Here is a 144,179-nt window from a genome sequence, read left to right on the forward strand (position 1 = left end):
TTATGCTACAGGATAGAAATAAAATGATGATTCTTGCAGAAATGTAAAAAAAAATTTCCTCCATTAAAAAAATTTAAATTAAAAAAATTTTTCACATGCTTAATCCATATTGGATTGCTTGGTGTCCAGGGGAGAGGGGAACAGAGTGGGAGGGAGAAAAATTCAGAACACAGAATTTTGCAAATGCAAATGTTTAAAACTATCTTTGCATTTACTTGACAGCTCTCTTTGTTCTTTTTCCTCGAGGTCAGTTTTTGCAATAAACAAAAACCAAAAATACAACCTGGTTATCTACCAAATTTGATCAGATTAGTAAATACTCAGGAAGTAAACTGGGCCAAAGTGGTCCTTATGAAATATAATCAATGAAATATGAGGTGAAAGGAGGGAGGATTAGGTTTGTGTATGCAAAATGTCATCTGTTGACATTATTGTTGATGTTGCTTATCCTTTGTGCTCCATTGTGTCTGACAGTGGCTAAACAAACCAATAAGAGTTCAGAAATCTCTTCTACAGGTGAGGCATGAATAATCCATTTGAACATTTGGAATGGAGATGTCCCTAGATTTGTGCATGTCATATTTCTTTTGAGCTACTACAATTCTGCTTTGCTCATTGAGCACATAGACCCTTCTTTTTGCCATGCTATGCTTGGCAGTCCTGTGCCAATATCTCTCACATCTCACAATTGAAATTAAAGTTCTTCAGAGAAACCTTAAGAGTGTCCTTGTACTGCATCTTCTGACAACTTTGTAAATCTTTGTCTTGCCTGAGTTCTCCATAAGATAATCTTTTAATTAAACTTACATTTGGTATTAGAATAATGTGCCTAGTTCATTGGCTGTGACACTCTGCAATAGAGTTTGAATGTTTGGCAGTTCAGCTGAAGAAAGGACCTTAATATCTCAGCTTGTCAGGTAATTGTAAATCTTAAAAAAAAAAAAAAAAAAAAAAAAAAGAATCTTTCTAAGACAACTCACACAGAATTGGTTCAATTTTGCACACATATACTGACAAGGTTTTACAGGCATACAACAATGAAATTAAGCACAATGACTTTGTAGATGTTCAATTTGGTATATAGTCTAATATTTTCCCTCCCACACTTTCTTTTTGAGCCTCCCAAATGCTAAGCTAGCTCTGACATCAACCTCATCTGTATGGACATGCCTGGAAAGTATACTGCCAAGATAAGTGAACTTATCCATAGCCTTAAAAATTTCTACATCTGTTCTAACTGCTGGCTCCACGGATGGATGGATGGTACAATGCTGCCTGGTGGAGAAGCTCTTTCTTGGTGTTAAAGCAAATACAAGTAGCAGAGAATGCATCTTATACTCTGTTGTATCTCCCCAGGGAGAGCTGGCTTACTTATACCAGCAAATTCATCAGGAGACTTCCAGGATTATAATAGATCTTGAATATAGGACTTTTCTCTATGAGGCAGATTTCTAGGGCCCTCTGTAGATAAACTGAAGCTTTGAAGGAGACAAAGAACAAAAGTCCAAAAAAAATTAAAATACTCAGAGTGGCACTTTTTGTAATAGCAAAAAACTATGGATTATCACTTGAGAAACAGCTGGGGAAAAAATACCTTATGGTAGAAGAATATAATAGAAGAGTAATACTAAATCTCTAATTTGAGGAATTCAGAGCAACTTGGAAAGATGGCTGCAGAGTGGAATAAACAGACATAAAAGAACTATATGTACTATGATTACAACAATTCCAAATGAAAGAATCATTCTAAGAAAGCTAAACACTGAGGAATTCAAACAGTAAAAATATTCCTAGAAAGCAATGAAACATACCTCATTCTTCATGGCAAAGAGGTAAAACACCATTAATACTACTACTAAACTACTACTATACTAACTACTAACACTAAGACACAAATAATACTACTTACATTGTCAGAAGAAATCTCTACATCTGGTAGGTTTTTTTTTTTTTCTTCTTGACAGTTTTTCATTACAGCCAGGTAGCATAATGGAGAGCCAGTTCTGGAATCAGAATGAAATTATTCCAAATCTAGCCTCAGACACAACCTATATAAGCCTGAATAAGTAACTTAACATACCAAAGTTCAAATTTGACCTAGCTGTATCATCCTGGGCAAGTCACTTAACCTTTATTTGTCTCAGTGCTGGAGAAGGAAAAGACAAGTCACTACACTTTGTCAAGAAATTCCAAATAGAGTCACAAAGAGTTAAACATGATTGAAAGATGAGTCAACAACAATAAATTTCTGTTAATAGGGAGAGTTCCATGTGGTGAAGAATGGCAAGGGTATTTCTTGAGATGACAGGGATATAAAAACAAAAATTATCAGTTAGTCCTTTTAATTAATCATCTATTAGTCCACAAGCATTTATTATATTCTTGCTATGTACTAGAATTATACTTAGAGGATTACAAAGAAAAACCAAAAATATGGTCCCTGCCCTCAATTTATTTAATATAAAAGTAATTTAAAAAAAAATCATGTCACTAACCTTTTTTATGAGGTTATTAAGCCAGTAGATCAGTAGTACATATACACATATGTCCAATTGTATGTAATACATATGTGTGTATGTATGTGAATATATTTGTAGATAGTTTGCTTAGATTTAACTTTGTTAAAGGGCTAAAGTAGTATTTCAGCTAAAATGGGACAGATGTTTAGAAAATAGCCTTCTTTTCCAGTTCAAGAAAAATGGGTAGAGTGCATTGTCAAACTTATGAAAAGCCAAGGTTTGATTATAATGTGGGAGCAGATCACTGAACTTTTAGAAACTATGGAAAAAAAAATTGGATCTAGAGGAGTGGAAATTAGTAGGAGAGCAACTATGTGAATTCTATAATAATAATGGACCTAACTCAATTTTCAAAGATACACTTTATAATACAATTTAATACAACTGGCTTTAGGAAATTATATAAGTTATAGAATAAAGAAAAAGAAGAAAGAGCAGGAAGGGGAAGATCCAAGTAAACTAGGTGAAATAATGAAGAATTAGATAGGAAAGGAGTTAAGTACAATTCTCATGATAATTCCTCATCCCTTACCTACTTCCCTCAATTAATCTTTCATGGGTGGAGAGAGAAGGAGGAGGGGAAGAGGCAGTAACACATTCAGCACCATCTATGAAACAGCCTATGACAAGTTTACAAAAGGCATTGATTAAGGCAAAAAATGAAGGACAGGATATATCTGATTTAAAAATAAATGCATACTCTGTAATTGAAGAGCTTAACTTGATTTAGAACGTGGTAAATAGAAGGCACTAGATAGGTTTACTGTTTGGGAGAAAGGATTTGCTTGTATCTCTACAGATGGAGAAGGAATCAGATGGGTGGTAATAAGCACCTGCAGAGAGACAGAAAAAGAGAAAAACCTTGAAACTAAGGAAAAGACCTAAGAACAAAATCTACAGGAATTATTGGATTCCCTAACACAAAATGAGACTATTGCAGGACTTCAAAACTTGCAGGAATTATTGGATTCCTGGCACATGAAGTAATGAACAATAGATTCTTTTTGGACTATTTCTAGGACTTATGGATATGTATAATTCCTCATGTTGATTCATGTTATTTGTTACATCATTACTAGCCTGTGTTACTATGTGCTTATGTAATTTATGTAATTATGTGTAATACCTCCCATATTTATGGACTGATATATCCCTGTTTTAAGAGTGAGCCCCTTCTTAACCCCAACTGACTCAGCAAAAAAAAAAAAAAAAAGAGTGAGCCCCTTCAGAAACCCGATAATCTGATTTGATTTTCTATTTCCTTTGGTGTTTTCATCTCCCTTCCTGAGACATCAAGGAGGTCATGATCACCAACTTTTATGGTGTTTTCACCCCTTTTTTGAGCAGTCAGGGAAGGTTTGATCACCTCCTTTTTTGGGGGTTCTCACCTCCTTGAGAAGTCAGGGAGGTCATGACCACCTATGTTCTAAAAAAAAAAAAAAGAAATCAGGAGATGTTATGGACCAGAATTTGAAACAAGGTGCTAAATCAGTGGAAGTGAGGAGACAATGGTTAAATCTAGATTAGCATTGTTTTAATCCTACAACAAATAATGGTTTCCTAGTGATATAATGATTGGTGGTTATAAGGAGGAGCTCTCAGGGACAGAAAGGACAAGTGCACTAGAAGCTCTCAGAGGCTGAGACAGATTCATTCCATCTTCTACCTTTGTTGTGGCTGGCAGCTGAAGCACAAACCCTTGGAGTCAGGTTGATTCAGAAGCCAGAGCTCAAGCTCTTGGAACCAAGACTACATAAGGTCTTTAAGTAAGCTAACTGCACTGCAGGAAAAGAGACAAGACTTGGAAAGAGACAATAAAAGATTTGGACTTTAATACCTGGCTTCATTTGTGGTGATTACACTGAACTGAAACTAAGGCTGCCTCTAAAGATCCCAAGGAAACCCCAACAAGAGACATTATATTTTAGAGAAGAATATTACAATAGTCTTTTTATTTTAAAGCTTTTTATTTACAAAACATATACAAGGATAATTTTTCAACATTGACCCTTGCACCACTTTCTATTCCAAATTTTTCCCTCCTTCCCTCTATTCCCTCCTCTAAATGGCAGGTAGTCGAATACATGTTAAATATGTTAAAATATATGTTAAATCCAATATATGTGTACATATTTATACAGTTACCTTGCTGCACAAGAAAAATCGGATCTAAAAAGAAAAAAAACCTGAGGAGAACAAAATGGAAGCAAACATCAACAGAAAGCATGAAAATGCTATATTGTGGTCCACACTCAGTTCCCACAGGCTTTTCTCTGAGTGATATGGCTTTCTTCACCACTGAAGAATTAGAACTAGTTTGAATCATCTCATTATTGAAGAAAGCCATGTCCATCAGAATTGATCATCATATAGTTATTTTGTTGCTGTGTATAATGATCTTCTGGTTCTGGTTCATTTCACTTAACATCAGTTCATGTGTCTCCAGGCCTTTCTGTAATCATTCAGTTGGTCCTGGTTTATATTTTTTAAGGAAAAAAAAAAAATTCTAAACTTACCAAACATCAAATAAAATGGGCATTTTCATATAAAAACTAGAACCAAAAAAATGAGTACATGAAACTGTTGGTTTATATTATGTTATGTCCAACCTGCTTTTCTTTTTAAATATATAAAAATTCAACATGTAACTTTTAAAAGTTGTCCTGCTTATCTGTGATTATTTCTAGCTTTCCTTCTGTTCACTTTTGTACATTTTTAAAAATAATTCAATGACCTTCTTTTCTTTAAAAAAAAAAAATATTTTGGCTACCCTGCCATTTGCCCCATTCTTCTTCCCACTCCTCACTGGGGAAAAAAAGAAAAAGAAAAACAAACAAAGAAAACCAAAGTGCCTGTAACAAATGCACATAGTCGGCAAAATGAATTGCCATATTGGCTGGGTCTGAAAATGTCTTAATCTTGAGTTCTCTGAAATAGTGGTTGATACATTGATTGTACACTAAAACAAGTCAGTTGATAGCAACCAGCTGATTCCCAATAATACAGTTTTTAAAATGTTCAAAAACTCTTTTTAATACATGAATTTTTCCATTTCTGATTGATTCTGAAGTCAAAAATCAGGGAAGTTATATGATTAGACTTCATGATCAATGACTAGTCTCTTTCCTAAGTAAAATTGATAGGCAACTCAAAGTAAAACACGATGCCTTAGTTTATCTATCTATAACACATCTTCACCAACAGGAGAGCTTGCTAAGTACAATGAAACATTGGCATGAAAGGCGCTAGATTCAAGTGCAAAAAACTAAGCAAAGTTAATATCACAGGAATAATGAGCACTGATTTTCAGAGAATGAATTAACTTCTCATCTGAATCAACTCATTACCATTCTTCATTTTTGCTCACACATATATTAAATTATGAGTCTTACATTCACAAAGGAAATGAATCAATCATCAGTGAGAGGCATAATTCAAATGTAAATCAATAAGATGGTTCAGTTTTAGGGCTTGCCCTTTTTAGAACATATCATTTAATAGCTCAGTTCTTTGAACATACATATTGTTCATGCCATAGAAGTGGCAAGGGAAATGCCTAACTCTTAAGAATTCTTTTGATCTTAGCATACTAGAGGGAAGAACAAGTTTACCATGAGATTCAGTGAGATGCAATTGTTAAACACCATCTATATTTTAGCCACATGAGACAACTCTGAATTCATTTGTATCTTGGCTCTGAATATTGGCATTTCAAACAGGTTAATGGCACTGGAAAATGTGGCCTGCCAAAAGCCATAAAGGATTTACTCAATGGAGCATCCCTTATTCCTGGAGAAACCAGCACAACCGGTCTTTACCACAATCCATTGAAGGGGAGATGGAGATGTAGAAATTATCAGGCATCCAGAGTCAGAATAAAAATCTGTCTAAAGACTCAAAGGCCTGAGACAAAATTTCACACTTCTAAAGTGCTCCATGATACCTTGGCCATATTACTCTCACCTTTTTCAACATCATAATCATTAAAATCACGTATCATTAAAGGTGTTTTCATACTATAACCCCTATTTATAAGTATAGTGAAATCTTGTAAGGAAGGGGTGGCTTAATATAGTGCCCATTTATATAACAACAGGTCCCTTTTACTTATTATTTATAGAAATGTTTAAAATTTAGTCTATAGATCCCAGGTTAAGAATCCCTGAGAAAGGGATTCCCTTTTATTTATTCCTTAATGTTTCTCAGGATTCTTAACTTGGGGTCCATAGACTGAATTTTAAACATTTCTATATTTTCGTAAATATAGTTTAGAATGATTGTTTTCCTTTGTAATCCTACATATTTTTATGAATTTTGGAGCATTATTCTAAGAAGGAATCCACAAGTTTCCCCAGATTGCTAAAAAAGTTCATACCAGAAAAAAGTGATCTGATTTGGATAATTTTATTGTATACGAGCACCTACACCAGAATTATACTGATGATGATAGCTCATATGTAAGATTTATAAAATGCTTATATCTTTATCTCATATCAACTTTGTGCTACTTGTCTCTCTAGTTTGCAGATGTGAAAACTAAGGTGCAGAGGGATTAATTATTCAAATTCATAGTTCATATCTAAGAGAATTTGAACCCAAGATTTCCTGACTCCTATAGTATTCGGGTCATTCCATTGAACCATGTTGCTAAAAATAACAAAAGATGAATTTATAACCTAATAATCAGACAATCATGCAATTGTACTTATCGAATACAATAGAAATTAATGGTGGGCTAGGAAACAAACAGCTAAAAAAGGAGTGTGTGTTTTATAGATTTAAAATTGGAAGAGGCCATAGAGAATATGCAGTACAATCCTTTAATGTTACTGGTAAAACTGAGATCCAGAAAGGCATTCCCTTCTCTATATATATCTACTTACTTACCAAGTCTTATTTCACTTTTTCAGCAGTCCTTTTCTTTCTTGCATACCATAACATAGTCTTTCCCCTACTCCCCTCTACATACTTTGTGGGCCAGTAACACTGGATTCATTCCTGTTCCTTGACTCCATGTCCTGATTCCCAGTATAAAACATTCTCATCTCAGCAGCCTAACTTTTCTGGCTTTTTTCAGGCCCTACCTATAATCCCACCTTCGCCAAGAAGTCTTTCCCAATTTTCCTTAATTCTACTTCCTCCCCTCCAAGATTATCTCCAGTTTGTACTGTTTTCATCTTGTTTGAAAGTTTGTGACTTGTTGTATCTATTTCTATAGATAATTGAGAGCTGGCTTTCTATTGGAAAAATGAAAGTCTGAGAAGAAGCAACAAAAATATTTTGACCAGGCTTCTTTGAGATTATACTGCAGACAGAACTTTGGATCTCTACTGATAAATTCACTCTCATTCAAAATTCCTACCCATCTTGAATAGTGGTTCAAAGATTTTGATTCAAGAGGCAATATATTGAATTTCAAGTAGACTTGAGATATTAGAAAATATGACTGTCACATTTTGTGCCTTGTTTTTAATCAATTAAGCCTGAGAGACAAAGCAAGCTTTCATTAGAAACTGAGGTTCAGATGATAAAAAGGAAGACAGGTGTTGGTTTACAGAGAGATCTAAAAAGTCTAAAAGTGTCTAGTTTACAGAGAGATCTAAAGAGGATGAAAGAAGCTAGTGAAGGTCAAGGGAGAAATTAACAAGATCTTAGTTGATGAAATCTGCATTTAAAGAGAATACCGTATTTTGGCAAAGTGACACTTTGCACAAAAATAGACCTAAGTGAAGCTATAGATATTGTGAAACTAACCCCCAAAATATATAAGCAGCAGAAAGGCTTTTGAAAATCTGCCTCTCAAAGCTAAATGGTTGCCAAAAACTAGTATTCCCTTAAAATTCATAATCCAACGAGGCCTACACTAATGGTGGTCTTATTTTTAAAAGCCATTGGATCAGTGTCCTGAAGCATTCCCCCCCTCCCCCCCTGCTGGGGTTAAGTGACTTGCCCAAGGTCACACAGCTAGGAAGCATTAAGTGTCTGAGACCAAATTTGAACTCAGGTCCTCCTGAATTCAGGGCTCGTGCTCTATTCACTTCACCACCTAGCTGCCCCCCTGAAGCATTCTTAAAGTTGGGTCAGGTCTTGTCTGGAAAACAGAATCACAATTTTGGATACTGAAGAGAAGGGACCTTAGAGATCATCTAGTTTGTGGTACCCCTCTTCTATTTTACAAATGAAACAAGGTAGCTTGTATGAATAAGAACTTCATACAAGTAGGCTAGAAGGTCTCCTGAAACATTTGACCGAGCTCTGATCTGGCAAGATGTAACTGTCCTAATTAAGGAAATTAAAGTTGATAGCATTCTATAGCAGTAACTTTGGTCTTTCCTGTGGTCCCTATAACAGGAATGCTAGGTTTGCAATTAAGAAGACCTATATCATTTAAAATCTAGCTGCCCCCTAAGCCCTTGGGACTTATTAAATCAAAGATGAGATTTAGATGTATAAGGGATCTTAGAATCTATCTAATTTCATTTTACAGATTAAGAAACTGAGGTGCCAAGACGTCAAAGTTGACAATAGAATTTGAGCCTAAGCTTCTCTGAGGTCAACTAGTCAATAAATTTATAATAGTTCATTCCCTATATTGGCTGAATCACAGCTTTTATATTTTGGGGGTACCTATGGTTCTTGGGGACAAAATAATGAAAAAAGAAACTCTGTTAAATTAAACTTTAACTAATCACAAAGTGTGATAATTCAGGGCCACAGGAAATGTTAAATATGTGATCCCACCACCTTGTGTGATTTCTAGTGAAAATATGGTTAGAGGAGGCATCCTAAAGTTAAGTATTTAAACTAGATGCATATGTTGATTTTTACGGGTGGGTTGAAGAGTACATATTTAGAGGCAGAAGATACTTTTTTTGTACCATTCCATGACATGGTCATGTTATTTTACTATTGGGTAGTTCTCTATTCTTTCTCTCCCCCTTTCAGTCACATTATAAAGCATTTATTAAAAATTTTGTATTGAAGGTGCTGATCCAGCTCAGTAACAGAAAATACTTAGTAAATATATAGAAAACATTGATGTTCCTGTTAATGGGGGATGATATATTAAACTTGATTCGTTTAATAAGTTTTCTATAAACCTATGCCTTAGAATCACAGGACTTTAAGCTTCCAAGGCCCTTAGAGGTCATTTAGACCCATTGTGTTTTCTAGATTAAAAAAACTCAGACCCATAGATGAAGTGACTTGCCCAGAAAAGTGATAGTAGGTAATAAGAATCAGAATTCAAACCTAAGACTTCTGATTCCCTTCCAGTTCTAAACTGTGTGAACCACCAAACTAAAGGGCATAAATATTGCTTTTCTCATGTAACTCCAATCATATAAAGGACTTCATTTAGATATTAGTTGGGCCTACAAAACACTTTGTATTAGAATCATGTCAAAACTTCATAACCAAGAATATACCTCTTCTAATGAGAAAAAAACCAAATTCAGATTTCCAGGAGTGTGAAGTGAAACTGACACTTAAAACCAAATTATAGAATCATAGAATTTAGGGCTGAAGAGATTTCAGCAATCATTTTATCTAATAACCCTGTGAACACCTCATAAATGAAAAAGTAGGATAGCTCAAATTTGAAACCATATCCTTTACTGGCCAAAGCCAGTTTTTTCTCCAAATTTTCCTTAAATTTTAGTATTCAGAATCCAATGTATTATTTTTGCAAAATAAAAAAAAATTAAAATTTAAGAGGGAAATAACAATCATAGTTAATTATTGGATTCATTTGTGCTAAAAGTAAATTGTTTCATTTTTGGTATACTTTTAAAATTTTTCTTTGATATACTTTTAAATAAAATTTTCAAAATACTTAAAAAAATACAGTTCAGAGGTCAGTTTTTGAATTTTATTCCAATATGACAAACAAGGAAACATAACTAGTCTTGATTTGTCCACTATTGGGTAGCTTTCCATTAGGCTGAACCTATTACTCTGCTGATATAAAAACCCCTAAGTTCTCTGGATATGAAATACTTAAGCAAGGATTGTCGAAATGCCTGAAAATAAAATATGTCCTTAACAAGACTACTGCTTTAAGTCCTATTGTAGAATGTGATCTAGTATTTAAATAGATCTAGATTTAAATAGATTTACCCCCCCAAAAAAACCAAACAAACAAAACATCTTTCTTGATTCTTTCTTTTCCTATCTACAGAATCATCCAACCTTAAGCTTGGTATGCCATTTCCTCCAAGAAGGAACCTGAAGTAAAATAAACTGAGGTTCAGGAAGGGGAAGCAACTTTCCCAAATTCACAGATAGTAAATAGGAAAAACAATTTAAAATTTTGATTCCAGATTCCAGGTTCTATTATCTTTTTGATAGTTTTTGTGTTGTCCGTTGGTTTACTCTAACTGAAACAGATATTGGAACTCATTTCCCGTCTCAATCCTGCTTTTTGGGATGGAATAAGGGGTGAGACTGGAAAACTAGGGCATGAGGATTATGCAATTTATAAAGCAATACACAGTGAGTCAGTGTGTCCAGACACCCCATCAGCACTATCCTGGAAGCATTTGGGCCTTGTTTATCTTATGAGCGGCAGGGAAGCTTCCTGATTTTATTGTCTCCACTATCAAACACGGACACGGGGAAAAGTTCCAAAGTGTGCGGCAGAAAGTTGGCTGGCAGCAGGGAGGGTGGGAGGGCTGAGGCAACCAATAGCTTTTCATAAGGATTCTGTAAAGAGGAAGAGAAAAATGGCATAAAAGTTGATTAAAAGAGTGAGATATAAAGCATCCTATGCGACAAATAATATTTTTTTTAAAAGATGGAACTAAGTTTTCAAGTTATTGCTAGGGACAATTTCTATGGTCCCCACTGATGAGCAAAAAGTATCCTCTCATTCCAAATGGAAAACTCCAGCAGGAGTGAGTCGCCATCCCCAGAAATCCTAGATCTTGTCCGCCCAGAAACAGACCGCCTACTCCTCTTCCTGCCCCTTCCGTTCCCCTTCCCCCTCTTCTGCTAACAGGTGGGACCAGCCGACTAGCTAACAGCAGTCCACCTCCTCCCGATGAATGCTGGGAGGCAGAGTCCTTTCCGGTTGCCCTCGGGCTTAGGCCACCGCCTCCCGCGAACTTCAACTCCCGTCAAACCCCGGGAAAACCGCATCAGGGTCGCGCGGTATCCGCCGGGATTCGTAGTCCTTCGACTTCCTGGTTCCCATAGACTAGAACAGATAAGGAAATCGTCTGCGAACTACCAGGGCGAAGGTACGGGTGGCAGCGAGGGGTCAATCCGTACCGGGCGTGGGGTTGGTGGCGAGGGAGTCGGAGGTGGTTGGGGTTGGGGTGGGGGGGGAGGGAGGGAGGAGATCTGCTCACACTCGCACACACGAGGAGTGGGGGGGGGGTTTGAGCCGCCGCCGCCGCCTTTGCCGCCGCCAGGGTAGAGTCGGGTCCGAGGCTGTAGCGGCGCCGCCGGGGTTTGTGTCTCTCTTCCCCTTTTCCCTCTTCCCTCGTCCCCCTTTCCCCAAGTCAGCGCGTCCCGCTCGCCCCCCATCCCTACCCACCTCCCCCATTTCCCGCCCTCTCCTTTCCACACACACGGCCCCCCTCCACCCCACCCCCCCGACCATGGATCCGGGCAGCGGCGGCGGCGGGAGCAGCAGCGGCAGCAGCAGCAGCGACTCGGCGCCCGACTGCTGGGACCAGGCGGACATGGAAGCCCCAGGCCCCGGCGGCGCCCCTCCGGCCGCCACGGCCGGCGCGGCCGAGGCCCAGAACCTCAGCGCGGCCTTCAGCCGGCAGCTCAACGTCAACGCCAAGCCCTTCGTGCCCAACGTCCACGCCGCTGAGTTCGTGCCGTCCTTCTTGCGGGGCCCGGTCCAGCAGCCGCCGCCACCGCCGCCGCCCCCAGCCGGCGCCACTGCCGCCCAGGGAGACGGCACCGGAGCAGGAGGCCCCGCCGGCCCCAAGGGTAAAAGGCCCGGGACTGGGGCGCAGGGCGGGGCAGCCCCCAAAGTGGGAAAGGGAGAGGGGAGCCTAGGCCCCACGGAGGCCACCGAGGTGGGGAAAAAAGGAGACCTGGAGCTGGGGAACCAGTGGGGAAAGGGGGCAGGCAGGAACGTAGGCCACGGGGAGAGAGGAGGAGAGAGAAGAGCTCGCAGGGGAGAGAGTCGGGGTTGGGAAAAGAGCATGGCCCACTCCGGGGGGAGCCCACATGAAGTGGGGGTGGGGCAAGCCCGCCTCCTCGAGGACCGGCTGTGTGGGGGGGAATAGGGTCTATGTGGCGTGGGGGCAACGAGATGGGCTCTGGACCTTCCCCCCACGTGGGGTGGTGACAGCAGGCACATGGGGCCCGACTGGGGCTGCCAGGGTGGGGCAGTAGCAAGCATGGGGACAGCAAAGATGGCTAAGAAGGCCGTGCTTGGGATTGTGCGGTGTGGCTGAAAGAGCCTAGGAAGGAGGCTGGACTAGAGAGGAGCGGGCTGGGTAGGTAGACTTCAGCTAGGTGCAGCAACGTCTGCCATCTATGCGATATCGCGGATAAGGAGAAAGCAAAATTTAGGAAATACAATGTTTGTGCGTGTGTTAAGAGAGACCCAGGGAGTTGCAGGAGGAAAAAAAAAAAAAAACCCTTTACTTTCCCCTTATGTTAAGTAAGGCCTAGCAAAGAGCGTTCTTTGTCGTGACTTTATAACTAAAACTATTATTAAAACTGTAACCATGTACCATATGCCCCTGAAGAACCCAAAGTGCATTGCAGCCTTCTGATAGCTTAGCAATTTTAATACTTTAGTATACAAACTTTTTCTTTAACCATTTTATTATTTTATAAGGTGTCAAAATAACTTAGGGTAGGGGACCTTTGTATTAATATTTTTAATTATACTTAATTGGTTGTGTGTTCCTTCTAAGCTGTAGGTCTTACATTTAGGTAAATCTCTAATTCTCTGGCATCAGAAATAATAAAAGTTTTCATTCATTGTTTTAAAACAACTTTATGTTGCTAAGGGATATCTGATGTTTGTTTTTTTACACATTAGAATTTCATTTTACACATTAGCAATTTGCTCTATTTTTTTCTCCCTTTTCAAACACTTGGATTTTTGTTGCAACTTAATAACTAGACTTTTTGTTGTTGCTTTTCATAGTTTATTAACAGGTTCTTATAATTTAATATAAAATGAAGATTGGACCCTCTTAAATATTCCAATACTTAAGAACTTCTTAAATGGTAGTACAATATATTTTCTAGGTTTGGGTTCTGAAGAAATGTCAATTGAGTCAACATGAAGTACTCTGACCATTTAATGGTGATTTTGAAAACTGTCAATATTGCAAATGACTGAATGCTCCTGAATTTTATTGAATTTTCAATATTCATTGAATATTGAATGAGCTAGATCCTAGACTTTATATAAACTATGGACAAACTTGGATTTCTTTTAAAAGAAATTGTGTTGTATTTCACAGGTAAGTATAAATTGTAAAGAAGCTATCGGAGTTGTTTGGATTGTGTTGCTTTGTAAATTATGTCAAAAGTTTTCTTAAAGTTGGGGCAAAATATGGAGTTTTCAAAAATTAATTTGTAGGGCTTTAAGTACCCATTCATTTAAATGAGCTTTACAGAGTCATTCTATAGTTTAGAGTTGTCTTTAAAAAACTCACCTGGTATTTAGGTCCTTCCTCCTTTCCTTCCTCCATTCCTTCGTCCTTCCGTCCTTCTCTTCCTTCCCCTGCCCCTTCAAGTTTGTATGCTCTTTTGAAGTAGGACATTTTGGAATTCATTTAGCACCTTTGAATAGTACTACTGCTGCTTGTGTAATGCTTTTGGAATTGATGCTTGTGTTTTTTTTTGTTTTTGTTTTTGTTTTTGTTTTCTTCCCCTTTCCAAAGTTTGCAAAGTGCTTTACCTATGATATAATACCAATCTTGAAGTATTTACTGCTGGTATTATTCCCTTTTTATAAATGGAAAAAACTGGGGTTTGAGAAAAGTTGTTTCTTTCTCATGGTCTAGTAAGTTTTGTAATCAGGATTGGAACTTAGTTCAATTTAGACTCCAAGTTCAGCACTCTTCTGTCAAGATTAAAAATGACTATTACCCATCTCAGTTTATATGAACTTAATGTGTTCCTTCTGCCAACCCATTTACTTTATTAGTCTATCCTACCCTCAAGCATCATTTCCAAAACTCAGGCCCAATTTGATAGTTAAAAAGAGCTGGTACAAAAGTAGTTGTCAAGAAGAATGATCATTTTGTGGATATATTTCCTTCTGAGCAAATGAGAAGTCTTTCTTCTTGTCTCTCTTTTTCCTTCCCTCTCCCTGCAATTTAAATTTTAATACTTTTTTTATTTTAGTAGAGATTAGGAATTTTGAAATATAGGGATTTTTTCCCACTTGATTAAGATCCTGAGTCCAGGAGATACTGCTTAAAACAAAAAAGAAACTATATTTTCTACCAGAAGCCTATTTGGTGCCCTAGACCTACCCAGTTTTATCTATGAAATGTGTGTAATTATATTTTAATGTCATAATTAATGCTATCATGAGAGTCTAGAAGAGGGAGTAGAGGGAGGGAGGGGAAATTTTGGAAAAATGAATACAAGGGATAATGTAAAAAAAAATTACTCATGCATATGTACTGTCAAAAATTTATAATTATAAAATTTTAAAAAATGAGAATATTTCTTTTAGAAAAAGATTAGGTGCTTGTGGATTAGTGTTTCCCAAACTGAGTTCCAGTTCTATCTACTTTGTGATAAAATTGTTTTCTACTGTTCAAGGCCAGAAAAATCACATCATCATGGAATGACCAAGTAGTAGAGTCAAGTAATTTTGGGTACAACCTAGAGTGAATCTTTTAAGGGGAAAATCTCTGTAATGTATTGTAGTTCTTGCAGTGAGAAAAGAATACAGGAGCACTCTTTATATTTTTTGTGTTTTAAAAAGCAATGAAATTGAGACTAAGGGTGAAATTTAAGTATATGTTGTCTACACTGCTTAGATGCCAGAAAAACTTATCAGAAACATTTGCAAGTTGGCGCCTTAGCTGACCTCTTTAAAAGGTCCTTGGCCTTGTCTTGGATGAATAGCTGTGATTTTTCTCTATAACCAGTATAGCTAGTTTGACCTCTCCCCCAACCCCCTTTCAGGAATACCTTCAGTATTACCCCTCAATAACCAGTAGAGGGGGTTTCTTTTGAGCACCTTCATAGGAAATTTAACTCCACTTTATTGCCAGCATTGTTTCATCAGAAATTGAATTTAGGATTCAGACTTGACACATGGTAATTATATGAAACCTCATAAAATTTGTAAATATATGATTCAAGGGAAGTGGTTGAGTAATGCTAATTTAAATGTAGGTATAATCCTTCAAGTACCTAAGCAAATTGATCTCTATATAAAGTCTTAGAATCAGAATATAAAAGGGAGCCCAAAGATCAGGGTTTATTGTGCATTAGGTCTGGAAATTTTGTGTGATAGTTAAGCAGCCTATCTTTTATAATTTTGGATAGCTCTAATTTTTAAAAAATTCTGTCATTTTCCCTTCCTATATTTTCCTTTTTTACTTTTAACTCCTCTCAATATCCCTATGTGCGCTGCCTGATCCTTAGAAATTTGGGGTCTAATCTCTTGAGTTTTTTTAGTGTCATATTCTTACTACTGGCATTAATCTCTCTAGGTATTAATTTAATTTTTTTCCATATGTGAATTGAGGGGTTGTACTCAATGTCCTATAAATATCTACCCAGTCTATGGTTTTCTAAAGTCTAGTTGCTTCTATACATTGGGCTAGACTACTCTGACATAACTTTATACTAGTTGATAATTTTCTTGGTCTTTGTTTTATTTTTTTTTTAACATAATCACAAAAGAACCCTAATCCCAAATATCCAGAATTTCATTAAGTTAATAATATTAATTTTCCTAGTCTCCTTTTTTAAACTCTTAAAACAGTTTTCTCAAGAAAATCAGCTTGATATTTTGTAGGTTTAAAGGGTTTAGTTCTTGGTACTTGTTGGTGGAGTTTCAGGTTTTATAGATATGCTATACAACTCTGAGTCAAAAGTCCTGAATTTAAGACCCCTGATAATTTTCTAGTCAATCTCTTTTCATAACTAAATCTCAGCATATCAAACTAAATTACTATCTCTAGAATTTTAGAATTATAGATCCTTCTATAACTTCACTTTTCAGACAGGAAATTAAGGCTCAAATTGATGTAACTAGAAGCTAGTGTTTTTTTCCTTTATGCTGTTGCTTTTGAATTCTTTTGTAAAATCTTATTTTATATAGCAATTGTGAATATGAATAGATTGTCCTTATAAAGAACAATTTTTTAAGATGCTTTACTTCATACTTAAAAGTTATATACAGGAAACATAGAATATAAAATTCTAGAGCTAGAAAGCCCCTGAGAAAATTCAGCCTGGATACCAAGACCCAGAGGGTAGAAATGACTTGTCCAAATCACACAGCTGGTTAGTGAAAGCAGGACTAGGTCATACACAGTATTTCTCCATCCTGATCATCCTTTCCTAGACACAGTTCAGTTAGCATAAGCTAACTTCTTAAATGGACTTTTTAAAATAAAAAGCTCAAAGTGATGCTGGGGCCTCTTCTACTGTGTGGGATGCTGCTAATATTTAAAAAAAAAAAAAGTCATTACTGAAAATTACCTTCTGCCCTCTCCCCATGTATATGTAGTTCTTAGTGGTATTTTACTTTTATTGAGTGCCACAGTACTCAATTAGAATGCATATGTTCTGGGTTCAAGTTTAAAATCATTATACTGGTTATACACTGTAGACAAGTAATTCTTGTTTAAATTGCTGAATAGTTGCAAAACTGCATTGATGGCTAGAGTTTCCTTATTAAGATTTTTCTGTGGGGGAGACACATTTTATTAAACACTATATAAGTAAAAGCATCAATACTGTGTCAGCAAGCATTTATTTACTATGTGTTGGTATTACACTATGTACTATGTGCTGAGGAAAGACTGATTTTAGTATTTTAAAAGATATTTTGTTGGTTTCAATTATTTGTGGAATGCTTTACAGATACTATGTATTCAATAATGGGGAGCTTCCTAGGTGCCTCTATTGAGACTTTCCAAAGCTCTAAGCAGCTTGTAGGTCTTAGGCTCTTGTAATTTAAAGATAGATATCTGTTGAAGTAGACCTGCATATGGTTCCTGATTGAGTTTTAGTTTTTATTTGTTTGGTAATCTAAAATGTTTGGTTACTGAAGTAGATAGGGAATTTTTCTTTCTTTCTTTCTTTCTTTCTTTTTTTTTTTCTTTAATTTTAAACATAAAGCACTAAAAAAAAAGAAAAGGCAGGAAAATTTTCTTTTGGTTGTCGATAGGCAGATAAATTGCAAGAGAGGAGAGATCAAGTGATCTTTGCTAGTACTTTTGCTAGTACTCTTAGGAATTCATCTAACTGTTTATAATGGGTTTTTTGGTCCTTTTTTTTTTTTTTTTTTTTTTTTTTAAGCTTACTATATCAACTCAAGTGTCAAGAACAACTGATTTTTGTTTCACAGTTTTCAGTTTACCCATCAGAGCTGAGGACATGAGTTCCTACCCAGCCTCTGACATACTGACTTTGGTGACCCAGGGAAAGTCAACCTCTCAGGATTCTTATTCTTCAAGCATAGGTTCAGATCTGCATTGGTGGAGAAACCTTTCAGAACCAATGAAATCACAGGTCTCAAGTTCCCTGTCCTTCATTACCTCCTCCCACCCTAAGATTTGTGATTGAGAGACTCCGCATTGAGAACTAATAGAATAAATGAAACTACTCACTAATGCTGGCAACTACTTAAAAGTACTAGCAGGTAAGGTTTGGAGAAAGTTCTCCAGAGGATGCTTTATTTTACTCTCCCAAAGACAAGTAGCTTTATTACAGGGTATACTTTGTTCTGTCTGGTTAGAAAAGAGAGGGATTGTACCAGCACATAAAGTTAAAATTTGGTTTGAGAAATTAGAAAAATACTGTGAAGGAACAATTATACCTTTGAGGTTTATTTGTAAATATGAAATGTCTTCATACATGACAATAGTATTTCTGCTTTACATACATACACAAACACAGCTAACAGTTTCTTAGCTCTACAAAGATTAGATTATAAAGGTGAACTACTTCCTGAAGCACATTGGGAAGTATAGAGTCTCAAACTAGGGATTAGTGAATTAGAGATACATGAAAATGGTGATCTTGTTATTTAAACATAAAAATACGATCATGACAGAACAGTGCTATAATCATTAGTTTGTAAACATACATCTTTGTATCCCTGGCACTTAGCAGAGTTTTGTACATATAAGCACTTACAAAGTGATGAATTTATTGAATGATTTAGAAGTACTATTGTTAGATGATAAGGAATACCAAAAAGGTGCCTTAAATACATATATGCATCTGCTCTGGGTAAACTCAAATTAGAATAAAAACCATGAACACAGTACTAAGTACACTGTAGATACACATATATCTAACAAATCTATCCCTAAATTCTCCTACAAAAAGAAGTAGGCATGGGTTTTGGTTATTTTTCCTTAAATTTTATGATTTAGATTGAAAAAGATCTAATGATTTCTAAAGCAGAAATACTATTGTCATATATGAAGATAATCAAGATAAGTTTGAAGGGGATTCATCACCAGCACATGAACAATCTAGTGATAAATATTTTCAACCATGGAAACTCATGAATACTTTACACCAAACTTTGAAGAGTTGCAAACAAGATGGGCATGTAACCTTAATACTTGAAATAAGTTTGTTGGTATGGTGAAAATGCAATATCCTACTATGGAAAATATGCTGAGTTAGAAATCTTAAGGATTCTGGTTTCATCAGTCCTGCCACTTTACTCCTTATATGACCTTATTAAGTCATTTAATCTCTGTGACTCAAATGAGAGGGTTAGACCAGATATGACAAATTGATAGTTCGAGTTACTTTAAGGAAGGAGTTTGGAGTATAGGGTTGGTTGCCCACTGTGAGCACCGTACTGAAAGCCTTGGAGGGTAGAAAGAATATATCCTTTTTCTTAAGAAGTTTATAATGTACATGCCAGCTCAAAATGGAAAGAGGCCTATGTATAGTCAAAAAATAGGATTTAGTTTTTTATCTGTTTTCATAGAAGGCTGCCTGGTAGAGGCAGCAATTAAGTTGAGCTTCAAAGGATATATAAGTTTAATAGTAAAGAGGAACTTGTAGGCACTGAATCAAAAAGATAGGTTATTTTTTAATACAAGTTCAGTTGGCTAGAATATGTAGATAGGAAGTGGTGTAGGATAAGGGTGTGGTGCTTCAGATTATTGGTAAATTTAAATTCTAGACCAAGGAATTTGATTTAGTAGGGAGTCACTGAAAAGTTTTGAGCTGAAGTTAGGTCATCAGCTCAAGGAAGATAAATTGGTAGCTTTATAAAGGACAAGCAAAGAAAGGATTTGCTGTGTATAGTGGTAAAAACCCTGGAATTGAAATCATGGGACTTAGATTCAGATCCTACCTTTATTACCATCAGTATTACTTGGCCTCTCTGTGCCTTGGTTTCCTATATTGTAAAATAAAGGGATTGTACTAAATGGCCTCATAAGATAGTCCTTCCAGCTATGCTGCCAGAAGAGTTCAAACATAAAGGACTAATGGTGCCACTAACAGAGATGATGGAAGAGGAGGAGTAGGTTTATGAGAAAGAATATATGTATAGTTTGGGATTTTTTTTATTTTTTAAAAGATATTTATAGATGGGAAAATAGGCCCAGAGATCTTTGATTGACAGGGTCTCCAGATTCGTTGGTCTAAGTAAGTGTCTTAAATGAATCTTTGCCATAATTTTTGTAAAGAATTTATTAGAATTTTATTTTAATCCAACAAATACTTAAGCAGCCGTAAATGAGGCATATTTCCCCAAAATGCTTAATTTAAGCAAGACTGCCTAATATGTGCCATAGCAATTGATTATCCAATAATAATAATAATAAGTTATTAAAAGAAGGGGAGGCTATATACTTTAAACATTAAGTGTTTTTGACACACATTTTATTGTTTTGGTGTAGGACACCTTTAAGGAGCCAGGATTGGTTCAGATTTCATGACCAGTGGTATCTGAAGAAGGCCAAAGAACATATAGAATGTGAGATTATACCTGTTTTCTTAGATAGATTTTTTTTTTTTTTTTTTTTTTTTTTTGGTCAGTATCATTCATCTCACTTGAAGCAAATTTTCAAATTTCTTTTTTTCCTTTCATCTATGAAAATGTGTATGCTTATTTGTATTCTTTTTTTTTTTCCTTGCTGAGGCAATTGGGGTTAAGTGACTTGCCCAGGGTCACACAGCTAGGAAGTGTTACGTATCTGAGGTCAGGTTTGAACTCAGGTCCTCCTGACTTCAGGGCTGGTGCTCCACTGAGCCACCTAGCTGCCCTAAGCAATTTTAGGCTATTATAATCTAGATTTTTTATAATTGCTCAAGTTTTATAAAATAGCTAGCAATAGCCCACAATAGCATAAGATAGTTTGTCAGATTTTTTTAAAATCACAATAGCACTTTGAAGTATTGATAATATAAGAATTAGTTTCATTTTACATTTGATAAAACTGAGGCTCAGAATAATAAGTAAAATGACTTGTCTATGGTCTCATGCCTAGTAAGTGTCAAAATGGAAGTTTTCTTCTTTGGGGAGGTCTTTTCCAAATTTTTTTTTTTTTTTATTGTTTAATAGATTTTTATTCAATTACGTGCAAAGATAGTTTTCAGCATTCACCTTTGCAAAACCTTGTGCTTCAAATTTTTCTTCCTCCTGCTCCTGCCTCCCCCTAGATAATAAGCAATCCAATATAGGTTAAGCATATGCAATTCTTTTAAACATATTTTTCTATTCTTCATGCTATGCAAGAAAAATCAGATCAAAAGGAAAAGAAAAAAAATAAGAAAAACAAGCAACAACCAACAACAAAGGGGGAAAATACAATGCTTTGATCCATATTCAATCCCCATAGTTCTCTTTCTGGATGCAAATGATGCTTTCCATCATAAATTGCCTTGAATCATTTCTTTGTTGAAAAGAGCCAAGTCTAATTATATTTGATCATCACATAATCTTGTTATTGCTGTATATAATTTTTTTTGTTTTATTCACTTTACTTAGCATCAATTCATGTAAATTTCTAGATTATTCTGAACAAGTTTTTGTTGATTTGACAATAAATACTACCCAAGCCTCAGACTAAAATTTGTTAGCAAAATTACATAAGAGAGTGATTGCTTGTCTCTTTCTACTTTTGTAGTTGACTGATTGGTTAGGATATATCAAAACTTTGATTTTGATTTAGGTCGTTTTGCCCCATAACATTATGTTCTCCCTAATTCCATGAGAGGTGATAGTTCAATGACACCTTTCTTGTAAATATTTTTGGCAGATTTAAATTCATATTTTTAGTAAGCATTATGCTATTCAGTTCTAACAAATGAGAATGAGTTTGGGAGCTAGATATACAGTGGATATTAAATACTACTTTAAAGATTAAATAAAAATTAATAACCCATAAATAAAGGAAGAGATAAATAAAAAGGTACCCAAAAAGCTCTTTATAAGAGTATGCCTAGAATTTGGGAGTCAAGCGGTAGTCTTGTCAGTAGGTTCTGAAATAGCTGAATTTGAACTTTAACAAGAAAGTGAGACAAAATGTACTTTTTTCCAAAAAGGTTTTTTTGTGTTTTGCTTTGTTTTTTCCTGAGGCAACTGGGGTCAAGTGATTTGCCCAGGGTCACACAGCTAGGAAGTGTTAATTGTCTGAGGTCATATTTGAATTCAGGTCCTTCTGACTTTTCAGGGCTGTTCCTCTATCCTCTGTATCACCTAGCTGCCCCCCAAAATAAGTTTCTAAGCTTTATCTTTTTTCACACCTTAGAATTTAACTGGCTGTTTCATTTCCCAAACTAATTTGGTCTTGGAAACCTGGGCATTATACATATTGTTAGGAAACAAGCTGATCCTGTAGAATTTTTTCTTACCTCTATCCCTTCCTCCTCAGTTCCTTTTCTCCCCTTATCCCCAATACTCTAGGACATTGCTTTGTATGTAGTTGGCACTTTGTAGCAAATGCTTGTTTAAATTGAATTGAATATCAGATTAAGATAGTAATAATTATATGATTATATTCCCTTTCTAACTTTGAATATGATAAATATGAACTAGTGGTGCACATTCTAGGAGTTTAGTTTTTGTTTTTTTGAAAACTTGAAAAGTTTATTGTTTCCATATTATTCTTACTGCCAGTTTTGAATTGAAAATTGGATTTTTCTGTGAATTTCAAAGTTCTTATTCTAGTAAAATGATTTGAGTTATTAAGAATTCTTGGTGTTTACTTCTATCAGACAATCCAGTTAAAATCCTTCCTGACTGCTAAGATATTCTAAAACCACATGAATGTTATGAGTAAAGCTAAGTTAGATTGAAGACATAAAAAGATGGCTTACAGTTAGTGGGCAAGTTGGTCATTTTGTTAACACTGTGTTTCGATGCTTTGACTTAATGGCATTACAAAAATATTAGTAATAATAGAAAGGGCCCTGGAATTGAAGACAGAAAATTTAGTCTCAAGATATAGTTAAACAGCTGATTAATCTCTGAACTTCATGTTTCCTCATCTGTAAAATGGAGCTATTATATATACTTTATTGTATACAAGATTATTGTGAGGATTAAATGAAGTAATATATATGAAAATGCTTGGTAAATTGTAAAATATGTGAATGCCTACAGTTAATAGAGGAATATTTCTCTAGCATGCTTTTTAGGTGTTAAGATGTTTTAAAAGTTCTTCATATAAGGAGATTTATGCTTTAACACCTAAATTAAACAATATAGATGGGGAAAAGCTTAGCTCCTCTGGAAATATCATTCTTACAATTTAACCGCATATTCTATATAGTAACTGACACTGATTTGCCTTCAAAGCTTAGTTCTGTTACTAAAGAGATAAAAATGATGCAGATTAGTACAGGATATGTAGAGAATTATGAACAAGAAAGCATTTGTATCAAGTTATTATTATAGAAATTATTTCATTCTCTAAAAAAGAAACTTGTAACTCACAGTAGCCTTGGGGATGGTTATAAAGTAGATAAAACATTGACTTTATGCAGAAGCATAGCTATAGGACCTTTTTTGATTGTTACATGATTCTGAGACCAAGAAAGAAAACTTATCAAAGTATTTTCTGAATAGTTTATTTGGTAGATATTCTCAAGGTCCCCTGGATATTTTGCCTCATGGTTTTAATAAATATTTGTATGACTTAGATGCCAGCACTATAATGCACCATTTCTGGGTTTCATGAACTAAAGGATATACTTTACTGGAAAAATCATTGAGCTAAGAGAGATAACAAAGTTATTTAACTTCTACCAAAGTCTCAAATTTTTTGTTTTTAAAGATTAGGTACTGATCTAATTTAGTCTGATGTTGGCACTTAGAATATATCACACTAATGTTATATAAATATAAATCTCAGGATTTAGAGTACAGAAAGGGACTTCAAAGTTCAAAGCAGGGGATTTGAACTCAGATTTTTTGAGTCACAAGAGTGATGTAGAAAGTATGTATTGAGTACTTATTGTATAGAATTAGGCTAGGTCCTGAGGAGGAACAGAGTTTAAGAAATTTTAAACAAAGTAAGTCTGCATGTTTTCAGGTGTTTTTTTCCCTAGTATACTTTGTTGGAAAGGAAGTATTCTGTTAATTTTTTTGTACTTTTTAAGTTTCTTGGGTTCACTTGTGAGATAAATTCAAAATTTTAGGAATTTGCAGTCAAAAAGTTTCAGAGAATCTCAAGCAAGAAGGAATCTACCTCATAGGCCTATGTTTTCTTTCCCCCCCTTAAAATATCAGAAAGTAAATATTTCAAAACCTTTGCTAAAGGGCTGTTCTGCAGAGCAAATATAGTTCTTTTATTTATTGTGACTATTTTTAAAGACTATACTCTTGATGAATTGACTTAACAAGTTTTCTACATTGCTCTTTCGTCCTGTTAATAATAGAATATTGAGGATATGTGTGGGGAGAGGAGAGGAAATACCATAACATTTTTTATTCTTTAAATGGTTACAATACTAGAATCTTAACAGATTTTAACATAGTAGAGATTGTGGACAAAGTGTTCTAATAGTGTAGGGTGCGTTGCCTATGTTGTAGGAAGTAGAGTTCCTTGGTATAAATTCTGCAGTATAATCATTTAAATGTTATTGAAAACTAGGCTTTTTAAATTCTTTTATCACTTAGGCCATTGGCCTATCATAATAGTGTTGAAATAGGCTTAATAGTGTTTTAGTCCACTAAGAGTAGATAATGATTCAGACCTAAATCTTCAGTCATTTAACATGATTACTTTGTAACATAATCTGAATATTGGTTTTAATATCAATATCCAGATATGGCTAAATCCTGAGACATGTCAGCATTCCAGGGATTTGAAATTCTACCCAACTTTCTATTGCTATTTCTGCAACACATATTTTCTTTGACCCAGATAAAGAACTTTTAGATAAAAAAAGCAGTGACAAACTCTGTGTGTATGCATATATGCATTTGCAAAATTAAATAGAAATCAGGAAGTTGATTTTTTTCCTTTGCATTTGGTTTGAAGTACTTAATCCCATGTACTCCAGTAACATTGGCTTCCTATTCCAAGGGCTCATTATCTGTAGGATTGTAATGCCAGAAAAACTGAGGCAAGACAGAGATTGGTTTTTAATCATTTTAATTGTGGAGAGTTTTAGATTAACGGAGGCTACTCGGCTGTATGGGACTTTTGTCAAAGCATTTAGCAGTGAGCAACTAAAGCAGGGAACTTATATAGTTACAATCTTATAAGGGAAACAAAGGCAGATAAAAGGGGGGGGGTGAGGATACTGGGTGAGCGGACAAGCCATAATTCCAGGAAAAAATCATAACAGTCCTCACCCAATAAGGGTCAAGATAAGAAGGTTGAGGGCCGGAGACAGCAAGGCAAGGGCAATACTCAAAAAGAGGAGGAATTATCCCAGCAAGGATTTAGAGAAGGCACCTGGAGTTTTATGATTCAATGGTATTTCCAGGCTTCTTTTCTAACTCAATTCCCTTAGTCCTAATTGGCAAGGAAAGGGGAGTTTGGCCATAATAATTTTATTCAGGGCATAGCATGATAATTTTAATAAATCAGAGCATAACAGGATGAAATATGTAATTCTATATTCTATGATCTGGCTCCTGCTTTTATAATCTTACAATTTGTACCCATCCATGTACTCCATGGATAGAAGACCAGGTCTGCATGAGGAAGATTAATCTTTCTGAGTTCAGATTTGGCCACAAGTACTTAATAGCTATGTAATCCTGTTTGCCCCAATTTTCTCATCTGTAAAATAAGTAGGAGATGTCAAACCACTTCAGTATCTTTTCAGAGAACCCCAAATGAGGTCCATCAGAGTCAGATACAGTTGAAAAATGACTGAAGTACTCTGCCCTCCAGTGATGCTGCAGTCTTCCCATGTAACACTGCAGCTCCTAATCCTGTTTTTTTTTCCCCAATTATCTCCACCTATTTCCTTCCTTCCTCTCTAATCCCTTAGTTTCAATAACTTTCAGATTCCAGCTAAAATGCTACCTTTTCTACAAGAAGACTTTCATTATGTCTTTTAATGTTAGTGCTTTTCCTTTAAGATTATCTCTATCTCTTATGTCTTATTTGTACATAATTGTTTGCCCTGTGAATTGTGTGCTCCTTTTTTAAAGCAGGAGCTATCTTGTCCCTTTTTTAAAAATCACTTACTCTTAGAACTGTTCCTAGCCTACAAAATGGGCACTTAAATGGCTTGTTGACTGTTTTTTTGAAGTTTAGGTTGAATTGGCATGTCCAAACTAAAATCCTCCCCAAGCATTCTTCATGGAAAGCATGAATTCAGAGGTAGAAATATTTTAAAGAGTTTTGAGTCTTTAAAATAATTTCTGCCTCTGAATTCATGCTTTCCACTTAATTTTAATTTAAAAAAAATTATTGCAAATAACATTGCAATATGAAACATCTTTGTAATAAAAATATTTACCAGCTAGTGGCTCATTTAAAATACATTTGACTCCTCTGTTACCCATTTGGGATTTTCTTGCCAATACCTTTTTTTGGATAATATCGTTTAACTTGTATTGGACTTGCATATTTATTTCTTAAAAGATTTTAGAATTCTACTGTATATTTGTTTCAGTAGTGGACAGAGAAGATAGTAATTAGTATATTAGCAATTTAACATTAAGCTTCATCTTTTGTTTCCATTGTTTAGTTGGATTTTATGCTTTTTTATTGTAGATTCCATTATTAGATAATTGGTATGGTGGATAGAGTGCTGGACTTGGAGTCAGGAAAACCTGGGTTCAAATGCTTCTGAGCTTCAATTTCCTTATCTGGTAAAAATATGGCTAATACTTGGGAGTGCCTAATTCATAGATTTTTGTGAGGGTCAAATGTGAAAATTGTTTTTGCAAACATGTTTATTTCAGTTCCCTCTCCTTTATTGTGTGGGGGGGTGTAGGGAGGGGGGCAGGGGGGGAAGGAGAGTGGTGGTAGTGGTGGTTTCTTTTTGCTTCAGAAAAAGAAACAAGAAGATACGTATTCAAACCTCCACTATCTATTTGCTCCTGTGATCCCGAGCAAATTCTTTAATTTCTCAGTGCCCCAGAAAAATTCTCTAAATTGTTTTTATCTATTTAGATATTTCTATCTATTGTATAATCTATTTATTTATATTTATTCTGCCCTATATTGTTTTTACTTCCTTTGAAGCAAAGAATATTCCATTTAGTTTTTTTTTTTTTTTTTTTGGCTGAGGCAATTGGGATTGACTTGCCCAGGGTCACAAAGCTAGGAAATGTTAAGTGTCTGAGATCACATTTGAATTTAGGTCCTCCTGACTTCAGGACTGGTGCTCTATCCACTGCACCACCTAGTTGCCCCTTCCATTTAGTTCTTAATCCTTATTTCATTGGAAGAAACTCATTGCATTGAATTGTGATTTACTTCCAGGAGGGGATTAATAGAGAATACATTAGTGCCAAAATTAGCAGTCAGATTTATTTCATCTTGTTATTTAGTATTATGGCATTATTTGTCCATTGGTTTTTGTTTTGTTTTTTCTTTTAAAAACTTGTCTAGTAGAATTAAAGAAACATGCTTATTTAGTCCTTAAGTTTATAAGGGGAAACAATGGTTACTTTTGCTTTTTAGTCACATAGAAAAAGTAGTTTCCTGCTTCTACCTCAATCCAGGATCCTTACTCACAATATAAATAAAACATTTAGGTGGCATACATGTTGATTGTCAAAAGACTGAATCATGTGTTTTTATCATCATTTATCTTTTTCTCCCCCCCTCCTTTTACTCTTTTGAATACTCAGAGCAGTTTTGTATTTAATTCTAATATAGTGAGAGATGTCTGAGAATGAAGCAATCATTGGCATTTCAGTTGCTTCTGAACAGCACCTAATATCTAGATATTAAGATAGCATTTTGTCCTTAATGACATAATTACTATTAAATGAAGCCCATGAACCTCCTGAATGTCTTAAAAGTAAAATGCATAGGGTTTCATATAATGTAATTATATTAAATAATTGTAATTTTTAAAAATACTTTTCATGGATTCTTTTGCCTTTAATAAACTTCATCCTTTCATTTTTCTCATACAGTAATATGAAGTAATACTGCTTATAGTCTCCATTCTTTGCAAGATTTTTTTTTTTAAATTTTTTTTTTATTTTTATTTTTTATTCATTTTTCCAAATTATCCCCTCCCTCCCTCCACTCCCTCCCCCCCTTTGCAAGATTTTATAAACAAAGTTGTTACCTTTTTTAGCTGCTGTATATTTCTGCTTGGTAAATAGATTAAGTGTTTTCTGGCTGAGGTGATTTTTAGACTATTTTGATCTTTTGGCACTTTATAGTTAATTTTCAATATGAAATTGTCATAATTACCATCAATTCCATCATTTTCCAATTTTTTGGCAAAAGTAATTTGTTAATATAAGTCAGAGTTACTTTAATTTTTATTATTTTTCTTTTAGTTTTGATTTTTATGGTTTTTTCCCCTAATAAGTCACTCTTATATATAAACAAAGAAGTAATTTGAAAGTAATTCCCCCTAAATTTTTTTTTGCTGAGGCAATTGGGGTTAAGTGACTTGTCCAAAGTCACACAGCCAGGAAGTGTTGAGTGTCTGAAGCCAGATTTCAACTCGGGTCTTCCTGACTTCAGGGCTGGTGCACTGTGCCACTTATCTGCCCTAGGCTTTCTGATTCTTGAAGGGGAGTATTCATTTAGATCACCTTCCTTAGTCATGAGTCACATTTTTTCCATTTTTTGCCATTCTCATTTAAGGCTCACCTTTGCATTGAAGTCATTGCCCATTAAAGTATTTGTTGATTTAATATAAGAGATCTTACAGAACATTTTTAAAAAATTAACCTTTTCATGTTGTACAACAGATACTTGGGTGTCTAAGCTGCAATTAAAGTTTTGTATTGTTTTCAATACCCTCTAAAATAGTTCCCTTTAAAAAGAGGGATAGGATAGTTTAGGTAAATCAATTAAATAATCAAGTTTAGTACTATATGCATTGGTCTGCTTCCATAGTTCCCCATCTACAAAGAAGGGAGATTCATTCTTATCCAATTTTGGGGGAATGTAGTTATAATTATATTACTTTCTTTCTATTTGTATTGTTAATATGTACATTTGTCCTGCTTATTTCACTTAGTATTATTTCAGTATATCTTTACAAGTCTATTATATTCTTCATATTAATTATTATGGTGCAGTAACATGTACCATAGTTTTTTCAGTTACTTTCCAATTGATAGACAACTAGTTTGTTTCCAGTTTTTTGTTACTACCAAAAAAAAAAAAAAGCTACTATAAATATTTTGGTATAGGCAGGAACTATCTTTGACTTCTTTGGATAATATGCCTGGGGTTGAGATATCAAAAGATATGGATTATATGGTAATTTCTTAGCATAATTCCAAATTGCCTTCCAGAATGTGTGGGGCTAATTCCAAATTTTATCAAGAGTATAGTTGTGTTTCTGACTCATTACAGTCTCTCCAACATTGACTACAAATGTATTTCTTTGAGATGAAGCCTTAAGTGTTTTATTTGCATTTCTATTATTAACGATTTGGAGCAATTTTTATTGGTTAATTATTTGCAATTCTTACACAAACTGTTTATGTTTTTAAAATTTAACAGTCTTTTAAAATGTGAGTTCTAAATTTTCTTCTTTCCCATTATCTCTGCCACTCAAAAGGAAGGCATGCAATGACGTCAGTTATACATGTTAAATCTTGCAGAACATTTCCACATTAGCTATATTTTTTGAAAAAGCAAGAAAGTTAGGAAATTATACTTTAGTTTTCAGAGTTCATCAGTTCTCTGATGGTGGATAGTGTTTTTTCATCATGATGAGTCCTTTGGAATTGTTTTGGATCATTGTATTGTTTGGAGTAGCCAAATCTTTCACAGGTAATCATCATAATAACTTGCTGTTACTATATACAGTGATCTTCTGGTTCTTCCCACATTACTTTCTATCAGTTCTTGTAGGTTTCTTTTCAATTTCCAATTAATAGTGATTGACTTTTTTTCATGACCTTGTCCTTCCATATTTTTCTCCTTCCCTTCCATCTCCCCTCTCCCCCAGCAAGGAATCCAGCATAGGTGCAACATGTGCAATTCTTCTAAAGATCTCCACATTTATTCTCCAAAAAAATATCAAAAAGGGAAAAAAAATAAGAGGGGGGAAAAACCCCAAGCAAATGACAATAAAAAAAGTGAAAATACTGAGTTGTGATCTACAATCAGTTCCCCATAGCTTTTTCTCTGAATGCAGATGGCTCTATCACAAGTCTATTTCAATTGGCCTGAATCATTGAAAACTTTCTTTTTATATTTATTATATTATATTATATATTATTACATGTTATATTTTTATATCAATTTATCAATTGGGGAATGTCTTATTTTTATAAATTTTACTCAATTTCTATCTTCATTTTGTATTGAAGAAATAAGGCCATTCTCAGAGAAACTTGCTGTAAAGTTTTTTGATATTACATCGTCTCCAAGTACGTTTTAGTAAAATTTTTTAGTAAAGTTTCCCTGATTATTCCTCCTAACTAGTTCTGTTTTCGTTACCCTTGCCTTTTTATAACTTAAGTTAAAGCATATTAGATGCTGTTCTAGCCCTTTATTTCAACTCTGGATGTGTCTTTATTTGAAGTGTCTCTTAAAAACAACATATTATTGAATTCTGGTTTCTAATCCATTCTATCTGCTTCCATTTATGAGTGAGTTCATCCCATTACTATTTACAGTTGTAATTACTATGTATTTCCAGTCATTCCATTTTCTTCCCTCTCTCTATCCTTTCTCAAAAGTCTATTTTGCCTCTAACAACTATCTCCCTTAATTTTCCTGCCTTTTATCATTCTCCTTCCCACTTTTTAAAAAAATCATTTCTTCCCTTCCTGTTTTCCTCTTAGTCAAGTTACATTTCTGTACACAATTGACTATTTTTTATATATATTCTTTTCTTTTTGAACCAATTCCTATGAGGTTCAAGCATTACCTGTGTTGTCTGTTCCCCCCTCCCTCCACTCTAAAGTCTCTTCTTTGCATGCCTCTTTTATGTAGAAAGTTTACCCCTCCTACCTCACTTCTCTCAATGCATCTATCTCTTTTACCTCTTTTTTTGGAGGTTATCCCAACATAATCACTTAACACATATCTGTCTTGGAAGACTCATCTTTATCTTAATGCTAAAGTTCTTAAGAATTAATATATTATTTTCTGCTAAAAGAATGTAAATATTCTAATTTTCTTGATTCTCTTTATGATTTTTTCTTTCAGGTTTACCTTTTTATGTTTCTTTTAAGTCTTGTGTTTGAATGCCACATTATATTTAGCTCTGATCTTTTCATCAGAATGCGTGAAAGTTTTCTATTTCATCAAATAGCCTTTTTTCCCCCTGAAAAGAATATATTCATTTTTGCTGAGTAGGTTATTCTTTGTTGTAATCCTAATTCTTTGCTTTCTGGAATATCATATTCCAATCCCTCTGCTCCTTTAATATGGAAGCCACTAATTCTTGTGTGATCCTGACTGCATCTCCACAATATTTGAATGGTTAATTGGTGACTGTTTATTGTATTTTTTTCTTTTATCTGAGAGCTTTGAAATTTGGCTTTAACATTTTGGGAATTATCATTTTGGAATCTCTTTGAGGAGGTGAATAATAGATTCTTTCAATTTCTATTTTACCCTTTGAATCTGAGTAATTGGAGTAATTTTTTTTTTTTTTTTTTTTGATAATTTCATGAAATGGTGCTTTGGCTTTCAGCAATCCTGTGATTTTTTTTTTTTTTTTCAATTCAGTATTTTTTCAATTAAGGGTAAAGATAGTTTTCTACATTCATTTTTGTTAAGATTTTGAGTTCGAATTTTTTTTTTTTTTTTTTTTTTTTTTTTTGCTCCTTCTGTTACTTCTTCTCCCCCAGGCAGTAAACAATCTGATATAGGTTATATATCATGTACAATAATTTTTAACATATTACATATTTCCATATGAGTCATGTTGGGAAAGAAAAATCAGCAAAAGAGAAAAAAAAAAAAAAAAAGAACAGATAATGTGCTTTAATCCGTGTTCAATCTCTGTAGTTCTCTCTCTGGATGCAGATTCCAACTTTGATTCTTAAATTATTTCACCTTGATATTTTTTTCCAAAGAGATATTTCACATTTTCTTCTAATTTTTTTCCCCTCTCTTGACTTTTGTTTCTTGATATCTCTTGAAGTCATTATCTTCCATTTTCCCCCTTCCAATTTTTGAGGAATTATTTTCTTTTGAGATTCTATTTCTTTGGGAAAAAAAAAACCAACAGTTCTACTTTTTAAGGAATTGTGAAGTGAATGTTTGTACCTCCTTTTCATTTGGCCTATTCTCCTTGGTTTTTTTTTTTTTTTTTTTTTTTTTTGAGGCTGGGGTTAAGTGACTTGCCTAGGGTCACACAGCTAGGAAGTGTCTGAGACCAGATTTGAACTCGGGTCCTCCTGAATTCAAGGCTGGTGCTCTATCCACTTCACCACCTAGCTGCCCCCTATTCTGCTTTTTAGTAAGTAGTTTTTATCAGTGAATTTTGTGTAGCTTTTAATCACTAAGCCAATTCTATTTAAGGTGATATTCAGTACTTTTTTTGCTTTCTTTACCAAGCTGTTAATTATTTCATAATTTTTTTTTCCATCACTCTCAGTTTTGTTGTTGTTGAGGCAATTGGGGTTAATTGACTTGCCCAGGGTCACATTGGGGTGAAATTTGAACTCTGGTCTCTCCTGACTTCAGGACCGGTGTTCTATCCACTGCATCACCTAGCTGCCCCTCTCACTTTTTTTTTTTTTTAATATTTAATGTTAATATGAAATCATTAGAATCCTTTTAAAGTAAAAGTGTACATATTTGACCTCAACCAATGATTTCCTAACCTAGGACAGCTAGGTTGCCATTCTGGGCAATGGTGCATCGGGGTCTAAGAACAGCAAGTAAAACTGTAGTAGAACTGCTCAAGGAAGGTTGAGACACAAGTGGAGAATCATTTTTCAGTGCTAGATGATCTTCAATCTTTTATTTAGTAGCACCAATGTTTATTTTATTTTTGCTACCAATTATAACAATATAAAACCGGACTTGTAGAGGCAGCTTTGGTAGCAATAGGAGTGGGCAGGTTACAGTTATTGAAGATCTTGAAGACAACTTTGCTCCTGCCCATGGCTATTTGGTGCTGTCAGAGGAGTAGAAGGCAGAAGAAAAGAAATGCCCAATGATTCAAAATTCTGCAAGTCAAGATTTTTGTAACATAGCCTGAATTCCTATTTAGATTTAACATTCTGTAAATGGTAAAATCTCATGTGAAATATAACAAAGAATACTTATGGTGGGTATAATTAATACTAATACAACTAATAATACTAATGCAGTTAATAACATCTGGTATGATATGATAATAAAATTGGGGAGGGGGAACCCTTTTAAAATTATGTCACATTCACATGTTTTTAAATATTTGTTATTTTGAATTTTTAGTAATTCTTTTTTTTTCATGACATCTTCATATTATCAGTGAGATATTACTGAAATATCGTATATTTTTGCATAGGTAATAATCTTCATCGATTTCCCTTCTTCTAGTAGTAACAAATCGTCCATTGAGATTCTTTGGGACACACTTAGACTGCCTAACAAAGATAGATCTATTGCCAGGTAACATATAAACCCACTGGGTTTATAATACCGAACAGCCTGATTTTCTTCCCGCAGATTTCCACATAAGCTATCATTGGTTATTTGATTTGATTTATAAAGTTAAAAAAAAATGACAAGGTTAGTAGTTGCATATTTTTAACCAAATTGAATATATGTGTATTAGTTATATATGTATGTGTGTATATTTTACTTGCATATATACACTCTCACACAAAGAGAACTAGGTTTAGGTCCCACCCTGTGGGATTTACCAGCTCTGTTGCTTACCTGCTAGGACCCTAGGCAAATTACCATCATTCTCTTTTCCCAACTTCTTTCTCTTTAATTCTTAATTTCTTCCTTTAATTCTTCTAGGAATTCTTCTCAGATTTGAAGTCAGTCAGCAATTTTTTGTTTGAGACTCTGTGGCTGTTTTCACATTTTTTTTCTTAATTAGTTTATGACTTGGTTTTCCCTGCTATTGTAATCACTTTTTATGGTTAGATTTTGTTGTTTGGTCATTGCTCCATCATATTTCTTGACTTTGAATTCATGTTAATGTTGGGCTCTGTTCACGTTGGGATGGGGAGATAGCCAAACTATAGGCTTTTTTCTGCTGGTTTTTTCAGAACCATTTCTAGGAATTTGCAAGTTTTTGGTGCTTCCAATGTGGTATGGTCCTGGAAGAGAGTTGATTACTGTGTGTCTGTTTTGCACTCTGTTCTTTACCCTTGGCACCCCTTTAACCTCAAGTTCTATTCTCTTTACCTTGAAACTGTGAAAGGGCCCCTGCTTCCTTATAACTGACCCCCAGTGCTGCTCTCTGTTCTGAAAATGTGACTCAGAACTATGCACAGGCAATAAAGTTGCCAATTAGTGCCAGCAAAAGGGTTTTTATTGTCTTTCTGACCATTTGTCCTACTGCCCTTACCAGCTGCTGTTGTGCTACCCTTCCTGTCATTTGTGGATTCCAGACAGCTTTTATCCCAGTGTCAAAAACTTTTGCCAACTTCCTAAGTTTTCTTAGGTTGGAAAAAAAAAAAGTCTCACCTTGAACTTGCTACTCCAAAATTTTGATGTATCATTTTAACATTTTTTGGAAGGGAATATGGAGGGAGTTTAGCTGGTTGCCTCTAATCTATCATCTTTAGCTCTCCCCATCCAGAACTGTTTGTTCTTCATATCTTTTGACTGTTTGTCCCTTTGGTATCCAGATTTTTTCAGGGTATCTTTTTTGTGAATAACATCATGAACTCTGCAATACAAAATGAATACATAAGTAACGTATGAAAGCATTTCTTTGTGCCTTTGCATTCATGGGCGGGGGGGAACAGCTCTCCTATCTCTTTTAAGAGTCTCCCCAAGGAGAATCTCTCAAATATCCTATTTTTCTGTAAATTCTTTGTCTTCTGGTTTTATTTATACCAGGAAAGTCAAGATGGATACAGTTCCTTCCTTCAATGGTGAGTCTTCTTGGTCAGTGGACTAGGATAGATATTTACAATACTGGCTAGGTAAATTTAACCATCATAAAAGGTCTTAAAGCTGTCTCCTTTTCCATTCCTCTACTATCATTATAAAAGGCAGATTGGAGCCACATTGAACTGATAACCATTGTCTTTATTAATGGATTGTAATGGTCAAATAATTCATTATCAGGTATTCATTTTGTTGGCATTAGCTCTTCTTAGCTTATCTCTTCTTTGTACAGCAGAAATAGACTGTTCTTCAGACTGTTCTCTTGTCATAGCTTTCATGTGTCACCTTTGCTTAATGGGACATAAGAAATATGAAGTGTATGTTACACATGTGCTAAGGTCTCTCTCTAGTAGGAAACTCAATTTAGTGTGACCAAATCTTAGTATTAAATATACTAGTGATAATATAGTAAGCTGTAGTCCTGGTAATGAAAGATAATGTAAAAATGAGAAAAGTTTAGCATAGCAGGAATTCATGATCGGAACTTGGGTACTGCAGGTGCTTATCCAAGCTCAGGGACCATCTGATACTGGTGTGGTTTGAGATCATCCAGACTCTTCAAAGAATTGTTGGCTGTGTCAAGCTTAGAGTACATCTTGTTTCCTGATTTTGGCTCTAGCAAACGGGCTTTCTCCTAATAATAAAAAGAAAGGGATCTTGGCATGGAGTTCCTGACATTACTTAGTACATAAAAAAGGACTTATACTAGAAAGTATTGTTAATATTCTATGGATGATTTTATTGTGTCATTTTGATATTGACTTAATTTCCTTTTATTTATATTCTAGTGATTGAGAACCAAAGCTTTTATTTATTTATTTGTTTGTTTGTTTGTTTGTTTGTTTGTTTGTTTTTTCTGAAGCAGTTGGGGTTAAGTGACTTGCCCAGCATCACATAGCTAGGAAGTACTCAGGACTCCTGACTTCAGGGCTGGTGCTCTATTTGCTGCGCCAACTTAGATTAATTTTGAAAGAAGGCTTTATATGTAGAATAGCAAGGTCCCAAACTTTTCTTTCTTTCTAAGCTTAATTTATTCATTTATTTTTAGCCATCAAAATAGAGGAATAGTTCTCTAAGTAATCGGGTTTATTCAAAAATAGACTTAAATCCAATTTTTACAATATCTTGCAGTCCATATTCATTCCCACTAACTAGCAATTTGGTATTGAACAAGTTGCTTCACTTCTCTGGCTCTCAGTTTATTCATGTGTGAAATGAAGAGGTAGATGATATCTAAATGCTCTTCTGATATGCTTTTCTCTAATTTTTGAAAATAACTTTGGTTCATTTCCTACAGTATGCCTGAATTTGTTATTTGAGACTTAGTTATAAAAGCTGTACATTATTTAACTACAGAACGGAAATGAGGAAGAATCTAATCTAATCTAGGGTTTTGGAGTAGTAAGCACTTCTGTAAATGTTGGGGAAAGTGTATAATTAATGTAGAGCAGCATCTTGTACAAATGACGTGTTTTGCTTCCATAAGGTTTAATTTAGCTTAGTTATCACAGTGTGGCATAATTATGTACTTTAACTAGACTGAATTTTGTAGAAATTGAGCTTTGTGTGATATTACATGTGCTATCAGCTGCAGCCTCTATTGGACTATTTTGCTTAACTTTTTTAAAAAGAGAAACTTAGAAGCAATAGTTGTTTGAAAACAAAATGTATTCCTCATCATGCTGTACTTATTTTATAGTAAAACTTTATTTCATTCTTTGGTAATTGATGATGATTAGTCCTAACCTGGGCAATAGTTAATTTATACAATTCATTTGAAAAAGAGTTTGCAAAACAATAATATAAAAAATTAGGAGTTTGAACAATTTAGTGACTACATATATTTTTAACAAGAACTTATTTTTATTAAACAGCACCTGTGGAACCTTCTCAAGAAGAACAGTCAGTGTTGTATGAAGGTAATTTTCTGTTATGCAATCTCTTCATCAGAAGTTGGTTGTTTTGGGGTTGGAAGGAGAGGTATTTTTTGTAAACGTGCGTTATATCTCAATTTCTTGTTTAGGTTCAAATTCAGCTGTTAGCATGGAAGTTTCAGAACCTGTTGGTAAGACACTTTCTGACCATATTAATACAGTAATATGAAACTTTCAATCTCAAGATTTAAGGTGCAAATGTAAGTGTTATATTATAATGGCTAAATTGAGCACTGGCTTAATTGAGTCTTTGCTGTTAAGTGATTATGTAAAATGTATACTATGGTTTTCAGTTAGTTTTGGAAAGATTTTAATTATATATGAATGTTACTGTAGTTAATGTGATGATCATAGGAACAACAGGACTAAGTGATGGAATATTTTCTGTTAATCCCAAATTTATGGAAGTTTAGATCAGATTTATATGATACTTTTTAAAATGTCCAATGAATTTCTTCTTGAATTCCTACTTTTTACTTATTTTTCCCATTAAGTTAAAATAATTTTCAATGTGTTTTTTGACTGTTGGAATATTTGTTCACAATTAAGCAGATTTAAAATTCATGTTCATCTATACTGTTTTTCCTTTATGAAAATGCTCCTTAACCTTTCTGAGACTTTCTGGTGTCAGTAGCAAACAGTTTAAAACTTGATCGGCTTCAGAAATAAGTGGAAAATTTCCTGCTTTTATATATGTGGCAGGACATTAGGAAATGAAATTGTTTTCCTGTGAGTATTTTTATAAAAAGAATCTGTTTGTTGTAAAAGTGAATTCAAAAATAAATTTAAGATATTTGTCTTTCTTCTAGTAGAAAATGGAGAGACAGAAATGTCCCCAGAAGAATCATGGGAGCACAAAGAAGAACCTAGTGAAGCAGAGTCAGGGGGTGGCTCTTTGGGAGACGGAGGGCCACCAGAGGAGAGTGTACCAGAAATGATGATGGAGGAAGAGGAAGAAATACCAAAACCTAAATCTGTGGTAGCACCACCAGGTGCACCCAAAAAAGAGCATGTAAATGTAGTATTCATTGGGCATGTAGGTGAGTTGTAAATGGCTAAAGGCTGAGGATTTATTATATTATGTTTTCTTGAAAGTATTCAGTTCACTATGGCATTTCAGTCATTGAGTGCCTGCATGAACTAACTTATTTGTATGTATGTATGTAGCCAAATCCTTTTTTTGCTTGTTTTAAGATTTACTTAATGCTGGAATTATTAAGTTTTAAGTATTAAGTTTCTATGAAATGAACTTGAGTGTTTTTCTTTGGGTCTACTTATCTAGCCAAAGACAAATTTAGTCAAATACTCTCCATTGCTGCTTTTGTTGGATGGTTAGGGAGCTGGGAATTGGAATGAGTATAAGGAAGAGGAAGTTATTTTCTCAGTGTTAACTCATCATTTGTTTTCATGCAGTTTTTATGGATCCCATTAGTGAAAAATTACAGTTCATATTGCACTTGTGCTCTGTTAACAGGAGAAAGCAATTTACCCAAATAATTCTTCTTGCCCTTGCACAATTTCTCTTAGGGCAATATTATTGAACAAATATATATCATGACCAAAACAATTTCTGAGGAACCATTAAAATTCTTTTGTAGTTTTTATTTTTGTTTCTGTACTTTTGGTTTGGCTATCTTTCTTTATAATTTGAAGAGTGGATATTAATGACATGGGATATTTTAGAATTACTCAGATTCAAATGCAGCAAGTAGAAAAGGAGAGAGTATTCTTGACATTCTTGATAGAGATTATTTGGAACGAAAGTGTAAAATTGAGATTAAAAGCAAATTGCCTCCATAACACTCAGTTTATGATTTCTATATTGTGGCATTTCAGTCATTGATAGCCTGCATGTTCTATATATGTTAGTAGCTAAAACCTTTTTTTTTTTGGGGGGGGGGGACTTCAGGTTTTGATAAAATCTACTTAAAACTGTAATTCCAACATCAAGTTTCTATGAATTGAAATTAAATAAATTTGAGTGTTTTCTGATTCTTTAGATCTGCTTATCTAGCCAAAAATGTATTTACTCAAATATTCTCAAATAATTGGTCTTTATGATAGCATATATATCCTCTTCTACCTAACTTTTTAATAGTTTGCATTTTTTCAATTTGTCAGATGCTGGTAAATCAACTATTGGAGGACAAATAATGTAAGTTGATAACATGTTTTTAATAAAATCTTTTTAATGTCATCAGTGTTCAAGCATGAAAACATTAACTAAGCAAATCAGTTCCTCTACTTTAAGAAGCATCAACTTTAAATCAATATTCCTATCTGGGAAGGTTTTTATCTAATCCTAAACATCTCCAAAGTATATCTAAAATAATGACTTTTAGAATTCAAAATTTTTTTGTTTTGTTTTTTTCCCTAAGGCTGGGGTTAAGTGACTTGCCCAGGGTCACACAGCAAGGAAGTATTAAGTGTCTGAGACCAGATTTGATCCTCCTAAATTCAAGGCTGGTGCTCTTATCTACTGCGCCACCTAGCTGCCCCTAGAATTCAAAATTCTTGATGCATTCATTGTAGTTTTTTTTTTTTTTTTTTTTTTTTTTTTTCCCCCAATTAACTCATTTAGGGATTTTATAAACTAGATCTCAAAGTATTGGATAAGGAAATGCGTTCTTCTTATATCAAGAACAAAACTGGATTTCCCCTCTTTTACATTGCATTAAAGCTTTAAAGTAATTAGACTCATTGACGGTTTGAAAAGTTTTAATATTTTCACCTATGTGTGTCTTATTTTTCAGGTATTTAACTGGGATGGTTGACAAAAGAACACTTGAAAAATATGAACGAGAAGCTAAAGAAAAAAACAGAGAAACTTGGTATGGAAAATTTTATTACTGTAATACAAAATTACTGGAAATTTGCTTAATTTTATCTAGATGTGGGACCATTGTGGCTAATTTTGTGGTGCATGTTAATATTCAGAATTATAATCATTAAGCATTTCTCTCTTTTGGACTACTTCTCAAATTTAGAATTAATAATGAATTCTAGAATCTTTGAGAGGTATAAGTTTGATTTTGTGCTAAAAAACTCAATGGTTTTTGTTCCGGTTTTCATCCATCTTTTCAGTTGTGTAGAAAAAGGCATCAGGGAGATGATGCAAAAAATCTAATTTATATAGTTTGAAACATTTATGGAGTGCAAGGTAAAACTAGTGCAAACTCTACATAATAGATCAAATGCTGAAAGAAAAACGGAATTTTGTATTTGGAAAATGGTATGAAGAATGATTAAAATTCCTGATTAATATACAAAATTATTTTTTTAGTCATATCAGATTAGATAGAAATTTGTCATTGTTTATCATTCAAACGTACTTTGAAACATTGTTAAAGCATTACATGTCTTTGTGAACAGCCTTGCTTTTCTCCCAGAAATTATTAGATGGTGAATTTTTTGTATTGTTTTGTTGTGTTTTTTGTTTTTTTTTTTTGTCTTCATATTAAATTCTATTATCTTAATTATATAGACATATCCCCAGGCAGTCATACTTTGCTGTATTATTTATTATTATTATTACTAAATAAGGAGGTTTTAACTTCTGCCCACAAATAATTTGAAATTGTTACTCTGAGGGGATTGATTGTACTAACATTTTAAATTTATTTTACACACTTCAGTTAATTACAGTAACTTGGAAATAATGAGTTTTGAGATCATTTGATTGGCTCTGTTGAGATCTCAGTAATAGCAGTTTCTAAAACTTGATTGCTTTTTCTTATGAAGGGAATTGAGAATTGTCAGTAGGTAAACAGATGAATTCAAAGCTGGCCTTATTTAAACTTACTAGTGTGACCTGGAGAAGTTACTTAATCCTATCTGTAAAATTTGCTAAAGAAGGAAATGGCAAATCATTTCAGTATCTTTGCAAAGAAAACCCCAAATGGGTTTATGAAGAGTTGGATATGACTGGAAAAATGACTGAAAAACAACACTGACTTTGGGCAAAACACTTAATCTCTGTTTGCCATAATCCACTGGAAAAGGAAGTGGCAGATTACTCCGATATCTTTGCAAAGAAAACCCCATGGACAGTATGGTCCTTGGGGTTAACAACTCTTTATTTTTCCAAATACTTGTAATTTCCAACATTAATTTTTGTAAGATTTTGTGTTCCAAATTTTTCTCTCTCCCTCTCTCTATTCCCTCCCCATACCTCAAGACAGCAAGCAACATAGGTTAAATATGTGCAGTTCTTTTAAACATTTCCATATTTGTCATTAACCACGCCCTGTTAAAAAGGGACTGGGGTGAGTTAGGATTGATTCATGTTTTTGCAAGTAGGGACTGTCAGTTCTTTTTAATTTTTAGATTACTCTCCAAATATTTGTATGTAAAATTTTTTAAAAGAATGATATGCAGAAAATCTTATGTAATATGGGTGCAGTTTTAAAAATAATTAATCTTTAAAAATGTACTTCTCATAGGTACTTGTCATGGGCCTTAGATACAAATCAGGAAGAACGAGACAAAGGTAAAACTGTGGAAGTGGGCCGTGCCTACTTTGAGACAGAAAAGAAGCACTTCACCATCCTAGACGCCCCTGGGCACAAGAGTTTTGTCCCAAATATGATTGGTGGTGCTTCCCAAGCTGATCTGGCTGTGCTGGTAAGAGAATGTATTAATTGACATTTGTTTTACTGCAACTTAGTTTGAATACCAGAGATTTGAGTTCATTTTGAATAAATTGGCAAGTGGTAGAGTTCATAGTTATGAACTCTGTATTCAGTTATTTCTTTCCTAGATGTTTGATGATTATTATTTTTTAACTGAAGTTAACTTGTAGGATGTGTGTTTAATAGAGGTTCCTTTATCTGCTTCCAATTCTCCTATTCCAATTCCAATACTCCTAGTTTGGAACCTAGAAAGAAAAATTACTTCTTTACACTTTATTTTGGCATATCTCCATATGTTCTGTGGGTCAGCTTGCATCTGGCAAGTATGTTTTGCATCTAGCCAATGTTTAATAAATATATGCCTACTTTACAATGTACTTATGAAATTTTCAAAAATCAGTAGTAGTGATATGAACTGACTCTTCCCCTGTCAGGAAGAAGCTCATCTAGCTATTATCAGATATAACCAATTCCCAGACTATTCTCTTTGTATTGAGTAATTGTGAAGATGGAATTATTGTCTATCCTTCAAACCCCTGTGCATCTTTAAATCATGGAGATATTGATTAGCATATCTTTAGATAGGAATGGGACCTGGTCTGCCAGGATCATTCCATACTGCTTCTTGATTTCTCCTATCTCCTGGCACTTCCTCTTTTAGTCCTGGATTCCACCTCCCCTCTTCAGTTTGTGCTTTTATAGCCTGAAAAGTCCTGGGCTATATTTCCCCTATAAAGCATTTGCTTATGATGAAGATTTTTGCTAAATTCTTTTCGAGACTAAACCCACTATGAATTACTCTCTTTTCTTCCCTCATAGTGCCAGTGCCTTCCCTTTAATGGCAGTCTTCTCCTTCCTCTAGCTAACTCTGATCAGTCTAACTTAACAGTCAACAGCTTACTCTCACCTCATAGAGTATTTCCTTTGTTACTTGGGAGTAAACCTGGGGAACCTTTTTTTACAAATGGAGTGGGAGATTAGTAAAATAACAAGATACAAATAGAGGTAACTATAATACTAAGCGCTTTGTGAGGTCCAAAGGGGGAAAGCTAATATGTTAAGGCTTAGTAATAGGTAGAGTTGAATGTCAGAGAAGATTTCATGGAAGAGATGATACTTGAATTAAACTCTTAGGAGGATAATAGGAAGTTGTTTGCTGAATTGGGGGTGACAATATTCCAGACATTAAGAAACTAGCCAAAAAACTTTTCTATATCTTCAGTCTATAAGATAAAGGTGGGAAAATAGAATACATTCATTTAACTTCAGGATCTAGAATGTATCACAAAAAATGAAGCATTTTATTCACTAGGCAGTAAGGAAAGAAGCTATTGAAGAGTTTTCAATAAATGAATGAAGAAACTATACATTCATTGAGCAAGATTATTCTGTCATGAATGTGATAGGTAGTTTGGAAAAGAAGAGAAAATGGAATTGCCAAGAAATAGCTATTACAAAAGTCTTAGGTGATGATAAGACTCTACTTGTACTAGAATGGTGATTGGTAATACTTATAGGGGTTATCTGTAAGTAAGGGGTTGTTTCTGTTCTTCCTAGTTTCTTAAGATAGATTTTTGTATAATTGAAGTATGTAACATTTTCAAATTGGAAACATGTATTAAAGAAAAAACCAAGTGGGTTCTTTTCTTGGATTAGGTCATCTCTGCTCGGAAAGGAGAATTTGAAACTGGATTTGAAAAAGGAGGACAGACAAGAGAACATGCCATGTTGGCAAAAACAGCAGGTGTAAAACACTTAATAGTGCTTATTAACAAAATGGATGACCCAACAGTAAATTGGAGCAATGAAAGGTGAAGAAAACTTATGTTCATTTTTTGGGGGAATTTCTTGCTGTTACTTAAAATCATTTTATTTTTCTCAAAATTTTGTTCATGTCTCAAAAAAATATTTTATTGAAACTCTTTTATTTATTTATCATTTGTTTGTAAGGCACTTGGGGAACCCCAAGTGTTTTTTGCATTTTTTTAAATAGCTTTTTATTTACAAGATATACGCACGGGTAATTTTTCAGCATTGACAATTGCAAAACCTTTTGTTCCAACATTTCCTCTCCTTCCCCCAGATGGCAGGTTGACCAATATATGTTAAATATGTTAAAGTATAAATTAAATACAATATATGTATACATGTCCATACAATTATTTTACAGCTAGTAAGTGTTAAGTGTCTTGAGGCCAGATCAGATCCTCTTGACTTCAGGGTGCATATTCTATCCAATTTTATCTTTTTTATTTTTTTTTAATTCTATCCCCAATTTTTTTAATTTTTAATTCTATCCCCAATTTTTTTGAATGTTTTATATTTGCCATTTCTTGTGTTTAATATTCCTTTTTTTAAAAAATAGCCTTTTACTTTCAAAATATATGCAAAGATAGTTTTCTACATTTACCCTTGTAAAACCTTGTTTTCAAAAAATTTTTCCCTCCCTTTCCTCTACTCTAGGCAGCATTTACAATTCTTCTATACATTCAATAAGTTGCTTTAACACAGTTCTGCCTTCTAGTAAATAGGAATCCACTTACCGTTATTTATTTATTTTTTCCACAGAAGCTCTGATGTAAATATTTTTATATCTTTGAGACTCTTGCATCTTTAACCTCTTATTGATCTGAGGGGTATTCCTGGGTCATAGCAATATATGGCTTAGTTGAATTTACATTGAATTTTAGGGTCTTTTTAAAGTATGATCGTAATTGTTTTCTGAAATAATTGGTTGAACTTTCAGCTCTAATAGAAGTACATTAATATACTTGTCTTCCTATAGTCTCTTTAACATTTATTGATTTTGTCTTGTCTGTTTTGTCATAATATGAGATGGAATCTTGATTTTTTTTTTTTTTTTTTAATGTGTATTTATGATTTTGAGCCTTTTTTTTCATGTGGCTATTGATAGCCTGCATATACCAAGCTTTCAAAAACTTTAAAACCTTTCATAAGCTAATGGGAACTATTTGGGTCTTCTTTTTGAATTCTTAATGATATGTTATCTTATTCTTTTTCACAATTGGCTAATTTTTAATAAATATTTGTAGATATGAAGAATGTAAAGAAAAGTTGGTGCCATTTTTGAAAAAAGTTGGCTTCAATCCCAAAAAGGATATACACTTCATGCCCTGCTCAGGATTGACTGGTGCAAACCTTAAAGAGCAATCAGATTTCTGTCCTTGGTATATGTAAGTATCTTTTAGATTGAGAAAAATAATAACTATACAGTGTTCTTGTCTAATAAAATCTAATACTATCATCAATTTTAAAGGTGGTTTGTCTTGTCTCCCTTATCCTTTAAATACATGATGATCTTGTGAAATATATTTATAGTAATAAAGAGGGTAATCTTGATATTTTAAGAAAAATGATTGTAAAATCCTAATTTTGGGATTGAGATTTGAGCTACCCTTGATTTTTTTACAGAGTTTTATCAAATGCTTACTTCAAAGATATTTCCTCACTAGTCTACATGACATAGAAACAAAAGTAACAGATAAACAGGTATATGATGTAATTAATATTGAATTACAGTGGAGAGAATAACTTCTCAAATGACAAGGCATGTTTTTAAAATTAATTTATCAATTATGAGGCATTGGGCAGTTCATCTCTCAAACCTTAGTTTCTTAATTTATGAGATGGAGTTCATGGTGCTTGTTTCACAAGCCTATGATAAGATTAATGTGTTTAAAGGAAAAGGCTATTTGAGATTAATAGAAAATATTGAATATTGAATTTGAAATGAATAGAAAATATGCTTAAGATTATCTTTTTTCCATTAGTTATCAATGTCAGTTACAAAACTTTTCTGACTTGTGTTATTGCGTAAAACTAGTGTTACTAATTATTATGTTATTCTTTTCAGTGGATTACCATTTATTCCATATCTGGATAATTTGCCAAACTTCAACAGATCAGTTGATGGACCAATTAGGCTGCCAATTGTGGATAAATACAAGGTATCAAGAAAGGCCAGGAATATTAGATGGGGGTATTTTAGTTTAGAGTAATTTCTGCTAACAAAGTAACATAAAGAGATAAAAACGATGAATTGTATTTCTTATTTTGAGGTTTTTTATAGTAGCTCATCTTGATTCTCTAAATCCTCAGGTTGCCCTTATTAATAGTTTGTGGTCAGTAGCACGGAATATTTCTTGAAGAATTTATTATATTCATTTAAATGATAATTTTGGAGAATATATTTATTTCAAATCTGAGATCCTTTCAGGTCTTTGGGCTAATGCTTACTTTCTTCAGTGAGCCCTATGATTGTCCTATAATAATTGGTCTGAATAATTTTTTTTAACAAATATTGTTTATAATGTAATCAATAAGGTTGACAATGTAAGCCTGCATTTCTAATTTTTTAAAAATTATTTCTAAAGGACATGGGCACTGTGGTCCTGGGAAAGTTGGAATCAGGCTCTATTTGTAAAGGACAGCAGCTTGTGATGATGCCAAACAAGGTAAGAATGAAAAATTTTCTAAGTAACTTATAATGTTGAGTTCTGTTTAATTTTTTTCTCAAAAAAATAGCAAAAATTTGGAATATGAATATATCAAGATTTAATAGTTACAAATAAAAAAAATTAACCTTTCATCTAAGTAAATGTTTCATCACAGTCTTTGAGAAGAGAAAAATAAATAGGTGAAATTGGGTGGAGGGAAATTAAGGGGCCAAGGCTCAGTGTCTTTCAGATTAAAAGAAAATAAGGAAGGATTATTTTATGTCTTTCATCAGGATCTTAATATTAGTAAATGTAGTTTTTACTACATAAAGTTTAAGATGTGGTTCCGTGTGTACAACTCTGCATTACAAACTATGTTGTTGATTCTTGTAAGTTCTTGTTTGTCTGATTTCAGAAGTCTGTCAAGATCTAAAGGAGGTCCTTGATAATTCCAAAAATAGATATCAGTATTTCATTTAAACATGCCAAACCCTAGAACTCAATTGTGATAATTTAAATAGTGTGCTTTCTCTAATTAGAATTTGAATTAGTGACCTGTGAGATTAAAAAAAACTTATTCTTACAATGCCAGTTTATAATCCTGTATTTCTGCCTATAAATTTATTATTTCAATTAATGATCCCTACATTATTCTCTTGAATGTATGGAATCAGAAAAAATAACCACTCAACAAATTTTCATTGAAATGAACTGAATACCTATGGACTAGTAGTCGTAGACAATTAACTATTTCCTAGTGTGCCAGTTTATTACATGGGCTGTTAGAGAGTTTTATATGATAAGGATAATTACTTTTAATCCCACAGAGAAACTGCTTATCCCATTTGGCCCTTAGTGGAACAGAATGGCCTAGCAAGTTGGAAACTCTAGACTAATAAAGGTGTACATTTAAAAACCCGTAAGAATACCAGTTTCTTCATTTCAAGGCTTTTAATGATTAGCATAAATTTTTTTCTAAGGTATCAAATATTACATATGAGTAAATAAGTAATTTGCTTTTGAATTTTGAATCCCAAAAGAGCTAGGGAGTAACCTATTTATATCAAAATTTACAGTAGTCATTCCTTTCTCTGAGAGAGATGTGTAGAAAGGGTTATATTGTTAGTTCATCATTTAATGAGTGTTAATATGTACCTTAGTATCATGTTTTGAGGTAATCTTGAAAGTTCACTTAATCTTTTTCCCTGACTTGAGCCAAAGTCACATTTCAAATTACTCAAACATATCAGAATTAGAAATCCAAGAAAGGAGATGGTACCATCTCAGGAATCCATTCCAATGTTTATTAATCCTCTTATCTGGAAATTCTTCCTTATATTTAATTTAAATCCTTCATGCTGCAGCTTAAGCCCATTTCCTCTTGTTCTATCCTCAGTGGAGATGGAGAACAGCTGGTCACCATCCTCAGTATAATAACCCTTCATATACTTGAAGAAGTTGTTTGACTCAAACCCACATTTGACAAAGGAATCTCGAGATAAAGATTCACATCACCTTTAGATTAGCTCCATTGGTCTTTACCATTAAAGGACATTTGTGTGTGGGGGTGGTGCTGGATTAGTTGAGCATAAAATAGTAAGTAAAGATTTCTTGTTACACTTCTGTGTGGTGGGGTTGTTAGTGTCGACCCCTTTTCTCCCTTAAGAGAGACAGTTTAGTTAAAAGTATATTCCTATCTTTAAATTCATAACAATGAAATTGAACATTTAGAAGAAATAAACATCCTTGCCTATTTTATTATTTACAATCTTGGTGGGTGGGACTGGCTGAAAATTTCCTTTAGAAAGATTTTGGTATTAGATACTATTGAATTTCACAAAGAATCCTTTCTAGTTATTACTTCATTAATATATGAATAACATTTTAGAAAGATACTGCTTCAGCACTACTGATGATTTTTTTTTTTCATCTAATCTGTTTTTAAATTTAAAATATCTAAACAACTTTGAAAAAATGAAGACTTTTATATTACTGGGAACTGATAGGCATTGGGAGGTTATGCCAAAAAAAATTTAAGGAAGTTGGACCTTAGAAGAATCAAAATGACTAATTCCCACTATATAGCTACTTGTATTTATAGAATAAAGATCTAATAAATAAGTGTAAATTAAGGGCTTAGTAAATGGAAGAATAAATATATAAATGATGACCTTAATTCCTCCTTTGAATATTATCAGAATAAGACAACAAACATTTATTTATTAAGTTATTTTCTGCCAGGTACTTTTATTAATGTGTAAAGATGTGAGGAATTCTATTTTGAATGTCAGTTGTATTGTTGGTATATTTGTTCTATTTTCATCATTGGTTTTGAATGGAATAATTTTTTCAATACAACAGATACTTTTCATTGCTTAATCAGTAAGTAAAAAAACAACAAATCTAGCTCTAATATTTAAGCAAATATTCATACATAATTTTATAAATTATAATGTAACAAATGAGTATTTCATATATCCAAAAAAAAAAAATCCAATCTTGGTTTCTTTAAGCACAATGTGGAAGTTCTTGGAATCCTTTCTGATGATGTAGAAACTGATTCTGTAGCCCCAGGGGAAAACCTCAAGATTAGACTGAAGGGAATTGAAGAAGAAGAAATTCTTCCAGGATTCATACTTTGTGATCCTAATAATCTATGTCATTCTGGACGCACTTTTGATGCCCAGGTAAATACAAGTGCACATATACTACACATTAAAACTGAATATAGAGTATTTTCTTTCTAACTGTTAAATATTTTATTTATATTTGCATTGTGTTACTGATTATCAATTTATAATGGTACCAGATTAACAAATAAAATAATGACACTTTGCTCATAACATTCTAAATGTGTAATCATTTATTCTACATATACCCTCCAATGGGGCATTAAAGCCATTTCTCAGAAAACTCTGAATTTTAAGTAACTTTTGCACTTTAAATAAACAGCACTTTTAGAAAGTGCCTGTTAAGTTACCTCATTTGATCTTCACAACAAACCTGTGTTAGGCAAGGTAGAGGGATTGTATCCTCAATGAAAAAAGACTCAGTGAGCTTACTTGACTTATGTGACTATGTGACTTATGAGTCACATAGTACGCAAATGACTAAGAAGCATTACCAACTATTGGATCTAACTCTAGCTCATTTTCTTCAGTGTGCTATCTTTTACCCTTCTTTAAAGATATTAATGTAGCTTGTAAAATAATTACTCGTTGCAAGGAACAATTTAAGCTGAGCGATTAGAAATCGAAGATATTGTGTTATAAATGGTAGGCTAATTAGAACTAGTTTTTTATATCCAAGAATGCCATTTAGTAACTTTATAGTAATAAACTTTATGTTGCTTTTCAGATAGTGATTATTGAGCACAAATCTATCATCTGCCCAGGTTATAATGCGGTGCTGCACATTCATACCTGTATCGAAGAAGTCGAGATAACAGTAAGTTTGTCATAAAATAAAAATTAACAGTATCTCATTGAAAACTAGAGTTATTCAAATCCTTGATGTTATAATTCTTCCGTAATCCATAATGGCATTTTTTGGGTATTATTTGGAATGTGTTTTTGATATTAAAATTCTTACAGAGATTGTTTTTAAAAATTTGAAATTAAGGCATATATCTTAGGGGAGTATGTGTGTGGGGGAATTAGTAGATATTAATACAATTTGTTTTTTCTTTAAAATATATTTGTTTATCTGGTTTCATATAAAGCTTCTGGACTTATGTTTTGGATAGGCCTTAATCTGCTTGGTAGACAAAAAATCAGGAGAAAAAAGTAAGACACGACCACGTTTTGTCAAACAAGATCAAGTATGCATTGCCCGTTTAAGGACAGCAGGAACCATCTGCCTTGAGACTTTCAAAGATTTCCCTCAGATGGGTCGCTTTACCTTAAGAGATGAGGGTAAGAGGACTAAAAAATAACATTCTTATAACTCTGCCTTTTGAGATGCTTATGCTTTTAATAAAATACTTCATTAGAATCCTGCAACATTGTGGGTTCAGATAGGATTTGAAACCATGGATTATTTGAATTGAAAGGGACCTTTGAAATTCATCTATACAAGACTACCTTCTTTTATTGATAACAAGGGTAAAGTTATTTGTATGATTTGGGAGTAGAACTCGAAAGTCCTGTCTCCATAAATTGAATAAAGTGTGCATCAACGATATCTTAGATATTATGGGCTGCTTAGAATTGAAATCTTAAATATAATTTCATAGTACCAAATTTTGAAAACATATGTTAAATATATGGAAACAATTTTTTTTTAAAATTTACTTATATCTTCTAACATTTCAAATTGCGTGAATAGTATCTGCAACTTAACCTTTTATGACTAAAAAATTTTTTTAATTATCCAGTTTTGAATAGCACATAATGGTAATTTAAATCTTTTTATCATACTATCAGATGTATTTCAACCTCGATGATCTTAGTTCTGAAATGGATGGTATTGAAACTTCATGGAAAAACTTGGCTGATTAAAAAATGGAATTAATGCTACTTTTGAGAAAGTCACTTTATTGGAGTTGATATTTGATTTAGATTAGGGTTCGTGTCTTAAAACTTAAGGCAAAATACACTTTTAGAACTCCATAATAATCTTTTATTTCTTACAGCATAGGGACATAGATCAACTTCTCACTGTTACTTAACATTAAGCACTTCTTATGTGGCAGTTAATTTTTCAGGTGCAGGGTTAGAAAGGTAATATGCAACTTTCTCAACCTCCAAGGAGCTTACAATCTGTTGTTGGACAACAGATAAAAGTCTTAAGGTGAAAGGACAGTAGCACAGTGATTTAGAGAAAGCTTCATGTGGAATGTGGAGTTTGAGATGAGTTTTAAAGAAATGGAAAGGAGTTAGGAAAACGGTGATGTATGAAAAATAACAGAATAGTATTTTGTATAATGATGCTGGAAAAGTAGATTGAGGATAGGTAAAAGGGGCTTCAAAAACTAAACAAATATGTATATTATCTTATAAAAAGTAGAAAAGAGTTGGAGTTTACTGAGTAAGAATGATCAGATAAACCCCTAAGGAAAATAATTTTTGCAGTTTAGGAAGATAATACAGAGTGAAGGAAAAGGTGTCACTTGAAGGTGACAGTGAAAGTAATTTGTTAGGGAAGAGTTGATGAATTTTTTTTCCTGAAGTAAGGTGGTGAGTGTTGAGTTGGGAGAATTGCATTCATTTCCACTTAGTTGCACCCCCTTGATCAGGCAGACATAAATGATATCATTTTAATTCTAACTCAATTCGTGTTTTCATCTAGAACTTCATATTAGTTGTAATTTTTTTTTTTTTAGTTATTGCACCAAATTCCCAGAAAAGAGTGATAATCCCCATTATTCTATGTTCTCTCTGTGTTATATACATCAATAATAACTGTTTTTATTTTTCTTAAATAGTTGTACTTATTTCACATTGTAAAGTTCTCATGATAGAGATTACACCTGTGTTTACCCTTTATGTTCAACCACTTTTATATATATATGTTATCTCAAACTTTCCATTTGGAAATTTTCTTGTCGGCTTAAAATATCAGGAAGCTTTTTGAATAATTTTTGTATTGTAAATTCTGGTATTCATAGTTGTTTAAAGTAACATAGTCCATACCATAATTAGTAAAATATATCACAAGAAGTTATTCCTTTGGACTTTTTTTTTTTTTTTTTTTTAAGTTGATCGATTTATATATTGAAAAATGCGGCCTCAGGAGTTTAGGGTGATTTTTGTAGTTTGTTTAGACTGTTGATGAAAAGGTGGTTTTTTATTTTTATTTTGTCATTGTTGTCTTTTTAGGGAAGACCATTGCAATTGGAAAAGTTCTGAAACTGGTTCCAGAGAAGGACTAAGCATTTTTCTTGATGACCCTGCACAATACTGTGAGGAAAATTGACTCTGCAAAAGCCTACTTCACACCGCCTTCTCTTATTTTCTGCCCATTGATAAACTTCTCCCCATATTTTGCAAAGACAAAATTTCACAGCAAAAGTCCACATTATGTCAGCTTTCTCATATTGAGAGCTCTGCTATGCCACTGTTGAATTTCCCCCAAAGTTTTTTTTCTCCTCTCAAATTCTGCTTCCTTGGACAGATTCGGCAATAGCTTTGTAAGTGATGTGGACATAATTGCCTACAATAATGAAAAACCTAAAGGAATTTTTTATTTTTAATTTTCCCCTTAGGCATATTTAGACATCTTTTTTCCAGGCAGATCATTCAGAGTGTGCGAGTGTGTGTGCACATGTTACAAAGACAACTACCATGTTAATAAAATATTCAATTTGAAATCCTTTTCGGTATTTGAATTGCTTTTGAATAATGTTTTTTATCTGGATGTAACACTGTTGCATTAGCTTTTTAACTTTCCAAGTAATTGAATACATTTTATTACTTGGACTTTTCTAAACTACCCCACCTATCCACTGTTTTAAATGAGGCATTTACAAACAACGTTCAAGGTTGTTATTAAAGGAAAAAAATTAAGTTTTCTCCCTTTCAGTGGTTAGTGCATTCATAAAACTAAAATATGTTTGTTCAAATATGACACTGCTATGTTAGTTTTATTATTTTCTGCCAAAATTAATATTTAGGTTTACTTGATTTCTTAAACATTTTAAGTTGTTTTGAAAAGACAAAGAGCATTCTGTGGTTTTTGTAGGTAAAACATAATGAAATTCTTCCCCTTTGTGAAAATCTAGTAATTAGTCAAATCAGTGGAATTCACAAAAAAGAAAACTTGCAAGATCTGGCATGAAGTGCCTCTATTAATATTTATAGAAACTGCATTGAGTTTGAAAATTGCATCAGTGAAAAATGCCAGTTTACAAGTTACTCAGTTCATTCTCTGTATTGGTAACTTTGAAGGCTGGATAATTCTTGCTATTTAAAGCTAAATATGAATTAAGAAAATCAACTATCAAATATTTATGATCATAAGAATTTGCATATTTTGATTTGGAGTGATATAAATAGAATCAAGCACAGTTTAAATTATGATCTAAACAATTTGACCATGAAAACTGAATTTTCTTGAATCTAAAATTGAAATTATTTTTTTCTTTATTGAGCCACATGCCAGTATTGTAGTTCTTTTTAGGTTGAAGCTTAACAATCTACCATAACTGTGACTTAAATCAAATTTAAGAGGAATGAGAAAAGGGAAAGAAAAATTTCAAAGTCCCTTAATTTAATTTTTAGTGTTTCCATTTATTGAAGAGTTTGACTTTTAGAATGTTATTTTCCCCTAATATAAAATACTATGTAATCATGTATTTAAATAATGGAGAGTCCCCTTCCTGTAACATCCCTCAGAAATGAAAAAGTAACAGTCAGTGACTGTATTTCCATTCACAAAATTTAAACCGTAAGAAATTTTAACTCTTTCTGTTTCTTTGTAACTGTGGAACTCCCATTCATTTAACTTATAAGGCTACATTGTATGGACAGAGCAAAATTATTGTCCTTCAGTTTCATATGATTACACTTGTAGCTACCATAATGCATGAAATTTAAATAAATTTTATTATGTCTGCAAATCTCTGGGCTTTTATTTCTGGGAAATCTGAGAGCTTTAATTGAAATTTATTAGCTCTTTTGTACTGGCAAGTGAATAAGAGCAAAATACTAGCTTTTCTTGGATTTCAGACTCTAAAAGTTACAGAATCAGTGAAATTCTATCCAAAGATTATTTTCCATTTTTGATTGAATTTTTTAATCAGATGTTTGCTCTCAAAATGTTTACACTTTCAATAGCTGCTTGTTGCCAAGACTGTTAAAGAGAATGACATTAACCATGGAGGATATGCTAATAGTAAACAGCTATATTTAAAATCCATTTTCAAAAAGTATTTAGTAGATTTTTCACATTTAAGTAACAGACATTAAATTAATTATTCTCCAGAAATTAAAGCATGGATAATGACTGGAGTGTGTTTCATATGAAAACATTCCAATTTAGAATTGGTAAATTTTAAAGTCAGTCCCCTTTGATTCTAGCTAATATTTTACATGGGGGACTTAGATTGTGAAGTGATTTTTGTAGCATGTGGAGATTTGGCAGATAGCCTTTTAGCCTTCTCTAAATGCTGACCTGTCATTCTCAAGTCTTCTGTAATTTGCTTACATATAAATGTTCAAGTGGCAAAGCAATAGGGCAGTTGCCTATGTGTTTAGGATATAACCTAAACATTTTTATGTCTTGAATAATAGATAAATAAATGATTTTCCTTGAAAGTTCCTCAGAGATTGCATCTTTTTATGTTAAATAAGTATGCTTCATCAACTTTTCATGCTAGATCATTTTGCATAAGTTTTTAATTGATGCACTGAATTTGGGTGAAGAATGCAAAGGAAAAGATTTCACTTGTTTAGCTTTTGGAATGTAGTACAACTGCTAGTTATAAGTTCATCAATGTAATGAGGTTTTCTAAGTAATTGCCACCTTATTTATTTCAGTGGAGAAACAAAAAAAAAATAGCATACTTACTGCTTTTAATTTGAAAAGGACTTATCCAGCCATAAGAATGGAAATGTTTTGTAAATTACAATTTTAAAGAGTTGGACTGAGTATATTGCCATGAAATAGACATTATCAAATGATAGATGGTATAAGCCCATGTATGTTTCCTTTACCTTGAACTGAAAGTCTTGATAATGTATATGATGATTAAATGCAAGAATACCATTAATGTTCCTTAGAAAGCCCAGGTTGTTCACTGTAACATGAAACTAATTAATATTTGTCTATTGGTCAATACTATAATGCTATGAGAACTGCTCATATGGGACAATAAAGACCATATTAAGTGAGCTGTTTATTGGCAATAGCCACTCAAGTGGAGTACTTCCAGATACTTGGGATCATACTTGAAACCAAATAAGGTTTCCTTCAAAAAAATATGGTAACCCTAACCTCCTGAATGAACTTTTGAGGAATTAGCTCTTCCACTGGTGATCTACAGGAGCACTGGTTATTTGGCTGGCATCACTTCATACGAGATTTTTGATGACTACTCTACAAAAGAACACTCCAACAACTTTTCTCAGTGGCAAAGTCTTCCCATTGAACATGGCTACTTGGATGATGATTCTACTGCTTTTTGTAGGGCTATTAGGTGATCATGGTTTTAAATGAAGTTGTCAAGTCTCTTTGGCAACTTTAAAACTGATTTTTTTAATAGCTCTGGTTACAACTCTATAGTTCTGATCACATTGGCTAATGTTATATTCAACATGGGCAGACAATACCAGTGCAAACTGTCATTAATCCTCTCACAGACATATGTAAGGTAGATAGTGGTCAATCAGGGGTGGTATTTTTTTTTCTACTCTAGAAATCTTGGCTTAGATTTTCCTCTGCTAATTTTTAAGTGAAACCTATAAGTTGATATCTGATAAATAGGATTTTCTTATAGAAGTCACACCATGGCAGTAACACAATAGTCTATGCAGTTCTAAGCAATTCAGAACATGTGAGAGTTGCATTTTATACTACTTATACATTTCAGTCAATAGAAACTATTACCCAAGATTATTTTCCAACACATTTTCAGAGTAGTTTCAATTTGAATCTGTTTACTATTATTAGCATTCAAGTTGGCCAAATATTGATGGAATTTTGGTTCTAAGATATTGAATTATTTTTCAGTATCATAGACCTCACTGAGTCTTCCCTATATGAATATACTTTTCTTGCACCTTTAATCCTGTACTTCCTTAAAACATCAGTATGCTAAATAAATTGTTGGTGCACTTATTTGAAACAAAAACAAAACACCACCGTGGGACTAAAGCCTTTCTTATATTCTGTAATGATAATAGAACTGTTTCTTTCATTAAGCTGAAGATGCCAGATTGAGAGACCCATATGAGTGCCACCTTTTTTTTTTTTCTGGTCATCTAGCACTGGCCATGTGTGCCTGCTAAAGCTTAACTTTGAACTATCAGGTTTGGAGAAAGCAGACATGGAATAAGACTATTTTCCCTCTATCCTTATTTAGCTTTAATTTTCTAAACTGTTAGTTAGCTTAGTCATTGGTAGATGAAAAAGTTGTTTTGTTTCAAATACTGCTGGCCATAGGTTCTCACTACCTCCTTTTCTGCTATCCATGAAGGAATACATTTATATTAAGAGTTATAGCTTGTGAATTCCTTTGGTAATGAAATTTCTTCCCTGATATCCATATGCACATTAAGTAGGGATTATGAGAATTTAGTTGTTAAGATAATTATTTTTTTCCTTATGTATGTTGTATTTAGTAAAAAACAAACAAACAAAAAAAAACAAAAAAAAAACCCCACAAAATAGGCTGTGCGTTACAGCCTTTATTTTTATGGATGAGTACTGAATACTTATACACATAGTGTATTTTATCAGATATTCATTGGTAATGAATTGCCAAATGTCTATTCCCTCTCTGTTTTTAGTAAGACTTCAGTTTCTTCTGTTAGTTCCTATAAAAACAAGAACCTTAGAAATCTTTCAAGATTTTCTGACTGAATTATTTTCAAATGTGGAGGATAAAGGGACTGGTTACAGTATTTTAAAAGCAAAGTCAAGTGGGAATTTTGGGAATCCACAGTTAAAATTCTTTTTTTTCCCATATGATTTATAGCTACCTACTGTGCCTAACATGATGCCTGTGTGAGGATTACGCTTAGTCTGCTCTTGCGGCTATTCATATGACAAATAAAATTTGCCTTTGTAATAACAATAAAAAATTGTCATCTTCCCTTTTGAAGGATTTGTCTCTTTGTTTATAATCACCTTCATTGTACCATACCATAAGTGCAAATGTCCATGCTTCTGTACATTCTTAATTTATTTTTGTATTCCTTACTGAGCTTAGAAGTACCTACTAAGCAGTATTTTTTTTTTTTTTTTTTTTTTTAAGAATGTCTCTTCTAAGTTTTATTGTACCAAGAAATAACAAATTTGTGTGTTTTGGCTATGCTTGCATACCACGTGCAAGGCTTTTGACTGGCTTATCTGACTAAAGCTTGCAAAGCATAAAACAGCACTCCAGGAAGTTGGAAATACTTAACAATATTAATAAGTCATTACAATGTACAGTTTTTTTCTATACTGTTTCATTGGGAACTGTCAGTGATTTAATCAGTAGACCTAACATGTACCTCAATATGTACTTTTTCACTAGGTAATGCTCTAATCTATGAAATTTCAAGATTTTTTAATATAGAGACCAAATAGTACTTTCCCTTTATTTTGTACAAAAGCAAACTATGAGCATATACAATGGTTAAACCTATAAATGACAGCAAGATGTTTCTTTTTCCTTTTCTCATAGCTATTGGCTTTTTTTGTAATCTCTACAACTAGAACTTTAGGTAAAAGATGTTACTCCAAATTTTGCATGAGCAGAATCCAAATGTATTTATGGCACACACAAAAAAAAATTTTTTTTTTGAGAAAAGCTTTAGGCTTTTTTGATTCTTAGAATTTCAACATAGATATATAGTGACCAAAGGGAGTTGTGATTACTATGAAAGGTAAATTAATTCGATAATTTTCCAACAACCAGCATTACATTGGGCCCAGAGCCAACTAAAAAATGGTTTTGCCTTCATTAACTAAAGGAATGATCTATATTATCCTTTGATATCAAACCACATCTAGGTATTATTGCAAGGTGGATAGACTACTGTGAGAGTATAAGACCTTTGTCCTCGTTACTGTTGTTTCTTTCTCTAAGCATATGGTGTCCTTTTTTGAGAGATAATAGGTCTTTACAGGGCAAGGCTGTATGTCCACCTTTGTTGCTATTTTTTTTTAAGATGAAGGTGAGAATCCCCTAATCTGGAATACTTGAAGCATTTAAAAAGTATAATATTTAGATCCTGGGCAGGATGTTGTTTATTTTATTTCATTAATCCCTTTGTTTTCAGTTATGGCATTATTTTAAGCACATTACCATTGGATGATATGGTGATATGTGGACAATTTAAATAAAATCTGTTTGGACTACTGTATACCCCTTTTTAAGTCTCCCTGTATTTTTATTTGCAGTCCAGATTATTTCAAATACTTATGAAAGTGAAATTTTCTTTTGTCTCTATTCAGTGAAGCCTCTAATCTTTCCCTGCATTTGTTATAGTAAAACTTCTTGTTCTTCTAAGGCATTGTCCAAAAGAATTTCTTTGTGTGAAATCATGTGGCCTTTTTGGCCTGTTTTCTTAATTTTACACCTGAAAAAAATTAGCAATATACAAATTTCAAATGTCATCAGCATTCAACTACCACCATTTTTAGTTATGTTCTATTTAGATGTTTATTAAGGTAAACTTAAATTCAACTATTTCAGAATTTTATAATGCAATCCATTTAAGCATATTTGGTGGTAATTCCCCAGCCAATAACTTGTGAGGAATAAATAATGGATCACAATGGGTAGTGAAGATAAGGGATTAATTACAGTTTTTAAAAAAAGCTTTATATGGAAGTTCATCTAGGAAATACAAAAAAGTGTTCCTAATTTTTAAAAAAACTGTTTTCCCATCCATTAACCTTGGAAAAGGATTGGCTTTTTATTATATAATCTATAACTAATATAAACTGGAAGAAGGGAAGTAATATTAAAATAATGTAATGTGGAAAGACTTGGTCTAGGAATTGGAACTTTTGTTTTAATTACAGTCTTTCTACTACTTTATCACTTTTGGATAAGACAATGTCTTGGGCCTTCAATTTCCTATCAGTAAAACTTGATAGGATGATGAAAATAGACTAAATATTATGGATCTTCACACCAGGATTTATGAAGTGCTTTACATAAATTCTAATTATTTCATCTTAAGGGACAAAATAAGTTTAAATGAGGTTGTGACTTTACTGAGTGAACAGAAGAGCCAGGGTTCAAACCTAGATGCTTTAGATGCCAAAACTAATTTTCATATATCACAAAACAGATTTAGAATAGTAACTTGTAAAAGATAAAATAATTCTCAGTCAATAATTTTGTAGTTCAGTTTTTCAGTGAAGTCCAAATCTTGATCGTACCTGAGGTTTTCTTGACAAAAGGTAGCGGAGTAGTTCTCTAGTTCCTTTGCCAACTTATTTTACAGATGAACAAAGTGAGGTAAACTGTGTTAAACAATCTGCCTAGGGCCATCCAGCTAGCAAGTATCTGAGGCCAGATTTGATTTTGGGAAGATTTGGGTCTTCCTGACTCCAAGCTTGGCATTCTGTCCACTGTGCCATTTACCTACTCTAGGGGCGATAATTTAGTATTTGTATATAAATTTCAGTAAATGCAACTGAGTTTGGAATATTCTAATAACTGTTAATTACATAAATTTGATCACTAATATTAGTGGCAGCATGAAAGGAACAAATACAATTGTTCAAAAACAATCCAAAAAAGTGAAAAGTTGACCTGCTCTTTTATGGAGCTGTTGAGGGATAATTATCTAGTAAGCAATCAAGGATGAATAAAAAGCTCTCTTATATACTTATCCAGGCTTGTTTGGTAAATCGACAGACACACATTTCAATTCCTACCTTTACATTCCTAGGCTTCTTTTTGCCCTTTACCTACTATGACAATCCATGATTCAGGATTTTTTAACTGGTAGTAATACTTTTTCTCTGTAGGAGACTCTGAAAATCCAAACTGAAAGTTTCTCTATATTTACTATCTACTTTCTGATATTGAAAAAAGTGTCTCCTCTTTCCTGGGGTTAGCACTATCCATCCCCATTTCTGTTTTTCTTTGCTCAGTTATTCAATTTAGTCCAATAAACATTTATAAAGAACCTGTTTGCTTGCTAACATCAAGTATTCCATCAGTTAGTTCCCTTCTTTCTCTTTTAAGTATAAGCTACTATTTTCACTTCTACTACCAAATTTTTCACTTGATTGGGCTACATAATTGTTTGTTTTTTCACTTCCTGTTAATTCATTTCCTTGTAAAATTCAGCCTGTAAAGATGCCAAATCGATTTTTTTGGGGGGGGGCGGGGGGGAGGTTCTGCAGCATGTAACAAACACTGTTGAAAACTTTCTTGAAACTTGCTTTGGTCTCAACATTATCCCAATACTTAAGTATTCTTACCTTTGTTTTTTTGATAGTTCCTCTTGTCCCATAAATGAGGATATTATCTAAAATTGATTCCTTTTATCAGTATCACTTTATACACATCCATTAGTGAATTTCTGCTTTCCCAACTCTAGGCTGATTAATTTTAAAAATTCATGAAACCTCCAGTTTATACAGCTTTAATCCTTGTATCTGCAGCTAGCTACCTTTAAAGACATTTCCCCTTAGAAACACTTGCAGCCTTCTTTCCCAGTTTTATCCTATCTTTGTGATAAGACAAATCTTAGTCTGATAAAATATGTGCATTTTCTAGTTAGAGCTAACAGCCAAACAGAAGACATTGGTTAAGGCCAAAATGCCCCGTTTACCCAGTGAAAACAATAACTGCTCTCAGAACAATATATAGAAAAGCACAGCGTTAAAACCTGAAATGATTAAAAAAAAAAAAAAAAAAAAAAAAAAAAAACCAAAAACTTCTGCACCTGAAGCCTCATCCTAGGACAGTCAGTCATAAAATAGCTGTGGATTCCTTAGAAATAAATAAAGGATAGCAGCGTCAGTTCTTTGGCATTCCCTTAAATATCCCTCTTTTTAAAGATATTTTAAAATACTTTTTATTTTCAAAATATATGCAAAGAGTTTTCAACATTCACCCTTGCAAAACCTTGTGTTCCAGATTTTTCTCCCTCCTACCCCCTTTTCTAGACAGCAAGCAATCCAATATAGGTTAAATTTGGGCAATTCTACTAAATATATTTCCACCTTTATACTGCACACACATACACAAAATCAAATTAAAAAGGGAAAGAATGAGAAAGGAAAAAAGCATACCACAAAAAGTGACCCATAGTTCTCTTTCTGGATGCAGATGGGTCCATCACTACTCTATTGGAATTGGCCTAAATAATGCTATTTTTGATGCTACAGACTAATTGAAAGTAGCTACCCAACAACATCCCTTTCTCTAACTCATTCCTTATCCCCTCAGTATACATTTCCCCCAATCCACAAATATGTAGCAGGTGTTTTCAGTATGATAGTAGAAAAACCCTGGGAATCCAAAGACAAAAATAAAATCATCTGCCCTCAGAGTTTATATTCTGTCTGCTTGGCTGATACCTGCAGCTTCTATTCTCTTGCATATTTAAATCTGTTTATCCAAAATCTATGCCTCTTTTCTGTAAAATGGGAATATAATAGTACTTAAGAGTGGGGAGGATCAAATAAGAATGTATATCTAGTGGTGTGTGCATGGGTGATGGGATACGAAGTCCATATCCAGATGATGTTTAGTATGTCATTTTGTCAGTAGATGACAACCTATTCCCTATTCTCAGTCATATCAACATGCTTTACTCTAGCTGGCCCTATTTTCTTCTAGAATAGATCTAGGTTAATGATCTAAAATACAGTAAACACACACCCCAGTTACCCAAATAAGAATCCTTATCGCCCCCTTGAGCCTATATTTCACACATTTAGGAGTTTCTCACTCTTCCACAACTCATAAGATTTTATTGTTTTTTCTTAATGACTATTGAAACATAAACCTTCAAACTATGAGGCATAGTAGAATTGATGTGTAATATCAAATCCTTTTTTTTTTTTTTTTTTTTTTTTTAACAGAAGGGATCAAATAAGGAGATCTTTGGCATAATTTTAAAGTCTACTGAAATTTCATTGGCTAAAATTACTTTGAGGAAAAATGTGGCATATTGGAGTTGGATTTATCTCACTATGGCCAGTCCCAATTTGGCCTGATCTGTTTCACTTCTTCCCATCTCCTATTTCTCCAACTCTCAATATGAACCCAATAATTTTTATATAGGATAGTTGAGTTTCTATTTCCTATGTCCCAGCTGCTCCCAAGGAAAATCTCAAATAGAGGGTAGATGACTTTTTTTTAGATGACTCTTTAATGTCCCATTCCACAGTAATTCGACACTAAAAGTTTCTTCAAGAAAAATGGAAACCCCTTAAAGACTCTGGGACATGTATTTCCACATATACTTTCTATCTTCTCCAGGACTTTATTAATCTATTAACCCCTAGATATTTTCAAAAGACATTAGAAAATCTGTCACTGTCAAGTGCATTGCAAATCTTAAAACACTGAATAATTGTGAATTATCAAACCATATGAGGGTAGGGTAAAGGAATTAATCAAAGGACTACTATTTTCAGGCAACTATTTAATCCTCACAATAACCTGCAAGGTAGGTGCTATTTGCCTTATTTTACAGTTGAGAAGTTGAGTCAGAGGTTAAATCATTTGTCCAGAGCCAAAATGCAAATAAGTCTGAGTTTGGATTTGAACTTGGGTCTTCTTCACTCCAGATCTTTTGTTCTATCCACTGTGACACCTAGCCAGGAGAGAATGGATATCCTGTAACATTTGGTGACATATACCTAAAGGGTTTTAACTCCACAGAATCGAGAAAGAGCTATCAATCTGCCAATCCTTTCCATGTCCGGGCCGGGTGAGGTTTCCCTGAGTTTTAACTCAGAAGGTTTCTCAGAAGAAACCTTTTAACTGAGAAGAAAAAACCCTCGATATGCATTGAGGCATTTGTGTCATGGTGACAAGAGCAACAGATTTCATATCTGAGTACTTGTGTTCACATCCTGGCTTAGTTACTTTATTTGTTTAATCTTGGCCAAGTACCATAACTCCTCAAAGCTTCATTGTGTTTTTCCATCATATTTGGGGTAGGGTATGATAGAGAATAGGTTTAGACTGGATTATCTTTTCACTTCTAAATTCTATGCATGTTTTATTTGTTTCACTCTCTTTTTGCCACCACTAGAGTACTTTTATATCCTTAAATGCCACTGCTCTTATTCCCATCTTAGTAAAACTTTTGAGAAGGCAAAGTAGGTTATCTTTTGCCTCAATTATTACCTATCCTTTAATCACAAAATGGGTGTTGCCTCAGACAAATTGTGATCTTAGCTTAAAATGGCCAAGATCTCCCACTGCATATATGCCCATCTCCAGTCATGGAGACTTTTGGCTTGCCACTGACCTCTGATGACTCTTGAACAGAAAATGATGTTCATGACTTTGCACAACTCTGCCTTACTTAAATCAATTCACTTGCAAGCCAAGACATCACCCTTCTGATGTCACTGGATGAACAACAATCTCAAGCCTTCCTGCCTCATTGTAGAGTTTAGCTACTGCAGCTTCCCTTTTGAGGTTAATGACATTATGTTCTAGCATTGTTTCAAAAACAAATGTATGTAAAACTGCAATCATTTTCTTCCCTAAACCCAAACATTTCTGAATTCTTGACTTCTGTTAGTGTTACAAAGAAAGAAAAAAGAAAACTTGTTAAATGTTTAGTATTTAAACTATGAGGTCATAACTAGTTATGCTTCCAAAAGAAAACTCTTAACTCTTTGCAAGCTAAAAAAAAAAAAAAAAAAGTTACAATAAGCCATACTTCACAAAAGTGGTTTTGTTTGTTTGTTTTTAAGGAGTCAATTTCTACTTTATGAAAACGTGAAAGGTCATAGAGAAGTCCAGCTCTCCTGAATAGCCTGAGGAAATATAATAAAATTACCCTAGAAAGACTAATGATAAAGAACAAAACCAGTATAGTAGCAGATAAACCACCTGCCAGAAGTGGCAAGCTGAGGAGCTGGGCCAAGAACACTAGTAAAAAACTCCCATGTATGGACCTGAATGTAGTCAGCTAACAAACTGAGGAGGGGTGTGTTATAAGCTATCATAAGTTCTAATAATCGGAGAACTGAAGCCAGATGCAGGTCCTAGACTATCAGAGAAAAAATGAGTACATAACCGCTACAGTAGGCAGTACATGTACAACATTATTTGTATCACTGAGAGCCACAGTGGGAGATTCAGCCAACTCCAGTGCCTTAGGGGCTGCACAAGGAGGGGTATGCAGAAGATCTGAGATCCATATGATCTCCATCTCTCATGAAGACCTGTCAAAGGTCATAGATTGGGACTAATCAGTTTCCAATTTGGCAGGCAGAGTTTGGCAAAGGTCAGTACCTGCAGTGGACCATCAAATTCCTGAAATAAAAGTCAGAATTAAGGCAGAGAGTGAGACCTAAGGCTAACTGCTCCATTTGTTTCTGGTATAGCAGTAACATACAAAATACAAAGGGAACAATACCAAACAAAATCCATCTACCAAGGACTATAAAACTGCCTCAAGCACAAAATTCTAAAACAGGAATTGAAGCTGAAAATATGAATAAACTATAGAAAACACCAAACAAATGAGAAAAACCATTAGCTGTGAGGGGCCAGAACTACAAGTAAAATACCAGAAGAAAAAAGGACCCAGAATACTTGGATCAATTCACAACTCCATTGACAATGTCTTGTCCCAATTTTCCCAGATCTCTTTCAACATTTCTCATTTTATTTTACTGTCATATTAACCAATCTGATACTTGTGAGATGGTTCTTTAGAATTGTTTTAATTGGGGCAAGCTAGGTGGCGAAGTGGATAGAGCACCAGCCCTGAATTCAGAAGGACCTGATTTCAAATTTGACCTCAGACACTTAATACTTCCTAGCTGTGTGACCCTGGGCAAGTCACTTAACCCCAGCCTAAAAAAAAAAAAAATTAATTTTCATTTCTCTGTAATTAATGGTATTTTCAAACACTTTCCCTATGAATATAGCTTTGATTTCATTGCCTAACAGCTGCCTATTCATATCCTTTTGACCATGTGACTTGTATTTTTATAGATTTGACTCAGTTTCCTATATATTTGAGAAATGAGGCCTTTATTGGAGAAAATGTTCTCCCCAGTTTTTAATTTTCACTGCACTGATCTTATGTAAAACCTTTTAAATATAATTTAATCAAAATGATCCATTTTTGCCTTTTGTAATACTTCTTAGCTCTTGTTTGGCTCAATTCTTTTTTTTTTTTAACCCACTGACAGGTGATCAATGTTTGCTCCCCTAATTTGCTTATGATATTACTGTTTATGTCTTCATCATGTATCCAATTTGACTTTATCTTGGTATAAGCTATGAGTTGGTCTATACCTAGTTTCTGCCATAATATTTTCCAGTTTTCCCAGAAGATTTTGTCCCCAAAGCTTGGATCTTTGGGTTTATCAAATACTAAATTATTATAGTCATTTTCTATATTGTCTTTTATACTTAATCTAGGCACCATTCTATTTCTTAGCCAGTACCAGATAGTTTTGATGAATACCTTTTTGTAACAGATGAGACCTGCTAAGTCTAACCTACCTTCACATTTTTTCCATTGATTACTTTGATATTCTTGATTTTTTGTTCTTCCAGATAAATTTTGATTTTTTTCTACCTCCAAAAAATAATATTTTGGTAGCTGGATTGTATGGCATTGAATAAGTAGATTAATTTAGGTAGAATTGTTGTTTTTATTATATTGGCTCTGCCCAACCTTGAGCAATTTATTTTTTAAAAATTGTTCACATTTGACTTCATTTGTGTAAAAAGTGCTTATATAGTTCTGGTATTTGTATTGGCAAGTAGATTTCCAAGTATTTTATATTGTCAAGAGTTATCTTAAATGTAATTTCTCTTACTGCTGGACTTTGTTGGTGATATATGATACATAGAAATGTTGATGACTTATATGCACTTATATCATACAATTTTACTAAAATTGTTAATTTCAACTAGTTTTTAAAATTGATTCTCTTAAGTATACCATCATATCATCTGCAAAGAATGATAGCTTTGTTTCCTTGATACCTATTTCTATTTCTTCTCTTATTATTATAGCTAATGTTTCTAGTACAATATTTAATAATAGTGGTGATAATGGGTATCTTTGCTTCACTGGTGATCTTATGGGGAAATCTTCTACCTTATTTCCATTAAATATAATGCTTGTTGATATTTTAGATAGATATTTACCATTTTAAGGAGATTCCATTTGTTTCTATGTTCTCTAAGTGTTTGTTTTTTTAAATAAGAATGAATGTTTTATTTTGTCAAAGACTTTTTCTACATCCGTTGAGATAATCACATGATTTCTTTTGGTTATATTGTTTTTCTACTACTTAACCTGCCCTGCATTTCTAGTATAAATCCTACCTAGTCTTAGTATGTGAATCTTATGATATATTGCTGTAATCTCCCTGTTAGCATTTTATTTAAAATGTTTGCATCAGCTTTACAGAAACTGATTCGGTAATTTTCTTTCTCTGTTTTGGTGCTACCTGGTATTAATATCAGTACCATAGCTTATCAATCTACTTTGTCATGGGATTTACCTTAGGAAATTTATTGATAGTTTATTCAATTTATTTTTATAAGATGGGGCTATTTCCTTTACATAAACTCTATTTCCTTTTCTGTTAATCTAGGCAATTTATATTTTTGTAAATATTAATACATTTTGCTAAGATTGTCAGACTTACATATAATTGGACAAAATAGCTCCAAATAATTGCTTTAAACTTCCCCCCCCCCCAGGCAATTGGAGTTAAGTGACTTGTCCAGGGTCACACAGCTAGGAAGTGTTAAGTGTCTGAGGTCAAATTTGAACTCAGGTTTTCCTGACTTCAAGGCTGGTGCTCTATCTACTGTGACATCTAGCTGCTCCTTTGCTTTAATTTTTTAATTAGCAAAGGTGAATTCATCCTTTTTTAAGTTTGATATCATGAAGATTTATTCTGATTGAAGTGGATATCTTCAACATAGAGAAGATCTAATTCAGTTCCAGTTGATCAATGATGGACAGAAACAGCTACACCCAGAGAAGGAACACGGGGAATTGAGTGTAAACTGTTTGCACTATTATCTATCTACCCAGGTTACTTTTACCTTCAGAATCCAATTCTTATGGTGCAACAAGAAATTTGGTTTTACACACATATATTGTATCTAGGATATACTGTAACACTTTTAACATGTATGGGATTGCCTGTCATCTAGGGAAGGGGGTAGAGAGAGGGAAGGGAAAATTTGGAAAAGAAGTGAGTACAAGGGATAATGTTGTAAAAAAAATTACCCATGCATATGTACTATCAAAAAAAATTATAATTATAAAATTAATTTTTAAAACAAGTTTTATACCAGTAAATTGGTTTTCTTTGTTTCCTTTTTTTAATCAAATTTAAGCAATGGCCTGTGTTTTTTGCTGCTTCTTGTTTCTTACTTTTAATTTTATTAATCTCTGGTTTTTAATTCTTTTTTTTTAGTTCCATGCCCAATTCATTGATCTTTCTCTATTTTATTGATTTTCAATTTTAGAGATATAAAATTTCTCCTAAGTACTGTTTTGATTGCATTCCATAAATTTTGGTTTGTTGTCTCATTGTTGTATCTGTGATATATATATATATATATATATATATTTTTTTTTTCCATTTTATTGTAGCTTTTTATTGACAAAACATATGCGTGGGGAATTTTTCAATATTGACTCTTGCAAAAACTTTAGTTTCAACTTTTCCCCTCCTTCCCTCCACCCCCACACCTAGATGGCAGGTAGTCCCATACATGTTAAATATGTTAAAGTATATGTTATATATATATATGTATACATATTTATATGGTTATCTTGCTGCACAAGAAAAATCGGATTTAGAAAGAAGATAAAAATAATCTGAGAACTCAGGGCAAATCACTTATCCCTGTTGCCTCAGTTTCTCATCTGTAAAATGAGTTAGAGAGGAAATGGCAAAATACTTATTAAGTATCTTTGCCAAATAGTGTCATGATGAACTGGACACAAATGAAAAACAACAACAATCATATATTGCCACCATCACTTTTTTTTAAACCAAAAAATGGAAGGCATATTCCGTTCATTATTAAAATTTTGAAGTCATGATTGGTTACTGAATTGATAAGAGTCCTTAAATCATATATTGCTGTTTTCCTTTTAACCATTTTAGTTCAATGACTTTCTGGTTCTACTAATTTTTCTCTCCATGAGTTCATTCACAAATTTCCCAAATTTCTCTGAATCTTTTCATATTCATCATTTCTTATGGGTTAATTATACTACATTGTATTTACATATCACAATTTATTCAGCTATTCTCTTGAGAGGCATCCTGTTGTTCCCCTTTCCCACCAGTTCTTTGCTGCCACAAAAAAATGCTGCTATAAACATATTTCTGCATGTGGATCTTTTCAGTCTTTGATCAATTTGGCATATATGGTTAGGATTAGAGGGTATAAACAGTTTGGTTACTCAAGATAAAGTTTAATGTTGTTATCCAGAATGGCTGAGCCAGTTCATATGTACAACTGTGAATTAGTGTGCTTGACTTCCCACATTCTCTGCAATAAATTCCATAATAATATTTTTATTATTTTTTGCCATCTTCCTTAGTTTCTCTTTTCATGTGGCTGAATTGAGCTATAAGAAATCATACAACTGAGCTGAAAGAGTCTACTACAAATTTATGTTACCTAATCTCCACTTGGTTCTCACTGTAACAAAGCAAATCTTTTATTTTTCCCTGATCCTCTATCACACTTCTTATAAGAGCTGTTCTAAACATTCTTCTCTATCAAATCTCCTACTTCTCTACCTTTGATTCCCCTCATCTTCTTTAGCAGACTGGCCTTGAAGTCACTTATTCTCTCTTAACTTCAATCTCTCCCTATCTTCTGGTTCTTTTCTTCCTGTCTGAAACACACTCAAGTCTTTCCATTCTTAAAAAACCTTTATTGGTTCCTACCAGTTTCTCAAGCTATTGTGCTGTCTCTCCTCCCTTTTACAATCAAACTCCTAGAAAAAAGCTCTCAGCATTTCCTGTGCTCTCATTTACTTTTCAACTCTGCAATCTGGTTTCATCACTAAACTGTTCTTGCCAAAGTTAACAATGATATCTTAACTGCCAGTTCTGATGGCTTTTTTGCAATATTCATCCTACTTAATTTCTGCCAGTCAGTCAATAAACATACACTGAACACCTATTATGTTCCAGACCCTTTGCTAAGTGTCCTTGTCCTTGAGAAACTCAAATCTTAAGGGAAAGAAAACAATTCAAAATATACAGACAAATAAATTATATTTAATATAATAAGGTTTTTTTTTTTTTTTTTTTTTTTTTTTTTTTTTTTTTTGCTGAGGCAATTAGGGTTAAGTGACTTACTCAGGGTCACACAGCCAGCAAGTGTTAAGTGTCTGGGGGCAGATTTGAACTCAGGTCCTTTGACTTAAGGGCTTTATCCACTATACCAACTAGCTGCCCTTAAGTTGTTGTTTTTTGTGTTAAAGGGAAGGCATTAGAATAAAGAGGTTGCAAAAGACTTCTTATAGAATGCCCTGAAACATGTGTGGCTTGAATCATGCTAAAGAGAGATTGTTTTTAAAAATGTGGTTTTCTAAGTCAGATTTTATCTTCAAGGATCCTTATGTAAGATTTAATAGCCTGTTTCTGTTTGACTTTATCATCAATGCTTTTAAGACAAGATTTTGGTTGCGAATTAAAGGTAGCCAGAGCAGATAGAGGTGAAGATGACAAAATAAAACATTGCAGACACAAAGGACAGCCAGAGAATGATCAGAGTTTAAATATGGAGTATTTTGTTCATGCAACAAAAAAGAATGCTAGTATCACCAGATTGAAAAGAATATGTCAGAGAGTAAGGTGTAAGAAGATTGGAAATGTAGGAAGGGTGTAGATTATGAAGGGCTTTGAACACCAAACAGGATTTTATGTTTGACAACTAGATGCAACTGGGAGCTGCTAGAAAATTTTGTATTTGATATTAGAGAAAATTGGGAGCTGCTGGGAGTTTATTGAATTGGGGGCAGGGTTAACATGGTTGGATCTATAATTTAGGAAAATCACTTTGGTGATTGAATGGAAGACTGGATTAAAGGGGGAAGAGATTTTTTTTTTCTAAGCTTTTTAAGTTGCAGGCCCAATTCGTTAATCTTCTCTTTCTCTATTTTGTTCAAATAAGCCTCTAAAGATATAAAATTTCCCTTATTACCATTTTAACTGCATCCCACAGATTTTGGTATGATGTCTCATCATTGTCATTATCTTGGGTGAAATTATTGTTTCTATAATTTGCTGTTTCACCCAGTCATTCTTTAAGATGAGATTATTCAGTTTCCAATTACTTTTTGGTCTATTTATCCCTAACTTCTTACTGAATGTAGCTTTTATTGCATTGTGATCTGAGAAGAAGGCATTTATTATTTCTGCCTTCCTACATTTAATTTTGAGATCTTTATGTCCTAATATATGGTCAATTTTTGTATAGGATTCATGAACTGCTAAGAAGAAAGTATATTCTTTTCTATCGCCATTCAGTTTTCTCCAAAGGTCTATCATACCTAGTTTTTCTAATGTTCTATTTACTTTTTAAATTTCTTTCTTATTTGTTTTGTGGTTTGATTTGTCTAAATCTGAGAGTGCAAGGTTGAGATCTCCCACTATTATAGTTTTACTGTCTATTTCTTCTTGCAATTCTCTTAACTTTTCCTTTAGAAAGTTAGATGCTATACCACTTGGTGCATATATGTTTAGTATTGATATGGCTTCATTGTTTATGCTACCTTTTAGCAGGATATAGTTTCCTTCCTTATCTCTTTTAATTAGATCAACTTCTGCTTTTGCTCGATCTGAGATAAGGATTGCTACCCCTGCTTTTTTGGCTTTACCTGAAGCATAATAGATTCTGCTCCAACCTTTTACCTTTACTCTGATGTATTACCTTGCTTTAAGTGTGTTTCCTGTAAACAACATATTGTAGGGTTCTGATTTTTGATCCAGTCTGCTATCCGTCTCTGTTTGATGGGAGCGTTCATCCCATTCACATTTACAGTTAAAATTACTAATTCTGTATTTCCTGCCATCATATTATCCCCAGATTATGCTTTTTTCCCTTGACCCCCTGAACCCCTTCCCTGATATTTAATTTATAGACCCCACTTGTGACGAGCAGCCCTCCCTTTTTTTAGTATCCCTCCCCCCTCCTTCCAAGTCCCTTCCCTTATTCCCCTTTTCCTTTTCCCTTTTCCTCTCCCCCCTTTTAATGAGATAAGAGACAATTCTCTGAAAAACAAATATGTCAATTATTTACTCTTTGAGCCACTTCTGATGAGAGTAATATTCACACAATGTTTCTCCCTCTCTCTAAATTCCCTCAGATATGGTATATTTTCTATGCCTCTTCCTGGGATGTAGTTTCCCTCTTTTTATCACTCCTTCCCCTTTTTCTGATACTACACCCTTCCCTTTACTACACCCCCTTTTTTATATCAGTAAAATCAAATTATCCATGTGGACTTTCTATATATCCACAAGAAATACAGTTCTCAAGAGTTCTTTTTACCTTTTTCTGTTTCTCTTCAGTCTTGTGGATGTAGATCAAATTTTTTGTTTAAGTCTGGTTTTTTTCTTAGAAACATATGGAATTCCTCTATTTCATTGAATGACCATCTTCTTCCATGGAAAAAAATGCTAAACTTAGCTGGATAGTTTATTCTTAGTTGCAATCCTTGATCTTTTGCCTTTTGGAATATCAGGTTCCAGGCCCTTCGATCTTTTAATGTGGAGGCAGACAGATCTTGAGTGACCCTTATTGTGGCCCCTTGATATTTGAATTACTTTTTTCTAGCTGCTTGCAATATTCTTTCCTTTGTGTGGTAATTCTGCAGCTTAGCCACAATGTTCCGTGGAGTTCTTTTTTTAGGGTCTTTTTCAGAAGGTGTTCGATGAATTCTTTCCACACCTATTTTCCCTTCTGTTTCTATTATGTTTGGACATTTCTCTTTGATGATTTCCTGTAAAATAGAATCTAGGCTCTTTTTTTGGTCATAGTTTTCGGGAAGTCCAATGATCCTCAGATTATTTCTCCTAGATCTATTTTCCAGGTCTATAGATTTTCCCAGTAAGTATTTGACGTTATTCTCCAGCTTTTCAATTTTTTTTGTTTTATTTGACTGATTTTTGGGTTCTCAATGAATCATTCATTTCTATTTGCTCCATCCTGATTTTTAAGGAGTTATTTTCTTCATTCACAGTTTTTAGTTCTTTTTGTATATGCCCAATTGAGTTTTTAAATGAATTATTTTGCTCTATTGAATTTTTTTCCATTTCCCTAATTTTTTTTAGAGAATTATTTTCTTTTTCCAATTCAGAAATCCTATTTTCTTGAGACTTTTTTATCTTTTCCAATTCAGAAATCCTACTTTCTTGAGAATTTTTTATCTTTTCCAATTCAGAAATCCTACTTTCCTGTGATTTTTTAACCTTTTCTAATTCACAAATTTTGTTTCCCTGCATCTCCTGTAATTCTTTATTTTTTCCAACTCAAATTTCAGAACATTGTTATTCTTTATCATAGCTTCTCTTTCCTTTCCCCATTTTTCCTCAAACTCTCTTAACTTTTTAATAGTCTCTTCTAGGAGAGAGTTATGTGATGGGGGGCAGGTATCCTTCCCCTTTAGGCTGTTATCTGCTGACTCTCTGCTATTAACTTCCTCGGGGTTGGATATCCTCTCTTTCTCTGTGTAGAAGGAATCAATGTTTTTTTTTTTTTTTTGCTTTTTACTCATACTTAAAAAATCTTTTGGCATCTGTCCCTGGGGTAAGAAGTTTATTTGTTTATTTCTTTACCAGCTTCCTCCCAGACTGGATGGATGCAGCGGCTCCTGCACCTGAGCTAAGAGAGAGCTCTGGGAGAGAGTTCTCCTCCCCCTCCCTGGAAGTGCCTTGGAGGTGATTAGTACGGCTGCGCTTTGAGGGTGCTGTGTGTCCTAGCGACTTCCCTGAGGTTTAAGACTGAACAGTAAAGGCGACACAAAGCCCAGCCAATGCGTCCCATGGGTCGTGGATGTCAGCAGCTGACGTGAAAAGCCCCGTGCTCAAACTGGAAGTGTCTGCCCTGAAACTGCGGGCCCTATTTCAAAGGTTCTGCTTCTCTGGGACTTCCCCCGGCTGAGTTCCACAGCCTCCAGCCGAGCCATGCACTATGTGTTGCCTTGGGCTGTGTCCCCGCTTTTCAAGCTCTTAACTACCCCAAGGTGAAGATGGAGGCTTCACCTCTGTGCTGAGATCTGTTAGGTCACTTCCAGATTGGGGTAGTTCTAGTATCTGGCTTTATATTTTAAAGTGGCTTGATTTCTCTTCTGAACTGCTGTTTTATAAGCAGAGAAGAGCTAACACCTGTGCCAGATTCTTCTATCTCAGTGGCTTCTCTGATCCCAGAGTTCTCCCCAGCGCGATCAGCGCAATGTGCTAGCACCCAACCGTCTGTGCTGGCCTCTTTTTTTTTCCTCCCCTGGGAACCGACCTTTTCTGTTGAAACTCCAGATTCTCTTCAGCTGGTAAGTCGTGCTTCCAGTCCTTGTGGTTTCTATCAATCCAGCGTTATTTTTGAGGCTGATTTAACTAATTGGTATTGAGGGAAGAAGGGAGCTTCTCTGCCATCTTGGCTCCGCCTCTAAGGGGGAAGAGATTTGAGGCAGGCTTATGATTGGAATAATGGTATTAGAATGGAATGGAATGGAATAAAGGTAATATGGGCCTAGAGAAGAATGGCAATATAAGAAAGAAGGGAACTTATTGCAAAAATGTTGCAAAGATGAATTTGATAGGTTTTGGCAAGACTGGATAGGGAACATGAGAGATAGTGAGGAGTCCAGCATAACATTGCCAGCCTTAGGGAAATGGATGGTGGTGGATTCTCATAACTGAATGAGGGGATAGTGAAATTATGATTTCTTATCAATAAATTGATGATTTGTATACCTACCCACTCGGGTCAATCATGTAAAAATTTCTTGAGAGAAAAAGAGTTTGTAAATGGATATACAGCAAATAAGCCTAAAGAGCAGTCACACAGATAGGAAGAAACAGTGAAATCCCAAAAACCTAGAAAGAAGAGAGTATAAAGAAAAGGGGACATCAACATTTTCAAAGTATACAGAGAAGTTGAGGAGAATAAAGATTAAGAAAAAGCCATTGGATTTGGCAATTAAGAGTTCTCTAGTATCTTTGGAGAGAGCAGTTTTGGTGGAATGAGTGGAAGCCACGTTGTATGTGATTAAGAAGAAAGAGGAGCACCTATTAAAGATGGCCATTTCATTGTGTAGGTACAAAAGGTGAAAGAGATTTACGGTTAACTGGGATAGAAGGATCCAGCAAGTTGTTTTGTTTTTGTTTTTGTTTAGGATATGTAGTCATAGTCATGTTTGTAGACAATAGGGGAGGAGGCAGTAGATAGGGAAAGACTGAAAATAAGTGACAGAGGAGGTTATGATAAAAGAGGAAATATGTTGGAGGAGACATGATGAAATAGGGTTACTTGTACATGCAGAAGTTAGCCTTGGAAAAGAGACAAGGCTGAAGAAAGAAAAGACAAAAAGTATGTGATATAAGATAAGGAAGAAGGCAGATAGAGATCATGGGTAATGTCTCAATTTTTTTCTATAAAATATGAGGCAAAATTTTCAGTTGAACAGGTCCTAGGAAAGGACCCTCTGAGAGGGAAATGGAAGGCATGAAGAGTTTAAGGAGGGGTAAAAAAGTTTGCCATGATCAATGTGAAGAGTGGGATAATGCGTAAGGGAGGTATATAGAAGGATTACTGTAATATTCTCTTTAAAATGTAATATTCTCTTGTTGGGGTTTCCTTAGGGTCTCAGGATTCAGCCTTCCTTTCAGTTCAGTAATCACTAGTGCAGCCAGGGATTAATGTCCAAATCCTTTATTGTATCTTTCTAAGTCTTATCTTTGTCAATACTACAATGAAATGGACCTGACTCAATTTCCAAAGACACACTTAATACATATAACTTAATACAACTGGCTTTAAGAAATTATATAAGTTATAGAATAAGAAAAAAGAATAAAGAGCTTATGAAAGGAATTGCTGAATTCTCTGCATACTGACCTTCACCAAAGGTGATTTGTACATTAATTCCAGTTTGCTTATTGCGTTGGGCTTGAATCCTACATAATTCATGATACTCCAGAAGCCATATCAAGTTTTGCCCAGGTTCTAAACATGTCCTTGTTATGGATTTCCAATCACTGGGGGTTAAAATTCCATAAGCCAAATTATCTAGTAACATTTTAACATAAGACAATGTAGTCCTTTTTCAAATCTTTAATTTTTTTCCAGATCAAAAGGAGTGTATTTTCTCCTTTGTTTACCTGAAGAGTCAAGCTCTTCAATCATAGGGTATGCATTTATTAAATCAGATACATCCTGTCCTTCATTTTTGCCTACATCCTGTCCTTCATTTTTGCCTTAATCAGTGTAATTTGTAATCATAGGTTGTTTCATAAGTGGTGATAACTGTGTTACTGCTCTCCCCCTCCTCCTCCTCCCTCCACCCATGAAGGGTTACTTGAGGGAAGTAGGGCAGGGGATGGGGAATTCCCATCAGAATTGTACTTAACTCCATTCTTATCTAATTCTTCATCCTTTTCACCTAGTTTACTTGGATCCTCTCCCTCCTGCTCTTTCTTCTTTTTTCTTATTCTATAACTTATATAATTTCTTAAAGCCAGTTGTATTAAGTTATATGTATTAAGTGTGTCTTTGGAAATTGAGTCAGGTCCATTTCATTGTAGTATTGACAAAAGTTGCTCTCCTACTAATTTCCATTCCTCTAGATCCAATTCTTTTTTCCATAGAGAACCAAGGAGATGTGTACTGTACAGTTTCTAAAAGTTCAGTGATCTGCTTCCAAATTCTAATCAAACCTTGGCTTTTCATAAGTCTGACAATGCACTCTACACATTTTCCTTGAATTGAAAAAGAAGGCTGTTTTCTAGTCCCATTTTAGCTGAAGCACTAGTTTAGCGCTTTTACAAAGTTTCCTTGTCTATTTTTGTACTCACCCTAATTTCTGGGTTGAGGAGACTTTTCCGCTGAAATCATGTGCTCTAGATAACTCTCTAACCCTAAAAACTGTGAAGTTTATGAAATATAGGGTGTTTCCCCAAAGGGTATACCTTATACCAGTTTCCATTCTTATAGTAGGAGAAGCCTTAAGAATACACATTCAAGTTCCTTTGGGGGGTAGTAAAACCTGTAAGGAGGCTATTTCAGTGGTCCAGACAAAAGTGTTGAGGTTTTGTACCTGAAATAACTTCTGGGAAATGAAATGATGGCGTATATTGCAGAATTACAGAAAACGGCAATTGCTTAGATATGTAAAGTGAGGGGGACATCCCGGAAGTCTTCAAGATTAGGAACCTGGAATTCTAGGATGATGATTATGCCATTAACAGATTATAGGAAAGGGTCAGCTTTGGTCCGCAGATCACAAAAAATGCTCCTACTAAACAAAGATTGTACTCTATTAGGTTTCAAAGGAACCTAACACCAATTCAGTTCATGCTGCACTTAGCCAGTATGCCTCTCCATTCCTTCCTGTCCCCAATTTTAGAGGAAAATGCAATTACAACAGAGCCACAGTTCCAACATCAACATAAGGGAGAAGAAAAAACTAAATCTTTTTAGCATCCCAGAGATGAAAGAGTTGTGACAATATTAGAGAACAGGAGACTTGAAAACAGCATACAGAGTTGGAAAGGAATTTACTTTCAAGCATTTCTCCTAAGGTTCCACAGATACTGAGTGAAAAAATGTGAGACAGGAACACAAGTCCTCTTACTCCAAGTCCACTTCTACTGCCCCAGTTAGGGAAGTATAATGTAATGGATAGAACCTACGACTTGGAATCAGGTAGGGATAAATTCGAACCCTTTATCTTATGATGTGAATCCAAGTGAGCCATTTAACTTCTCTGGGCCATATTCTTCATCTGCAAAATGAAGAGAGGCTGGACTCACGACCTAAAAATGGGCAGCTCTAAATCTCTGATCCTGGTCACAGTTACCATTTTTTTCCTAATAGTCCCAAGAAGCAGGAAGAGCCTGGAGACTCTGAGCCGCCTTCCCCCAGTTACTGATGAGATACCCCCATAACTGATGAGATGACCGGAAGGCAACTCCAGGAATACATCTGGTGACAGGCTCAGATCACCATGGCCCCTCTCCGCCCTCGGGATGAGTCTTCAGAACTTCTCTTGGGCAAAAGAGACGGATAAACGCTGCGTAAGCAAAGTTCAACACTTAAAAGGCTTTTAAAAATCTACGAGCCATTCCCGAGGTTTGCGGGGTGGGACGATTACACAATTTAGGAAAACAGTTATTCGTCTGCTTCCACAGCCTTAGCATTCCTAACCTTAAGATAACTAAGTAAACAAACACAGGCGCAAACGCAGACGACGCGAAGCAACTTCCGGCCTCAAACTCCCTCTAGAAAGAAGCCGGGCGCGGTAATTTGTACCTTATTTCCGGCGTCCTTCTTCGGGAAACCGGAAATCAGGAATCCCGCCCCCGCCCCTTTCCTTTGGACCGTCCGAGGCTCTTAGGGGAAGATGAGTGCTCAATTTCTTGAGAAGACGGGACTTCTGATAGTGTCGCACGAGGAGGTAGAACTGGTCGGGGACGCAGGGTACACGTGCTTCTGGGGCCGGGATTGGGTGACCGAAATGGGGCCGGGATAGACCGCAGTCGCCGGGTTAAGGGTGAAACTGAAGGGGCGAAGCCCAGGCCCGATGTCCGGGAGCCAGGGAACCCCTGGCGCTGCTCTAAAGGCTCCCCGGGCTAAGACGCTCGTTTCCTAGATACGCAACACGCCCGTTTCCTTGTTGGCGTGCGTGACGAAGAGAAGGGGACCCGAATCCGGGGCGGGCGAGCTCGCTCTGAGGCTCCCGACTTTGTTGTTGCTCTTCCTCACGATCTTCGCTGCCGCAGCCTCAAATCCCCAGAGACTGCGGCTGTGACTTGTCTCTCCACGGAAGAGACCAGTGTTGTTCGTGGCCTGAATAAAGGATTAGGGTAGAGGTTGGGTCCAACGGTTGATGGGACACCGGACCAACCACCTCCTGGAAGTGTCTCACCTCCATTCCGCTTCCTTGACTTGGGCTGTCTTCTATTGTAACTCTTTTTTCAGGTCCATTCCTTCCTTCCTCCTCTTTGCCTCCTCTCCATTAAATTACCATCTGAGGAGACAGCTAGGTGGATTCCCAAAAATCTGAGTTTAAATCCGGCTCCAGACACTTAATGACTGTGTTATCCTGAGCAAGTCACTTAACCCTCTTTAACTTGGTTTCCTCATTTGTAAAAAGAACTGCAGAAGAAAAGGGTTTGAGTGTCTTTTGGGGATCGTAAAAAATTGATACTACAAAACAGTGACAGTGTGGTTGATATCCCAAATGTTTCTATAGCTAGTCTAAGTCTCTCTTCCTCTGACTTCATTCTTGATCTGCTAGCTAACTGATAGACATTTCTCACTAGATATTGATCAAGCCTTTCAAACTTTACTTTTTCCTATAGTTCTGCATTGGCAAAAATCCTTCCCCAAAACCTGAATATATTCCTCCTTCAATTCTGCCATTGTGTTTGTTACTATCAACTAAGGACCTCTTCTTCCTTAAATACTACTCATGTAATATTGTATCTAGGTTATATTGTAACACATGTAAAATGTATGGGATTACCTGCCATGGGGGGGGGGGAGGGAGTGGAGGGAGGGAGGGGATAATTTGGAAAAATGAATTAAAAAAAAAAAAAAAGGTCAGAGTATCTGGTAGAAATCTGAGTTCAAATTTTGCCTCTATTTATGATTTGCATGACCTTAGATAACATAATAAGTTAAAATTATTTAAAATTTCCTCATTGGTAAAATGTAGGTATTGAAAAAGATGATATTTTTTTAGGAAGGATTATCATTTTTATTATATTAGCCCAACCTAGCCATGAACAGATGATATTTTCCCAGTAGTTTAGATCTTAGTTTTATTTCTGTGAGAACAGCTTTATAATTGTGTTCATATAGTTCTTGAGTTTATCTTGGCAGGTAGACCCCCAAGTATTTTATTTTGTCTATAGTAATTTAAATGGAATTTCTCTTTCTATCTTTGTTGATGGGCTTTGTCGGTGGTGTATGGAAATGCTGATGATTTTTATCCTGCAACTTTGCTAGGGCTGTGAATTGTTTCTAATGGGTTTTTCTATGATTTTCCAGTATTCTCTAAATATATCATTATATAATCTGCAAAAAAAAAAAAAAAATACTACACATGTATTCTTTACACCTGAGATCTTTTAGTTTTTTGGTTGCTTTTTTCAAATTCTACTTCATAGTTACTTTTTTTGTATGCATGTGAGTAGTTTGTAGTTTTTCATCTTTGTACTTTTGTGCCTAGTATAAAACTTCTTTACCTTTTCTATTTAGTTACTCCTGTGGGGTATATGGGCTTTTCCCGGTAGACAAGCACTTTTGGTGGGAGGTCTTGCCGAGCCCTTTCCAAGACTGCTTATCCCACTACCTTTAGTAGTGGTGGTAGTATCTTTACCTTTCATCCAATTCTCATCTGTAATTCCAAGAAACTGTAGCATAGGTAGCAACCACATCTTGGTAAAACAGTTTTGGGCAGATGGGCTAAACTAGTTTGAGAGTAACATAAAGGGCTCAATCCTGTGGATGAGTTAAGAGGCATGTCTATGCCAATTATGTGAAGATTTGCTCTGATAGAATTTGGTTGAGAACAATTTGTTCTAACTGCTAGGAAGGGGAGTGAATTCGTCGGGATCCATGGCTTCAGGGAACTTAAAAATTGGTCTGACAGTTGAAGAAGCCAAGGTCATCCTTTGTAGCTGTAGCTCTGGTCATTACCAGTCATTTTGATTTTAGTTGATTGGAAGGAAGATTGAAGTTAAAACTTTGCCTCACTTAAATCACATTCACTTAGGAGTCAAGACATCAATCATCCTGTGTTGAAGAACAATATTACTACTCCTGTTTCTGGTGGGAAGGGACAGTATTATCTTTGTGAGCTATTTTTAAAGGTTTTCTAAGTATGCCAAGTTTTACTCAACAGACATTTAGCAGGCAATTTCTTTTGTATAGAGTTTGCCAGGTCTTTTTTTGGGAGGATAACAAGAGGTTGCTGAGGCAATTGGTGTTAAGTGACTTGCCCAGGCTTATATAGCTCGGAAGTATTAAGTGTCTGAGGCTAGATTTGAACTCTGGTCCTCCTGACTTCAGGGCCGGCACTTTATCCACTTTGTTATCTAGCTGCCCTGTTTGCTAGGTCTTTATGAAAACATGTAGCCTTGTAGTTTTGCCTTCTGTACAAGAACTATGAAAAGACATGGACAAAAATTGTTCAGGAGGAGGGAGCATGGATGAATTGTTTTGTTGTTAAGATATTTTTCAATTGTATCTGATTCTCCCTAACCCTATTAGAAGTTTTCTAAATAATGGAGTGATTTTCCATTTTTCTTCTTCAGCTCATTTTATAGATGATAAACAGAGGCTAGCAGGGTTAAGTGCTTTGCCCAGGATCATACAGTTAATAAGTGCCTGAGACCAGATTTAAACTCATGAATATGAGTCTTCCTGACTTCAAATCTCATGCTTCATCTTCTCTACCACAAATAAATTGTGTTCTTTGATAATTAAAGAATACTCTACCAATTGATAAACTCTTGGGTGTTTTGGGGATACATAATATTTATTGTTAGTTGAACTGAATTGTCTTTTAAAGTTTTTGTCAATTTTGAGATATGACAAATGTTAAAATGCAGGACATGCCCCACAGAAAAGCATATATTGGAAGAAAAAATGAAACTGAGATTGATATGAACTAGATTTAAGCTCTTTTTTTTTTTTTTCCCATCTTTGCAGATTAAAAAGGCAACAGAAGATTTGTTAAGATATAGAAGGAACAAGCAAATTGCTAATACATCAGTTGTGGATGAGAATGAGAATATGTTTTTGTTGGTGACATTATGGAAAATTCCCCCAAATGGAAAAGAAATCAGAATGTGAGTTCATTTAAAGATTTGTCATTCATTTTCAATACTTTGTTTCTTTGTTCCTTGAGCAGATACTTTTTATTCTGTGCTATTATCTGAGTTCTTTAATAATTAATAATGTTATATATGCTGCTTTATAATTAGCAGAGGGCTATATTTACATTATCTCACTTGTTCCTCACATCCTATCTAGATGAGGAGACTTCAAGACAAAGTTTAGGGACTGACTTAAGTTTACTCTTCTTTTACTTGGCAGAACCAGAATTTCATATCCCAGTTAGCTTTATTTTAAACATTGAGTCTACTCTGCAGTGAATTTTATTAGCAGCCTTATCCCACTTCTATTTAAAATTCAAGATTTTATTTGTATTTGAGAGATAGGAGTGGAAAATGTTAGAGGAAGTGCCCTCATTTCTCTTTTTTCTGTCACATTTGGTAAACTTATCTATTCTCCTGAATTCGGGTATCCTCTTTAAATACATGATCCTCAGATATAGTCTTCTAAATTCGAGTTCTGTGTTCTCAACTCCTTTTTAATTGTCTGAATTGTCTTATAGGCATTTCAGAATTAACATGTTTAAAACAGAATTGTCTATCTCTTCTTTAAGCTACCTGTTTTGAGCTTCCAAAATTCTACTATATTGCTTGTTTTGAAACACGAATTTGTTCCAATAAGATTGATATATTAAGGAACCAAGTTGAACATAATTCAGATTTTGTTTTGTTTTGTTTTGTTTATATTCAATTTCATCTGGGAGCAACAATGAGAAAACATAAACTGGTATTTCACAATAACTCACAAGCTGGAACCCATCTGGTAATGCTCTGGCCCACCCCACCATTTACATCCTGGAGTTTTTTATTCCTGGGTAAGGATACTCTTTTACCAGTAGTTGTTAACTTAGCCAGGACAACTCTATGAGAAATGGGATACAAGATACAGGCTGAGCAGCAGTCTGAGTTGGGTACCATCTGTATTTATTGTAGAATTTCTGTATTTCTTAATCATTTAATATGTATAAAACTGTTCTACCACTTCATTAGGTTCCTATCCTTTTTTTTTTTTTTTTCCAATTAAGATTTTGAGTATTGTGTATCTAATTCCATTTGCCTATAAATACCATTGTTTTTATTGTGTAATAACATTTAGGAACACATGTGACATCATAGAACTAACTTTACTGTCAAGGGCACCATCATTCTCGAGTTATACAGGTTTGAAACCAAACTTGTTGTCTCTTAGTTGCTTATATACACCTGACAGATTTTGTTTCCATTTCCACAGATCTTCCCTTTTTCTCTACTTGTTTAGCCACTATTCTATCCTATTAAAGACCTTCATCACTAGCTTCTGTTTTCTCAGATTAATCCATCTTCCATTTTGCTACCCAGTGTACCCCTTTGTACCTATTTGGACCCCTACTCTATTCCAGTTATTATTAATTAATTTGATAGAACCATATCAAAGTTCTATAGAGCTGTCCCAGAGTTGTGTTTACTTGCTTAACCTATAGGAAGTTAACTAAAGGCTTTTTCAAGGTGACCAAACCTAGCATGGCAGAGATCACAAATATGTAAAAAGTCTCCCAAAATATTTTTGTATCTCCAGACCAATCCCTTGTCCAGTAGGAGCAGATGACCATCTTATGACTATTTAGGTCACTGACTGTAATAGCTTGTACCATTTCCTTCTGCCCAGCCAAAGGAGAAGCCTGTCCACTTTGCGTGGAAATGTTCCTTACTTCACCCTTTTTGATAATCTGAATTGTCTTTTAGGCATTTCAGATCCGGCTGACTGATGATCCGCTAACATTTTAGCTTCTGTGTCTCATCGATTAATGGAATTACTCTGTATTTGGAATGGTTGGACATCTAGTCTTTTAAAAGTAGGGTCCTGGAAGGAGAGGGCATCTCAGATCATGAGAAAAATCTGAGGTTCACCTCATTAGACGGAACCATGGACCTTTTAATAAAATGCCATTGGCTCAAAACTCTTCTTTAGTCCCTTTTATTGTAAATGGGATAATTTATTCCCTCATACAAGGTAATTTTCCTAAATCATAAGACTGATTCTATAATCACTAGATTAAAAGAACTTTATTCTATAAATTCATAGGTCTTCACAACTTGGCCCATCCCTGCCCTTCTAGTTTTCTGATGCATTGTTCCCTTTCACAAACTATAGTCTGGCTATACTGGCCCTCTGCCTATATCCCCTCTACCTCAGCTTTTTGTTTTTCTTCTCCATGCCTTTCCCAGACTAGCTAATTACCTTGTAATCTTAAATACTTTGAGTCCCTATTTTCTTCAAGATTCAGCACAGATTGCACCTCTTGCTGAAGGCCTTTCCTATTCTCCCCGGGACCTTCCCTTTTAATGTTGCCCTTCTTCTACTCTGTATTTTGCAGTCTCTATTTTTCCATTTTGTCTGCATCATTAGCATGTAAGCCTGAGGATAGGGATTGTTTTTGCTTAACTGCTTCATTCCAGTGCTGAACACAATGCTTCTTACATTCATAGTATGTACTAAGTAAATACAGTTTAACAGTTTAATCTCAGTAAATGAGTCATATGTAAATGAGTGGTTTGGACTAAGTAACTTCTGAGATCCCATCTTGCTATGTAGCCTGACTCTACAATTTTTGATTATTCTTGCTTTAATCTTCTACCAAGACAATTACTTATTGCTTCCTAAAAAAAATCATTGCAATTTTATTTGCTCCTGCATGTACTATTTTTCTAATAAGAAATATCTTCTTCATTTGTTTCCCACTCTGCTCCTATCCTTCCTTCACAGCTAGTTTTTCTCACCTATTTGGTACAAGAGACCTTTCCTTGATGGCCCCATTGTTTGTTTACACATTTAAATTTTCCTGAATACTTATTGTCCTTAACACTCATTTGGCATTTAACACAAGCTACTTTGTATTATAGATATTCTGGAAGAAAGTATTATGTTTTTAAATGCTGAGTAGTAAGTACACTCTATGTCTTCAATAAGAGAATGAGATAGTTTGTAAATTAATCTCAACTTTAAATGAACAGTTTTTTCCTAATCTTAAAAAATCAGCATATGCATCTGTATTGCACACTACATTTTTTCTAAGGCTGTAGATTTTTCTAAGCAGAGATCCAAATCATTAAATTTTTTTTTTTTTTAATATTTTAAGAAAAATACTATATCTGGTTACTGGAATTCTCAATCTGCATTCTGTGAAGTTATTTTTATTTTATTTTATTTTTAAATAGTGTTTTACTTTTTTTCCAATTACATGTAAATATAGTTTTCAATAATTACTTTTATAAGATTTTCATTTTCAATTTTTTCTCCTTCTCTTCTTCTTCACTCCCCTCTCCCAAAAAGGCAAGCAATTTTTTGTAGGTTATACATGTGCAGGCATGTTAAATATACTTCTGCATTAATGTCAAAGAAGCACAGCAAAAGAAAAAAAAAATCTTTGTGTCAATTTTTAAAAGAATGTTTTATTTTATCTCAATTACATGTAAAAAACAATTTTACCTTATTTTTTATAATTGTTGCTTTCCAAATTGTCTCCTTTCTCTTCCCTTCTCCCTCCTTGAGAAGGCAAGCTCTTTGATGTAAATTATATTTGTGCAGTCATGCAAAATATATTTTCACATTAGCCATTTTTCAAAAGAGAAGACAGAGCAAAAAGCAAGAAAGATAAAGGGGAAAAGTATGCTTCAATCTGCATTCATCTTTCATCCATTCTTTGTCTTGAGGCATTTAGCATTTTTTATAACTCCTTTGGATTTCTCTTTTATCAATGTATTTCTGAGAATAGCTATGTCACGTAGAATTGATTATCTTAGAATATTGGTCTTACCTTTTTCCAATGATCTCCTGGCTTTGTTCACTTCACATCTATCTTCTCAGATTTTTTAAAAACCATCTTTCTGCTATAAATATTTGTATACATATGGGATCTTTCCCTTTTTCTCTGTTTCTTTTGGGTTACAGATCTCATAGAGGTATTTTCTGTGTCAAAGATGATGCTGATTTTTTTATAGCATTTTGGGCATAGTTCCAAATTCCTCTCCAGAATGATTAGATCAGTTCGTAGTCCCATTAAGAGTATATTAATGTCCCAATTTTTGTTAACTTATTTTAATATTTTGATAAATACCCCTTGACCAAAAAAAAAAAAATTTAAGAAGTCCTACTTTAAGCCAAATGTTATAATTACATGAATTTTAAACATGTTTGGTTGTAAGCTTTGTTTATTTACCCCACACATTTTTTGGTAACTCTTTGTGATGGTTTTCTTGAATTTTATTGTCCTATATCAGTAAGAAATGTAATTTTTTAAGCAATGAGTTATCAGTATCTTAGTGAAATATTTTACAAATGAAAATCTTTCTTGAATAAAAAGTAACCATCAAATTCATTTTGCATTCTTTCAGACACAGAGGTTTATTACCTGGTCTACTTATTGTCTAGCTGCTGAGACTTTTCACCAGGGCCCTTTTATTTTTACAGACCTTTGCCACATGGTATTAGACCTGATACAAAAGGAGTTTGTTTATTTACCAAGGATGAATCCAATTTAACTTCAGAACAGACAGAAAATTTTTATAAGCAGCTTTTGAAAAATAAGGGGATTACAAGCATTACTGAGGTAAGGGATAAAATTAATGCTTCCTAAGGGCTTTTGAAATGGTATTTTTTGTGTGGGGGTGGGAGTGAAGAAAAGCCTGTTGAAAAGTTTCTAATGTAGGGGCAACTAGATGGTGTAATGGATAGAGTGCTGACCCTGAACCGGCCTCAGACACTTAATACTTCCTACCTGTGTGACCCTTGACAAGTCACTTAACACCAATTGCCTCAGCAAAAAAAAATTTCTAATGTAATTGAAGTGATGATATTTCTTGATTCCTTTTCTAGAAGCATTCTGTTGTACTAAAGATAAACTATAGATGGGATATTTCTACTTTCGTAAATATGGAGAATAAACCTTGGAGAAATTCACAAATTTGAAAAATTATTGTGTTATAAAATTTATGTTTATTCTTTTCATTATTTCAGGTGCTGCTTTTCTTATTTTTATTTTGGTTTCTTGGTTTCCTTTAACTGTAAAGTTTAACAGAATTACTTAAGTAGCTTTGCTTTTTTTAGAATACTTAATATTTTCTTCAGTTACCTGTAAAAACAATTTTTTATATTCTTTTTCAAATTTTGAATTCCAAATTCTTTCATTTGTTGACAAAACAAAATTCCATAGAACTCACATGATGAAAACACAGACCAAGAAATTCCAAGAAAAATGAAGTTTTTAAAAAGTGTGCTTTGATCTGTATTCAGACTTCATCCCTTCTTTCTCTTGAGTATTTTCCATAAAAAGTCCTGCAGAATTATCTTGGATCATTGTGTTACTGAGAATAGTTAAATCATTCACAGTTGATCATTGTCCAATATTATTTTTCATGCAAGTCCAGATTTTCTGAAACCTTCCTCTGTTGAAAGTTTAGAATGCAGTAGTATTCCATCAGTCCTATGTTGTAACTTTTTCAGGCATTTCTAATTGATGGGCATCCCCTTAGTTTCTAATTCTTTGCCATTACAAAAAGAGCTGTTATAAATATTTTTGTACATTTAGGTCCTTTTCCTTTTTCCCTTTTAATTTCTTCAAAATACTACTCAGTAGTATTACTGGATCAAAGGTCATATATGTGGTTTTTTTAGCCCTTTGGTTTTATTTAATTGATGCAAGATAGACTGAAAGTTTTGGTCTCATTTTTCTTGTACATGACAAATGTGGAAATATAGTCCACCATATGTCCACCAAATGAGACAGAAAAAAGAAGAGGGCACTTCCTCTAACACTGTCTATAATATTCCCCACTCCTCACACTCAGATACAAATAATCCTGACTGAATTTTAAATAGAAGTTTGATGAAGTTGCTAATAACATTTCCCTGCAAGGTTAGCATTCAAATTGATTGAATCAGTTTTACTACTTTTACCAACAGTTTTAGTGTGTCTCAATTTTTTTCCATATGCTCTTTTGGCATTTTGTCATTTTTCTTTTCTGTCATATTAGTCGATTTGATAGGTGTGAGGTACATCTTAGAATTTTTTAAATTTGTATTTCTGTAATCAATAGAGGCAGTGCGATTTCATCTTGTAGCCAGTGCCAGCCATGGTTCCCCTTTAGTTTCTTTTTGACCATTGATCAGATCCCCTTACAGTTTGGGCTGAGACCTCAGCTTTCCTGAGACTTGCTGGCTTTTGCAACACACTTTGGACATGTCTCTACTCTCATTTTAATGAAGTAGATCTTTACTGCTGACTTTCACAGTTGACTTAGAGTAGGAAAATTATTTCACTGTGTTCTTTTGTTGGCTGTGCTAACAAAAATTTGTTCTGAGGCATTATTTTAAAGTTCTTTGGAAGGGAATTTGTGAGAGCTCAGGTTAATCACTGCCTTTATTCTGCCATCTTGGCAGAGAATTTAGACTTCCTCTAAATCTGCAAGAATATCTGATTTCCCCCCCCCCCCCTACTTTCTAGGTCATGCCTTACACAAGATTAAAACGTCAATATAAAACATATAAAACCATGCGGCGCCTTGTGAGTGCTTTTGATCTTTTCCTTGCTGATGAAAGGATTACACGAATTTTGCTTACACACTTAGGAAAGCTTTTCTGTAGAAGAAAGAAGTAAGTTACTTTTGTTTTGTGAACTGTTGAATCATGCTAGTCTTCATGCAAATGAAATAATGGTGGTTTTATTTTATTTTGTTTATAGAGTGCCTATACCAGTAGACCTCACAACCCAGGATTTGTCAGAACACATCAATAGAATTGTCCAAGGAACTACATTAACTGTTAATAATCATGGTAGTCTCAAGTAAGTAATACTGTTTTCATCCATTTTAGCCTAAATTTTTTTTAGTCTATTTTGTAGATTAAACTATTTCTTTACATTGACAGAATCCACTCCTTACACATGTTATCCCACTTTAATTGCACCTATAGTTCATAGAAGTCTTAGATGAAGAGTAGGAAAGGATCTTACATCATCTATTTCAACCCCCTCATTTTATAGATGAGGAAATTGAAGTGCAAAAAGTATTTACACTCTCATAATTGGTAAGTTGAAGAATAGCTATTTAAATTTGAGTCTCCTGCTTTTAAATTTATGCCTCTTCCCACTGCATCATTCTGCCCTTTTTTCATGGTTAGAGTTTTTGCTTATTGTAACTTGTGTTCATTGAAAATATTAATTTGTGTCAGCAAGTTTGAAAAGAACACCTTAATATTTCTATGATTTTAATCTTTCCTTTAAAAAAGAAAATTCATAAATGTAATCATTTCTCAGTTGTCCAGCTTTCTATCTTATCCAAGGAAAATCTTATCAGTTCTGTTGACATTGTCACCTATTATGGCTTGAAATTCATTTCAGTAAGCAACTAGCAAGTGACTGTGATATGCCTGGGGATACAAAAACTAAAAAGGTTATTTCCTTTTCCAAATGAGGGGGAAGAAGGCAGCAAAGAAATGAAATGTGTAGAAAAATAACTTTTTAAAAAAATTTAAAACCCTCTCTCTCCCTCTCTCTCCCCCTCTCTCTCTCCCCCCCCCTCTCTCTCTCTCCCTCCCTCTCTCTCTCTCTCCCTCCCTCTATCTCTCTCTCTCTCCCTCTCTCTCTCTCTCTCTCCCTCCCTCTCCCTCTCTCTCTCCCTCTCTCTCTCCCTCTCTCTCCCTCTCTCCCCCTCTCTCTTTTTTTTTTTTTTTTTTGAGGCTGGGATTAAGTGCCTTGCTCAGGGTCACACAGCTAGGAAGTGTCTGAGACTAGATTTGAACTCAGGTCCTCCTGAATTCAAGGCTGGTGCTCTATCCACTGCGCCACCTAGCTGCCCCCAACGTTCTCTTTTTTCAAAACATGCATGCACAATTCTTTAACAGTAGCCCATGCAAAATCCTATGTTCCAAAAAATAACTATCTTTTTAAAAATGTTTTGGTGATTTTTTTCTTCTTTCTTTGACCCTTTTTAAGTCAAAGAAGTCATTTTCTGCCTAGTGCAGATCAAAACAAGATCCAAGTGATAAGTTTCAGCAGAAAGAGTAGGTCCTGACATGCTTTTTAATGCTGCCATTAAAGTGAGAAATCAAAAAATTTCCAAGTCATGTTTTCATGATATGGTTTTGTTGATTCTTTTTATATTCATGATATAGTAGAAAGGGTATTATCCTTGGAGTGAAGACCTTCCTTTGCTTCTTAGTGCCTGAAAGATCTCAATCAGAATTTTAATTGTTCTGCTCATGAATCTCTTTCTCTGTAAAAGGAGAACATTGAATTAGATAATCCCTGAAGTTTCTTCTAGTTGTAAATTGATGATCCTCTAGGAGCCTAAGAATGTGCTGTTATGGAGATAGATAAAATTGATTTAGATTCATTATGTAGCAAGGTTTTCATCTATTAGTGTAGCTGATGAGGCTTTTAATGTTCTTTGGATGATTGAATGATTTGCTTAAGTGCCACAGGCTGGGCTACAATAGAATGAGAATTACATTAGAGCAAAATTAAATTCATTGGTTTATATGTTAAAATTTACTACTTTTTACTTCTTAAAATGTTTTACCTGTAGTGTTTGCTTTTATTAGTCTCTTTATAAGGAAATTTATAATGTTTATAATGTTCTTTATAATGTTTTATGGGTTCCTAAGATTTTGTCATATATTTACAATTTTTTCAGTATAAACTTATACTTATCACATTTTATGTTCAATATAACTTTTTTTCCAAGTCTCCTTTTGATTATAACCCACAAGTTTACTTCTCCCTTATATTTTTGAGGGAGGGAGTGGAGATAGTTACAAACATTTATAAACAATCAAAACACATTTTTACATTATTTATGTCTAAAAGAAATGTATATATTTATGTCTCATTCTATAACACCTCTATTACCAAGGCAGGTAGCATTAATCTTCTTGAATTATGGTGGGTTTAGATGTCCTAAGTCTTTTAAAAGATAGTATTTCTCTACAATATTGTCACTACACAAATTCTTCTCCTGGTTATTTACTTCATTCTGTGTCAGTTGAGACAGAGTTTCTGAAGATTTTCTCTGAAATTGTCTCCTTCAGCATTTCCTACCACAAAACAGCACCCCATCAGGTCCATATATTACATCCCATTTTGCCTGTCCCCAGTTTATGGGCATCCTTTAGATTCCACTTATTTTTGCTGCAGAATAAGGTTATAAATATTTTTAGCATCTTTTAAAAAATTTTGTTTGTTTTGCTCAATACTGTTCCCTTCTTCAAAGTGCCTTTCCTTCACTTTGACTTTTTTCTTTGTCTCCTTTTTCTTCTATTCTCTATTGAGTGAAATTTATCTCTCTGTGTTAGTTCTTCTGGCTTTTAACTAAGTAAGGTTCAAATATCAGATACTCCCCTTCCTCCTTCCTCCTTGTATGTATAGACTTCTACTTTCTCATTCCAGTTAGTAAAGATAATTTTCTTCAACTTTCCTTTCCCTTTCCCTTCTGCATTTCAGTGTATTTCTCTTCTTCTTTCTTTCCATTCTTCCTTCATATTATTAACATTAATATGTTAATTATCCTTTTTTTTTTTTCTTCCTGAGGCTGGGGTTAAGTGACTTGCCCAGGGTAACACAGCTAGGAAGTATTAAGTATCTGAGACCAGATTTGAACTCGGGTCCTCCTGAATTCAAGGCTGGTGCTCTATCCACTGCGCCACCTAGCTTCCCTGTTAATTATCCTTTATAGAATAATTGTATTCTATCCTATCTAATTATATTCTATGACTCCTGATGGTGGTGAGGTTCAGAGGGGAAACAAATTATTTTACCATATTAGAACATAAGTAATTTATATTATATATAAGAACATAAGTAATTTATCCTTGTTCATTTATGTTTCTCTTTTTTCCTGTGTTTGAGCTTTAAAGTTTATGCATCTTTTAGTCTTTTCATCAGGGATGCTTGGAAAGCCTCTTGTTTCATTAAAGGTCTGTCTTGTTGAGTAAGTTCTTGTCCGTTAGCTTATATTCTTTGCCTTCTGCAACACAGTATTCCAAGTTCTCAACTCCTTTATAATGGTGGTTGTTTAAACTATATGATCTTGTCAGTATCTAATTCTTTCTGGTTATTTGCAGTATTTTTTTTTCCTCACACTTGGAGTCTCTGGATTTTGGCTACAACATTGCTGTTACTTTTCATTTTAAGATTTCTTTCAGAAGATAACCAATGGGTTTCTACTTTACCCTCTGATTTATAAGAGTTCTGGGAACTTTTCTTTTTTAGGTTTCTTGAAATAGAATTTTGAGGTTCTTTTTTTGGTGTAGTTTTCAGGAAAGGCAATGATTCTGATACATTTTTCTTCACTATTTTTCAGCTGTTTTGAGGTGAGCTATTTTGTATTTTCTTCTATTTCTTTTCCAGTTTTTTAACTTTATTAATAGAGGCAACTACATGGAACAATGGATAGGAATTTGGAGCTGAAGTAAAGGAAGAACTGAATTCAGGATTTCAGATTCTTATTAGCTATTTGATCCTGATAAGTCATTTAGCCATCATTTTTCAGCTCAGTACCTGGCACATAGTAAGCACTATATACATGCTAATTATTTTTTAGTTATTAACTTTTCATTGGCATCTGTTTGGTTTCAGGGAGTTTATTGTTTGGGCAGGATATTACTTCTTGTGCCAGCAAGTTGTTAATTCCCTTTCCATTTCTTTCTTTCATAGTTCTCATTTTGTTTCCATTTTTTCCTTTAGTGATCTTATTTTCTTTATAAAAACATCCTTGAAATACATATAATTTTTTTAAACTCTTGCTTAATCTTTTCCATAAAGTGTGCCCACATTGTGTTAGATTTTCCTTTGAGCTATTTCCTGCAGATGTTTTGGAGTCATTCTTTTCCTCTGCATTTATTTCTTGACTATCCCTATCACTATGATAGCTTTTTATGGTAGGTTGTTTTTTTTTTTTTTTTTTAGTAAATAAATAAGTCTTCCAGAACAAGTAAATATGTGCTGTGCAAAAGTTTAGGATACAATTGATAAATAGCAAACAGTGTAGAAACCAGCTAAATATGGTTTTAGCTGATTAGGATGTAAGACATTATAAGTTAGCCTAATATTGGTGGAAGTACACATGATTGAGTATTATTTCATCAAATGAAATTACAATAAAATTGACCTGTCCCAAATAATCCATACACACCATTATATTTAGTTCATCTCTTTAGCATGAGTTAGCTTCCTTTTTTCAAATGGTTTCTTGAAATGGGAAAAATCACTTTTATTTTTATGTATAATTAATATTTCTTTAATTTCAGTACAGCACGTGTGGGTCACACAGGAATGTCTGTAGATCATCTAGTGGAAAATATTTTTGCTGCTGTAGTTGTGCTTTCAGAAAAGTTGCCAGAGGTACTGTGCTTTGCTTGTGCCAATTCTTATGTGTTAAGAGGATATTCTTTGGATGGCATATTATTTTGTATTTTTCTTTATGTACAGAAGTGGGAGAGTGTAAAATATCTACACCTGAAAACAGAAAAATCTCTTTCCCTTCCAGTCTTTTCTTCATGTGTCTCCTTTTTGGGTTCTCCTCCTCAGAAAAGCAAGGTAAACAAAATAGTAGAGAGTAAGTCTTAGATATAAATGATATAAAACTATTAAATGTTGAATTCCTTTTAATTGTAGTATAGCGACAACTAATACATTTCTGTTATTGTAGTTAAAAGTTTTCATTCAAGGTTTTGGCATGGTTCTAAATTATTTTTGTATCCATGCTATCTGCATGAATCTGTGTGTATGTGTGTGTGTGTGTGTGTGTGTGTGTGTGTGTGTGTGTGTGTGTGTGTGTCAATTAGGGTTAAGTGACTTGACCAGGGTCACACAGCTAGGAAGTTTTAAGTATCTGAATCCAAATTTGAACTCAGGTCCTCCTGACTTTAGGGCTGGTGTTCTATCCATTGCTCTACCTAGCTGCCTCGTAGTATTTGTTTTCTTACCAGGATCAATTGAGTTTGGAAATTGATAGCTACGTAAAGACCACATTAGACTGGGAATGTTGAGGAAGTGATACCTTTCCATTTTGTGGCTTGTCAGAACTCCTTAATCTTTTTTTTATTTTTAATCCCATGTTCAGGCACCCTGGGGTGAACATCTGTCCTGGTATCACAAGAAACCTTACTGAGTTTAAACTCTGATGCTCACTGGGCATGTGAAAATTAAGACTCACCTATAGATATTGTTACATGAAGTACCTAAAAAACTTTATATTAAGGATTTCTAGAGTCATACTTTAGAATAAGATGAATTTTTAAATGGAAATGCTAAAAATTTAAGATTTTGCTTTTTTTTTTTGTTATTAGGAGGAAAATCAAGGGAACAAAATAGCCACCAATTCTCTCCAGGTTTCATTGAGGCCAGAAAGGGAATGTGCTCTGGGTGGTCATGAACTAGAGGCAGAAAAGGAGAGCATAGCAGAGCCTGACAATGAGGATAAGATTCCACAGCTAGTTCCAGTTCAAGCAGCATTTTCTCAAAAGTATCCAGAGGTAATTTTGTTACTTTTTTAAAAATTAGCATGTATATTTATTTAAAAGAAACCTTTTTATGCAAAATTTTATTTTATTCGTTTTAAATAAAAAGTTTTGGTATTTTATTTTGTTAAGCTTTTTATTTTTTTCTGAATACATTCAAAGATAGTTTTCAGCATTCACCTTTGCAAAACCTTGTATTCCAAATTTTATTCTTTCCTTCTCCCCATCCCTTCACATAGATATCAAGCAATCCAATATAGATTAAACAACTGCAGTTATTCTAAACACATTTCCGTATTTGTCATGTAGCACAAGAAAAATCAGATGAAAAGGTAAAAGAAAAAGAGGAAAAAAAGGGCAAACAACAAAAAAAATGAAAATAGTATTCTTTGATCCATATTCAGTCTCCATACTCTTTGTATGTAGATGGCTCTTTCTATCAAGTCTATTGAAATTGCTTTGAATCACTTCACTGTTGAAAAGAGAGCCAAGTTCATCACATAATCTTATTGTTACTGAATATAGTGTTCTTTCTTCTATTCATTTTTACTAAGCTTCAGTTCGTATAAGTTTTCCAGGTATTCCTGAAATGAGCCTGCTCATTTCTTTTAGAACAATAATATTCCATTGCATTTACATATCATAACTTTTTCAGACGTTCTCCAACTCATCCGCTCAGTTTCCATTTTCTTGCCACTATAAAAAAGGGCTGTTAGAACAGACATTTTTGCATATGTAGACGGGTCCTTTCCCCTTTTTTTTGATATTTTTGAGATACAGATCCAATAGAGATACTGGTGGTTCAAGGGGATTCACAGTTTAATAGTCCTTTGGGCATTGTTCCCAATTGCTCTCTAGAATGATTGGCTCAATTTCACAACACACCAATAATATTAGTGTCCCAGTTTCCCTACATCTCCTCCAACATTTATCATATATCTTTTCCTGTCCTTTTAGTCAGTCTGAGAGGTGTGAAGTGGTACTTCAAAGAGTTATCTTAATTTGTGCAAAATTTTTAAAGTAAAAAGGAATATTGCTTTATTTTGTTTTAGGTTTTGATACCAATGGCTTCATGAAATACATATCTGGGAAAATGTTCTATTCTTTTTTTCTTTAATATGATGAAGAATGTCCAGTAGAAAAATATTTCCGTGGCCAATGAGTTATTTATTATATTATAATTCTTTGAATCACCAACCATAGTTAGAAGCCTTGGTTGTTAGCAAGGAAATCATGAGAATTTGAAATCGTTTTCAAAAATGATTGGTTTCTCTCCTTAAACATATGCTATCTTCAAGCACTTCTGAAGCCATAGAATGTAAGCTGCCTAGTGATTCCCAGATTATAGGTCAAATGATGCTATAAAATACAGGTTCTGTAGCCTCTTTTGATAAAGCTCTATGTTCTACATTATATATAATTGTCTTTCCTTTTTCCTTGTAGAAACAGCACTTTAAATGGTTTCTGTCATAGTCTAACAGCTAAGGTTTCATATGGGCTGATCGAAAAAAAGAAACTAAAAACCTTGTTCTTCAGTATGAATTGGCTCTTTATTCAAAAGGCCTTTTGGTACCTATAATTTTAATTCCTTTTTATATATATGTAACATTCACTGGTGTGTAGAAAAATACATTGTTAAGGATGAGGAAAGTAAGTTCCAAGTTGCTACTCTAGTACTGAATCTGAATTTTCTGTCTAAATGTCCTGACTTGCACTTGTCCAGAGCAATCATTTCTCTGTCTCCTGTGGTAAATGAAAGGGCAATCCATATTTGGAAAGGTATCTTTTGTGACTTACTCATGCAAACATGTGAGAAAAGACTAGAGGATTAATCTGAGTTTCATGTGTTAAGTGTACTAGAAATCATAACATCTTACTCTCATTGAGGAATGTCAACTACTTATTTATTGTATAGGCTTAATTAGGTGGTCTTTCTTTTTATCAGCTTCATAAAGCAGCCCTAATAAAGGACTCTACAGAAGAGAGCATCAATGCTGAACCATCACAAGCTAAAACTCCTGATGAAAAGAGAAAGGCCTCCATGGCTTTGGGGGCAACAGAAGAGATTAACAAAATGTGCACGGAGCTGAATAAGACTCCAGACTCTGGCAAACATAAGAAGCTAAGGATTGATTCCTAAAAAGGCAGAGAAAAAAAGTAAATGCTTCCTAAAGGTCAAAGCCCTGGAAAGCTAAGACCGAAATCATTTACTACTTATAAAGTAGGAATAATTATGAAATCTAAAAAAGGTCACCAAACTCCCAAACAGGAGCAGAAAAACAGCACATGACATCCCTAAGTCAATCTAAATATCCTTTGAATGATTTTTAAAATAAAATCTATTTTTATTTGCCTGTTTATTTTACAAAATGGAAAAAAAAAATTTGTGTTATGTCTGTTTCATTTCCCTTAATATGCTGTAGTATTTTGTTACCCAGCCAGTCTTCCTCATGTGTTTATTTAAAATATACCTGCTTTTAGGTTTTCATTAACTTAAGCCTCATGGTTTAAGTGTTTCTTGTCAGATTTATTGTATGATTACTGTTCTAATAACTTAAAATAGTCTAGGTATTCATCAAGGCAAGTTGTGAATTGATAAAAAGTTTATGAAGGCAAGAAAATGCTATTTGTTTTTCTAAGAGTTTTCCTTTTACTCCTTCCTTACCGCCAAATAAGTCCCAAATTCATAAGTAGCTTATTTATAAAATTAAAATATTCAGAGTAGACCAGGTCTAATAGCTGAAAATTCTGCTTTATTTTGTTTTTAACATAGTAAAAATTCATTGTGTTTACATTCTTGGAACATTTACTGTTTTTCACTGAAACCGAAGAGAGGAAAAAAAAATTTGTATTCATTCATTTCTATCCTCTATCTTTTATTTTGGTTTGACAATCCCAAATACTAATAGGTCATTTTAGAGTTTTCACACAAGAACACTTTCTCAATTAGACATAGATAAAATAAAAAAAATATTCAAAATAGTGAAATAATCTTATAAAGTTTAGACACTTGCTACAATCTCTTTGGACCACCAGAAGACTGGTGGATATGGCAATATTTATTTCCTGTTAATATAACATGCTTCTATTTTGCTTGTCTTAAATTTTCATACTTCTAAATAAACACAATTGAAAAACTTTGAGATTTGGATATTGTTTCCTGCTAGAGTTTTAGCAATAATAGGGTTTTTAATCATATTTAAAATTATAGAATGGATTTACTCTATTCTTTTGCTATGGAAGTGTCATATCAGGTATTCTACCCAGTCTGGGGTACCTACCCTTAAAAGTCTCCTTTTGTGACTAATTTTTAGTGGCTTATTTTGTTTGCTAGCACAATTGTTATATTTTTCTTATTTATTATTCTCTTTTTAAAGCACATTCTTAATTTTGTGACAACTTTTAATGCATCCCTAATAACTTTAAAAGACTGTTGATGAAACATTCCTCTCAATTCTTGAGAAAGAAGATGAAAAAGAGATGCACAAGGACATAGCCCTTCTTAGATATGGCCAGTGTACTGACTTGTTACACATATTTGTGATAAGAAAGGGATTCTATTGAAGAGACACACAAAACAACAAAAACGTTTTTAAATGCATGGAAGAAAAACTGCAGAAGGGTGTAGCGAGCTGTTGTCTCCAGAAGCTGCCGGATCACTCTCTGAGAAGAGATCTGCTATGTCTTCTACTCAAATCTCTCCGACAGATTCTTCTTCCTGTAACGAACCGTTGTCTCCAGGCAGTTGCTGTTAACTTTTGTCCAGAGAAGTGACTTCCCTTCCTGCAGAGAGCCCCATCAAGCCTGATGCAATGCAGAGTCTTCTTCTATCTCTGGGAGTCCTCTCTTTTATTCTCCCAGAGAATGGGCGTGGGATAATGCAAGGGCTTCTGGGAAGAACCACCTCAGCCAATGAGCCTGCTCCTTCCATCAAGTCAACCTGAGTTCTCACCTTGTAATTGTCCAACCTGAATTCTCACCTTGTCACTATCCAGACAACCTGAGTTTTCACTTAGTAATCCTAACATCTCCCCCTTTCTTTTGATTTAGAACATAGGACAGTCATGACCTTGAAACATAAATCCATCAATATGGGAAGTATTACAGATAATTACATAAATGACCTTGAAACATAAATCTATCAATATGGGAAGTATTACAGATAATTACATAAATTACATAAGCACATAGTAACATAGTAACATAACACATGCTAGAAGTATATAACATAATCATAATCAAATAATCATAAATTGAAAATTTATAAATGTCCATAAGTCCATTGTCCATTAGTCTCATCTTGTGTGAGGAAGTCCAATGATTCCTGCTGGTTTTTAAAGTTCTTTAACAGTCTTCTTATTATCCATGCTCTTTCAGTGTCAGATGTTTCTTAGATCTTCTCCTTTATTTTGAGGTCTTTCTCTTTTTCTGTCTCTCTCTGATGGACAAGGCGAATATGACTCGTTGGCACCCATCTGATTCCTTTTCCTGCTGAAGAAATACAAGCAAAACCTCTCCCCCAAGCAGTTAACCTATCTGGTCCCTTCCATTCACCACTTTCTGGATCTCTCCACATCACCTGGAGATTATCTAAGGACAGTGGAGATGCTCGCACTGGACACTGCCCTTCTGGTGGGTTATAAAACTTGTCTGCCGGAGCCAGTGCATCTTTGTCAAAAATTAGAAAATTAATGGTATAGAGAACTAAATTTAGAAGTTCCCTAGGGCTACCTGTGGCTCCCCCTTTCTTTTGTTTTTGGAGGAGTGTCTTAATATCTCTGTTTCTTCTCTCTACTATTGCCTGCCCTTGAGGATTAAAGGGTATGCCCGTGGTATGTAAAATCTTATACTGTGCACAAAAGTGTGTAAAATGTTTGGACGTATATGCAGGTCCATTGTCTGTTTTTATTGCTTGTGGCACACCCATAATTGCAAAAGCTTGTATAAGGAATTCAGTGACCACTCAGGCTGTCTCTTTTGCTGCTGGCATTGCAAATGTGAATCCTGAAAAGGTGTCTACCACGACATGAATAAAAGATAGACGACCAAAAGATTTATAATGGGTCACATCCATTTGCCAGATTTCATTGGGTCTCAAACCACGAGGATTCTTCCCTGGAGGGAGTGTAGGAGCATGGAAAGGAAGACAAGCTGTACAGCTTTTTACTATGCTCCTAGCTTCCTCTCTTGTGATTCCAAATTGTAAATGTAAAGCTCGAGCAGCCTGATGATATTTAGAATGAGATTCTTGTGCTTCCTGAAATAAAGGACTACTGGCTAACATGGTTAGAAGGCTATCTGCCTTTGAATTTCCATCAAAAATGGGACCTGGAAGTCCACTATGTGAGTGGACATGCAAGATATAAATCTTGCCTGGATGTTTTCTCACTTGCTCTTGAAGTTCCTTAAAGAGCTGATAAATATTGGAGGCTACAAATTTTATTTGGGCTGTGGCAATTCTTTGTACTACACCTACTGAATAGGCTGAATCAGTAATTATATTTACGTCTCCTGGGTAATAAGTAAGAGCTAGCATGATAGCAAATAATTCATTCTGTTGAGTGGATTGAAAAGGAGTCCTGATTACTCTCTTTATGGTTAAATCATGAGAGTATATGGCACAAATATTTTCTTTGGAGGCATCTGTAAAGATTGTTGGTCCTTTAAGAGGAACCTTAGAAACCTTTTCTTCAAAAATCCATCGCCAATTATGTAGTAGCCGGGTAATCTTTAATGGAGATCCATGTGCAAAATTTGGAGCGGTGGCCAATAAAATTTGCCATTCTGGGATGGTCTCACAGCATACATTAATCTGTGCGTTAGTATAGAATGTGTATATTTTTTCAGGACTTATTCCAGATAATTGTGTTACTCTCTTAATAGCCTTTAATAAAATCCTAGCCACAAGCACTGGGTAAGGTGTAAGGCTTTGGTTAATCCTAACAGAAGGGGATACAAATAGTGTGTCATTTGTTAAAGTTATATATTTTCTCAGTATATGTGGATACACATATGTGTGTGTCTATATGTATATGTGCTCACATATATACAAATAGCCTACTCACATGGATCTGTGATTTCCTCAGTTTGGGAGCTCTTTCCAACAATGAAAGCTGCAGCGCCCATGTCTGTTCATCCTGTGCAACTCATGTCTTTCACTAGGTTCCCTAATGTGCAGGAGTCTTTCCTCTCCTTTGCCTGACACTGCAAAGGTATCAATGCAACACTTTCCTCATTTATATGACCAACTTATCTACTCTTTCTATCCAATTCCTTAATTATATCTTTTACTCCAGTTCTTTAGAGTTCTTCATTGCTTACATATTATATCTTGCTCACACCTGCTTTGATCCTCTCCAATTCTGTAGTTGTATTACCCATCTTCAGTTTTTCAAAGGCAGTTATATTTGATGTCTTGCTACCATATAGTTAGAGCCTCTGAGATGAAAGGACAAGTACCCCCAAATAATCAGGGTATGAGTGAGAACAAGATGAGCAAAAAATGCTAAAAATTTGAAGGAGGAGGGATATTGGTTATTTTATATATTAATAGGAATGGTAATACTTTTAAACTTTTATTCCTTCTTCAGTCAGGTGGAGATTCCATTTCTTCATGGTGGCAAAATCTGAGTTGGGCCTTCCCTAAGTGGGACAAAAAAGTATATTTCATGCATAAGGAAAAGCACAAGCAAAGGCATAAAGATCTTAATAGGACAGGAATTGAGAATGAGTAGTCCAATTTGACTTAAATAAGGAACATGTGAAGGTAAGAGGAAGCCATAAACTTTTTGAAATCAGGTTTTCATTTTACTTTTGTCATTCTTTGTTCCTAGTTCAGTGCCTTCAACACAGAAGGTACTTAATAAAAGCTTGTTGGATTCAGTCAATTGAGTACAGTCTGAATTAAGGTTAGAAAAATTATAAAATTAACGAGGTTCAAGGGGGACCCCAGAAATGTTGGGGTTCCAGACTGTTGTTTCAAGGTATCTCAAAAGAATTGGCAGGTTCAGATCCATTTTCAAGTCAAGGAGCAAAGTTTATTTTAATTGTAATGCCATGGGATAAGTTCCAAAAGAAATTAGCAAAGAACCAGGTACAAGAAGATAAATGTATAGAAAAAAAAAAACCAGGTGCTTCAATATGCTAATTTTATGGCTTAGAGGAAGAATTGAGTAGTCTGGTTCTGACATTGCATACAGGCACAATACCCACAATTCTTTGGGCAGAGCTCAAGGGGACCTTCTAGAGGTGGTTTTAGGTCTGAAACAGCACTAAGTCAAGTGGTGGACATCCAGTTTTGTTCTGAGCCTACATCAATTTTAATCACTTTGTTATTGTTGCTCTCTAGTCTGAAATTCTTATCATTAATCAACAGGCTGTTATACAATAGCCAGCAATATTTGTAGCCATAACATCCTAGTCATATAGAGCAATGGGCAAGATAACGTAAGGGAAGAAATATATTATCTCCAACTACATCAATCCCAAGGCCAGATGGCTTCAGGGCCATTGCTACATCTTCCCTAAGAGCAAGCCTGAAAATCCTTAAAATGTCAGGTAGGAGTTTTCACTTGGGAGGCCATGGGGAGTCAGCTTCATGGAAACTTACCCTTGAAGAAAATCTCATGTTCAAATGCCATTTCAGACATCTGCCTATGTGGCTCTTGGCAAGTGACTAAATCTCTTTCTGCTCTAGATAACTGTCTAAGACTATAAACTGTAAAGGTACTAATCTAAATAATATAGTGATTTTTATCAAAATAATTTCTTATATTATGAAATTACAGATCCAATTTCTATTCAAGACAGAAGTGTCAAAGACACATTGAACTTCTTTTAAGAGCAGCAAAACCTATAAGGAGGCTGTATCAATGATCCAGGTGAAAAGTGTTTTGAGTTTCTGTACCTGAATCATTTCAGGGGAAGTGAAATGAATGGTACAGTTGAAAGAAATATTGCAAAAGTACAGAGAATGGTAATTGCTCAGATGTGTAGAGTGAGGGGAGCATCCTGGATGTCTCCAAGTTTAGGAGCCTGGGATTCCAGGATGATGATTATGCCATTAACAGATTATAGAAGGGGTTAGCTTTGGTCCACAGATCACAAAAAAACGCTCTTATTAAGCAGAGCTGATACTCTATTAGATTTCAAAGGAATTTAAAATCAATGTTGCCCTTAGCCAGTGTGCATCCCCATACCTTCCTGCCCCTAATTTTAGAGGAACATGCAATTACAACAGATGCACAGTTTCAACATCAATACAGGGTAGAAAGAAAAAATTAACCTTGAATCTTGTTAGCATTCCAGGGATGAAAGAGTTGTGACAAGGTCAGGGAACCGAAGACTTGAAAATAGCATACACGGAGTTGGAGAAGAACTAGGTCATCTGCTATGATACCTTCCACAGATACTAAGTGAAAAGTCTGAGCTAGGAACTCGAAGCCTTTTTACTCCAAGTCCACTTCTACTCCCCAATTAGGACAGTATCATGTCATGAATAGAGCCGAGGATTTGAAATCAGGTAGAGATAGATCAGAACCCTTTCTCTGATGACGGAAATGAACCCGAATGAGCCATTTAACTTCTCCGGGCCGCACAGCTACAAAATGAAAGGAGTCTGGCTAAATGACCTAACGGCCAGGTCTAAAGCTCTGTCCCAGAGAGCAGGAAGCGCAGGAGGCTCTGAGCTGCCCTCTCCCAACAGCTGCCCCTGAGAGAGGAGATGACTGGAAGGGAACTCCAGGACTATATCTGGCACGGGAAAAAGGTATTAGGACAAGTGAAATGAATATTCCAACAATTTACATTTCCCAGCAACCCCCCCAAAAAACAAAACCAAAACAAAAAACAGCAAACACTGTCACTGGACCTGCCTGTGTGCGGCTCCAAGTAGTCACAATTTAGACTGATAACGGTAAGCCTCGGTGAAGGGGGGACAGCTTGAGGCCCTGGCTCCGCCCTAGGGGGAAGCTTCAGGACTCCTGTTGGTCAAAAAAGGCGTAATCCTGCGTAAGCATCTAAAGAGCTAAAAGACCTAAGAGCCATGAGGGTTGCGGAGTGTGATACTAACATTAATGAGAAATGGCATCGTTGTGCTTCTACAACCTTTCCGGAACCTGAAGCGAAGAGAAAGTAGCAGACATCAGGAGCACAAGGAAAGGAGAGCACGGCAAAGCGGATTCCTTACTTCTTCCCCACCCAAAGAAGCCGGACTAGCGATTTGTACGTCATTTCCGGCGTCTTTCTTCTGAAACCGGAAACTGGGAATTGCGCCTGCGCGTCGTGGTCTCTCACCCCGTGTTCTTTGGCTTCTCTTCCCTGGTGCTAGTTTCAAGCACGTGCTGCTCAGGAAAATGGGTGCTGTGGCTGATGAGAAGGAACCCACTCTTCTTGTCTCGAAGGAGCAGGTAGGACTGGTCGAGGAATACAGTGCATATGTGCTGCTGGGGCCGCGGTTGGGCCGAGCATAGGCCGCAGTCGCCGAGTTAAAGCTGGAGCTGAAGGGCAAAGCGTGGCCGATATCCGGGAGTTAGGGAGCCTTGCACGGCTCTGGAGGCTCCCCCTTTCCTAGACTGCCACGCTCCCGTTCCTTTGTTGGCTAGCGTGATGAAGAAGATCCCGAGGTCTAGGCACGCGGCCTTAGAGTTCTGCAGTGGCAAAGGCCTTCCAGACCTGAAGCGCATTCCCATGCCTTTCTCACCGGCACCTAAGAACCGTGCTTGCTGGTTGAGCGAGTGATGTTATTTTTTAGTTACCAGCTTATTGCTTTGGAATGTGGGAGTGGGGGTGGGGCAGTTACTACCGCGAGGTGCATTTAAATGTGGGAAACTTCATTCATTCAGCCACTCTTGTTGAGAGTCGGCCAGGTCCTTGTGAATAAGTACAGTCTGTAATTTATGGATTTATGAACAAAAACTGTATGAATGAATTGTAGTTACGATAATTAAGAAACATTTCCCAAATGCTTAGGTGCATTTGAGGTACAGGGTAGGTACTTAATATTAATTGGTTTTAAGTTTTTTGTTAGATCTGAGAGATAATATCATAAATGTTAAAGTGTAGGATTCCATCAGCAAAAAAAAGGCATCTGTTGGGGGCAGGGAGAATTAAATTGAGGCTGAATTGTATAACAACCAAATTTAAACATTTTTCTATCTTTGCAGATTAAAAAGGCAATACAAAGTTTGTTGGAATATATAAAAAAAGAAAAAAAATCTAACACATTGCTTTTGAATGAGAATGAGAATGTGTTTTTAATGGTAACATTATGGAAAATTCCCCCAAATGGAAAAGAAATCAAAATGTAAGTTCTTCTAAAGTGTTTTGCTCTTTATTTTAAATGCTTTTTTTGTCTTTTTAGCAAGTGCTTTTTATTACTATTACTTGACAGTTTCAGTAATAATAATAGCTTACCCACATGCTTTATAGTGTCTTATTGTTAAGGGAGGGTTGTCTTTACATTATCTCACTTATTCCTCACATCCTTCCTATCTAGAAGAGGAAACTTTAAGACAGAGAAATTAACTGATTCAAGATTACTTTTGGCAGAACCAGAATTTCATAACTCCGTTAGCTTTACTTTAACTTTTCAGTCTATCATTTTTTAAAATAGTATTTTTCCACAAATATATGTAAAAATGCTTTTCAAAATTCATTTTTGTAAAACTTTGTGTCCTAAAATTTTTTCCCTCTATCCTTACCCTGTCCCCTACCCCCAAGACAGCAAGTAATCTGTTATAGGTTTAATATGCGTATGTCTAATTATATTGTTTAATATGTTGCACACATATTGTGCAAGTCTTTTAAACATAATTTCCATATGTTTAAATATTGGTGGAAATATATGCACCATCAGCTCCCTCGAGTTCAGATATCCTCTCTTTACGGATGATTCTCAGGTGTAGTCTTCTAAATGCCAGTTCTGTGTCCCCAGCTCTCTTTCAAACATCTGAATTGTTTTTTTGGCATTTCAGAATCAACATGTCTAAAACTGACTCTTCTCTTTAAGCCACCTCTTTGTTTTGATCTTCTTTATAAAATTCTGCTGTAATGCTTGTTTTGAAAACATAAGTCCAAGGGGATTGATATATTAAGTTATCAAGTTGAACATAATTCAGATTTTATTGGCTTATACCCAATTTCATCTGGAAGCAGCAGTGAGCAGACAGAAAATACCACATCACAGCAAAAACCATTCTGGCCATCCTTTGGCCCACCCTACCCCTTGCAGCATGGAGCTGTGGCTGCCTGCTAAGGATATCTTTACAATTTCATTATTGAAGAGGCACCTATTGAACTACCAAGATCAAGATGTCAGGCCGCATATCAGAAGGTCAGAGCCAGTACAAAGGTGTCTGGATTACTTCCTCAGTGGTCCTGAAGAAGCCCCTCATCAGGATACATTCCACTTTTGACAATAGATTTGTCAGTTGGGTTTAAGCCCATCCATCTGCCCTTCAAAATGAAGAGAAATCCAAGCTAAGTTGATCTTCCTTAGAAACAGGTAGACAAAGAAGCAGGATGTTTTGCAGGAATAGTTGATCTCAAGCCTGGTTTAGGTCAGTTTAGGGGGCACAGTTCAGTAAAGGTTAGCCATTGAACACCAGGAAAGGTATCTGGGAGTGAGCAATACTGTGGCTCACACTGCCTCCCTTGATTGGCTCCTTTCAGCAAACAGATTTACTCTGTATCCAGTTAACTCATAAAAAACCTCATATTAATCTCAGGATACTTCCATCACCTCAGTTTAAAGTGATTAGATTTTTTTTTTTTTTTCTAATCTTGAGTAACCAGCATATACATCTCTATTGGGGACTACCTTTTTCCAACTAAGATTTTTCTTAGGCCTTTCTAAAGATACCTAATTCAAATCATTAATTCTGAAAAAAGTAATGTCTGGTCACTGTAAGTCAAGAGTTATTAGCCTGGACTCTGAAAGTTGGTTTTTAAATTTTTTAAATTTTTTCTCAATTTCATGTAAAAAGTTTTTTTAACATTATATTAGCCTTCAGAATTTTATTGTATTATTGCTTTTCTGAGACTGTCATTCACAATTGATCATCATTCAGTTTTGTTACTGATGGACACTGTTTCAATTTCTAGTTCTTTGCCACCACAAAAAGAACTGTATAAATATTTTGTACATGTGGAACCATTTCTTTGATTCCTTTGAGATCTAGACCTAGTAGTGAGTAGTATTGCCGGATCAAGGGATATGCAGAGTTATACAGCTCTTTGGACGTAATTCCAAATTGCTGTCCAAAATGTTTAGATCAATTCACAATTCCACCAACACTGTATTAATGTGCCAATTGCCTATACTTGTTTTAAACTTTTTTAACCAATAACCAAAATAATCCATGACCAAAAAAAATTTTTTTTGAAGAAGCATCATTTTAAGCTATATGTTAGAATTATGTGAATTTTAAATGTGTTTTATTGCATGCTTTATTTATCCCCAAACTTGTTGGCATCACTTTGTTATATTATTCTTGAATTCTCCTTTCTTATATCAATAAGAAATGTATGTGTGTGTGTGTGTATTTTTTTTTTAAATGGGTTATCAGTATTTGCTTAGTGAAATATCTCACAAACTGCTTAGTAAGATATCTTACAAATGAAAATCTTTCTTCAATAAAAAAGTAACTATTAGTTTGATATTGCATTCTTTCAGACACAAAGGTTTAGCACTTGGCTTACCTATTGACTAGCTACTTGGACTTTACCTAGGTTATTTTATTTTTACAGACCTTTGCCACATGGTATTAGACCTGATATAAAAGATGTTTGTTTATTTACCAAGGATGAATCCAATTTAACTTCAGAACAGACAGAAAATTTCTATAAGCAGCTTTTGAAAAAGAAGGGGATTACAAGCATTACTGAGGTAAGTTAATGGTTCCTAAGGACTTCAGAAGTAGGATTTTTTGAGTGTGGGCAGATGAAAAAAAACTTGTTGATCCCTCTGAAAAAGTTTGTAATGTAGTTGAAATGATAATAATTTTATGTTTCTTGGTTCTTTTTTTTTAAGGGATTTTTTTTGAACAGTTATAAAGTATAAATAAAATAATTCTACTTCCATAAATATGGAGAATAAACCAGGAGTTGTTTCTTGAGGAAATTCACAAATTAGAAAAATTAGTGTTACAGAATTTATAATTATACCTTAGCTATTTGAGTATTTTTCCTTTACTTTGGTTTTGGCTTCTTGGTTTCCTTAAACTATGAAGTTTATTTATTTTTTGCTGAGGCAGTTGGGGTTAAGTGACTTGCCCAGGGTCACATAGCTAGGAAGTATTAAGTGTCTGAGGCCAGATTTGAACTTTTTGCTTTTAAAATTTTTTTTACTAATAGCATAATTTTTGTTTTCCAATTTTGAGTTCTAAATTGCCTCCATTCTTCCCTTGCTTGGCCTATCATTAAGAAGGCAGGCAATTTACTACAATTTAAATACATGTAGTTATGCAAAACAAATTTCCATAGTACTCAGGTGGTAAAAGAAAACATAGCAAAAAAATTATAATCCAAGAAAAGTAAAGTTTAAAAAAACTATCTACATTCAGACTTCATCAGTTCTTCCTCTGGTGGTATAACATTTTCTTTCATAAAGTCCTTCACAATTATCTTGGATTGTTATATTACTGAGAATAGCTAAGTCATTCAGTATTGATCATTGTACATTATTGTATACACTGTTCTGCTCACTTCACTTCGCATCAGTTCATATAATATTTTTTCTCTAAATAGCATTTTACTTTGCCAATTTTATATATATGATTTTTAGCATTCATTTTTGTAAGGTTTTTGAGTTCCAAATTTTTTTCTCCCTCCTTTTACCTCCCTCCTCCCCAAGACAAGAAGCAGTCTAAGTTATACATGTAATTGTAGACATATTTCTGTGTTAGTGATGTTGAGCAAGAAAAATCGAACCAAAAGGGAAAAGCCCTTGAGAAAGGAAAAAAAAAGCAAACAACTCCCTAAAAATGATGAAAATAGTGTGCTTCTATCCCAAATCTATTGGTACTGTCTTAGACCTCTATTGCTGAGAAGTTATGTCTATCATAGATCACACAATCTCCTTGTTACTGTGTTACAGTGTTCTCCTGGTTCTGCTCGCTTCATTCAGCATCAATTCATGTAAAACTTTCTCAGCTTGCTCATCATGTCCTTTTTCTCCTTTAATTAATTAGTTTATTTATTTACAAAGCATATGCATGGGTAATTTTTCCAACATTGATCCTTGCAAAATCTTTTGTTCCAAATTTTTTCTACCTTTCCACCACCCTCTCAGCTGGCAGGTAGTCTAATACATGTTAAATATGTTGAAATATATGTTAAATCCAACATGTATATGCATAATTTATACAATTATCTTGCTGCACAAGAAAAATCGGATCAAGAAGAAAGAAAAAGAAAAACTGAGAAAAAAAGTAAAATGCAAGCAAATAACAACGGTGAGAATGCTATGTTGTGTTCCACACTCTGTTCCCACAGTTCTCTGGGTGTAGATGGCTCTCTTCATCACTGAACAAGAGGAACTGGTTTGAATCATCTCAGTGTTGAGGAGAGCCACGTCCATCAGATTTGATTGTCATATGGTCTTGTTGCAGTGTATGATCTCCTGGTTCTGCTCATTTCGCTTAGAATCAATTCATATAGGCCTCTCCAAGCCTCTATGAAATCATCCTGTTAGTCATTTCTTACAGAACAAAAATATTCCATAACATTCATATACCATAATTTATTCAGCCATTCTCCAATTGATGGGCATCCATTCTAGTTTCTAGCCACTCAAACATTTTTGCACATATGGGTCTCTTTCCCTCCTTTAAGATATCTTTGAGATGTAATCCCAGTAGAAACACTGCTGGGTCAAAGGGTATGCACAGTTTGATAGTTTTTTGCTGCTCATCACTTCTTACAGAGCAATAATATTCCATTACATTCATATACCTTAATTTATTCGACCATTCCCCAGTTGATGGACATCCACTCAATTTCCAGTTCCTTGTCGCTACAAAAATTGTTGTTATAAACATTTTTGTACATGTAGGTCTCTTCCTTCCTTTAGAATTTCTTTGGGATACAGAACCCTAATAGTGGCACTGCTGGATCCAAGGGTATGTACAGTTTTATGGCCCTTTGGGCATAGTTCCAAATTGCTCTTCAGAATCATTGAATCATTTCACAACTCCACCAACAATGCATTAGTATCCTACTTTTCCAAAATCCTCTTCAACATTTATCATTATCTTTTCCTGTTACTATCAATTTGAGAGGTATGAGATAAACCTCCAAGTTATTTTAATTTCATGGAAGTCCAGGCTTTTCTGAAATCAGCCTGCTTATCGTTCTATAGAATATATACTACTGCTCTTATAAAACAGTAATATTCTATTACATTCAAATACCACAACTTATGTAGTCATTCCTCATTTGGTGGGCATCCACTCATTTTCCAACTCCTTATCTCTGCTAGAAACTTATCGCATATGGGTCCTTTCCCCTCTTTTATAATCTTTTGGGATACATACCCAATAATGGCACTGCTGGGTCAAAGGAGATACATATAATTTTTTTTTAGCACTTTGGGTAATAATTCCAAATTGCTCTTCACAATGGAGATTGAATAGAATTAGTTCACAACTCTTATCAACAGTGCCTGAATTTCCCAGTTTTACCATATCCTTTGCAATATTTATCATGTCCCTTTTCTGTTATAATTGCCAATCTGTTAGGTATAAGGTGTGGTACCTCAGAGTTACCTTTCTTTAATCAATATTAGTGATGGAATTATGTCCTGTATGAAATACCAACCAAGGGTCCCCTGTAATCTTCTTATCAATTGTCAGACCCTTTATAATCTGTGGACTGAGGAGCTAAGCTTTCTTAAACCTCTTGCTTCCTTGCCTGGGAGCAACATACACTGGAACTGTGGTCCTATTTTAAGTTGTCTTAAAATAGACAACTTATTTCAGCTTGTTCTTTTGTGAGCTTTGCCAGTAAGAATTTGCTTTGAGGCATTCTTTTAAAGTTATTTGGAAGTGAATTTGTGAGAACTCAGGTGAGTCCTTGCCTTTACTTTGCCATCTTAACCCACAGCTAATGAGGCTTTTCAAAATACATAAACATTCCCAGTTCTCAATGACATACCTCAGTGATGCATAATTTAATTTTTCATATTTCCTAGGTCATCCCTTATACTAGATTAAAACAGGAATATAAACCTTATGAAGCTAAACGGCGTCTTTTAAGCAATTTTGACCTTTTCCTTGCTGATGAAAGAATTAGACGACTTTTACCTTCCCACATAGGAAAGCAGTTCTATCGTAGAAAGAGGTAAATTGCTTTTCTTTAGCTAACTATTGAATTATTGCTGGCCTTCTTCAAATAAAGTGATGATGGTTTGCTTTTGTTTTCTTTGTAGGGTACCTTTATCAGTAGACCTCACTACCCAGAATTTGTCAGAACATATCAATAGAATTATCCAAGGAACTACATTAACTGTTACTAATCATGGTTGTTGCAAGTAAGTAGCAGTGTGTTTTTTAACTTGGAAAAATCTTGTGAATGTTTTGAGGATATTTTGTAGATTAAATTATTTCTCCACATTGACAACAGGATCTATTCCTTAGAGTTGTTGTCCCACTTAAACCTCACTTATAGTTCATGAAGTCTTAGATGAAGAGTAGGAAAGCACTTTAGAATATCTACTCCAATTCCCTCATTTTACAGATCAGGAAATTGAAATACAGAAAGTACTCATACTCCCATAATTGGTAAGTTGAAGAGTAGCTTTTGAATTTGAGTCTGATGCTTTTAAATTCATGCCCACTGCACCATCCTGCCCTCTTTCTTTTTTCTTTTTTAAAAATTTATTTATTTTTTATCATAGCTTTTTATTTACAAGACATACATGGGTAATTTTTCAGCATTGATCCTTGCAAAACCTTCTGTTCCAACTTTTCCCCTCCTTCCTCCCACCCCTTCCTGTTAGATGGCACATTCTGCCCTCTTTCATAGTTAGAGTGTTTGCTTATTGTAACTTAAGTTGTAATTGAAAATGTTCGTTTGTGTCAGTCATTTTGAAAAGAAAGTATTTCTATGGCTTCTTGATCTCTTTTAAAAAATAAATTCATGAATGCAATCACTGCTGAGTTATTCAGCTTTCCATTTTATCCAAGGACAATTTTATCTGTTCTTTTGACATTGTCACCTATTATGACTTGAAATTTTAGGAAGCATCTAGCAAGTGCCTATGATATGGTAGGAACTGGGGATACAAAGACTTTAAAAAGATATTTCCTGTTCTAAATGAGGGTGAAGGAAACAAAGAGATGAAATATGTAGAAAAATAACTATATTAAAATTGTCTTCGATTTCTTTCTTCTCTTTGATCTTTTTAAGTCAAAGAAGTCATTTTCTTCCTGGTGCAGATCAAAATAAGATCCAGATAGTAAGTTTACGCAGAAAGGATAAATTCTGACTGATACTTTTTAATGCTGTCAATGATCACATTTGGTGTTTAGGGTTCCTTTGAAAAACAACCCCTCTTCTTTCCCCCCCTTGCCATTTTAGCTGATACTGTAACCTCTGGGTTTGCTTTTTTTTTTGGATGGTGTTAGTAGTTACAAACATTTATAAGCAAGCAAAGTATTAAGACTTTAGCCACTTCAGAGCCTTATTTAATTATACTCTTTTCTCTGATCGCTGATGATGATGAGGTTCAAGGGGACACATAGATCATTTCATCATATTAGAACATAAGCAGTTTTCCCTTATTCATTCCTGTTTTATCTTTTTATTTTTCTTCACTCTGTGATAGAACTTCAAAATTTTATGTAGCTTGTAGCCTTTTTGTCAGGAATGCTTGGAAATCCTTTGTTTCATTAAGTTTAAATTTAAGTTTAAAGTTCTGTTTTTTCCCATGTGGTTATATTCAGTTTTGCTGGGTAGGTTATTCTTTTCTGGTTTTCAGTATACTATTCTAGGCTCTCAATTCCTTTATACTGGTGGTTGCTTAAACCATGTGATCCTGACTGTCTAACTCTTTGTTTTGGGGGGAAATAGCTTTTACTTTTTTTTTTTTTTTTTTTTTTTTTTTTTTTTTAATAAATTTGACTCAGTTTCCTGGGTTTGAGAAATGAGATCTTTATCAGAGAAATTTGCTTCAAAATTCTTTTCACAATTACTATTGCTAACTGTATTTCCCCCCTCCCATTTTATTCTATTATCTCTATTCTTTCACAAGTATTTTGCTTCTGACTACCCCCTCCTCCAATATGACCTCTCGTATGTCATCTTCCCCTCTTCCTATATCCCCTACTGCTCCTATTTTCCTTCACCCATTGAGTGTGTTATTCTCTCTTTGAGCCTCTTCTAATGAGAGTAAGATTTACTCCCTCTATATTTCCCCCAATGTAAAATGGCAGATAATATACACCATTCCATTTCTCCCTTTCGCTTTCCCCCAGTACATTTCTCTAATGTTTTATTTATTTTTTTAGATATTCTTTCATGTTCGACTTCTCCCATGAACTCTAACTTATAATAATGAGAAAATTCCTTTAAGTACAGTTTAACCTTAAATCCCTTATATTTTCCCTTTCCTGATTACCCCTTTATGCTTCTCCTGAGTCAAACTTTGATTCAACTCTGGTGTTTTCATCATGGATGCTTGAAAGTTCTCTATTTCATTTAATGATCACCTTTATCCTGTGAAGGATTATATGCAGTTTTGCTAGTACGTGGTTGTTGGTTGCAGTCCTAGCTCCTTTGCTCTCCAGAATCTTTGCTTCTCCAGAATATCATATTCCAAGCTCTCTGATCTTTTAATGTAGAAGTTGCTAAATCTTATGTTAATCTTATTGTGGCTCCATCATACTTGAATGATTTCTTTCTAGATGCCTCCAATTTCTCCTTGACTTGGGAGCTCTGCAATTTAGCTATAGTATTTCTGGGAGTTTTCATTTTGGGATCTCTTTGAGGAGACAATTGGTAAATTGATTCCATTTCTATTTTACCCTCTGGTTTTACACTATTAGGACACTTTTCCTTGATAACTTTTTCTTTTTCTTTTTTCTTTTATTATTTATTTATTTATTTAGAATTTTTTGTTTTTATAATATTATTCCTTGTATTCATTTTTCCAAATTATCTCCCCCCCCTTCCACATTCTCCCCCCGATGACAGGCAATCCCATACATTTTACATGTGTTACAATATAACCTAGATACAATATATGTGTGTAAATACCATTTTCTTGTTGCACATTAATATTAGATTCCGAAGGTATAAGTAACCTGGGTAGATAGACAGTAGTGCTAACAATTTACATTCACTTCCCAGTGTTCCTTCTCTGGGTGTAGTTATTTCTGTCCATCATTGATCAACTGGAAGTGAGTTGGATCTTCTTTATGTTGAAGATATCCACTTCCATCAGAATACCTCTTCATACAGCATTGAAGTGTACAGCGATGTTCTGGTTCTATTCATTTCACTCAGCATCCTTGATAACTTTTTCAAGAATGATGACAAGGGTTTTCTTTTGATCGTGGCTTTCGGGTAGTCCAGTAATTTTTAAATTATCTCTCACTTATCTATTTTCCAGCGAGGCATTTCATATTGTTTGCTACTTTTCCCCTTCTTTTGGTTTTGATTTTTGATTTTTCATAGTCATTAGTCCAATTCTTATTTTTTAAGGTATTATTTTCTCAGTGAGGTTTTGTATTTCCATTTGGCCAGTTTTGCTTTTTAAGGCACTTTTCTCCTCCTTGGCTTTTTGTATTTCTATTGCTGAGTCACTCTCATTTATCTTCCTTATTTTTCCTTTACTTCTCTTAGTTGATTTTCAAAATCCAAGTTCTCAGACCAATTGTTATTTTTCTTAGATGCTTTGGATGTAGGATCTTTGACTTTGTTATCTTCTGAATGTGTTTTGATCTTTTCTGTCACAATAGTAACTTTCTGTGGTCAGAATCTTTTTCAGTTTTTTGTTCATTTTCCTAGTTTATTATTATTTGTTAAAATAGGGTTCTGTTTTTAGGATGGAGGTATAATGTTCCAAGCTTTCAGGGATTTTTTCATAGATCTTTCTAGGGACTCATAAGTGTTCAATTCTTCCCTTATGGAAAGATCTAAAAAAGAAATGTGTTTCCTTCTCTCCTGGCCTGTGTTCTGGTCTGTGAGTGACAACAAGCACTCTTTTCTGCCCAGGAACTATGAGGAGAATAGAGTCCCCACTCCATTGTAGTTAGAAGTTCCTCCTATCCTGTCATGGTTAGTTTTTTATGGTGAAATTTCCTTTTTCTGAGGCTGGGGTTAAGTGACTTGCCCAGGGTCACACAGCTAGGAAGTGCTGAGTGTCTGAGACTAGATTTGAACTCGGGTCCTCCGACTTCAAGGCTGGCGCTCTATCCACTGCGCCACCTAGCTGCCCCCATTAGTGAACAATATTATGAAGAATGCTGGACATTTCATCTTCATATTATATCCATGAAGAAATCATCTTCATTTTATGTCCTGTTTGAAGTAAATCATACACCATTGTATTTAGTTCTTGTTTTCACTACCTAGTAGTGTTTCCTTTTTATTAAAAGGGGGGGAGTTTTCATTTTTGTTCATAACTAATATTTCTTTAATTTCAGTACTGCACGTGTGGGTCACACAGGAATGTCTGCAGATCACCTAGTGGAAAATGTTATTGCTGTGGTAGATGTGCTTTCAGAAAAGTTGCCAGAGGTACTGTGCTTTGCTTGTGCCAATTCCTACTGTGTTAAAAGGATATTTTTGAATGCCATACTATTTTGTATTTTTCTTTATTTACAGAAGTGGGAGAGTGTAAAAATTTTACACCTGAAAACAGAAAAATCTCCTTCCCTTCCAATCTTTTCTTCATTTGTTTCCTATTTGGATTCTCAAGAAAGTAAGGTAAGTAATCATTTGAGAGTTAACCTTAGATATAGATGGTATAAAACTACTAGTAGAAGCAACCAATACATTCTTGCTAATGAAGTTAAGAGTTTTCATTGAAGGTTTTTGGCATTGTTTTAAGATACTTTTATATCCATGCTACTCACAATCTGAGATATTTATTTTTCTTACTAGGATCAGTTGAATTAGGGAGTTGGTAGCTACTTAAAGACCATTAGAATTTGAGGAAATAATAGCTTTTCACTTTGTGGCTTGTCAGAGCCCCTTCATCTTTTTTTTATCTTTAACCCCAAGTTAAGCCATGCTGGGGTGAACATCTGTTCTGGTACCAGAAGAAACTCAAACTCTGACTCTCACTGGGGACGTAACAGGTCACTGACTTACCCAAGATGGATTTTCTTAACTTTAAAAATCTGTTAATTTGAGTTTTTGACTATGATATGGTAAAGAAAGTGATAGACATATGAATTATATTATTATTTTATTATTCTACGAGCTCATCATTATTTTCACAAAGTAATACAGAAAAATGATTTGTTTTATTTTTTCTGATAGGGAATGAGGTTGAAATTAATGGGTTTGGAAATAATCTCTGTAAAATTCATAAATCAATGACTCAGGTATAGTTACCATTACAGGTAGCACCCAAAAGTCTTTGCATTAAAGATTTCAAGATTGACACTTTTGAATCAGATGAATTTTGAAATGGCATGCTATAATGGCACACTTTGATTGGCATACTGTTGATTGGTTGAAGTTGATAGTTACTTAAAAACTATGTTAGACTGGGGAAGTCCACTGGGTTTTGAGGAAATGATAGTTTAAAACTAAAATTTTGCTGATTTTTTACTGACTGGTAGAAGCAAAAGCAAAGCAAAAAAGTGGCCATCAAGCCTGCCCAGACTGCAGTGAAGCTTGAAAATGCCTCAAAAAGTCATGAATTAGAGGTGGAAAAGGAGGGCAAAGCAGATTCTGATTCGGAGGAGGAAATTCCACAGCTAGTTCCTGTCCAAGAAGCACCTCAGAAGAGCCCAAAGGTAATTTTGTTACTTAAAAAATATACATACATACTTTAATGCATACATACTTAAAAAAAATTTTTTTTTATTTATTTACAAAGTATATGCATGGGTAATTTTTCTAACATTGACCCTTGCAAAACCTTTTGTTCTAAATTTTCCCCTCTTTCCCCCACTTCCTCCCCTAGCTGGAAGGTAGTCCAATACATGTTAAATATTTTGAAACACATGTTAAATCCAATATATGGCATACTTTTTTTTGAAAGAAATCTTTCTTTTCAAGATTTTAAAGTAAAAAAAATTACTTTGATAAGAAAGGCCCAGGCATTGAAAAGATTGCCTATTGGTTTTGACATTTAGGACTTTAATTTATAAAATACATATATGGGAAAATATTCTAAGTTTTTTGTTTGTTTGTTTTGCTGTGATGAATAATGTTCAGTAAAGAAGGTTTTCAGTGGTCATAAATTCATGTTTCTGTATTACAATTCTATGAATCAATAGCCACAATTAGAAACTTTTATTATCAGTAGTGAAATCATAAGAATTTTAAGCACTTCTGAAGCTATAGAATTTAGGTTGCCTTAATCCTGATTAAGATCAAATTATGCTATAGACTATAAGCTCCTTAGTCTCCTTTGTTACAGTTCTGTGTCCCATTTTAAATAACTTTCTTTCTTCCTTTCCTCCTGCCTTAGGTTTCAGGTGGGCTAATTGAAAGAGAATTGAATTGGCTCTTTTCTTCAGGTTCTTTATCATCTTAATTTACTTAATCATAGTTCAGTTATATAATTTACTTATAATTTAAACGTTTATATGTGAGGAGATTCATTTTTAAGGTTGAGGAAAGTGAGACACCAGTGTAGAGTCAAAATTTATGTTTAAGTCTTGTCCAGTATGACCCTGTTTCTGCTTCCGGTAATAAATGAGAGGGTAATCTGTACTTGGAGGAGACAAGAGATATCTTTTGTTACTTAATTATGGGAATAGGGAGAAAAACTATACTGAATAAATCTGAGTTTTATGTTTTAATGTGCTGGAAGTCATAACACATAATTGAGTAATGGGCAACTATTTGTTTATTGCATAGGCTTAATTAGATGGTCTTTCTTTCTCATCTTCAGAAAGCAACCCAGATAAAAGATTCTATAGGAGAGGACCAGGACCTCTGTGCTGAGATACCACAAGTAAAAACTCCTGGTAAAAAGAGAAAGGCCTCCAATGCTCTGGAAATGCCAAAACAAATTAACAAAGTTTCCAGAAATTTGAAGAAGACTCCAGCCAGTGACAAATGTAAGAAGCCAAGGATCCAGCCCTCAAAGAACTTGAGAAAGAAAGTAACTCCTCTTTAAAGCCTAAGTCCTGGAATAGACTCAAGAAGCTAAGACTTCATTTAATACTCAAAATAAAGTAGGGAAAATTGAATGACTTTAAAATAAAATTTATTTTTACTTTTTTTTTCTAATTCTTCATATTAAAAAAATTTAATATTTCATTGTCATATCTATAATTGAGTTCCCTTAATATGCTGTTGCATTTGTTCCTGAGCCAGTTTTCCTTATATATTTAAAATGTGTCTGGTCTATTCGTTTTCTTGCAAATATTAATGTAAGCTTTATGATTTAAACTGTTTCTTATCAGATGTAATGAATTTGTTTACTATTTTAAGTCTAAATATTCCTGAAGGCAAGAAGTTAATTTATACAAAGTTAGTGAAGGCCATAGAATGCTATTTGTTTCTGTAAGATTTTTCCCCTTTCTCCAATCCCTCATTCCTTCCTTAATATCCAAAAGATCCCAAGCTCAAAAGTGGGCTAGATGTGGAATTAAAATTTTCAGAATAGACTAGATAAAATGACTGAAAATAGTTTTTTGGTTTTTTTTTAATAGCTTTTATAGTTTTTATTACATTTGTATCTTGGAATTTTCATTGGTTTTGATTGAAACCAAAGATAGTAAAAAAAAATTATGTGCATTCATTGCAATTTTCTGCCTTTTATTTTAGTTTGACAATCCTAGAAATTAATAGGTTATTTTAAATAATTTCAACCCAGGAACATATTTTTCAATTAGGCATAGTTTAAAATCTAGTTAACAAAAATAACACAATTTTTAAAGAAATGAAAGAACCATTGTAAAGTTTAGACAATTGTGGGTATGGCAATATATCTAGTCAATATAACGTGCTTCTAATTTGCTTTTTTATTTTAGATTTTCTTCTAAATAAACATGATTGAAAAAGTGTTTGAGTGACATTTGGGTATTGTTTCCTGCTATAATTTTTTTTTTTTTTGTAAACAATAGGATTTGTAATCATTTTAAGATTTTAAGGATTAACTCTTTTGCCATAGAAGCATCATACCAGGTATTCTACCTAATCTAGCGCACCTTTCCAATTGTTAATGCTAATAATTTACTAATTGCTTCTGAGCAGTCTAATCTGTAAAATTTTCCTTTCATTAACTGAAATCTGCTTCTTATTTTAACACATGTCAGAAGACTACTGCATCTGAAATTAGAAAACCTGAGTATATGTCATGTCATAATGAAGCGGGTTGTGGTCCCTTTAAGAAACTACATTTGTGATTCCTTTCAGATTGATTTGTGATTTAGATTACTCCCAGCCCCTCTTGGCTGATGCATTATCAGTTCAGGAACCCTGCACCTTTGATTCACAAATCCTGGTCCAAAGCATCCCAAAAGGAGATCCAGGCTTGTCCCAGCCCCCATTCTAATGATCTGCTTGGGCTTCCCAACCCCCACCAAGTCAAGCAATATAATGAGCTTCCATCAACTAAGGCTTTTGCAGATGGACCTTTATAGCCAGGATCTTTCTACCCACTGGAATACTCTTTTCCAGTGCTACCTTCTCTTTACCCTCACCTATTTCCTTAACCAGGCTTTAACCTTACTTCCAATCCCCATCTTTTATCAATCTGTTTTCGGGTCTGTAAATTCCTTTACAGAAGATCTCTGTGCCTCCAGAAGGGAATCCCCAGAACTCCCTACCCTTGCTCCTCCATTAGACCTCATTTAACTCCCTGACCACCAGAAACCCTAATTTCATTTGGGTTCCCCAAATCTAAATTCCCGCTTGAGGAGGGAGTGATGATAAAATCCCCAAACTCTGGAAAATCCTTAAAGGAGAAAACCTCCTTCTACTCTGCCTCGGGGAGGGGACTCCACCCCAAGCACAAATAGTTTTCATCTTTTATTATCTGGCTCAGTCCCAAAACCCCATTGAATTCAATTCAAATTCTAACCCTGGCTGAAACCCAGCCCACAGCCAACTGGGACTTTACCCACAGGACCCTTTAGCTAAATCTCATTATAAAAGAGCCAAGCTGGAGCCCTCTCTTTGCAGAGGATCCAAACATGGCAGCCTTATGCCTGGCATGCCAAGGATCTCTGTCCACTGGAACCCTGGTCCTGGTGTCCTCTTATCTCTACCTTCAACTTTACTAACTAGCCTTTAATTTTACTTCCAAACCCCAAAATAAATGTCTTATCAGTCTAGGTTTTCGGGTCTGTAAATTCCTTTACAGGGGACTCTTGCGCCGCTACTAGACCTCATTTAACTCCGTATCCTTGTGTCGAATCCAAAGGGGTTGCAGCGGAGCTCTATTTGACTCCATACCCGAACCTGCCACTAGACCTCAATTAAACCTAATTTCATTTAGGTACCCCAATTCTAGACCTCATCATGATCACTGCACCTGGTTCTTCCCTTCCATTAAGGTCAATTTAAGCTCTACAACAGGTGCATGGATAGATGAAGCCTTGGACACCTAATAGGTGTGTGACACTGATGAGGTATAGAGGGAACCATAAATGATGAGGTTTAGATTTGGGGTATCAAATAAAATTAGGGTTTAAATGGGGTCTAGTGCCAGGTTTGGGATTCAGGGAGTTAAATGAGTTCTAGTGGCGGTGCAAGCAGTTCTCTGTAAAGGAATTTATAGACCCGAAAACCTAAATTGATAAAAGATGTTTATTATGGGGATTAGAAGTAAGGTTAAAGTTTAGTTAAGGAAATAGGTGAAGGTAGAGATAAGAGGACACCGGAAACAGTATTCCAGTAGGCAGGGAGTCCTTCTGGTGCCAAGCATGTTTGGACCCTCTGCAAAGAGAGGGCTCCAGTCTGGCTCTTTTATAATACGGGACTTTGGCTACAAGCTAAAGGGGGCTAGTGGGTGAAGTCCCAGGTTGGCTCCTCACTGGTTTTCAGCCAGGGTTAGAATTTGAATTGAATTTAATGGGTTTTGGGACTGAACCATCCCCACCCAGATAACAAAGATGAAACTGCTTGGGGTGGAGTCCCCTCCCTGAGGCAGAGTTGAAGGAGGTTTTCTCCTTTAAGGATTTTCAGTTTTGGGGTTCCATCTTCAACATTGGGCAAGTTAGTGCTTCTGTTTTCTCAGTTTCCTCCTTGGATGGTTACAAAGTGTCTAGTAGAGTGTCTGGCACACAGTAAGCATAAATATAGGTACATTTTGTTTTATTTAATATTTTTCCCAATTACATATAAAAGCAATTTAAACATTTTTCAACTTTTGAGTTCCAAGTTCTCTTAGGATATATAAATTAGTGTTAGCATTATTATTTTTATAGGCCTAACTGCTAGGTGGCAGGGCAAGAGTACAGAGAAGGGCAAAAAACATCGCTCCTGTCAAAGAGTTTATAGTCTATTCTAAAATGTTCTCCCTTGAAATCTAGTTCCTTCTGATAAGAGGAAAGGGGGAACCCCATTTGGTTCAGCGCAAGGATACATAGTTAAATGAAGTCCAGTGACTACGCAGAGTCCCTTGTAAAGGAATTTACAGGCCTGAAAACCTAGATTGATAAAAGAGGTTTATTTGGGGTTTTGGAAGTGAGGATAAAGATAGAAAGACGCCAGGGCCAAAGGTGGTCACCGGGCGGACAGGAACCCTTACATGGCCAGAAGGATACCACGTTTGGGGGGGCTCCTGCAAAAAGTGGCCTCGAAAGGTTTCCCTTTTTTATAATCTTGAAGGTGGGTGGAGTCCCAGGCTCCTGGATGGTTTGGGCCAGGGTTAGCATTGAATAGAATTCAATTAGTTTTTAGACAAGGTAGAAGCTGTTTGTGGGGGTTGGGGAAACCTGAGCAGATAGTGGGGGGCTGGGAAAACCCAAGCCATCTCAGATCCGGTGGGAGCTGGGCCCAGATATCATTGGAATTCAAAAGGGTGCTTTTTGACCAGGATTTGTGAATCAAAAGATCCTAGCTTCTCCAACCATGGGTGGAGGGGGGGGGGTGTGGAGGGGAAGGGGTTGGAAATCAGAAAGGAATCTTAAAGGGACTTCAACCCTCATCACTTCAACTAATCATAGTATGGTAGCATTTCTAATTGTAGGAAAATAGATTTAGAGATGGAAAAATTGAAAAAAAGCACCATACAAAATTATATTCTAAATGTATAGGGGATAAAAGTATAAAAACAATCTTTGCTTTTAAGAAGCTTGCATTCTAATACTCAGTGTATAGGAGGTTTCCCTTCAAGTCAGACAAAAAGCCTCCATGATCTGTAGGATCAGCAAAGTAGATGATGGTAATGGAAGGAAGAAACATTTGTAAGCCCCTGCTGTGTGCCAGGTATTGTTTTGTTGATAGTTTGATTTTCCTAGTCTGTGCTATTTCCTGTCCCTCACTCATTGCCAAGGTGGCTTGAGCTAGACTGGGTGATTTTGGAGAAGAATAACCGCAGAAATACCAAAAATTATAGGAGGGGAAAGCCAAAAAAGCATCTAGCTATAAAACTCAGTGTGCATTGTTATGGGCCAGAACAAGGTGCTAAGTCAGTGAAATTGATAGAGACAATGGTTGTTTAGCATAGTGCTTAACAGTTCTGTAGTTCAGTACATGTACTTAGAACTTACTATAGTTCCACAAGATTCACACCTATGATGAGAGAGGATATAAGCTGGGACAAACTCAGCCAGAAGAACTAGGGAAGACCAGAAGTGGTAGCTGCAGGCTGAAGCACAAACCCTTGGAAGTCGGGGAGATTCAGACGCCAGAGCTCAATCTCTCTGAACCAAGACTACAGAAGACTTCTAAGAAAGGTAATCGAACCACAGGAAAGGAGACAAGATTTGGAAAGAGACAATAAAGGATTTGTACTTTAATTTCTGGCTGCAGTGGGGTGATTACACTAAACTGAAAGGAAGGCTGCCTCCAGAGAGCCCACGAAAACCCCAACAAGAGAATATTACATTTTAGAGAAGAATATTACAGTGCATTAAGGAAGGGAAAAATAAAGACCAGCTGTTTGCCCTTGAAAACTTGTATTCTATCTGGAAAAGCAATATGGGCACATAAGTTTTTATGAGAAAGTCAAGAGACTTTCTCATGATACATAGATATAGGGACAGAGCTGGCAGTTGAACTCAGTGATTTCACATCTATCTCTTGATATGGCCAGTTGTACCATGTTCTGATCCATTGTTTCTTTGAGTGCAGGGGATGCTCAATAAATATTGTTTTCTAGGTGGTACCATTTGATGCTTGGCATTTACTATAGCCTGCCTTGTATTATAATTGTGGAGTGTATATCCTAAATTTTAAAGCCATCCTGGGGATAAAAGGCATGGGATGAAGTAGTGGCCTAGATATACATTTCATACATTTTTATTGTTTGATTCCTTACCAGTGCAGGTCAGCAGTGATGGGACCACTGTTCTAAAATAGAAACTCCAAGCATCAAATTGATTAAAATGAGGAAAATAGTCACCAAGCCTAACCCATATCCACCTACTCCCTGTCCCTAGAATAAGAACACCAAATTCATAGTTCACCAAATTCTCTGCCTCCCATCCCTTCCCTTCCATCTCCCATTGAGAAAGCAAGCAATTTGTATAGTCATGCAAAATACATTTCCATATAAATCAGTCTGTGAAACAAAACAGACTTTTAAAAAACCCTTATAAAAATGAAAATATATCTTAGATTTGCATTCAATCTCCACCAGTTCTTTTTCTAGAGATGGACAGCATTTTTCATTATAAATCCTTCAGAATTGTCTTGGATCATGTATTTACTGAGAACAAGTTATTCATGGCAAATCATCATACAATACTGCTGTTATTATGTATATATAGGGGTGTTCTGGTTCTGCTCATTTCATCAAACTTCAGTATAAGTAGGTCTTTCTAAGATTTTTTGGAGAGCATCCAGCTCATCATTTTTTCCCCTCACTTAACAGTATTTTGCTTTTTTCCAATTACATGTGAAGATAGTTTTTAACATTCATTTTCTTTTCTTCTTAAAGACCTAAATATTTAATTTTTCTCAGTTACATGTAAATGAATTTTAACATTTGTTTTTTCAAAACTTTGAATTCCAAATTCTCTCCCTTCTTCCCTCCCTACTTCCTCCTCCACATTGAGAAGGCACATGTAAAATTATGCAAAATATTTCCCTAAAAGTCATATTGTGAAAGAAAACATTGATTTCGCCCCTCAAAAACCCTTTAAAAAATAAAGTTACAAAAGTATGCTTTAATCTGCATTCAATCACAATCAGTTCTTTCTCTGAGTATGGGTAGTCCTTCAGAGTAGTCTTTGTATTGTATTGCTGAGAATAGCAGTTATTTGCAGCTGATCATACTGCAATATTGCTACAGCTTTATATATAGCATGTTTCATATTGCATGAACTCATAGAAGACTTTCCAGGTTTTTTTGAGAGGATAGGTGGCATTTTCCATCACTAATCTTGGAATTTTCTTGGATCATAGTATTATTGAGAAGAACCAAGTCTATCACAGTCAATCATAAAATATTGCTGTTAATCTGTACAGTGGTCTGGTTCTGTTCACTTTATTCAGCATCAGTTCATGTAGGTCTAGTTTTTTCTGGATTCTATCTACTCATCATTTCTTCTAGAACAATGCTATTGTATTACATTCTTATACCACAACTTATTTCTAATTCTTTGCCACCACAAAAAGCTAGTATAAATATTTTTGTACACGTGGGTCCTTTTCCCTTTTTTATGATTTCTTTGGGATACAAACCTAGTCGTGCTTTTTCTGGATCAAAGGCTTTTCAGTTTTATAGCCCTTAGGACATAGTTGTAAACCAGAATGCTTGGATCAGGTTACAACTCTATCAACAATGCATTAGTGTTCAAATATTCCCACATCTTCTCCATTTTCCTTTTCTATCATATTACCCAATCTGATAAGTGTGAGGTGTTATCTCAGAATTGTTTTAGTGTGCATTTCTCTAATCAATAGGGATTTAGAACATTTTTGTTTATCTATAGATAGCTTTGATTTAGAGCATATTTTCATATGACTATAGATAGCTATAATTTCTTCATTTGAACGTTGCCTATTTGTATCTTTTGACCATTTATCAGTTAGGGAATGACTTGTGTTCTTATAAAGCTGAGTCAATTCTCTTCTGTATTTTAGAAATGAGGCCTTTATTAGAAACATTGGCTATAAAATTTTTTCTCCCCGCTTTGTGCTTCCTTTCTAATCTTGGCTATATTGATTTTGTTTGTACAAAAACTTAATTTAATGTAATCAGTTATCCATTTTGCATTTTATAATGTTCTCTAGTTCTTTGGCCATAAATTCCTCCTTCTCCAAAGATTTGATAAGTAAACTATTCTTTGCTCTCCTAATTTGCTTATAGTATTACCCTTTACATCTAAATCATGTACCTATTTTGATTTTATTTTGGTATGGGGTGTGAGATCTAGGTCTCTGTCAAGTTTCTGACATTATTTTTCAGTTTTCCCAGCAATTTTTGTCAAATGTGAGTTTCTAGCCCAGAAGTTAGAATCTTTAGATTTATCAAATAAATTACTCTCCTGTGTTTTGTGTACCTAATTTATTCTACTGAATCACCAAATTGTTTTGATGATTGCTACTTTATAACAATTTTAGATTTGGTACAACTAAACCATCTTTCTTTACTACTTGCCATTTATTATAGTACAATAGAATTCCATCACAATCTTGTTCAGTCATCTCCCAATTGATGACATCTCTTTAGTTTTCTTTTTTTTTTTTTTTTTTTTTTTTTTGCCACTACTAAAAATTTTTGGTTTTTTTAATCTTTTTGGGATAAAGACCTAGTAGTAATATGCATGGCTTTATACTCTTTGGACACAGCTCCAACTTGCTTTTCAGAATGGTCAACTCAGTATACAACTTCAACAATCCATTAATACCCCAATTTTTCTAATCTCCAACATATGTCATTTTCCTTTTCTTGAATATATTAGTTATTCATCTGATAAGTGTGAGGGAGTACTTTAGAATTGTTTTAATGTGCACTTCTTTAATCAATAGTGACAGAGTATTTTCCTTTAAAAAAAAATTTATTGAAGCTTTTTATTTTCAAAACATAGGCAAGGGTGATTTTTCACCATTGAACCTTTCAAAACTTTGTGTTTTCAGATTTTCTCCCTCTTCTCCTATCTACTCCCTTAGATGGCAAGTAATCTAACATATGTTAAATATGGTAAAAATATGTGTAAATCCAACATAGGCATACATATTTATACAATTGTCTTGTTGTACAAGAAAAATCAGATCAAAAAGGAAAAAAGAAAGAAAATAAGATGCAAGCAAACAACAACAAAAGAAATGAAAATGCTATGTTGTGATCCACACTCAATTCCCACAGTCCTCTTTCTGGATATAGATGGCTCTCTTCATCACAAGACCATTGGAACTGGCCTAAATCATCTCACATCCATCAGAATTGATCATTGTATATATAATCTTGCTGTTGCCATATACAATAATCTCCTGGTTCTGCTCATTTCACTTGGCATCAGTCTCTCCAGGCTTCTCAGAGTATTTTTCATAAGATTATTAATAGTTTGATTACTTTGCCTGAAAACTGCCTCTTTATATCCTTTGACCATTTGTCAATCGAGGAAGGAGTCTTATTTCTATAAAATTGACTCTGTTCTCTGTGTGTTTGAAAAATGAGGATTTTGTTATAGAAATTTGGTATACCTTTTTTTCACAGTAATGATTACTATTGCTTTCCCTCTATCCTCTTTCTGTCTATCCTACTCTGTCTCTCTTTGTATACTTTCTGAATTTTTTTATTTTATTTTATTTTTTTTTTTGATGTTGTTGGCAAGACAATTGTGGTTAAATGACTTGCCTAGGATTACACAGCTGGAATGGAATTTTGGTCCTTCTGACTTCAGGGCTGATGCTCTATCTACTGTACCATTTAGCTGCCCTTTCTTATTATATATTCTCTCTTTTTCTTTCTTTTTTTTTTTTTTCCCTGAGGCTATTGGGGTTAAGTGACTTGCCCAGGGTCATACAGATAGGAAGTGTTAAATGTCTGAGGCCACATTTAAACTCAGGTCCTCTTGACTTCAGGGCTGATTCTCTATCCACTGTACTAGATACCTGCCCCTCTTGTTGTGTATTCTCAAAAGAGTTTTGTGTCTGATTTTTAATTGCCTCCAATCAGCACTTCCTTCTAACAGCCTCACTTTCCTTTTGTTAGCTCCATTTCCTTCTCCTTCTACTTTCCTGCATTTTTCTGCCCCTGAGTGTGTATATTATTCCTTCTTTGAACCAATTCTTGTGAAAGACTCATGCACTTCCCTCCCCCTACACCCACCATATTTTTCTCCACTGTAAAATCTCTTTTGAGACTCTTTTATGTCTGATAATTTACCCCATTTTAACCCTCTCTTTTCCCTTCTTCAAGTTCATTCTTCCTGCTTACCTTTTAATTTAATTTAATTTTTTAGATAATCATCCTATTATTTTCAACTTACTCCTGTGCTTTCTATGAGTACTCCTAACAGAGCTACTATTGTGAAAGTTTTTTAGGAGTTACAAGTGTCATTTTCCAATGTAGGAATGTAAACAGTTTAAATTTATTGAATCCCTTATGATTTATCTTTCTTATTTACCTTTTTCTCTTTCTTTTGAAAGTCAAATTTTCTATTCAGCTGGTGGTCTTTTCATCAAGAGTATTTGAAAGTCTGCATTTCCTATTTCAGTAATGCCTATTTCTCCCCCCCCCCCCCTTCCCCTCAAAGATTATACTAGTTTTCTGCCTTCTGGAATGTCCTATTTTAAGCCCTCCAATCCTTTAATATAGTAACTGCTAAATCTTGTGTTATCCTGATTGTGGCTCCATGATATTTAACTTGTTTCTGGCTATTTGGAATATTTTCCTCTTGTTGGCATTTGGCTATAATATTTCTGGGAGTTTTCATTTTAGGATCTTTTAGAAGGTGATCAGTGGATTCTTTCTATTTTTATTTTATCCTCTGGTTATAGAATTTCAGGGCAGTTTTCCTTAGTAATTCTTTCTTTCTTTTTTTTTTTTTTGTAATATCTTGAAAAATGATGTCTGGTCTCTCTTTTTTTGATCATGGCTTCTAAATAGTTGAATAATTTTAAAATGATTGTTCCTAGATCTATCTTCCAGGTCAGTTGTTGTTTCAATGAGATATTTTCCATTTTCTTCTATATTTTTAATTCTTTTGATTTTGTTTAATTCTTCATGTGTCAGAGAGTCATTAGATTTCACTTACCAACCAACTTTTCTTCTTTTTTATCTTTTTTTTTTTTTTTGGCTGAGGCAGTTAGGGTTAAGTGACTTGCCCAGGGTCAAATAGCTAGGACGTCTTAAGTGTTTGAGATCAGATATGAACTCAGGTCCTGCTGAATTCAGGGCTGGTGCTCTATCCACTGCACCCCTAGCTGTCCCCCAAATTCCAATTTTTAAGGAATTATTTTCTTCAGTGCACTTTTGTACTTCCATTTCCATTTATCCAATTTTGCCTTTTTCTTCATTGGATTTTTAGATTCCTTTTTTCATTTAGCAAATTTTGCTTTTCAGGGTATTTTTTTCTTTACATTTTTGTTCCTTTTTGACCATATGGCCTATTCTGTTTTTTAAGGTGTTGTTTTCTTCAGTATTTTTTTGTACCTCCTTTACCAAACTGTTGTTTTTTCCCCCATAATTTCCTTTGCATCACTCTCATTTCTCTTCCTAATTCTTCCTCTACCTCCTTACTTGATTTTTAAAATCCTTTTTTGAGCTCTTTTATGACCTGAGACTCATTCATATTTTTCCTTTTTGAGCTATTCCATGGCTTTGGGTCAATTCATAATTTTTTTTGAGTCTTTAGGTATACAGGTTTTGATTTTGTGTCTTCTGAGTTTGTATTTTGTTCTTCCCTGTCACTATAGTAGCTTTCTATAGTCAGGATCTTTTTCTATGTTTCCTTATTTTTTTAAAGGGATTTTGAAAGGATTTAGGGGAGACCTTGACCTCAGGTGAGTCCCTACTTTTTCTTCACTATCTTAGCTCCACTACCAAGTTCCTCAATGGTAAAATGGGGATAATAATAGCATCGACTTCCCAGGGTTATTTTGAAGATTATTTGTAAAGTAAGCTTCCTAAAATATGACTTCCAGAATATAGCCCTGTATTCTCAATTTTTTCAGGCCTATTTCATGCCTTCGCCTTGTCTCTCCCTGTTCTAATCCATCCTAGAGAAAATCACCAAAGTAATTTTCCCCAAAGCTTACCATGTCATCCCTGTACTCAATAAACTGATAGCTCTCTATTACTTCAAGGATCAAAGACAAACGTGTGTGCTATTTATAACTTGACCCTTTTCTATCTCTTTAGTTAATTCTTCTTCTTCATTTCTGCCATACTAGCACAAATAATATTCCAACTTCCTATTGCATGCACTCATTAGCTGTTCCTCATGCCTGAAATGCCCTCTCCCTGCACTGCTGCCTCTTGGGATCCCTGATTTCCTTCCAGAATTAGTTCAGACTCCCAATTCTATAAGAGATTTTTCCCGCAAGCAGGAAAGTATCCTCTCATCCAATATTAACTTGTGTCTGATTTGTATTTGTGTTGTATTCTGCTCCAGTGCTGAGCATATAATAGGCATACAACAAATGTTCATTGACACACTGACTTTGCATGAATATGAATTCCTTGAGGTCAAATCTCGGCTGATCACTGGAATAAATAGCATTCCTACATTCATGCATTTGCAAAGGGATGACAGATTAGACCTAATGCTTTTCTATCATCTTCTATTGACTGAAACCTGATGTTTTGTGTACAAAAGCTGGGTACAAAGTTAATGGCACTATCAGGAAAAAAAAGTCATCATCTATAATCATGTAAATCATGACTCAGAATTATCAGGAAAAGAAAAGCAAAAACAGTGTAAATGGTGATTTGGCACCAGCAGAGTTTTTAAAAGGCAAATTTTAGCGTGTCAGTAACAATTCCATAAGCAGAGAACATCTCAGTTACTGTGCAGCTGCACATCTGTGCTGCTTAAAGGGAGCATTGATCCTCACAGTGTCTGGAATCTTATAAATGTTTTATCAAATAAATGTTGACTTATCAATATAGAACACAGTTAATATTTATCTTCAAAATACCAGGTGAGACTTCATAAACCACAATTAATATTTCCACCTTACAGTCCCTCTTCCCTTGTTCTTAGACCCCATTTAAGGAAATTTCTAAATAATTCTAAATAAATGCCCATAAATATATAGTAGTTTTGATGAAGACCACTAGGTGGCACAGTGGATAAAGTGTTAGTCTTTGACTCAAGAATGGGGTTAAAAGAATGGAATAAATATTTATTAGGACCTTCTGTAATTCCAGGCACTGTGCTAATTGCTGAGTTCAAACTTGCCTCAAGCACTTAATAACAGTGATTTAATTTAATATTCTTGACCTTTGTTCTTCCAGATGAATTTTATTATGTTTTTTTCTAGAGCTATAAAATAATTTGTTGGTAGTTTGATCAGTGTGGCATTATCCCAAGCTTCTTGTGCTGAGGGGCTGGCCACTGGCATGCTGTTCTGGGTTGTCTAGACTTGGTGGTTTTCTTACTACTTGCTTGCTGCACTGGAGCCTCTTGGTCTGGTTACTAATTTATTTCACTGGAGGCTAGAGGCTTCACAGTTGGCCTGCTTTGCTGGAGGTCTGCTCTGTAGGGATTGTAGGGCCTTGATTGTTAACCTGTTCAGGGGCAAGGAGCCTGCTTCTGGCTTGTTTAAATATCATATGCACTGAGCTTGCTCCTAAGATTTGAGATAGGCATTTTCTGCAATCTTTCTAAATTATCTTGGACTAGAAAATTGTTCTATCCCATCTTTTTGTCCATTCTACTATTCCAGAATTCATTTTGAGGTGACATTTAAATTTCTTTGGAAAGTAATTTGGGAAAGCTCAGAGAAATCTCTGCCTTTTCTTCATCATCTTGGCTCTGCCTCCTCTCAGTGATTTAAAAATTATTTCTCAACTTTTTTTCTTCCAGGAAAATTCTTTGTAATGTTTTTGACCTTACATTTTCTTCTATTTTCTTCCACCTCAAAATCTTTAGATTTTGTTCTAAATTTCTTGTTGTCTCATAAAGTCATTGAGTTCTGATTGTTCCATTCTCTTTTTCAGAAAGTCTATTTCTTGGGAAGGGTAACTTCCACTTTTGGGTAAGTTCTACTCCTGACAAATTTAATATTATCTGGGGCTGTCTGCCCTGAACTTGGACAGTTTCAGCTTTTTGAATTTTTTCTTATTGAATCTAATTCTACTTTTCTGCAATTTCCATTCCTTCTTTCCAGTTCTGGGATCTGGGGCCAAACAGAACAAGTCAAATCCCTTCTTTTATACATTGTCCCTAAGTTTTCTCTTACACAAATCCTTTAATTGAAATTGTATAATATGACTTCTCACTTCCCTACTAACATGAACCAACTCCAGCTTCTAAATACAATAACTAAAATTTGGTACAATCAGGAAGATAATACAATGGAGTTATTACTTCCTTCTAAAAAAATTCTATCCATTCTCTAAAATTATTTCTAAATTGTTCCCCCCCCTTTTTCCCCTCCTCCTCCTCCTCCTCCTCCTCTTCCTCCTCCTTCTTCTTCTTCTTCTTCTTCTTCTTCTTCTTCTTCTTCTTCTTCTTCTTCTTCTTCTTCTTCTTCTTCTTCTTCTTCTTCTTCTTCTTCTTCTTCTTCTTCTTCTTCTTCTTCTTCTTCTTCTTCTTCTTCTTCTTCTTCTTCTTCTTCTTCTTCTTCTTCTTCTTCTTCTTCTTCTTCTTCTTCTTCTTCTTCTGCAATTGGGGTTAAGTGACTTGCCAGAGGTCACAAAGGTAGGAAGTATTAAGTGTCTAGGGTCAGATTTGAACTGTGATCAATGAAATAATCAGGATTCTGAAGACTAATGATGAAGAATGCTGCTAAGCTCATAAAGAAAGGATGAACTAATAAATACAATAAGAAACACATTGGATATTGCCAATGTGTGAGAATTTATTGATTATGTTTATAAAGCACAAGAGTTTGTTTTATTTTTTTTAGTAGATTTTTTTTCTTCAATAGTATTTTATTTTACCAAATATATGTAAAGATAGTTTTCAACATTCATTTTTTTTTTTCCCCCTGAGTCTGGGGTTATGACTTGCCCAGGGTCACACAGCTAGGAAGTGTTAAGTGTCTGAGACCAGATTTGAACTTGGGTCCTCCTGAATTCAGGGCTGGTGCTCTATCCACTGCACCACCTAGCTGCCCCTTCAACATTCATTTTTCCCCCCTCCTTCCCTTACCTACCATCTCTTCAAGAGAGCAAAAAAACTAATATGAGTTTTAAAGTACAATCATTTAAAATATATATCCATATTTGTCATGTTGTGCAAGAAAAATCAGAAAGGAAAAAAACCATGAGAAAGAAAAAATACCCCCCCCAAAAAAGGTGAAAATACTATGCTTTAATCCACATTCAACTTCCATGGTTCTGTCTCTTGATGCAAATGTAATTTTCCATCCCAAATTTATTAGAATTGTCTTGGATCACTACATTGCTGAGAACTAAGTCTATAATAGTTGATTATCTCATAATCTTTCTGTTACTGTATACAGTGCTCTCCTAGTTTTTTGCCTATTTCATTCAGCATCAGTTTATGTAAGTCTTTCCAGGTTTTTCTGAAATCAGCTTGCTTATCATTTCTTATAGAACAATAATATTCCATTACCTTCATGCACCATGACTTATTCAGACATTCCCCAAATGCACTACAAAAAGAGCTAAGGGTTGATTTTTTTAAAGGAAGGAAGGAAAGCATTTATTAAATGCTTATAATGTACCAGGCACTGAACTACTACTTGGGGATAAAAATAAGTGCAAAAAGAAAGATAATTGCTCTATCCTGAAGGGACAGACAACAGAAAGGAGAGCTAAAAAGTGCAAAAGAGGGCTTGAGGAGAAATGTGTCACTGGCACAGAGGCATAATTTTGAAGTCTGACAGCCGGGAATACCTATTCCAAAAAAGAATGAAATAAATTAATGGTTAGAAGAAACTTTTATTCAAAAAAAGGAATAGAGACATTATTTCAGGGTTATAGGAGCTGTAATGACACCACTATTGCCCACTTAAAAAGTACACTTTCTGGTTGCCCTTCATTCTGATTAACCTTCCTTCTTGAATGAGTTCATTGTCTGGCACATGGTCCTTCCACCCTAATTCCTTTAAAAAAATTTTAATAATAGCTTTTTCTTTTCAAAATACATGCAAAGATAGTTTTCAACATTCTTAATTCCCTTATACTAGAGAACATCAACATACATAGCCAAGTTCATTGGAAATAATAGCATTTCCAAGGATTATTTTGAAGATAAAATGAGAATTCAAAATAGTCTTACAATTGCTAACTGATACTTTTGGTAATTTTGAATTTAATAAACATTTCTTAAGTGCCTACTATATACTAAGCACTGAACTAGGTACTGGGGATAAAAATACAAGCAATAAATGAAATATTCCCTATCCTCAAGAAAGTTGCATTCTAATAGGGAAAGACAACACAAAGGAGAGCTTCATCGTGTGAAAAAGAGCTTGAGGAAAAATGTCCCACTTGCATAGGGCATAGTTTTGAAGTCTGACAGCCAGGAGTTCATGGTCCAGGAGAAGAATGGGAGAAAATGAAGAGAAGACATTTCTATTAAAAAAAAAAGAGAGAGATTAGAGTCAAAATTTCAGTGAAATTGACTCCAAAAGAGGCAAAAGACAGTGTCTGCCTTTAAGGAATACTCACTATATTGGGGAAAACAACCAACAAACAAATACAAATAAGCTAAATATAATTGAGAGGTGAGGTGCTAGAAAATAGGATTTTAGGGGGCAACTATTTGGTGTAGTGGATAGAACACCAGCCCTGAAGTCAGGAGGACCTGATTTCAAATCTGACCACAGATACTTCCTGGCTGTGTGACCCTAGGCAAGTCACTTAACCCGAATTGCCTCAGCAAAAAAAAAAAAAAAAAGATAGGATTTTAGTTAGAATTTAGGGAAAGCCAGGGAAGCCAGGGGATACAGATGAAGAGGGAGAGCATTCCAGCTACAGGGAACATCTAGAGAAAATATCCAGAGCTAAGAAACAAAGTGTCTTCTTGTTGGTTCAATATCAAAGAGATCAATCAGTATCATTAGATCAAAGAGTACTTGATAAGGACTATCATTGCATAAACTGTTTTCCTCTCATTCAGTTCTAAAATTTGTCATTTTACAAATCTGTCAGGATATTTTGTGAATTAATTCTTAAATGTTTGAAATGAAAAAAAAAAAAAGATCAACAGATAGTTTAAATGTTGTGAATTGAAGTTGAAAGCCTACAGAAACCATACGTTCTTATTAGATACTTGAGTTTTAAAGCAAACAGCTCTAAGAAGATGGCTTACTATTTCAACTTCCACCAAAATTTATAAGCATCTTTCAAGGGCAGAAAATTGTACTAGGCACTAGGAAATAAAATTGAATGTAAAAAAAGTAACTACAATAGAAAGTGATACAGGATAAGTATCAAAGAAATGTACCATGCAGCTGTTAATGCAGAGAGTTAGGAAAGCCAAACAATAGTTGTGTTTGACAGCTTTTTCTTTCTGTCCCCAACATTTAATGGATGAAAACCTTTAGTTCTTTATGAAACCCAATGCAGCTACTTAAAGGGGTTTATCAGTTTGTTATTTTATTCATAAATTCTTTCACAATCAGTAGCCAACTAGAAATGACATGTGTTTGTTTATAACTGCTTTTGAGAAGAGTTCCTTCATAAATTGCCAACTGAAGGACTAAATCATTGGCTTAATTCAGAAAAATATCCACTTGTTCTTTCCAGAGATGCAAACATCTTCCACCTGAGAATTCATGATATTCCAATTATCTAATCAGGATTTTGTCTCCTATAAAAGAAGTAGGAAGATGCAAGATTTACTAACGAAAGCGGCTTTTTTTGGGGGGGCTAGAGTGGCTGGTTGTTTCACAAGATACCTGGTTGCTCTCTCAAATCTCTGACTTTTTGTCACCCAGTCACCTCCAGAAAATAAGCCAGGTAAGTAACACTTGAGATTCTTTCACAAACGAATACCTTGTTTCTCCTGTGTTTTTTCTGCTCTTTTCTCCCACCCCAGAAGCATGCATTAAAAAAACAAACAAACAAAAAAAAAACTTGCTGCTTTTGGCATAAAATAGGTTAGGGTACCATTGTTTTATTTTCTGTCTGAATGATAATCTCACTCTTCTTGCAAATGAGTCAGACAAAAAAATAAACTGTTCCCAAACTAACTTTAAATCAACTGGGAATGACTGCTTTAGCTATCGCATAATACAGATGTCATCAATTCTTGATTTGAAGAAAGGACACTAACTAGTACTTAAATAAAATTGTTAAAAACTAAATAATTCCAGTAAACTATGAAAACAATATAAATAGCACAAAAAATGGCACATATTGTGATCAAACATTTTCAAGGCACTTTACACTTTATCTCATGTATATTCAGGTAGCTAGCTGGCACAGTGGATAGAGCACCAGCCCTGAATTCAGGAGTACCGGAGTTCAAATCTGATCTCGGACACTTAATACTTCCTAGCTGTGTGATCCTGGGCAAGTCACTTAACCCCAATTGCCTCAGGGAAAAAAAAAATCATCTTCCCAAGTTCAAATCTAGCTGTCTAGCTGTGTAACTCTGGGCAAATCACTTAAACTTGTCCTCAGTTTCCTTATTTGTAAATGAGATGGAGAAGAAAATGACAAAACCCTCTAGCAAAACTTTGCCAAGAAACTCCCATATGGACTCACAAAGACTGAGACGTGACGATATGTATCTTCACAACAATTGTAGAGGTAGATGCTATTATTATCTCCACTTTATAGATGAAACTGAGTCAGAGATTAAGTGACAGTCCTAAGGTCACATTTGAACTTGAGTTTAATGATTCCAGGGCCAGGGCTCTTATTCTGAAGCTATTTAGGAGCCTAAGTAGCAAGTCTGACATCAGGCTCTCTGTCATAGTTTGGACTCGGAGATACTCTGGGTTGGGGTACTAGAAAAAATTAATATGTCAAACTCGAATCAAGACAAATTCTCAAAAGGTTTAGAAACTTCTAAGAAAAAAAAGATAAAATGCTAGAGTGCCTTTCCTACTTCTTCACTGTAACTGGTTTATAGAAGATTAGAAGGAGGAAGTAACCAAGTTAGAATTAGAAGGAACTAGTGTTCTGCTGGTTAAACTATTGATTCAGCAATACCACTACTAGATCTCAAAGAGATCATAGAAAAATGCAGAGATCTACATCTACAAAAATATTTATAGCAACTTTTTTTGTGGTAGCAAAGAAATGAAATTTGAGAGAATGCCCACCGAATAAAGAATGGCTGGACAAACTGTGGTATATTAATGGAATGGAATGCTATTGTGCTATATAAATCACAGTGGTTGTCAAAGTACCCAGAATAGTCCAGAGTTTTCTAGGAGATCCTGAAACCTTTTCAGAGGGTCTACAAATTCAAAATTGGCTTTTGTTTCTAAAATGAAAAACATCTACAAATATAAGAAAAATGAGAAAACTCTTTGGACAAATCCTCAATACTTCTTAATTGCTATAAAAAATTATGAGCAGGCTGAATACAGAAAAACCTGGAAAGACTTACTTGAACTGAAGTGAGAAGAACCAGGAGAACATTGTACATAGTATAGTAAATATAGTAACATTGTAAAATGATAAACTATTATTTACATAGCTCAATAAAAATAAGTAACTAGATGTAAGAAAATTCCAAAACTCTTGATGGAAAATGTTATCCACATTCAGAGAAAGAAATATGGTGTTTGACTGCAGACTGAAGCATACTTTTTTTTCTTTTGTGATATTTCCTTCTTTTTTTGTTTCTTTGAAAACATGACTAATGTGGAGATATGTTTAACATGATTGCACTTGTATAGCCTATGTCATATTGTTTACCATCTTGAGGAAGGGAGAGAAGAGTCATGGAAGTAGAAAAATCTGAAACTCAAATCTTAAAAAAAAGAAAAAAAAAAAGTTAAACTATTTTTACCTATAAATGGAAAAAATAGAATACTACTTAAATTTTAAAAAACTTGTTGATTACAGAAAGTACAGGTGCTTTTGAATAATGTCCATGTTTTTGTTTGGTGATGTTTCTCCACTGATACCTCCTTCCTTCTTAAATTCATAAAGCTGAAAACTTACTTCCAGGACTATCAAACCTTGTAAACTGCTAGAATCCTGGGGTTCAAAGTATCCTTTGTTGCCGATTTCAGGAACCCACTTCTAGTAAATTCTTAGAAAAGGTTAGCTGTGAAGTATTTTAAATTGGTGTCCAGATTGCTTCACTTCATTAAAGGAAACCATTTGATCATATTTCCTTCATCCAAGGGGGTCTTTGATATTTATTCCCTAACCTTCATTTTGGGTTAGAAGTCCTGACTTGAAAGCTATTTCAAGATATAAAAGGGCTTCCTCCTTTATTAGTAGCCACAAATATTTTTGCATGTCCATTTTTGAACTTCTCTGATAAGCTGAGGCCAGCTCTGTTACAGGTGAATAGAAAGCAAACTTTAGGGTATTAAAAGGAATCTTTCCCCTCAGGAAACTTCAAATAGTGAGAGGAATGTTTAGATTTTTTTTTTTCTTGCATAGTATGCCTTCACCTTCTAATTAATTTCTTAGATCCCATTTTTTTGTTTAGCTTTCCCATCAATTATTCTATCCTTATTTTATTTTACTCTTCATTCTATACAACTAAATTAACTTACTATCCTTTCCCTTAAAAGTATTTTCATCACGATTGGAGATCATGGAACTGTGTGATTGTAGTAGGCCTTAGCTATGATCCTGAGATTATACCACCCCTGATTTTATAAAACCTACATCCTATAAAAACCATCAATTGGGAAGATAGTACCAGATTTCCACGGCCCTCTTTCTCACTTCTTTTCTTTATGATAAGTGCCGAATTCTTAAGATGTTAAATAATGAAGCTGATTTCTGACAAACCTCAGAAATGAGCCATAATAGAAGAAATTGTTGACTGCATTATACACTGTCTAAAAATTTATCTACCTATCTACCCCCAAAGGCATTACATACACTTTTATGTCCTCCAGCCTCTCTAAACCCAAATATCCACATGTGATCAAAGTCATGGTCAGGCTACAGCTTGGTCTGGGTTTTCTCTGTTTAACACTTTTCTGTGGAATTAAAAATTTGAGACTAGTGTTTGGGCCATCCCCAGATGTTCTTTCATTGGTGGAGGTGAAATGGAAGCATATCCATGAAGTCTTCTTCCCCCATATATATAATTGGTCCAAAAGCCAAGGAGTAACATTTATTGATCAAAAAGAGCTTTGAAAACCTTAGACTTAAAATATAGGTAGAATTGATGAGTATATGGTAATGTGTTTTTAAAAATGCCAAGAAATCATTTTAGGAGATAAAACTAAGCCACTTGAGAGTATTCAAGCATTTTAATCAGGCAAGAAGAGATCCTTACTTGAAATAGAACCCAAGCCCCGCCTGAATAGATTAAATAAACTGTCTTTTTAGAGTCATTCTGGGAATACAGAATTATTTTTTTGCCCAATGATATGGCTTTTTTTCTTTCTATCAGAGAGAGTCATATTTTAAGAGGACTAGGTATTAAAATAGACTTAATGCTTATATTTTGTAATTACATTAGTTAAGATAAGAGGATCAAACCATCCCCTCTCTTCCAACTATATTAATAGACAATAATTAAATGGTCGCCATGTTTATAAAAGTACCCAGCTTGAATGACTTCAATGAGAGGAAAAAACAATTAAAGATACAGTTTCAAGAAAAACTAGAAAGGTAGATATTTATCATTGTGCAACTTTCTTTGTATTTTTGCCATCAGAAATCTTCTATAGACTATGGAAACAATTTCTTGGTGCCACAGTTCAAGAAAAAATGGTAGATGGGATAGAACAATCTGATTAATTACATTCAAGTTGGATTATAATGAAATCAATGTGTTCTAGCAAAAAGCATAATGAGGGGCTGCTAGATGGCACAGTGGTTAAAGCACCAGCCCTGAAGTCAGGAAGGCCTGAGTTCAAATTTGACCTAAGATACTTAATACTTCCTAGCTCTGTGACCCTGGACAAGCCATTTAACCCCAATTGCTTCAGGAGGGAAAAAGACATAATGATAGGAAAAATCTCCTAATTCTAGACAAAAAAATCATGACTTCTTGCACTTTCTTTCCCCAGGCATAAAGTCTATCCTGTTCTTAGGAAGACAAGGTCCAAAGAAGAATGGAGGTCACTGAGGCTTCAGGGCTCACTTCTCAGAGATCACAAGAAAATTTCTGGACCAGACACCGAGCCTCCCTAGCCATATTCTTCATGGGAGGAACATCGTTTTTAATTGGATCACTTATTTCATTATGTTTTGCCACTAACTACTTTTCTGAATATTTCATATGGGGACCATTTTTTCTTTCTTTTGGTCTCTGTACTATAGCTACTGGAATCATACTGATGATCATAGAAGACATAAAATTATGGCTACCTTCTAGAGTTGGTGAGCAGACTGCAACCCAAGCTTCCTCAACCAATATTCAGACTGCAACCCAAGCTTCCACCAGTATCCAGACTGCAACCCAAGCTTCTACTGAGAATTAAGCTTCTTTATATTTTAAAATGCATGATCATCTAAACATACAATAATTCACTGTGGCCAAATTTGCATGAAGTTTCAACTTTTTACAGAATCTGCATCAAACCAAGGCTCTTTGCTCTGTTCCAAGAGCACTTAGAAAAATCAAAGCTTGAGAGATTATCAAACATGAAAAAGAATCCTGCTGATGACAAGATGGGGCAACAGATAGGGACCACACTACAGAAGGTAGTGCCTTGAGAAAGGGGAAGTTAGGAAAATAAACACAGAATTGATGAGAGGTTGGAAACTCCCAAAGGCATTACATACTCTTTTATGTCCTCCAGCCATTCTAAACCCAAATATCCACATGTGATCAAAGTCATGGTCAGGCTACACCTTGGTCTGGGTTTTCTCTGTTTAACACTTTTCTGTGGAATTTAAAATTTGAGGCTAGTGTTTGGGCCATCCCAGATACTCTTTCATTGGTGGTGAAATGGAAGCAGGTATCCATGAAGTCGTCTTTCCCCAGCTGGCTGTAACGAAGTCTTCCTTCTGGATAGTGGAGTGAAAGTGCTCACTTTTAGCTGGCTATATTGGAAACAAGAAAGAGTCAAAGGAAAGAAGGGTTTCTCAGAAGTACTCATGCCTCAGCCCATCTTCTACATTGCTCTTCTAGTCAAAAAATAGGTTAATTTTTTTTTTTTAACAGGTTGAAGCTCTGCTCAGAGAGGAGGACCCTAAATCTTTTCTGCAAGTTATCATGGAGATGTTTGTAAAACTCATTATCATCCTTGCTGGAATGTCACTTTGACCAGGCCAATTCTCACTGGGGATTCCCAGGTCCTTAAAAACTTGGTTGATCTGGTCAATCTCTAATTTCCTTGGAAACAGGAATTTTTAAGTTAACATCTCTGCAAATATATAGCCTACTGACTCCATGATTGTTGCAGTGGAATATTCCGTATCACTTAAAAACAACTTTGGGCCCTGGTACTATAGAGTCAACACCACCAGCATTAAAGCTATATTCTCTGGACAACCCCAAATCACCAATTTTTAAATTGCCCATTAAGGAGCAGGTTGGTCTTCAGGTGAAGGATCCAATTGTACTGGAAGATGCTTCATCCATGACATGAATCTTGGTCATCACGGTTTTTACTTTCCCTGGAAGGAAGGACTGCTTCATTGTCTCCAGGACATTCCCGAGGTCATCTTCCACATAATTCTTTGATTTACCTTTCATCCATATTCCTGCCCATTTTGATCTCCCAGACAAGTGATAATGTTTATATGCTGAGCTTTCCTGATGGTATTAATTTCTCTGAGCCAGATAATCATTTCTATTTCCAACCATTTCAGAGACAATTTCATTAGTCTTTTTGTCCTTTGATTTGTGACTTCTTCATTCCTATCCAGATTCTGGGATACTTCTATATTCTGATAACCCTGGAGAGGAAGCAGGTTTTTGGGGAGCTCTTCCTTCAGCTCAATAGAAGATAAAAGCTGGAGAATTAGGATGTAATCTCTATGCACTATGGTGCTGGACTGCAGCATTCCCTCTGTCCCTCTCTAACACCTAACCATAGCTTCTCTTCTCTCGTTCTTCCTCTTCTGTCTCTTCACTCATTTCTTTAGGAATCTGCTCAGATACTTTCTCAGAATTATTTCCTGTCCCCTCCTCTGATTCCTCACTATTACTCTCTTCTTCCTCCTTGAAGCCAGATGCTGACTCTGGTGATAAGGACTCAACTGAGCTGTTCTTCCTCTTGTTCTGGCTGATTTCTTTTAAATTAGAAAAGGGATCCCTTTCTTTCAGTTTTTCCCATTTGGCTGGCTTTCTGCCATGACCTTCCATGGTCCTCTTGCACTGCTCTGTGTGAGAAACTTCTGGTCTCTTGCTCTTTGTGCCTCTTCGAAGAAGTCTCTCCATTCCTTATGTTCTCTCCCTCCATGCTTCTTCCTTATCTTCCATTCTGGTTCTCTTTAGCTCCAAATGTTCAAGATGATCCCTCTTCCTTTTGGAATGTTCTCAAGCCATCTCTCTCTTTGGCTTTTCCATTTCCAACAAGCTTTATCCTGTTCCTCCTGATGCTTTTGACAGCTCATGTTCTCACTCCTCTTTTACCCTGACTTCATTCTGTTAAATGATGTGATGCCCACTTACTCTTTCCTTTCCTTCTTTGCTGTGAGGAGCTTTTTTATGTAACCATTTGCTGGGGTGTTTTGAAGGTCAGAGTTACTTTTTTCACCTTTATCTCCTATAGAATCTGTCTTCTTATGAGATGGATTTCTGATTATCTCCATATGATATTCTCATCCTCATCTCTAAAAGGAAATCCACCTTAGATTTCCCATCACCAGAATTTTTTAATGTTTTATCTCTGCCTTCTCTTTATTTTTCCCTTCCCTTCATTTCCTGAAAACATTTCACCTAAAGTTTTTAATTTCTATAAATCCTTATCTTCACACACCTGAGAGACAGCTGCACCCAAAGACCGAGGAGAAGCAGCATTGAGTGCTGAAGTGTTGCTTCCAGTTTAGCATGACCTGGTGATATTGGATGAAAGCTTTTTCCTTTTTCTTTTTCTTTTTTAACTCTCTTGCATGAAGTTTTAAACATTAATTTTTTTCTATTTTTAATAAATATTTCTAGCATTTACAGTGTTTTCCTTCTACCTAAACAAAATTTCCTTAAATTCTACATTTTTGAGAGTGGGGGAGAACTTTTAGGAGTTGACTATCTTTCTAAGCTCTAAGATTTCTGCAGCTCTTTGTTGGGAGCCACAATCTCTAAGCTGATTGGCAAAGTCCAGAACTGAGATCAATGTATACAGCACTCATGCAGGAACATGTCCTTTTATGATTCTCATTAATGGACTAATTTCTATATTATTTATAATTGGTTTCATTACAGCACTAAACATTATCTAAAAAAATCTGGTGACAAGGGGAATTTGGGCAAGTTAACTAGAAATGATTCCACATGTAAAGTCCAAGCTAGCTCCCTGGAGGCCTCAGGATCAGCCAGAGTCAGGATAAGCAAAAGTCCTTGGTCTTTAGGGGGAGAAGTGAAGGGGATGGACAAATGCCAGGAGTTTTGCCAAGGATCCCTCCTTGATTCTAGAGTTCAGACTCCCCACACTTTTCTCCTCATCCTGTGGCCAAGTAAAGTTCTCTTACCTTTCTCATTCCACCCCCTAATCTTTCCTATGATTATCTGTATACACCAAACATTGAGCCCGCACAGAATAGTAAGGGGCCATTTTTCCAAACATATGCTAATAGAATCATTGTCCAAGAGGTAATTAGCCTTAAATGCTGGGTTGTCTGATTCAAGAATAATTTTTAAGTGTTTCAGCCCTTTATACCACATGCATATTCTGTCCTAATAAAATTAATCGCTCAGAGACAAAAGATGGATGCATTTCAAAAGTATGAAGTGTTCCAAATCCCAGTAGAGGATTACCTAAAGTACAACAGGGGCTCCAATACCATATACAGGAATTTATTGAACACCATTATTTCTATTGTAGAGAATCTAAAGGTCTTAGCCACAGTAGTATTTATTAACTTGGGCTCAGAAAAGATCAGTTTTCCTAGGAGTCGGTAGAGGATTAAAACGTAGCTGGAATTGTTTTAAATGCCTCTGTACACAGTTCCAAGTCAGAGAAATAGAGGAATCAAACAATTCATAGGATTTTTTTTTTTTTTTCCTGAAGCTGGGTTTAGGTGACTTGCCCAGGGTCACACAGCTAGGAAGTGTTAAGTGTCTGAGACCAGATTTGAACTCAAGTCCTTCTGAATTCAAGGCTAGTGCTCTATCCACTGTGCCACCTAGCTGCCCCTAATTCATAGGATTGACAAAGAAGACTTGAGTAAAACACTGATATTTAACATATAACATTTACCTTTTCGTTATTAGCTTTGAGTAATGTAATCAATAGTTAACACTTAATCATAAAAAACTTACTCAAATATTAAATGTCAAATGTAGTAACATATAAAGATCAATAAGTCAGACATATATCCGAAGACTATGTTGACCTAAAGAAAAGTATATGATCATGATATAGTATAAAAATAAAGCCTGAAGGAGCCTGAGAAAAGTGGGAGCATCACTCCCATCAATTCCGCACTCAAACTACCCCACGACTCCTGTCTTCCTTTGACGCTGACCCTATTCCTCCTGTTCAGCTCCTTGGATCCCCTTGCAGAGGCTGGACACCTGCAGGTCTTCCCTTATAGTTAGGTCCTAGATCATTTGTACAATTATACAACAAGCAAAATAGGTGAATTCAGGCTATGTGTATATGTTGGGGAGTATTTTATACATAAAATTAGGAAACACTTCAGAAGTTAATCACACTCCAATTTTAAATTATCTAATCTTTCCTCTCAAGAATCTTGAATTTTCCAGCCATTGTTCCTCTTTGTACTTTCTAATGTTAAAAACAAAACCTGTGAATTGTTAAAATGGAAGAAACCTCAGATCCAAAAGGGGAATCTGGAATGAACTGGTTTATAAGAATTATAAGTGTATTTATTGCTTAAGAAGCATCTTATATGAAAGGATGCTCCAAGTCATTATTAATCAGAGAAATGCAAATTAAGACAACTCTGAGATACCACTACACACCTGTCAGATTGGCTAAAATGACAAGGAAAGATAACATGCAATGTTGGAGGGGATGTGGGAAAACGGGGACACTGATACATTGTTGGTGGAATTGTGAATACATCCAGCCATTCTGGAGAGCAATTTGGAACTATGCTCAAAAAGTTATCCAACTGTGCATACCCTTTGATCCAGCATTGCTGCTATTGGGCTTATATCCCAAAGAGATCTTAAAGAAGGGAAAGAGACCTGTACGTGCAAGAATGTTTGTGGCAGCCCTCTTTGTGGAGGTCAGAAACTGGAAACTGAGTGGATGCCCATCAATTAGAGAATGGCTGAACAAATTGTGGTATATGAATGTTATGGAATATTATTGTTCTGTAAGAAATGACCAAAAGGATGATTTCAGAGAGGCCTGGGGAGAGTTACATGAACTGATGGTGAGTGAAATGAGCAGGACCAGGAGATCATTATATACTTCAACAACAGTACTATATGATGATCAATTCTGATGGACGTGGCCCTCTCCAACAGTGAGATGAACCAAATCAATTCCAATAGAACAGTAATGAACTGAATCAGTTACACCCAGGGAAAGAACTCTGGGAGATGACTATGAACCACCACATAGAATTCTCAATCCCTCTAATTTTGTCCGCCTGCATTTTGGATTTCCTTCACAGGCTAATTGTACACTATTTCAAAGTCCAATTCTTTCTGTACAGCAAAATAACTGTTTGGACATGTATACATATAATGTATTTAATTTATACTTTAACATATTTAATATGTATTAGTCAACCTATCATCTTGGGGAAGGGGGTGGGAGGAAGGAGGGGAAAAA

At 34.8% G+C, this 144,179-nt stretch overlaps 3 protein-coding genes and 2 long non-coding RNA genes across 13 annotated transcripts; 4 read left to right on the top strand and 1 right to left on the bottom strand.

The window, feature by feature from the left end:
* Positions 1-11,727: 11,727 nt before the first annotated feature.
* GSPT1 (G1 to S phase transition 1) lies at positions 11,728-53,897 on the top strand. 6 transcript variants are annotated; one of them, XM_074280591.1, is made up of 16 exons: positions 11,820-11,921; positions 12,027-12,464; positions 37,192-37,236; positions 37,341-37,382; positions 38,061-38,291; positions 39,373-39,406; positions 40,005-40,082; positions 41,694-41,874; positions 43,539-43,693; positions 44,936-45,076; positions 45,757-45,850; positions 46,277-46,357; positions 48,853-49,026; positions 49,697-49,786; positions 50,085-50,253; positions 52,159-53,897. In XM_074280591.1, the coding sequence occupies exons 2-16, from the start codon at positions 12,122-12,124 to the stop codon at positions 52,209-52,211; spliced, it is 1,911 nt and encodes a 636-aa protein (XP_074136692.1). In that variant the 5' UTR covers positions 11,820-11,921; positions 12,027-12,121; the 3' UTR covers positions 52,212-53,897. The 6 variants fall into 6 exon arrangements, with proteins under 6 accessions (XP_074136694.1, XP_074136693.1, XP_074136692.1 ...); XM_074280593.1 differs by lacking the exons at positions 11,820-11,921; positions 12,027-12,464 and adding an exon at positions 11,728-11,758 and having other exon boundaries at positions 38,064-38,291; XM_074280592.1 differs by lacking the exons at positions 11,820-11,921; positions 12,027-12,464 and adding an exon at positions 11,740-11,758.
* On the bottom strand, positions 35,438-77,985 carry LOC141550208 (uncharacterized). Its single transcript, XR_012484543.1, has 2 exons — positions 77,691-77,985; positions 35,438-35,951 (listed from the first exon to the last, which is right to left on the bottom strand). It is a non-coding gene; the product is annotated as an uncharacterized LOC141550208 (long non-coding RNA).
* Positions 77,289-102,064, top strand: LOC141550207 (ribosomal L1 domain-containing protein 1-like). Of its 4 annotated transcripts, none has more exons than XM_074280599.1 (9): positions 77,289-77,455; positions 81,099-81,238; positions 85,731-85,869; positions 87,763-87,911; positions 88,000-88,101; positions 92,562-92,655; positions 92,743-92,850; positions 93,603-93,788; positions 95,719-96,916. In XM_074280599.1, exons 1-9 carry the CDS (start codon positions 77,408-77,410, stop codon positions 95,911-95,913), a joined length of 1,161 nt encoding a protein of 386 aa, XP_074136700.1. In that variant the 5' UTR covers positions 77,289-77,407; the 3' UTR covers positions 95,914-96,916. The 4 variants fall into 4 exon arrangements, with proteins under 4 accessions (XP_074136700.1, XP_074136701.1, XP_074136699.1 ...); XM_074280600.1 differs by lacking the exons at positions 77,289-77,455; positions 95,719-96,916 and adding exons at positions 77,680-77,835; positions 100,364-102,064; XM_074280598.1 differs by lacking the exon at positions 77,289-77,455 and adding an exon at positions 77,687-77,835.
* A 914-nt stretch (positions 102,065-102,978) lies between these two features.
* LOC141550206 (ribosomal L1 domain-containing protein 1-like) lies at positions 102,979-117,966 on the top strand. The gene is made up of 9 exons (XM_074280597.1): positions 102,979-103,180; positions 103,937-104,076; positions 106,521-106,659; positions 109,963-110,111; positions 110,200-110,301; positions 114,419-114,512; positions 114,600-114,701; positions 115,565-115,741; positions 116,848-117,966. The coding sequence occupies exons 1-9, from the start codon at positions 103,127-103,129 to the stop codon at positions 117,073-117,075; spliced, it is 1,185 nt and encodes a 394-aa protein (XP_074136698.1). The 5' UTR covers positions 102,979-103,126; the 3' UTR covers positions 117,076-117,966.
* Positions 117,967-133,996: 16,030 nt separating this feature from the next.
* Positions 133,997-141,379, top strand: LOC141550209 (uncharacterized). Its single transcript, XR_012484544.1, has 2 exons — positions 133,997-134,124; positions 138,330-141,379. It is a non-coding gene; the product is annotated as an uncharacterized LOC141550209 (long non-coding RNA).
* The last annotated feature ends 2,800 nt before the right edge of the window (positions 141,380-144,179 follow it).

The sequence above is a fragment of the Sminthopsis crassicaudata genome, chromosome 1, assembly GCF_048593235.1.
Source record: "Sminthopsis crassicaudata isolate SCR6 chromosome 1, ASM4859323v1, whole genome shotgun sequence".
Lineage (NCBI taxonomy): Eukaryota > Metazoa > Chordata > Mammalia > Dasyuromorphia > Dasyuridae > Sminthopsis > Sminthopsis crassicaudata.

Coding starts and splice junctions, on each gene's coding strand:
- GSPT1 (XM_074280591.1), top strand. CDS start 12,122: ATGGATCCGGGCAGCGGCGGCGGCGGGAGCAGCAGCGGCAGCAGCAGC. Junction 12,465..37,191: donor AGGCCCCGCCGGCCCCAAGG/GTAAAAGGCCCG, acceptor TTTATTAAACAG/CACCTGTGGAACCTTCTCAA. Junction 50,254..52,158: donor CTTTACCTTAAGAGATGAGG/GTAAGAGGACTA, acceptor TTGTCTTTTTAG/GGAAGACCATTGCAATTGGA.
- LOC141550206 (XM_074280597.1), top strand. CDS start 103,127: ATGGGTGCTGTGGCTGATGAGAAGGAACCCACTCTTCTTGTCTCGAAG. Junction 103,181..103,936: donor TTCTTGTCTCGAAGGAGCAG/GTAGGACTGGTC, acceptor CTATCTTTGCAG/ATTAAAAAGGCAATACAAAG. Junction 115,742..116,847: donor CACCTCAGAAGAGCCCAAAG/GTAATTTTGTTA, acceptor TCTCATCTTCAG/AAAGCAACCCAGATAAAAGA.
- LOC141550207 (XM_074280598.1), top strand. CDS start 77,782: ATGAGTGCTCAATTTCTTGAGAAGACGGGACTTCTGATAGTGTCGCAC. Junction 85,870..87,762: donor GGATTACAAGCATTACTGAG/GTAAGGGATAAA, acceptor CCTACTTTCTAG/GTCATGCCTTACACAAGATT. Junction 88,102..92,561: donor AATAATCATGGTAGTCTCAA/GTAAGTAATACT, acceptor CTTTAATTTCAG/TACAGCACGTGTGGGTCACA.